Source organism: Spermophilus citellus, assembly GCF_964194105.1.
Source record: "Spermophilus citellus genome assembly, chromosome: 9".
Classification (NCBI taxonomy): Eukaryota; Metazoa; Chordata; class Mammalia; order Rodentia; family Sciuridae; genus Spermophilus; species Spermophilus citellus.
Window position 1 is genome coordinate 118,748,818 of NC_138191.1, and position 129,421 is coordinate 118,878,238.

General features: G+C 40.9%; 2 protein-coding genes across 4 annotated transcripts; both read right to left on the bottom strand.

Annotated features, from left to right (window-relative positions):
- Positions 1-27,450: 27,450 nt before the first annotated feature.
- Positions 27,451-65,179, bottom strand: YTHDF2 (YTH N6-methyladenosine RNA binding protein F2). Its single transcript, XM_081308418.1, has 5 exons — positions 64,800-65,179; positions 64,279-64,303; positions 63,626-63,705; positions 58,125-59,708; positions 27,451-29,211 (listed from the first exon to the last, which is right to left on the bottom strand). The coding sequence occupies exons 1-5, from the start codon at positions 64,824-64,826 to the stop codon at positions 29,188-29,190; spliced, it is 1,740 nt and encodes a 579-aa protein (XP_081164544.1). The 5' UTR covers positions 64,827-65,179; the 3' UTR covers positions 27,451-29,187.
- A 10,861-nt stretch (positions 65,180-76,040) lies between these two features.
- Positions 76,041-121,377, bottom strand: GMEB1 (glucocorticoid modulatory element binding protein 1). 3 transcript variants are annotated; one of them, XM_081308420.1, is made up of 10 exons: positions 121,243-121,377; positions 109,771-109,928; positions 102,068-102,180; positions 100,368-100,492; positions 98,944-99,047; positions 92,370-92,527; positions 88,783-88,914; positions 86,718-86,855; positions 83,143-83,265; positions 76,041-78,121 (listed from the first exon to the last, which is right to left on the bottom strand). In XM_081308420.1, exons 2-10 carry the CDS (start codon positions 109,896-109,898, stop codon positions 77,421-77,423), a joined length of 1,722 nt encoding a protein of 573 aa, XP_081164546.1. In that variant the 5' UTR covers positions 109,899-109,928; positions 121,243-121,377; the 3' UTR covers positions 76,041-77,420. The 3 variants fall into 3 exon arrangements, with proteins under 3 accessions (XP_081164546.1, XP_081164547.1, XP_081164545.1); XM_081308421.1 differs by lacking the exon at positions 121,243-121,377 and adding an exon at positions 120,654-120,758 and having other exon boundaries at positions 102,068-102,150; XM_081308419.1 differs by lacking the exon at positions 121,243-121,377 and adding an exon at positions 120,654-120,758.
- Positions 121,378-129,421: the final 8,044 nt, after the last annotated feature.

Consider the following 129,421-nt stretch of genomic DNA (forward strand, 5'->3'; position numbering starts at 1 on the left):
AAAAAAAAAAAAGAAATGACTTTGATGGATCAACTGCCAAAGGTCTTTGTCCCAGTTTACAGGATCATGTAAACCTCAAATGAGCAGAAGGACTGGACCACACCCTTCACCCTACTCCCACACGGCTGAGGCCTGAGGCTGGATTTTCCCACAACTCTGATGGATGGGGCAGAGGCAGAGTTCATTTGATTTAATTTGGTTTTCGTCTGAGTGTCACGGAGTAAACACATATATACCTATTAGAGAAACTACCATGAGGTCTAGAATAGGTATCAACAAAAGACAGGTAAGATCAGCCTTCTCAGAAGCATGCTAGCTTAGAGGAATTGAAACTGCAAAATCTCCTTTTACCTCCTTGTGCCTGGGACTGTGAGCAGTCTTAGCTGACTGCTCAATAGTAGTGCCCCCCATATATTTATCCATTTTGAATTACTACAACAAAATACCCAAGGCAGGCTTACTGGCAAAAATGCATCTACTTGGAGACTGAGAGGTAGAATTCTGTGATTAAGAGCATAGACTTGTTCCAATGCTAGGTTAGCTGCATTCAAGTTATGTGACCCTGGATAAGCATCTGAACTTTTCCAAGCCTCAGTTTCCTCATCTGTTAAGAGGCAATGATGACCTCAGCACCACATAAAAATAAAGACATTGTGTTGTATCCATCTACACCTAAAAAAATAAATATATATAAAAAAGACAAAAAAAGAGAGGCAATGATGACAATACTATTTTTTTGGAGGGGGGGTACTGGGGATTAAGCCCAGAGGCACTCTACCACTGAGCTATATCCCTAGGCCTTTTTATTTTATTTTTTATTTCATTTTATTTATTTATTTTTTTGGTACCAGGGATTGAACTCAGGGACGCTCAGCCACTGAGCCACGTCCCCAGCCCTATTTTGTATTTATTAGAGACAGGGTCTCACTGAGTTGCTCCGTGCCTCACTTTTGCTGAGGCTGGCTTTGAAATCATGATCCTCCTGCCTCAGTCTGTCAAGCCACTGGGATTACAGGTGTGTGCCACCACGCCCGGCTTTATTTTTTTATTTTTAAGACAGCATCTCTCTGAGTTGCCCAGGTTGGCCTTGAACTTGTGATCCTCCTGCCTCAGTCACCTGAGAAACTGTGATTACAGGAATGAGACACCATACCTGGTTACAATACTTACTTAATAGAATTATGAAGGAGATAAACGAGGCAGTGCAAATACAGAGCTTGTTCCAGAGCCTGAAACAAACATTTTGCAGCATTCTCTGTTACTACCATTATTATCAATAATCACATCTAATATTAATAATAATAATAACCAGGGCTGGGTTGGGGCTCAGTGGTAGAGCACTTGCCTAGCACGTGTGAGGCCCTGGGTTCAAACCTAAGCACCACATAAAATAAATGAATAAAATAAAGCTATTAAAATAATAACAATAATAACCATGCTTATTATCCTTCCTTTCTTCATCTTGTGGGTCCAGGCAAACCCAGTTTTAGATCAGCCTGTCCCTGGGATTTAGCCAGGGTTGGGTACAGGTTCTGCATGGTAGTCTGAGTACTGCCTGAATTAATTCTCACACATCAAATTATAGGATTTGTTTACTCCTTTGAAGTGGAGGGTGATGAGGGGGGATCAGAAGGAACTTGGAGGATGAGGGAGCAGCAGCAGGGAAGGGACAGAGACTGGGAGACCACCTCAGAGTTCCCTAGTGGAGAACCAACCGGAGCTCCATGAACCCAGGCCGAAGTATTACCAGCAGAAAGTGAGGGAACCCTGTGACATGGGCCCAGCTGCCCAGGCCATCAGGTGTGGCCCAGTAGGGAGCAGGGCCTTCTCCAGACTTCTTCTCTGGGAACAGTGCACAATGTTCCCCTGCCAGCTTCCTGGGGCAGTGAGCGAACAGCCTGATGGTGGAAGTGGACATGCTTTGATAGCCTCCACCTGGCTCCACATTTCTCTTTCAAGCTGTCATTTCCTTAGGCAAAAACTGGTCCTTTTCTCTTTCTCTGCTTATTCTACTCTGCTAATCCCTTCAGCCTCCTGCCCCACAACAAGCCCTTCTCCCAGCCCCTCCACTGGCATAATCACATCCAACATTAATAATAATAATAACCTAATAACCCACTCCCCCCGTCCTCCCTCATCTTTAGCAATGACTGTCCACAGCATCAAATTTGCCCATCCCATGTACCCACACTGACGCTAAGGGCATCAAAAATTGCTTAAGTTGACCCTGTCTAATCTAATGGGTCCTCCCAATGACAAGTCTGAGTCTCTTCCCAAGTTGTCTTTTGTCCCCTTTCTTCTCTCTCTCTTCCCCACAGAGCATGGGCAGGGCCCTGTGCCAGAGGTAGGCTCCCAGGAGCCAGACTGGGTGCTGACACCCAGCCACAGGGGGAGTCCCTGTGTTCAGAGGCATCTCTCCCTCTCCCTGCAAAGGGGCCCTCAGCCTCAGGGTGCTGACCTCCTGGTTGGACCCCAGGGCCAGTCTGGTAGGATCAGCATCCTGTCCCAAGAAGCACAGAATTGTAGAATTGCAAAGATTGCTTCAGCAGCCTCCTTCAGTTTACTGAAAAAGATGCTGAAGACCAGAGTGGGGAAGGGATGATTCACACAGCAAGTTAGTAGCAGAGTCAAGACCAGAACATACATTCCCCGAGTCCCATAACACTTTTGCCCACGCTGGGCAGGGTGACCTCAGACATGGGCATCTCCTCACATGCCAGACACTTTGTGAAGTGCTGGGTGTATAGGTATTTCCTTTAATCCTTCAGAGGACTCTTTCAGGGAAGGGAGTTATGATCCTCATTTACAGTGAGGAATCCTGGGTTCAGGGCACATCTCAAGTCACTCAATACCTGCAGGGGCTGGATTGGAACCAAGGTCTCTCTGGTTCCAGACACCCTCCTATTCAAGGTACAAAACCTCTTTGGGAAACACTAAGCATTCTGGACCTCAATTTCCTCACTTGTGAAGGGAAGGCATTGATTTCCATGGCCCTGAGACCCACCCACAAGGCAGTGGAGGAAATTTCAAGGAGAGGCTGGCTGTTTGCTAGTTGCCCACATTAGTAGAAAAATTTTTCTGTTTTCCCCATTTGCTTCAAAACAGCTCGCCCCCAGGTTTACACTAGAGGAGCCCAGGAAGGTACCATGGCAACCGCAGCAGCTCCAGGGAGCCGAATTCTCCCAACTTGGCCAGACCGGCAAACCCAGTGACCAGAGGCCTGTCCTCTTTAAGAGGGTGAGGACAGACCCAGGGCTGGCCCAGAAGACACCAATCAGACCACAGGAGACCTGGGAGAGGGGCTGAGCAACCAAAACTCTGCCCCACAATTCTGAAGGGGCCAAGAGAACATTGGTTTGCAGCTTGAACATGAGGCTCTATGGTCAGTTCCATGACATGTAAAAATTTGGGGCAAATCACTTTCTCTGAGCCACAGGGTTTCCTCTCCTCACCTAGCACATAAAATGGGCACCGAATAAAGAGCTGTTAGTGTGATTACTTTTTCTTTTAAAGTTGTTGATAGACCTTTATTTTATTTATTAGTTTGTAGTGTGGAGAATCCAACCCAGTGCCTCATGCATGCCAGGCAAGCGCGCTACCACTGAGCCACAACCCCAACCCCTGTTAGTGTGATTACTAATATTCAAATTCTGAAGAGTTGGAGGCCCATCTATCAGGCATTATGTACTACAAGTACTTTTATTTATATTGATTGATTTTGCAGCACTAGAGACGGAATCCAGACACCCTCCTATCCAAGGTACAAAACCTCTTTGCCTCACACATATTAGGCAAAATCTCTATCACCAAGCTTCATCCGCAGTCCTCTTTATTTTGAGACGAAGTATTGCTAAATTGCCCAGGCTGGCCTTAAACTTGGAACCCTCCTGCCTCAGTTTCCTGAGTAGCTGAGACTATAGGCCTATACTCTGTGTCTGATTCTTTTGCATGGCTTGGGATTTTTATTTTTTATTTTTTGGGGGTACTGAGGCTTGAACCCGAGGCCTCTTCCATGCTAGGCAGGTATTTTACCACTGGGCTACATCCCAGCCTTGCCTGTGAAAGATTCTTTTTACTTGATAAGAATATTCACTCCTCTCAGATGTGTAGAGCTCCTTATGTACATGTAATAATTGGCCTGAGCACTTTCTATAAAAAGAATATGCTAGACACTATGAACAGTGAATCATACATGAACCTGTACAATCTGCAAGATGTCTAAGACATAAAGGAGGTGGCGGTGTCATGAGAGACGTCATTAAAGCTGTTGAGAGTTTGAGAGACAGAAACCATCAATTGAGTCAAATGGATGGGGAAGATTTTCCTGGGGAGGTAGCCAGATAGGCGGGGCCCTTCCACATTGTACCACAGCTGTACCCCAGACTGCAGACCCCTCTGGGAAGACACATACTCCCTTGGTTCCGGTTATTATCTGAGTATTATCTCTGTCAATTAGGACTCTGGTTGCAAGTAATGGAAACCCCTGCTGTAGGAAGGCTCTGGGACCAAGAATAGCATCCGGGGGCCTTGCTCTCTGCCTCTCCTCTCCCTCCATTCTGCTCTGTCCCTGAGCAGCCTTCTCTGCTGCTGCAGCCACTGTGATGGCTCTGATCCCCATGGGCCCTGCCTTCTCACATTCACACAGGAGACAGGATGACCAATAATCTTGGTTTGCCTGGGACCCTCCTGGTTTTGACATGGAAACCTCTCAGACCTTGGAAATCTGGAACACTTGGCCACCCAACAGAAGGTGCTCGAGATGTGTTGATTGAATAAGTAAATACTTCAGTGCCAGCCACAAGCCAGGGTAGTGTTTGAGCCCCCACTCAGCGGCCCTGAGCTCTCATCTAAATTACATTCCGCCCCCAGCCTATGTTATCTTTCTCATCAACCTGCTTGTAACCTGTCATTACCTTTTCCCAGCGCTTGTTACCACCTGAAATTATCTTGTTCAATTACTGGCTTGAGTTCTGTCTGTTTACCCAATACCAGAATGTGAGCTCCAGGGGACAGGGACCTCGTCTCTCTTGTTCATCATTGTGTCCCCAATGCAAAGAGAACACTTGCCCTCTTACAGGTACCTAAGAAATATTTGTAGGACCGGAGATGTAGCTCAGTAGTAGAGTGCATGTCTGGCACCCATGAGGCCCTGAGTTCCACTCCAAGCACTGGGGGGGGGGGGGATCATTGAGTGAAGAATAAACAAATGAAATGTAGAAGAGGGATAGGTGCATTCCAAGAACAAGGTGAAATGCAGAGGAGGAAATTCCCTGCGGGATCTGTACTGGGAGGAAGTAGCATGGTGTGGCTGGAGGGTAGAAAGCACAAAGAAGTGGGCATTGAGCTGGGTGTGGTGGTGCACACCTGTAATCCCAGCTGTTCGGGAGGCTGAGGCAGGAAGATGGCAAGTTTGAGGCTGGTCTCAATCACTTAATGAGGTTCTAAGCAATTTAGTGAGACCCTGTCTCAGAATAAAAAAATAAAAAGGGCTGTGGATGTGGCTCAGTGGTAGAGTGCCCCGGTACAAAGAAAAAAATAAAGTGGGTAATGATTTGAGGAGGGGCTTAGTTAGGCATCAGAAAGCCCTAGCAGAGTCCAAGCCTTGCTCTCAGCTTCTTTGAACCTACAGGAGAAGGTTTTAGATGTGGCTGTCTTTTTTTTTTTTTTTTTTAAGAGAGAGTGAGGGAGAGAGAGAATTTTATAATATTTATTTTTTTAGTTTTTTTTTTTTTTTTTTCGGAGGATACAATATCCTTGTCTGTATGTGGTGCTGAGGATCGAACCCAGGCCGCACGCATGCCAGGCGAGCGTGACACCGCTTGAGCCACATCCCCAGCCCCCATAGATGTTGCTGTCCTTAAGAGAATAAATTCTCAGTTGCTTCAGATCACACTGGTAATAAGTGTTTCTATCAAAAGAGCTACTTTGTAACAATGCCAGACATGAGCATTCTGTAATGATGCCAGATGTGAGTGTAGGTAAAATGTAGAGTACTTGTAGGAGAATGTCTTCCCTGCTCTGCCAACAGCCCCAGGCTGGCTCTGGTCACCTCTCTGAAAAGCCTTATAGTGGCTGAAAGCCTGTTTTTTTTGTGTGTGTGTTTTTTTTTCATTTTTTTTTTTTTTTTTTTTTTTTTTTTTTGTGGTGCTAAAGATCCAACTCAGGGCCTCGTGCATGCTAGGCAAGTGCTCTACCACTGAGCCACATCCCAACTGGGGTTTCTTTGCCAAATGCAGGATCCAGGTGCAGGATTCCCTTTCTGAAGTCCATTCATTCATCTACTTAGCCCACAAAAATTATCATGTTGCTACATTAGCTGATTTTATGTATCAACTTGCCTGGGCCACAATACCCAGATATCTGGTCAGGCTTTATTCTGGGTGTTTCTGTGAGTGTGTTTTTGAATGAGATTAGCATTGGAATCAGTGGACTGTGGATAAAGCAGATGGCCCTCAACAATGTTGGAGGACCTTGTCCAATCAATGAAGGCCTGACTAGAGCAAAAGCCTGTCTTTCCCTGAGCAGTGAATTATGTAGCCAACAGCCTTTGGACTTGAGCTGCCACATCAGCTCTTCCCAGGTCTCCAGCTCTACCCTAGAGATTTTGGACTTGCCAATCTCCATAATCACATGATCCAATTCCTTAAAATGAATGTCTCTATACAAACACACCATTGGTTTGGTTTTTCTTTCTTTCTTTCTTTCTTTTAAATATTTATTTTTAGTTGGAGTTGGACACAATACCTTTATTTTATTTATTTATTTTTATGGGGTGCTGAGGATCGGACCCAGGGCCTTGAACGTTCTAGGTGAGTGCTCTACCACTGAGCCACAAGCCCAGCCCTGGTTTGGTTTTTCTGCCTGGTAGAACCTACTATGCATTTAAGACTGAAGACAGAGCAATGAGCACAGCAGACACGGTCTGTGGCCTCCCTGAGTTCATGCTCTAGTCAGGGGAAGAAACAGGTAATAGAAATACCGCATTAAACTCATTAGTTAGATATGTTCATGAGTATGTGAAAGGGCATTGCTCCAACTGATAGGAAGGCCTGACCACAAATAGCTGGGCAGAGCAGCTTTTAGGCATAGGCCAAGACTTTCGTTTTAGTTTCTTCTTTCCTAAAATGGAGAAGAAAGTATCATTGCCGTTGTCACAGAGAATGTATTGACTGAGCCCATTTTTGCTTTTTTTTGAAAAAATGGATGTGTCTAGCAGGAAGAAAGGACTGTAATCTTAACAGATGGCAGCAGACTCTTCAGGGAGGAACGTGTGAACCCAAGGGCATCAGCTCTCAGACAGCAAGCCAAGGAGATGGCGATGGCAATGACATGAATGTGTTGGGGGCCACCAGAAAGCAAGGAAAGGAGGAGGGCGATGGAGCACCCACCTGAACAGGGACCCGAGAACCTTCCCCCTCGGCAAGGATCAATTTCAAATCGTTAGTATTCCTGAAATATAACCTCACCCTTCAACCCTCCATGTGTGTTTATAATACACACACGCTTTCTCCTGCAGGTAGACTTTTCTGAAAATGTAGGAAAGTAACGAAATCCCAGGTCTCAGTTAACCCCAGGCTGTGTGGCCCAAGGGTTACACACCAGAACTATAGAATAAAGACTCTGGTAGGAGCCAGAGGCAACTGGGCCCACTTGAGCCCCCTGGAAACATATGTAAGTTCTAAAGAGGGAATTTTCATTAGGCACAGAATGAAGGATTCAAGCTCTTCTTGTCACAATCTTGAAACTCCAGCTGACTCTGGGTGCCTGGATATGAATGCAGAAGAAACCAAGGTGTAGAAAACTTGACACCAAACTGCTAGCAGGGGCTATTTCTGGATAATGGAATTATGTGATTTTATTTCATATCTTCATACAAAAGAAACATATATATATAGCTTTTTGCAAATCTCTAAATATTTTACAGTAAGCAGGAAACAAATCCAACAAAGCTATTTTCATTTTTAAAATAAATAAACAGAGCCCGGCAAGGTGGTGCAAGCCTATAATCCCACTGACATGGGAGGCTGAGACAGGAGGATCCTAAGTTCAAGGCTAGCCTCAGCACTTAGTGAGGCCCTTAGTAACTTAGCAAGAACCTGTCTCAAAATAGAATAATAAGGGCTGGGGATGTGGCTCAAGCGGTAATGTGCTTGCCTGGCGTGCTCAACACCACATAAAAATAAAGATGTTGTGTCCACCGAAAACTGAAAAATAAATATTAAAAAATTCTCTCTCTCTCTCTCTCTCTCTCTCTCTCTCTCTCTCTCTCTCTCTCCCCCCCTCTTTAAAAAAAATAAATAAATAAAATAAAATAAAAGAAGGAATAGGGATGTGGCTCAGTAGTTAAGCATCCCTAGGTTCAATCCACAGTACCAAAAAATAAAGTAAAATAAAAATTAATAAATAAATCTCCATCTGCCATTAATCCTACAGAAGGGGCCAGCATGGCAGGTCCCCCTCCTCACTAGGAAAGGATGGGAAAGAGGGGTTGAGGAGAGAGGCTGGGCCTCCTTCATTGCATGTGGAAATGTGATTTGTTTTGTTCTTAAAGCTTCTACCAAAATGAAAAGAAAGCTCCTGAGGAGACTTGCACATGGCCCACGTCTCCCTTCTCTTTCCACAGCAAGTGTGAGAAGCCGGAATCGCCCTGCCTTTCCCTCAGGAGAGCTTAGTCCTGGCTACTTGCCTGCCAGAGCCAGGGCTGCCTTCCCCTTACCCTCAGGGGCAAGCAAGTTAACAAGGCAGGGTCCATTTCCATGTCTTTCCCTCCTAGTTGTGTCCCAGGCCTGGGTTCTAGAGAAGGCCTCCTCTCTCTGCAGCCTCCAGCGCCCTCCTGAAGTCCCCCAGCCTTTGCCACCTGTGGGTCTGGAGGTCAGAGAGGACTGGAGGGCTCAGGAGAAAGCTGGGCCTCCCTCTGGCACACCAGTCTGCCTTGCCCAGCTTCCTCCCAAAGCCCAGGTTTCCTGAGGCCTCTCTCCTAGGTAAAATCTGGTTACGAAGGGCATTTCATGAGGGTTGGGTCACAAGGGAAATGAAGGTAACAAAAACCGGAAGAGTTAAATGAAGGTCTACATCCCAAGTGAGAGAAATGATTATCAATAGGATAACAATTGATGATAACAACATATCTCCTGCTGTCTACTCTTTGGCTTCCTCTTCCCTTTCAAAGAGTTCAATTTCCCATCATGGGAGTGAACTGAATTCTATGTGACAGACACTATATATCAATACATTTATAGTATCTCATTTAACACTCGTGGAAGCTTTAGGAGATAGAGATCTTTTAGGCTCATTTAATAGTGAAATTGGCTCCAAGAGGTCAATTAACTTGCCAAAGATTACACAGCTTATAAGGTAGACCTAGGGATCAAAACAAAACTGTCTGAGACATGCGTGGTGGCACACACTAATGATCCTGGTGACTTGGGAAGCTGAGGCAGAGGAGGGCCACAAGTTCAAAGTCAGCCTCAGCAACTTAGCGAGGCCTAAAGACTTAGACCCTATCTCAAAATAAAACATAAAAATGGGGGAGGGGGTGTCTAGGAATGTGGCTCAGTGGTTAAGCACCCCTGGGTTTAATCCCTGGTACCAAAACCAAAAAACTATCTGATTCCAAAACTCACACGTTGAGACTTGGTGGCGGGGTGAGGGGTGGGGGGCTCAGTGGTAGAGCACTTGCCCAGCATGTGCAAGGCCCTGGATTCGATCCCCAGCACCAACAGAGAAAAGAAAGAAGAAAACCTCACAGCTTAACCAATAAGATAGCCGAGCATCCAGTCTCCGTGAGCTGAACAGCTGCTCTGCTTTCTCCCCTGTCATCCCAGCTTTCAGGCACCACGAGGTTCCAAATCACCTTTGCTCAGACACAATCCCTCTGTTCTTTCACTCCTCAGTCAGCACTAACCACAGGCTAATTCCAGGTCTGCCCACTAACCAGCCTTGCTCACAACTTGGGTAAGTCACAGGGACATTGCAGCCCAGGCAAGAAAAACTCCAATGCGAGGCCCTACAGGAAAACTTAAATGTGGACGTGCAGGGGGCCTCCCCTCCAGGGCTGCTCAGACTGCCTCTCCTGTGCCAGCCCATCTTTCCTGTGAACAAACTGACCCACACCCATTTCCTGGACCTTCCAGAGAAAGAAAACAAGAACAACGTCTACAACCGAAAGCCAACAAAAGCCATTAACCTCACAGCTTCTCTCCCCAGAAAATTAGTCTTTGACTCCCTGTCACCCACCATATTCGCTCTGGGCTTGCTTTGCAAAAGCAGAAGGTCACACAGTAAATTTGCTTAACATACAAGTTACCATTTCAGGAGGGACTTTTGTTGTTGTTGTTTGGGTTTTTTTTTTTTTTTTTTTCAGTACTGGGGATTGAACCCAGGGGCACTTAACCACTGAGCCACATCCCCAACCCTTTTTTATATTTTATTTTGAGGCAGGGTCTCACTAAGTTGCTGAGGTTGGCCACAAACTTGTGATCCTCCTTCCTGAGCCTCCTGAGGAACTGAGATTAAAGGCATAGGATTTATAAGCATAGAGGGCTTGCCTAGCATGTGGACGGAGCCCTAGGTTTAATCCTCAGCACTGCAAAAAATTGAACAAATAAGTAGAACCAGCCAGTGAATTCGTAATGCAACCGAGTATGCACACAATACAAGGTTGTGAAATGATCCCATGAAGGGGCTCAGTCAGGGCCAGTTTTTCAGGAGAGATCTGTCTACCCCAGGAAGAGCCCTGGATAAGACAGAGGAGATGAGGCTTTGAGACCAGCACTGTCTCCTCCTGGCTGTGTGACTTTGGCAAGTCCCTTCCCTGCACCAAGCCTCTGCTTTCACATCTAAGGTCTCTCCAGTTAAGATTCTTTGTCAGGCTATAGGACAGGCTGGAGGAGAGGGTTCCAGAAGGAAAACTCAGCTGTGAGGAGGGGGCTGTGACTAGGGCTGGGAAGCCCAGAAGGAGCTGAGGGCAGTACAAGCAGGAACAGGTGGCAGAGAGCTGGCTCTTGTCGCCCTCGTCTCATCTGCCTGGAGCTCCACCCTCGTTGCCCACTCAGTCCCTAGCACTTCGCAAACTAGCCTCAGCCCCAGAGCACCCCAAAACTGCTCCCTCTCTGGCCTCCAATGACTCAGGCACTAAAGCCCCACCTAGGTCCTCCTCTCCCTCAGTCTGTCTTTCAGGAGCAGCTGACACTGCTGCTCATGTTGTCAGCTGGCCCAGGTCCAAATTCTTGTTGCATCACACAACGTCTCATGGGTACCAGATTATTTGTCTAAAAGTGCAAATAGAAACCCTCATTCCCTGGTAGAAGCCTCCGCGGGTCCTTGCTGCCTCCGGGTTTGAGGGCAAATAAATAATTTTTTTTTTTTTAGAGAGAGAATTTTTTAATATTTATTTTTTAGTTTTCGGCAGACACAACATCTTTGTTTGTATGTGGTGTATGTGGCCGCATGAATGCCAGGCAAGCCACATCCCCAGCCCTAAAAAAATAAATATTAAAAAAATCTCGGGGCTGGGGATGTGGCTCAAGCGGTAGCGCGCCCTCCTGGAATGCGTGCGGCCCGGGTTCGATCCTCCAGCACCACATACAAACAAAGATGTTGTGTCCGCCAATAACTAATAAATAAATAAATATTTTTAAAAAATCTCTCTCTCTCTCATAAAATAAAGGTATTGTGTCCATCTACAACTATGGATATATAGAGAGAGAGGAGGCTGGAGATGTAGCTCAGTGATTCATCGCCCCTGGGTTCAATACCTGGTACCAAAACCAAAAAGCAAACAACAAACAAATAGGTCTTGGTCATTCCCAAGCTGTAAAATAGTTATGCTCCAGAAACAAAGACCCAGCCAGGCGCAGTGATGCACACCTGTAATCCCAGCAGCAAGGGAAGCTGAGGCAGGAGGATCCTGAGTTCAAAGCCAGCCTCAGCAAAAGCACACTTAGCAACTCAGTGAGACCCTGTCTCAAAATATAAAAAGGTCTGGGGATGTGGCTCAGTGGCTTAGCACTCCTGGGTTCAATCCCTGATATGAAAAAAAAAAAAAAAAAAAAGAAAGAAAGAAAAGAAAAGAAACACAGACCCTACAATATAGGGCTTTATATAAGTCTTCCTTGATTCCTGCCCTGTTTCCTGCCCTAGGTCTCCAGTTTTCCTTCTGAATCTGTGAGCTATCTGACAACCTCCTGGCATATTCCTTCTCTTTTTAAGTTACCCAGAATCAGTTTCTGTTGCTTGCAATCAGCACCGTGCCTAATACCCCTGCCTCCCTCCTGGGGGTGCACAAGTGTCTTATGAACAGGAAAGACCAGCAGAAATGTGATTTATCATTCCCCACTGCATCCCCCTCACCCATCGCCTCCCATCCAGCCGCCTCCAACAGAAGACAGCTAGCAAAACAACTCCCAATCACATTAGCCAAAGAGAATGAAGGGCCAGAAGAGCTAGCAATAAGGCCCAAAATAGAACACTCATGTTACGCTTGATAATTACCTCCCTGACCATGACTTTTGCAATTATATAATCCCAAACATTTTTTTTCTTTTTTCTTTTTTTTCTGTTTTGCATTATAAACAGCAAATAATCTCCAAAACCACTTACTAATGATTCCTGACTCCATTAAGGGAACTTTAAATGCTTTGTTTAGATCCTCTGTCACTGAGCCACCAAGTGAGAGCCCATTTCCCCCCTGCAGTTCCTTCTCCCACCACGAGGCCTGCTCAGTTCTCTGAAGAGGAGGCCTGCTCAGTTCTCTGAAGGGAAAAACTGCTCCCTTCTGGAAACTCCTCTGGCGTTTGTTTTATCCTAACACAATTTACATAAGGTACAAAAAGTTTAAGTATACTATTAGATGAATATTGGGGGGGGGGGTCCTGGGGATTGAACCCAAGGGTGCTGAGCTACGTCCCCACCCTTTTTATTTTTTTTAATTTTTTATTTTGAAACAAGATCTCATTAAGTTGCTTAGCGCCTTAATAAATTGCTGAGGCTGGTCTCAAACTTGTGATCCTCCAGCCTCAGCCTCCCCAATTGCTGGGATTACACGCAGGCACCACTGTGCAGCACCATGCCCAGTGTGTTGGATGAATTTTTGAAATATTTTGCATATACCCAGGTGTCCACTATCAGATTAAGGCAGAGAAGGTTTCCAACAAACCCAGCAGGAATCATTCTTGTTTTGCCAGTTCTAGAATTCGATAAAAGGCATCATGCAGTGGTTACTCTTTTTTGCTTTGGGCTTCTTTAATTCAACAAGGTTTTGAGTCCTTTGGCTTTTTTTTTTTTTTTTTTTTTTTTTGGCGGGGGCAGTGGGGGCGCGGAAGGTATCAGGAATTGAACTCAGGGGCACTCGACCCACATCCCCAAACCTATTTTGTATTTTATTTAGAGACAGGGTCTCACTGAGTTGCTTAACACCTCAGTTTTTGCTGAGGCTGGCTTTGAACCCGAGATCTTCCTGTCTCAGCCTCCGGAGGCACTGGGATTACAGACCTGCACCGCTGCATCCTGTGCTTTTTTTTTTTTTTTTTTTTTTTTAATGAAAGTTTTCTTAAGCCCTTTATCACTTTGCATGTGAAATCTTCCTTACTTGTGTATAAGTCTTCTCTACTGGACTTGGCAACCTGGTTCACGTTGGACCCTTCATAAATTAGAAGCTCAATAAATAGTTCCATAAAAATGAATGCACCTTGGGGCTGGGGATGTGGCTCAAGCGGTAGCGCGCTCGCCTGGCATGCGCACGGCGCTGGGTTCCATCCTCAGCACCACATACCAACAAAGATGTTGCGTCCGCTGAAAACTATAAAATAGATATTTCAAAAAAATTATCTCTCTCTCTCTCTCTCTCTTTCTCTTAAAAAAAAATGAATTCTTCTTGGGGCTAGAGATATAGCTCAGTTGGTAGAGTGCTTGCCTCGAATGTACAAGGAAGGCCCTGGGTTCAATCCCCACCACCACCAAAAAAAAAAAAGAATTACCAATGAGGGTTTAAACTGCTGATTGAACTTCTCTCTCTATCCCCCTCATCATCCTTGTCACATGCTGAACACACCTATTGAGCACTTATTAAAGTACCAGGCGCTCAGGGATGAGCTTTTTCTTTCTTTTTTTAAAAAAACATTTATTCTTAAGTTTTAGGTGGACACAATATCTTTATTTTACATTTATGTGGTGCTGAGGATCGAACCCAGTGCCTCATGCATGCTAGAGGAGCACTCTACCACTGAGCCACAATCCCAGCCCGAGCTTTTTTTTTTTATACACATAAATTCCACATACTGCTTACAACAGTTCCATGATGCACATATGGTTCTGTCCTTATTCTCTCTCTCTCTTCCTCCCCACTCTCCCTCCCTCCCTCCCTCCCCTCCTCTGTTTTCTTTTTGTAGTACTGGGAATCAAACCCAAGCCTCATGCATGCTAAGCAAGCATTCTACCACTTGAACTACATACCCAGCCCTTTTAAAAATATTTTTAACTTTTTGAGACAGCATCTTGCTAAGTTGCTGAGGCTGTCCTCAAACTTGAGATTCTCCTGCCTCAGGCTCTCATGTTGCTGGGACTATAAGCAAGCACCACATGAACCCAGTTTTGTCCTGTTTTCTACCTGAAGAATCAGAGACTGAGAGATATTATTCCCCCAGTCAGTTTACTAAGAAGTGACAGAATCAGACCATGGTCTTTCTCTCAGAACCCAAACTCCTAACCACTGGCCCATACTGCCTTGCAGTTAGAAAAGAAACTAATACGAATGGCCCAAGGGTTCTTTGTAACAGAGACAGCTTACGAACTCCTCAGTGGCCCAGCAATGCATGTATTATCATGCCTGACTTCACAGGTAGAAAGGGTGAGGGTCAGAAACATTGAATGACCTGGGCCCACAACTAGGAAGTAGAAGACTGGAAACAAGACTCTCTTTCAGCTTCAAGCCCATAGTCTTAGAGTGACACACTTGGGCTTCCTTTCTGTAGGAAGAGCAGAGTTCTGAAAGGGCTTTATCAGCAGATCTTCATGCAGGCTGTCAGGAAGATGTCCTGGGTCATCGGTCTCCTTTAAAGCATGGCAGTAGATTGTGCAAGATTTTGACTAGGGTGGCTATATGTGTGCTAGCATTTAAGATGTCATCCCCAGAGGGGTGCAGTGGTACACACCTGTAATCTCAGTGACTGGGGAGGTTAAGGCAGGAGGTTTACAAGTTTGAGGCCAATCTCAGCAACTCAGCAAGGCCATAAGCAACTTACCAAGACTCTGTCTCAAAATAAAATATAAAAAGGGTCGGGGGTGTGGTTCAGTGGTTAAGCACTCCTGGGCTCAATCCCCAGTACCAAGAAGAAGAAGAAGGAGAAGGAAAAAAAATTATATATATATATATATGAAATCTTCAAATGTTCTAGAAAAGCAGATCCAAGTGAAAAGGTACATGCTTTCATTCCTCATTCCACAGTATGTATTAAGTTCACGATATGAGCTGAGCAATGTTCCAGGCACCAATGACCAGAGTAGACCTGGTTTTTGGTCTTATGGAAAACTCTGGTTCAGAAAGGGATTTAGACCTGATTCATGAAGGGAGGTTGAGGAGCATGGGAATTCATGACAGAACATCCTAACTGAGCTTGAGAGGTCTGGGGAACATTTCAGAGACATTCAATTTTGACTTGCATGAGGAGCAGGAGGAGTTAGTAGATGAGGGGCATAGAGTGTGTGTGTTAGAGAAGGGAGTTCAGGCAGAGGGAGCAGCAAGAAGACCCTGAGCCAGGAAGAGAGACCACTGGGGGATCCTGGAGGACAGAGACATTCGCTTTATTCACACCCTAGCACCTCTTACCGCACCTGGCTCATGTGAGGCACTCCTAAATACCTTGATGCCTGCATGAGCGAATGAATGAGTCAATGAATGCTTTAATAAACTTCAAGTTGGCTGAAGCAGAGGGGGAATAAAAGAGCTTGAGATGGAACTTTAAGAGGTGGGCATCACCTAGATCATGCAGTATTGAAGGTCATGGCTAACAGCATGGGTTTTACATAAGTGCAATGAGAGGGTATTGAAACATTACATGTTCCTATTTGCATTTTAAAAAGTCACTTTGGCTACTGAGGAGAGAATGGCCTGCAGAGGAAGTAGCTAGAGATCACAGAAGTGGAGATGGGAGCAGTACAGGTTCAGGATAATTTGAGGGGGTGGGCTGATCAGGACTTGAATCAAGAATGACTCACACAGGCTTCTGGCTTAAGCAACCAACTGGATGATGCTGCCATTCTCCATAATTGGAACCCTGGGGGTGAACAGGTTCTATAGGGAATATGAAGAGTATTTGCATGTATTGAAATTAAGATGCCTTGAAAAACATCCAAATGAAAAAGTCTGGTAGGCTGTTGGGTATGTATGTGGGTTGGAGCTCAGAAAGAGGGTTATGGGGAGAGCTCTGAACTCCAAGGACTGTTGACATCCAAACAGTAACTGAAACCATGGGGCAGAATGAGATGACCCAGAGACAAGGAAAAGAGTGAGCAGTCGCCAGAAGCTAACAAAGGAAAACAAGAAAAGAAGAGATGTGGGGCAGATTGGAGAATACAAGGTCACATACGGAGAAAGGGGAATATTTCAGGACAGAAGCAGCCCTCTAAATTAAGTAAGAATGAGAATGTCAAAGTTTACAGTGAATTTGTCAACATAGAAATGATGAGTGACATCAGTTCTTATAAAAATACAAGTGGAGACTGGGGTTGTGACTCCATAGCAAAGAGCTTGCCTAGCATGCATGAAGCACTGGGTTCAATCCTCAGCAAAATAAAATAAATATATAAATAAAAATATATATGACACACACATATATATGACACTGGATGTGGTGGCACATGACCAGTGACTCAGGACACTGAAGCAGGAGGATCATAAATTCAAGATCAGCCTCAGAAATTTAGCAAGGCCCTAATCAACTTGGCAAAAAAAAAAAAAAAAATCTAGGAACATTAGCTCATTGGTAAAATACCCCTGGGTTCCATCTCTGCTTAAAAAATTAAATTAAAAACAACAAATATACACATATATGTATATACATACATATGGTTTATGTGTATATATATATATGGATACACATGTATATATGATTACTATTGTCTCAGCAGCCTTGAGGTAGGAGACTATGTTCTAGCAACAGGACTTGTGTAATAAGGCTCTGGATGCCAGGGACCTTACAAGTCATTGCAATTCTTTTCCCTTTGGGATCAAGATTTCTCAACTTTTGTAAAAAGAAATGTTATCTGAAAAAGGTCTCACATAGGGGTAAGAATCCTGGAAAACAAACTCTTAAAACATCAGCCAGGGCCAGGATATAGGATTTAGCAAATAAACTATCCAGTTTCATGATTCATTCATTCAACAAATTTATTCGCCTCTACTGTCTGCCTGACACATACATCTCAATCCACTGACTATTTCTTGGGTCCCTTCTGTATGCACTGCATTAATTGAACCATAAGATTTTTATTATTTTATCAAAAACGTAAATTCTCAGACTGAGACTGTAGCTCAGTGGAAGAATATTTGTCTGGTGTGTTCCAGGCTCTGAATTAAATCCTTAACACAGCAAAAAAAAAAAAAAAAAGTAACTCTCAGAGTGGGAGTGTATCTCAGTGATACAGCACATGCTTGGCATGCATGAGGCCCTGACTTCAATTTCCCAACACCTTAAAAAAGAAAAAAAAAAAGAAAGAAAGAAAGTGAACTCTCAGGGAGCAGAACTTTTTCTCTACCCTTGTATCTCCCATTAATCCCAGGATAATCCAGCCATCCTTGGAAATTTATTATATTCCTCGAGTCCGTTCTCTCTACATTAAACCACATAAATGCTCCTCATTTTTAGGCTCAATTCGAATGTCATCTCTTCTGTGAATTTTCCCTAAATGCCTCAAACTTAGTCCTCCGTTCCCAGAGTTCCTAAGGGAACAATAGCACTTGTCTACCTCCATAGCTTTTAATTCTGTGTGGGGCTGTAGCCTTCCTGGCCCAGCTGTGTCTCTTCTGAAAATTCCTTAATATATTTGTTAAAAATCACTCCAACTCCACCCTGTCTGTTGCCTGGTCAAGATAAGGTTCTGCACCTCAGACTCAAAGGCTTGGGCTGAAATACTGTATCAGAAATGCTCTAGTGTCACCTCCTGGCCATATGGAGTATGACATCTCTTGGTTCTACAGTTTCTCTGTTCTGAAGTCCTCTCAACTCCTGTGTTTGTTCATTCCTTCACCCATCCATGTCCCCATCCATTCTTTTGTTCATTCCATGCCAAGCTCTGAGTATACTAGTTCCTATACACAAACCCTGTTCCTGACCTCAGGGAGTTTAGAATCTGGCGCAGTCTTGAAATCACACTGTTATAATCCTGAAAGTCTTGAAGCCACAGGGAAGAGAGCTTCTTTGCCTACTTCTGAACTATCTTACCCCAAAGCCCTAAAACGTGTGGTTTAAATGACTATTGTCCTCTTTTGGCTACATATGCTCTCACTTGGGGTAGGATACATGTTCTAGCAACAGGATATCTGTGATCAGGCCTGTCCTCTACATCTACCCATCAGAATCTCACTATGTTACCCAGGCTGGCCTTGAACTCCTGGGCTCAAATGATACTCTTTCCTCAGCCTCCCAAACAGGTTGGATTAGACATGTGCCACTATACCTGGCTTTCTTTCTTCCTTTCTTTTTTCTTTTTCTTTTTCACACTGGGGATTGAACCCAGGGATGCTTTACAACTGAGCTACATTCCCAGTCCTTTGTTTTTTAGTTGTACATTGACACAATACCTTTATTTTATTTATTTTATGTGGTGTTGAGGATCAAACCCAGTGCCTCACACATGCCAGGCGAGTGCTCTACCACTGAGCCACAACCCCAGCCTCCTTTTTATTTTTTGAGACAGGGTCTCAGTAAACTGCTGAAGCTGGCTTCAAATTTGCAATCCCTCTGTCTTGCCTCCCAAGTCCTTGGGATTACAGGCATGCTCCACTGTGCCCAGCTCTTTATTTCTTATATTCTCAAAGCCCTACAATTGGAACCACAATGTTAGAGCTGGAAGAGATCTTCATTCATTCTTTAAGTACTTATTGAGCACTAGTTAGGTGCCAGATATTGTGTTAAATGCTAAGGAATAATAGTGAACAAGAAAGGACATGGTGTATGCTCTTATGAACTTAAACATTGTCTTTAAGGAAATAGGAAACAAAGCAAGTATGCAACTTTTAAATATTTATTTTTAATAGGTGATACATTATGATTCAAAACGCAAAAGGATGTACAGTGAAAAGCTCCCCATTCCTTCTCCTAGCCACCTAGTCCCCCCTATAGAGGCAAACAATGTTACCAGTTTTCTCTGCACCCATCCAGAGATAACATTCATATACAAGCAAATATACCCCCCATTATTCAAATGGTGGTATTCTATACACTCTGTATTGTACCTTGGGTTTATTTCACAACATATTGTAGAAATTGTTCTATATCAGTACATAGATTCCTATCTTTTACAGATATAGAGTATTCCATTACATGAGTATTGCACAGTATAAAATAATGTTACATTGCTGGGCAAGGTGGTGCATGCCTATAATCCTAGCAACTCAGGAGGACAAAGCAAGAGAATCTCAAATTTGAGGCCAGCCTTAGCAATTTAGTGAGAACCTATCTCAAATTAAAGATTTTTTTTAAAGGACTGGGAATGTAGGTCAGTGGTAGAGTACTCCTGGGTTCAATCCTCAGTAACCAACCCCCTCCCAAAAATACATTGTGATGAATGTTATGATGCAAACAGAAAATAAGAAGCTGATTTTTACTTCTAAAAATGTATTATTAATTTTGTGGTTAGGATCAAACCCAGGGCCTCACACATACTAGGCAAGTGCTCTACAAATGAGTCACATTCCCAGCCAGGGAGCTGAATTTTAAAATAACAAGTGGAGGGCTGGGGATGTGGCTCAAGCGGTAGCACGCTCATCTGGCATGCGTGTGGCCCGGGTTCGATCCTCAGCACCACATACAAATAATGTTGTTGTGTCCGCCGATAATTAAAAAATAAATATTAAAAAAATTCTCTCTCTCAAAAAAAAAAAATAACAAGTGGACAACTTTTTTTTTTTTTTTAAAGATTCGATTTTAGGTAAGGTGGTCAGGAAAAGAAGGTCAATTAAGAAATGGGCTGAAGTTGAGTCCTAAAAGGAAACAGTGGATGGCCAATGCAAGAATGAGTGTCCTGGAAGGGCTGAGAGCCCCTCACTTCCCAAGCAGACCAAACTCAAACCCAGGTGGCAAGGGGTGCCCTAGATCAGGCTAAGGAACACAGGGGGTATTCTAAATAAAACAGGAAGCCCCTGGAGGGTTCAAGAGGGAAAGGGATAGGTGCCGATTTATATTGTAAAAAATAAATAAATAAAATTTCAGGCAGTTATGTGGAAGGCAAATGAAAGGAGAAAGATCAATAAGGAAGATGATGCAGTCCCCCAGGCAGGAGATGACAACAACATGGGAAGGGTGGTTGGTGGTAGCAGGGATGGAGAAACATTGACAGTGTTGGGATTTATCCTGGAAGTGGAGCTGACAGGACATGCTGATGGACTGGAGGTAGGTTCACCTGAATGATTATTTTGTCCAGGCTCCTCACTTACCAAGCAGACCAAATTCAATGACTTGTTTGTCACAGGTTACAGAGCTCCACAGTGGTAGATCCAAGCCTAGTTCCTGATTCCCATGTCAGGGTTCTTTCACCCTAGTAAAGTAGGAGGAGCTGAAATTTGAGAATAGAAACTATTTTTGAAATTCTGTGAACTAGTAATTACTGATATATACATTTTTTTTTAAATGACAGCTTTTTGTTGGCTTTCTTGACACCAGATCTCTGAGTAAAAGAAACAGACTTGGCTAGAGTGAACAGAATTAGGTCCATCACTACCTATTGTCAGTCTGCAGCAAGGAGGACAGGCAGTGTGGGAGATAGGGGTGGAGAATATAGACACGGAAGACCTCCCTGACAAGGTTGACAATCTCTGCTGAAAAACCTAAAGGAGGCTAAGGAATGAGTGGGCACTGCAGATCTATAAGAGCATTCCAGGGAGAAGATGCAGCTGTAAGACAGATCCTCCAGGTGATCTGGTGTATCTGAAGAGTAATAGGGAGAACATGATGAGCAGAGAAGGGAACAGTGAAAGTGTGACAAGAGCAGGAATGGGGTCAGATGGTTTAAGGTCTGTAGATCATTAAAGGCTTTGGCCTCTTCTGAGTGAGATATGAGCCAGGAGGTGTGAACTGAGAAATGCTTGATCTGATGTACATCTGCACAGGTTCACTCTGTTGCAGTGTGGAGGGAAGAGACTCCAGGAGGCATATATGGAAGTAGAGACCAGCCAAGGGGCTACTGCAATCATCTAGGTGAGTGTGTGACTTGGCCAGGGTGACACATGGCCAACAATAAGATGATCTGAAAAAATGGCTGAGTTTATTACTGATGAGAGCACACATGGAAGGGTTTTGAGTTTGGAAGCGCTGGATTGGAGGTGAGACATCCAGTGTAGAGGCTTACAGTTGAATACATAAGTTCAGGAGCTCTGATCTGCCTACATGTGAGCTGTTGGTACGAAGATGCTGTTTGTAAAGTCCCAGAACTAGATGAAATCTATGCCACCAATAGGGCAAAGAGCAGAACTGCCAATCAAGGAGACTTGAGTAGGAACAATCAGTGAAATAGGAAAATCAAGAGGAATGCTGTGCTAGAATCCAAGTAAAGGACAGAAGCATAAACATCATATGCTGCTTATAGGTCAAACAAGATGAGGACAGAGAATTGGCAATGTGGAGTAACTAGTGACCTTGAAAAAAGTGATCCCACTGAAAGGAGATGAAAACCTGATAGGAGTGGGTCCAAAAGAATGGGAAGGAGAGAAATGGCATCAATGAATAATAGCTTCTATTTGGGATTTTGTTGCAAAGAGGAATAGGGAAGTAAGCTGGGTGTGTGGGAAGTCATCAACTGAATGCAGGGGTGGGAGAAGAGGTATTGAAAACTTAAGGAAAGGGAAAGGGTATGAAATGCTTTTCTTGACATTAGGATTCAGTTAACAGGAGAAATGACTTTCTTCCTGAGGTTGATGATTATCAGTTAACAATGAGACACTGGAAGCTAGGAGTGTAGCTCTGAGTGCTAAGCATGCTCAAGGCCCTGGGTTCAATCCCTAGTGCCACCCAAAAATAATTAGACACTGGTTAAATTATTTTCTTCAGCCACTTTGAACTGCATATGTGTAGGTGGGTGGAGAATGAAATGTAATTAGGATTATGGCTCAGTAGCAGGGTGCTTGCCTAGCATGTGCAAGGTCCTGGGTTCAATCCTCAGCACTAAGAGGAGGGGAGATAAAATGGTCAAGGAAGGCTGGGGTTGTAGCTCAGTGATTGAGCACTTGCTTTGCATGAGTGAGGCACTGGATTCAATGCTCAGCATATTAAAAATAAATAAATAAATATAGGAAAATTTAAAAAGGGTCGAGGAGTTGAGGGTAAAGTGGAATTATGATGGAACATGAAACTTCAGCTAGGTAAGGATATAGATACCAGTGAGGGAAAATGAAATATGCTTTTTCCAAAAATGGGTGCTTTCTTCAAGACCTTACCCAACTTGTCTTCACCTCTCTGGGCTTCTGGTAACATGGCTTTCCCTTCCTCATACTTTGTTACTTTTCAATATAGTATTCGTTCTCATGATAAATATTTTATCTGTTCACCAGAATTGAAGTCCCATTGAAGGCAAGTCCCATTGCCATAGTCTATGCATAGAACTGTGCCTGGCATGGACTAGCCCCCAACCCTATCCAATCCTGGTCGGCTTACTCCTCGACCACACACCCCCTGACATGTCCCATACTTCTGCATCAAAATGTCTCAAATCTCAAATAACATTCCTCTAATACCTAAGTGCCTAACTCTTTAGACTGAGCGGCTTCAGGGAAGCAAAAATCCTGAAAAGTTTGGATTCTAATGCTCCAGAGCAAGGTTGGAAGCAAGATTTAAAAGGATATGCATCTGCCAAATTGCTTTTGATGACTGAGGGAGCCCCAGGCCCTAAGGGCTCCATTTACCCCAGGATCCCAAAAGGCTATCTATATTACATTGTCAGGAAAGCTCTAGGTCCTTCAATGGTGGGCCAGAACAGAAAACTAATGGAATCATTAACTAAAAAATGTTGCAGGGGATGAGGGTTGTCCTGCATATAGCTTGGCGTTATTCCATTTTTGTAAAATAAAATTGTATGTATAAATTAAAAACACATACACATGCTGTGCACACTGATCTTATGTGTAATAAAGCAAAAGGTTTTTAACGTTTAAAAGGATAATGAAACTTAAACCAAAGTATGTGCTTTTTAAAAAACCTGAACTTCTATTTAAAAAGCATTGCTAGTTAATTTAAACCCCTGTAAAAAACACAAGTGGCTTAAGAAGTCATTTCCTTTTTCCAATGAAGACATATATGCATAGATTTGCACAGCACCGTACACAGTTCCTTAAGGATGAAACAGTGCCTGTGAGTGGAAACTGAAGCTGTGAAGGAGGGTAGGGGTGGGGAGGAGCCATGAAGAAAAAGCCAATTAAAAAAAAGGATAGTCTGGGTGGATGCCCCTCTTGGTCTTACAGTACTACGCATAACTCCCACAACTTCAAACTGTGTGTTCAAACTGGACTCTACAATCTTTTTCTTTCTTTCCCCCAGTGGCCATCATTAGCACAGGAGCTTAGAAAATTCAGACTGAATGGCCAAAGAGATGGAAAAATAGAAATGTTAAACTGGACAGTGCAATAAAATAGCTTCCTCAGGATGCTGCCCCTTAAAGTGGAACTCAATTTTTTCCTTGTGCTGGACATAAACAGCCTCTATGGCCAGCAGGTGGTGCTAACAGCTTTCCAATCTTTAGCCAAGTCTCATATGCGAGCATTATTGAAAGGGCTGAAGAAAGCAATGAACCAGAGTAACCTGCTGGCAGAGTGGTGCAAAATCCCAACAGCCAGTTTTTTGCGCAACCCCCAGCTCACCTGAGGAGGTGAGAGGTGAGGGGGCGGGGAGGAGGCTTTTGCGCAGGCGCAAAAGCAATGGCAAAAGAGCCAGAGAGAATGCAGCGACAGCAGGGGAATATGGACCTAACCAGGAGAAAGCAGGGAGAGGTTTGTCCTCTTCTAACAGCGGTGCACGCCATCCAGTTGCCAAGCAAGGCCTCAGGCGGAGCTCCAGAGAGGATCCCGGACACCAGGACCCACTGGCCTCAAGAGCGTGGGACCTTCTCCAATTCACTTTGCCTCGCTGAGGGTGCTTAATTCTGAAGCCACAGGCTTCCCACTTGCAAACCCAGCAGTTTAGTAATGCAGATTACATTTCCAAATAAAGGGGTAAGTTTTACTAGCTGCTCAGAAACCACTAGTGACAAGCAATAGTGGCATTGCTTCCCAATGCAGAAAGACTGCTTTCTGACAGTTTTAAGCCCTGCACCTCTAATGAGAGGACTTCCAACGTTTGGGACCTCAGGATAAAGGTGGAAGTCAGAGCAGGATGCAAATGAACCCATGTGCACTGAGCCCCGTTGTAGGTTAAATATTAGGCCAAGTAAAAGACTTAACTCCAGATATTTTCATATATAGTGCTATTTAAGGGATAAAATGAAGTGATTAAGTATTTTTATTAAGCCAATCCTCCATTTACACACTTTAAAAACTTACAGGTCACAGTGGCACAAGCCTATAATTCTAGTAATCCCAGCTACTGGGGAAAATGAGGCAAAAGGATCATAAAATTTTAAGGCATTCTGGGGTACTTGGTGAGACCCTGTCTCAAAAGAAATCAGGGCAGGGGATGATGACATCCGGTGGAAGAGTACTTGCTTAACATGCACGGGGCCCTGGGTTCAGCTCCCAGCACTGCAAACCACCACCCAAAACCCCACCTTAACAAGACACTGCAATTTGAAGATTAAAAAAAAAAAAAAAAAAAAGCAATGGATGGATTTTAAATATTCTCCAATAAAAGGAACCAGAGTTGCTTGGGAAAATGGGGTTAGGCAGGGGAAATGCAAAACTAGCCTGAAACATCCTATAGTACTACAAAGAAAGAGTTCCAAAAAATGTAATGCCCAAAGCCCTGCGTTTGGATCCCTAGCAAGGAAGAAAAGAAGCCATGGGTCAACTTGAAAATGCTCTCATGGTTAAAGCTGGGATAATCTGAGCAACAAATGATAGCACTGACATAAATCCATAGTGATATCACTGAAAAAAATTGATGAGTGACATCCTCCTTACAGAATTCTAATTAATAAATGCAAAAGGAATAGAACTATTGAATTAGGCAAACACTACAGTAATATTTGTTGCAGGCAGTAGCAATTCATAGATGCCAGAATTAGTTGGTCAAAGAATTGAGTTTCAAAGTATATCCCAAGTTACTTATTAATTACAAAGGGAAAATTAATAACTACAGCAGAGAAATCTGGCAGACATCACTTTAATGAAGTGATTGCAGTTATCAGTAATAGTTCATATCAACATGTAATCTGATATAATTCACTGAAAAGGGCACAGTACTTTTGTAAAATAACCACCTCAATCTAATAACAAGAAATCATAAGGTAAATATAGTTTGGAGGGCATTTTATAAGATAACTGGCTAGTATTCTCCAAGTATGAAGACTAAAGAATTGTCATGGGCTATAGGAGACTAAAGACAACTAAATGCAATGTGGAATCCTAGATTGGACTGGATGCAGAACCAGGAAAGGGGGGTGGAGGTTAGTGTGACAACTGGCACAATTCAAGTAAGATCTGTAGATCATTTAGTAGTACTGGTTTTGATGATTTTACTATGGTTATAAGGATGTTGACACTTGGGAAGCTTAGTGAAGAACTTCCCATATTATTTTTCCCATGAGAACTTCCCATGTTTCCCCCCAAATATCTAATTATTTCAAAGTAAGTTTTTTTTTCTTAAATGGAACATATTGGGAGAAGACAGAGCCAATCAAATATAGTTAAAATAAAACTGAGTACATATAAAATTTATGTATTTTGTTCATATTAGAAGTCTTAAAAATCTTTGAATTTTTGACACTGATGGTATAAGATTCAATTTCCCCTCATCTTTAACAGCTATCTTCAACGTTACAAAATTCAAACAGCAGCAAATTCTGAACAAAGCCTTGAGAATAGTCAAAAGTTAAAAATTCCCAGTGGTTGGGGCTGGGGATGTGGCTCAAGCAGTAGCGCGCTCGCCTGGCATGCGTGCGACCCGGGTTCGATCCTCAGCACCACATACCAACAAAGATGTTGTGTCCGCCGAAAACTAAAAAAAATAAATAAATATTAAAAATTCTCTCTCCCCTCTCACTCTCTTAAAAAAAAAAAAAAATTCCCAGTGGCAAGTCTTCAGTAAACAACCAGTTCAACTGCATTTCGGAGCCTTCACTAAACCAACTTTGGAATCAACCTCCCAAGAGTCAACAGTCTAATTTTCTTACACTACAAAAATAGAAAAGGAAAAGCCAATGTGGCTTTTGGGTTCTGTTCAATACAGAAATACACAATCCTGAACCCCTCACACTCAGGAGGGTGAAATGAGTGATTGTTAGGAGGTATAGTTCCTTTTCGTCTATTCCCAAAGCCATGAGTATTTTCTATATGTACTATGAAAACAAAGACTGGGAAGCAACTACTGAACTTTTTAACATATCAAATTACAAAAAGAAAAAGAAAAAAGTCTTGAATATATATATCCAACTTGAATTCAACATAGGAAAATCTAAGTAAAATTGCTTTTAAATTTGCTTTTCTCTGGATTATTTTCCTGCTTGAAAGCAAAATACAAAACAAGCCCAAGGGAACCCTGTAGAAGTTCCACAAGTTAAGGCTAAAAGTGGAAATAGTGAGTGTTCCTCTCCCCTCTGCCGCCCCATTCTGAGGATTCAACACACCCAGGGACTTGGTCAGGGGCTTACCACTAAGCTATACCCTCAGCCCTTTATTTCAAGATAGTGCCTTGCTGAGTTGCTGACACTGATATCAAATCCCCCTGCCTCAGCCTCCTCCCCAGTCACTGGGATTATAAGCATGCAGCACACATCCAGCCCATTTCTTACTGGGAAATCTGGCAAATTCAAACTAATGAAAAACCACAAGGATTTCCGTAATTTTGGGGCGGGGAGAAATGTTACTTCAAAAAGCTTGACAGGAATATCCAGAATATTATACTGTGTCCCTGATATAAAAAGTTGTTGCCTGCTAAGTGTTAACTACAATGTTAATTAAAAATCAGCATTGACTTACTTCATTTGCACCCTTGACTTAGCAGCCTGGGCTATGCAGAAGAGGATAAGTGAGTCACTTAAGGGCAAAAGTGTCGACAAGTATTAAGACCCATTTTCAGAGTTCTCTTAGTACAGATGTTTTTAAACAAACTACCTCTCCAACTTTTTTTTTTTTTTTTTTTTTTTTTGGTGTTGGGGATCAAACCCAGGGTTCAGATATGCCAGCAAGTACTCTCCTCTTCAGCCACATTCCCAACCCCTGAATTGGGACATATTAAGAGCTAAAAAATCTTTAAGGCACAGAAGCCCTTCAAATCTAGGTGGAAAAACAAGAATGAATTAAGTGTTGTATGGTTATAAGTCACTCCAAAGACTTGGGTTCACTGGAATTTCATTTTTTTAGGACACGAATCCATGTGGAATACTGTCTAAATAAAACATACTTTGGTTTTCTTTTGCCCCCAGAGATGCTCTACCACTGAGTTATATCCCCAGTCCTATTTATTCATTCATTTATTTAAGTACTGGGGATTGAACTCAGGGGCACTTTACCACTCAGCTACAGCCCTAGCACTTTCAAGAAATGTCTCCATAAGTCACTAAGACTGACTTGAACTTGTGACCCTCCTCCTCAGAATCCCAAGTTACTGCAATTACAGGCATGCACCACCAAGCAATAACCCATATTTTAGATTAAACACTTATATCCTTGGATACTGGGTGCTACCACCTCCCCTACTATCACTGGCCAGAGTTTTGTGGAGTTAGTAGTGCCTGGCACCTAATAAACACAGGTATCTGTTGAATGAATGATTTACCAGTGGCTCTATCTTCTCTGGAAAGTATCCAGAAATAAAGCATTATGAATATTGACCCACCTTGCTTTGCAGGGGTCATGGTTATATAGCCCTAGGTACAAAGCAAACCTGAACTATTTCCTCTCAACACAAATTTTCTAAATTAGTTGCTATCTTGCCTCTTAGAACTCCTTATACTCTAAATCTTTCACAACATATAGCAGATTCAAATAATACTAAATGGTACTAAAAGTGATGCTCAACAGGATCTCACGTTTATTGAGAAGTGATTAATGGTAAAAAGAAAGGCAATGCCCTTTCCTCATTGGCTGAACAAGAAACTGAAGAAACATTCACTACACGTTTTACAATATTTTTCTCTTCCAAAATGCATTTCTGAAAACGAGTTTTTACCACTGTTCTTAGCTTTGAAATCAAATTAATCCTGACTTAATCAGTATAATGTACAAGAACAGAACATTTCTTAGGACTCCTAGTACTTTACTTTGAGTAACAAAGGGTCAGAGAAAATGAACCACCCTTAAAGACACAACCTTGGGTAACACTGTTAAATTTCTCCTAGACAAAAATTCTTCATAAAAAATGTTCTTCCAGTTCGGAAGGGAAAAATCAAATTCCCACTTTCTGGGGTGGACACCCAACCTTTGCAACTCAAGTGTTCTCCAAGTGCAAATGTCAAAATGGGAGGAGGAAAGGGTTTAAAAATTAGAGAAAACTGTATGCACTTACGGACTTAAAAATCCGAAAAACATAGTAAAAGACAAAAAAACCAAAGCATTATGCTCTGAAATCACAACCGAAGCCAAAATAAAAGGGACATTTTTCACCTAAACTACCTAGAGGAATTTTTTGTTTACTTTTTTTCTTTTTTTTCTTTTTTTTTTCATTTTCCAGTTAAGTCCTATGTCTTTTGTGAAATTCCAATACTTAAACTGCAAGTCTGCAATGTCTCTGAAGTCAATGAAATTAAGAAAAAAGTCCTAATTCTCTTGAAGGTCAATTTTCCTCTTAGGATATGCAGATGCAACCGTTGCTGCAGTCTGTTCAGAACTGCTTTCTATTTTCCACGACCTTGACGTTCCTATGAAGATAAGAAAAGAATGAAATGATTAGTTAAAACTTACCTGAACATACGTTAAAGTTTAAGTTATGCTAAATAGAATATTTCCACAAATAAACTGGCTTTTATTTCTTTTCTGTACAAAGAATTGAACCCAGGGCACTTAAACCACTGAGCCACATCCCCAACCCTTTTTGAGACAGGGTCTCCCTAAGTTGCCTAGGCTGTCCTTGAATTTGTGATCCTCCTGCCTCAGCCTCCAGAGATGCTTGGATTACAGGCATGTGTTACCACATTCAGCAAACTGACTTATATTTCTTCGATTTTAAACAGATAGCAACACCCAAGCATCCCAATTAATAAAAATTACTTTTCTTTGACTTTAAAGTCAATTTTTTAAAAATTCTTTTGTTGTTGTTGGACACAATACCTTTATTTTACTTATTTATTTTTATGTGGTGCTGAGGATTGAACCCAGGGCCTGGCACGCGCTAGGCGAGCGCTCTCTACCACTGAGCCAAAACCCCAGCCCGTTAAAGTCCTATTTTATGACTAAACAGATTCACTTTATTATTATACTTATTTTAGGCTAATTATTATCCTAACTTCATTCTAATGTAACTTCATCCTAATGGAAGTAACTTCAAACATACATCAGTGGTCTGAAAAGGGAAGCACCATACATAGGACACACAAAATTCTATGCGTACTAGAGTCAGATCAACCTACATGGAAATCCTACACTAATCCCAGGGACCTGAACATATTCATGAACTACAAATTTCTTTTCTATAATGTAAAGATAAATACCTCACAGGGTTGTGAAACACTGATGAACAGACTATAGGAAGATCTAACTCCATGGTAGGACAAGAAAACCACCCTCATTCCCCCAGGGAGAGCTTAAATAAATTCACTTAGGGATGGGTTTTTAAAAAACTATTATATTTGCATTTTCCTTGGGAAAAAAAAAACCCTAAAGGCTTATTTTATTACTCGGTCCTTCATAAATTTCATCTAAAAGCATCTATTGTACACATTACATCACAATACACTTTTTAAAAAATGAATGGGGCTGGGATTGTAGTTCAGTGGTAGAGCACTTGCCTAGCATGTGTGAGGCACTGGGTTAAAAATAAAGGAATTATGTCCATCTACAACAACAACAATAGCAACAACAAAAATGAATTGGCAAAAAAAGTCCACAAGCGGAAAATAGGAGTTCACAGACCTTAATTTATACATTTGCTCCCATTTACCCACAGGTAACTATGATTTGACTGTCAGTTGCTATTCTTTTTTGGTAAAAATCATACTATCACTTAAGTTTCCAAGATCTAGGCACTGTACATATATATTACAGCAATCTTCATAATTACCCTACTTGGACTGTTATTTTTCCTGTTTATTTTTAGCGTGTACGGGAGCAATGCTAGGGAATAAACCCAGGAGTACCTTACCGCTGAGCTATATCCCCAGTCCTTTCCTTTTTTTGTTGTTTTGGTACTAGGAATTTAACCCAGGGGTATTCAACCACTAAACCACAACGCCAGCTGTTTTTTATGTTTTATTTTGAGGCAGGATCTCACTAAATTGCTTAGGGCCTTGCTAAGTCATTAAGGCTGGCCTTGAATTTGCAATCCTCCATCCTTAGTCTCCTGAGTTGCCGGGTGGTGTGTAGGCCAACAAACCTAACACTTTTACCTTTTTTTTTGTGGGAGGAGAGGGCACGGTTGTAGATGGACGCAATACCTTTAGTGGTGCTGAGGATCAAACCCAGTGCTTCACATATGCTAGGCAAGCGCTCTACCACTGAGCCACAACTGCAGCCCACTTTTCATTTTTTGAGAGAGGAAGGGTCTTGCTAAAATTGACGGGGCTGATCTCAATCTTGTAATCTTCCTGCCTCACTCTTCCAAACCCTTGGGATTACAGGCCTGGGCCACCACACCCTGCTTATTTTTTATTTCAGAGACAAGAAAATCTAAAACTCAAAGAAATTACTTGCCCAAGGACAAAAAGGAACCAAAATCCATAACCAGGACAACAAGGCTACCAAATCCATGATCTTTCTACATCATTATTACAAATATTTACACAAAAATTAACAAAGAATGAGTCTGTAATGAACTGACTACTACTCTATGAATGTTAAAAGGGAGGAAAAAGCAAATTGCTTATTCAGAAAAATAAGTTATGTTTTTGTGATGTCCCACACTTCACATATCCAGATTTCAGAGAAACCAAGATCCGGGATATTATTTTTAAAAGAAATTGCTTTGAAAATATTAATAATTCACTCATATTCTCCAGTCTGTGGGAATCAATTATCATTCAAATAAGAAAATTAATTCAGTCCCACCTAAGAGAATTGAAAAGTTTTGATGTTCCTGGGCAGGAGTATTCATTTTTTCCCCTTTCCTTCCCATATATTCCCCCCAAGTTTCAATAAAGGATATATTATTTATAATAGGAAAATCAAACAATCTTTGGAGTTGGTCAAACTTTCAACAGCACTTTACTTCAAACAAATTCATCTACCTAGTTTTATCTTTCATAAACTACAAAGACGTACCACTTACCTAGCCTCTTCTATTACTGCCAACATCTATACACCTTAGGCTTCAAGTATGTTTCTTCATTAAGTCACATCATTATATTTTATTTTGGGGGACTAGGAATTGAACCCCGGGTACTCTTAACCACTGAGCCACATCCCCAGCCCTTTTTATTTTTTGAGACAGGGTCTCACTAAGCTTAGCTTAGGGCCTTACTAAATTGCTGAGGCTGGCTCTGAACTTGCAATCCTCCTGGGTTTACTGGCATGTGCCATCACATCCAGCTCATTCCTATTGCTTTTTAAAAATGTGGTGATAATGGCCATAATGGTTATGGCTCAGCGGTAGAGCACTCACCTAGCATGTGCAACATCCTGGGTTCAATCCTCAGAACCACAAAAAATAAAAATAAAGCTATTGTGTCCAACTACAACTAAAAAATAAATTTTTAAAAAATGTGGTGGGGCTGGGGATGTGGCTCAAGCGGTAGCGCGCTCGCCTGGCATGCGTGCGGCCCGGGTTCGATCCTCAGCACCAATACCAACAAAGATGTTGTGTCCACCGAGAACTAAAAAATAAATATTAAAAAAAAAAAGAAAGAAAAAAATGTGGTGATACTGCAGATTGACCCCAAAGCCTTGAACATGATAGGAAAGTGTCCTAGCCTTGAATCTGTGATTCTCCTGCCTCAGCTTCCAGAGTAGCTGAGATTGCAGGCATGGAACACCTGACAATTCCTCAATTCTTACTGCTTTTATTTTCTTTAAGCAAAGACTGTCTTGCTTCTCTCCTTATGTTCTTCAAGGTAAAGTTTCAATCTCTCTTTTCCCTTCTTTTGAGACTTCTTTAAACACTGCAGCTTTCAACATCCTCCTAAATCTGCACCCCCAACTGAAACTGAAATTGCACTGCCATGTTTCATGGGAGGTAGCCACAACTACATCAAAAGCTCCCAGGAAGGGGTTAAGAGTTTAGTTCAGTGGTACCACTTGCCTACCATGTATAAAGTCATAAATTCAATCCTTGGCACCACAAAAAAGCCTCCTAGAAAGCAAAAACCTGGTCTACAAGAAAACCTCACTAACTACTTTTAAGTTTAGCAGAAGATTTGTTAAATAAAATTGTGCCTTGTGCTGGGGGTGTGGCTCAGTGGTAAAACATTTGCCTGGCATGCATGAGGCCCTGGGTTTGATTCCCAGAATAATGAAAAACAAAATTCAGAGCAGTAACTCAGTGGCAGAGCACTTACCTATAGCATGTAAGGCCGAGTTCAATTCTCAGCACTGCCCCCCCCCACACACACACACCTTGAAATTGTGCCTTTTTATTATTTTTTATTGGGTCTTTCTTCTTCATTCTTTTTGGTACCTATATATATATTTTTTAATGTGGTGCTGAGGTTTGAACTCAGTGCCTCACACATGCAAGGCAAGCACTCTACCACTGAGCCACAACCCCAGTCCCGAAATTGTGCCTTCTTAATTCAATCTCAAAAATACAGATTAAATTTGCCACAAATTTTAATGCTAAATTAGAAAACCTAAAACTTTATTATACTGTCTTACCAAGTCCTAAGAAATACATTAAGTTCACCAGTATGCTTTTAATAACAGCATTTAAAATACTTAGTCTCAAGGGGCTGGGGATGTGGCTCAAGCGGTGGCGCGCTCGCCTGGCATGCGTGCGGCCCGGGTTCGATCCTCAGCACCACATACAAATAAAGGATGTTGTGTCCGCCGATGATTAAAAAATAAATATTAAAATTCTCTCTCTCCCCCCCTCTCTCACTCTCTCTTTAAAAAAAAAAAAACTATGTGACAACACCCTCTTTCTCCTTCTCCTTCTTTAAAAAAAATAAAAAATAAAATACTTTTAGTCTCAAGACAGACTTATGGCACATGTCTATAATCCCAAGCTACTCTGGAGGCTGAAGAAAGAGGATCACAAATTTGAGATCACTCTAGGCAACTTAGAAAGACCATCTCAAAATAAAAAATAAAAGGGGCTGGGAATATAGCTCAGTGATAGTCCCCTAGGTTCAATCCCCAGTACTGCAAAAATATAAAAAGCAAAGTAATTAACATTCATCTCCTTGAAGAATGTAAGGATAGTTAAGCATTCACATCAAATCATCTTGAAAAGTAAATGAATTTAGAATCGTAAAATAACTGTAAACTTTTCACAATATATTAAGAATGAAATAAGATTTTTTAATTTTTTTTTAATATTTATTTTTTAGTTTTCGGCGGACATAACATCTTTGTTTGTATGTGGTGCTGAGGATCGAACCCAGGCCGCACGCATGCCAGGCGAGCGTGCTACCGCTTGAGCCACATCCCCAGCCAAGATTTTTTTAAATATTGTTTTTATTTTTAAGAAAAGCAGATTGAGGGGCTGGGGTTGTAACTCAGCTGTACAATACTTGACTAGCATGTGCAAGACACCACATAAAAATAAATAAAGACATTGTGTTCATCTACAACTAAAAAAAATATTAAAAAAAGCAAACTGAAAAGAACAAGAATCAATAGGATCCTATTCGAGGGGCCTTCCACTGGCTAAATCTATAATGTAAGTAAACACTTATCACAGTATTACCTGAATCAGTCAAGAATTATCAATAAATGCTAAAAGAAAAGGGTGAAACTTTAAGGAGATACAAGTATTTATACAGTCTCAAAATATTTTCCCATCTATTAAAGGAAAAAATAGTAAAAACTACAGTGGAGAGTTCTATGGATGATACACAAGTGATCAAAGTTAACATTAACAATGACATAAACAGACATTTTGCACTTCTTTACTGATCTAAGGACAATGTCTCTTGAAGTCACTGAAGATTAAAAGACTGAAGAGATTGGGCTGGGGATGTGGCTCAAGTGGTAGCGTGCTCGCCTGACAGGCGTGCGGCCTGGGTTCGATCCTCAGCACCACATACCAACAAAGATGTTGTGTCCGCAGAAAACTAAAAATAAATAAATATTAAACTGTTTTTTTTTTTAATATTTATTTTTTAGTTTTCGGCGGACACAACATCTTTGTTGGTATGTGGTGCTGAGGATCGAACCCAGGCCGCACGCCTGTCAGGCGAGCACGCTACCGCTTGAGCCACATCCCCAGCCCCCCAAAATAAATAAATATTAAAAAAAAAAGACTGAAGAGACATGAAATAAAATGATTCTAAACTAAAATGTATATTACAAAAAAAAAAAAAAAAAAAAAAAAAACAAAAAAAACAGGCTGAGATTGTGGCTCAGAGGTAGAGACCTTGCCCAACACACATGAGGCACTGGGCTCAATCCTCAGCACCACATAAAAATAAAGTTATTATGTCCACCTATTCCTAAAACTGTTATTTTAAAAAAAAGCTGGGAGTGGTGGCGCACGTCTGTGATCCCAGTGGCTCAGTAGGCCGAGACAGGAAGATTCAAGGCCAGGTTCAGCAACACTGAGGCACTAAGCAACTCAGTGAGACCCTGTCTCTAAATAAAAATAGAAAATAGGGCTGGGGATGTGACTCAGTGGTTGAGTACTCCCAAGTTCAATTTCTGGTACAAAAAAAACCCCCTCAATAAAACTGGAAGCCATATGCCATAGTGAATGCTAGTAGTTCCAGCTACTCAGGAAGCAGAGGCAGAAGGGTTGCTTGAGACCATGAGCTCCAAGCAAGACCAGCTCAAAAGAACAAAACATGTACAAACACAACACCACAACTGGAAAAAGTGCTAAGAAGCCAGTCATGAGTGTGCATGCCTGCAATCCCAGCAATTTAGGAGGCTGAGACAGGAGGATCACCAGTTCAAAGCCAGCCCCTGCAACTTAGGGAGGCCCTAAGCAACCTCATATGGTTGTCCATTTTTTTTCCCCTAATTTTTTCTAGTTGTAGATGAGCACAATACCTTTATTTTGTTTGCTTATTTTTATATGGTGTCAGGGATGGAATCCAGTGCCTCACTCATGCTAGGCAAGGGGCCTAGTTGTCCTTTTCATGGAGAGAACATATCATACACAAAATAAAAAATATCATACAATGTATCATCATCATAGTCACTATGCAGAAGAGCTGTTAAACTTATTCCTCCAGTCTATCTGTAATTATGTATCCTTTGATCAATTTCTCTACCCAATTTTTTGGGGGGATTACTGGAGACTGAATCTAGGGGTGCTTTACCACTGAACTATATCCCCAGCCAGTTTTATGTTTTTTGTTTTTTTTTTTTGAGATAGAGTCTCTCCAACTCTCCTAAGCCTCAAACTTTAAATTCTCCTGCCTCAGCTTCCTGTATTGCTGGGATTACAGGCATATGCCACCATGCCCGCCCCAATCTTTAAATAAAGATAAATTTAAAGACATTGTAGAGCGCTTGCCTAGCTTAATGTGTGGCCCTAGGTTCAATCCCCAGTATCCCTAAGAGGGAGGGGCATTTAAACAAGGAAAATACATTTTTAACTCTCAACCTCTGTGCCTATGGCTTAAATAACAAGTAATGCCTACTCCTCAAACTACTCACTCCACCTCAGCCCCTTCTTATTTTAAGCCTGATCATAGGGCTGGGGATACGGTTCAATGGTAGAGTGCTTGCTTAGCATGTACAAGGCCTTAGGTTCAATCTTCAGCATTCCCCTGCCTTCCTACCCCAAGAAAAACAAACTTGGTCTCTAGAGAAAATACCATAAAAACCACAATGTGGTAATGTTACTTCAAATTTATACATATAAAAAGCTGATGCCCTTCATTCTAAGTGCATACCTTCCAAGCCCTTCAGTGGATCCCTGAAATGATAGTACTGAGCCCTGTATAATGTATTTTTCCCTACACATACAAACCTATGAGAAAGTTTAATTTCTAAATTAGGCACAGTAATAGGCATGAAAATAACTAAAAATAATCATAATAATTCAATATAACAGAAGCTATGTGAATGTGTTCTCTCTAGAATTTTCCTTTTAATGCTTTAAGAACACAGTTGATACCTAATTAGACAAATTAAAAAATAAAGCAAAAAAAAAAAAAAAAAAAAAAAAAAAAGAGCACAGGTAAATGAAACTGCAGAAAGCAAAGTCACAGATAAGGGAGGAACACAAGAACCTCTTAGAAATCTGAAAGCTGCCCCCCCCACCACCAAAGTACTAGGGACTGAACCCAGGGGGTACTCTATCATTGAGTTCCATCACAAGCTCTTTTTTCGGAGAGACAGGGTCTTGCTAAGTTGCTCAGGGTGGCCTCAAATTTACAATCCTCCTGCAGTCTCCAGAATAGCTAGAATTACAGGAATTCACCAGTGCCTGACTGAAACTTGAAAGGTTTTAATGTCAATGTATTAAGTTTATACATTTGGTTTTCCTCTATTTAGTCTAATATCCTTTCTTATTTCTCCTACAATCCCTCTTCCTCCACTTTTTTCCTTTGCAGTGCTGGAACCCAGGGCATTGAGCATGCTAGGCAAGCACTCTACCAGTAAATTATACCCCCACTCTTCCTTCTACTTTTAAATGGACCGTAAAACTGAAGCATATTAATTTATTTTCTTTTGGGGAGTACTGGGGATTGAACCCAGGATTTCCCACATGTGAGGTAGTGGGAAAAGTGCTCTACCAACGAATTATAGCTCTAGTCCTATTTACCTGCCTATCTATTTATCTATTGGTACTAGGAATTGAACCCAGGGACGCTTAGCCACTGAGGCACATCCCCAGTCCTTTTTATTTTATGGCTGGGTCTAAGTTCCTTAGGGTCTCACTACATTGTTGAGGCTGGCCTTGAAATTGCAACCCTCCTGCCTCAGCCTCCCAAATCACTGGGATTACAAGCACATGTCACTGCACCCAGCTCCCTATTCCTTTTTAAAAATACTTTTGGTTACAAAGTCTATTCTTTCATCCCCTCCTCAGTTTTTCTAGGTGCAGACCAGACCGTTCAGTTGGACTTAAGTTCTTGAAACTGAAGCAGAAGCAACAGGATGATGTATACACATTAATTAATTACGTTCCCTACCATCTAATTCTTTTCCAAGATTGTTCATTCGTAGCTCAAATCCAATATACATTTCACTGAAAGGGAAATAAAGGCTAAAAATATTCAGTACCTGAATAAAACTGGCAAGTAATTTCTAAAATGAGAATAAAGGACAAGTTAGGATTTTGTTTTGTTTTCTTTTAGTATAACTAAAAACTAAGTTTTGAAAACACTTATTTCCAAACCAAATGAAATTGCTTGCTAGGCTCTCCACTAAGAGCTGCATTTGAACTGAAACTAATTTCACAACAAAATAATTTCTCAAAACAGTTGGGATATACTGACTTTGACTTGTACTATGACTGTATTAGACAATTGTTTTTAATAGTATGTCAAACCCCAACCCACCCCCAGCCCAAGGATACTCTGTAGTTGATAGGTAAATTTATAAGAATGAAGCAATCATTAGAATATACTTTCCATATACGTGAAAATGTTTTTCACTTCAACTCCACTTCTGAATTTTTTCAATCTCACCATCCACAATAATTTCATTAATTACTTCTCAGCTGAACATCGTGAACTCTGCCACATACTTTCTCTGTGCACTCTCCAGTCCTAATATTCCCAGTAGCACTATTAATATCATGTAAGTTATTAAAGAAACTGATGACTGGGCTGGGGTTGTGGCTCAGAGGTAGAGTGCTCGCCTACCATGTGTGAAGCACTGAGTTCGATCCTCAGCACCACATCAAAATAAAGATATTGCATCTACCTATAACTTAAAAAAAAAAAGAAACTGATGATTAATCCAATCAAACATGTAGAGGGGCAAATCCTTCATAAATACATCTACATTTAACCCTCCTAACAATCCAATTCTACCACTCCACTTTTTTTTTTGGCAGGGGATGGTACTGAGGATTGAACCCAGGGGCACTTAATCACTGAGATACATCCCTAATACCCCTCCCCCCCTTTTGGAGATAACGTCTAAATTGCCAAGGCTGGTCTCCTCCTATTTCATTGTCCAAATCACTGGTATTACATGTGTACCACAATGCCCAGGCTATAATCTTTTTTAAAAGGACCCATCATACATAATATACTTAAAGGGTCCTCTCCCCACATTCCAAAATTGACCACCTTCTTAAAGCCCCCCAACCTTTTTTTTTTTTTTCTTTTTTTTTTTTTAGTACGGGAGATTGAACTCAGGGGCACTCAACCACTGAGCCATACACATTCCCAGTCCTATTTTATATTTTACTTAGAGAGAGGGTCTCACTGAATTGTATTTTACTTAGAGAGAGGGTCTCACTGAGTACCTCGATTTCGCTGATGCTGGCTTTGAACTCACAATCCTCTTGCCTTAGCCTCTCAAACCACTGGGATTATAGGCATGCGTCACAAGGCCCACCAGGCCCAGCTAAAAGCCTTTTTCCCCCCCTTTTTTCTTTTTAAAAGTACTGGGAATTGAACCCAGGGGGGCTAAGTTGCTTTAGGCCTAACTAAATGGCTGAAGCTTGCCTTAAATTTAAGATTCTTCTTGCCTCAGCCTCCAAAATTCTTGGGATTACAGGTGTGAACCACCATGCCCAACTTAAAAATCAGCTGTTAACAGTTTGAGCAATTTCAGAATGGCTAGTGACTGTTAAATCTTCTAGTTTAAAATCATCTGACAACTCTAAAAATAGTTAACATGTTTAGCTGAATATTCTAGCACATACCTGTAATCCCAGCTACTCAGGAAGTTAGGGCAGGAAGTCTGAAAGTTCTAGACCAGCCTGAACAACTTAGTGAGACACTGCTTCAAAATAATAAATAAAAAGGGTCAAGGATATAGCTCTGTGGTAGAGAACCTAACGAGTTCAATCCCCAATACTGCAGGAAAAAAAAAAAGATCCTCCTGCCTCAGCCTTCTGAGGAGCAAGGACTGTAGGTGACCAGCTTTAATAATAATTGCTAATCCTATAAGAAATATGTAGGATGCTTACTAGGTAAAATGTAAAATAGTAATTTATTAACTCTTTTTTTTTTTTTTAGAGAGTGAGTGAGAGAGGAGAGAGAGTGAGAGAAGAGAGAGAGAGAGAGAATTTTTAATATTTATTTTTTAGTTCTCAGCGGACACAACATCTTTGTTGGTATGGGGTGCTGAGGATTGAACCTGGGCCGCACGCAGGCCAGGCGAGCGCGCTACCGCTTGAGCCACATCCCCAGCCCCAATTTATTAACTCTTAATGTAAGGCCTGTTTTGTTTTCTTTCCATGTCAGGAATGGAATGAAGACCTCAGACACACCAGGGAAGTGCTCTACTAGTGAGTTATCCCTCCAGCCTGGTATCAATATATATATTTTTAAATATTTATTTTTTAGTTTTAGGTGGACAGTATCTTTTTTTTTTTTTTTAGAGAGAGAGAGAGAATTTTTCTTCATATTTTTTTTTTTAGTTTTCGGCAGACACAACATCTTTGTTTGTATGTGGTGCTGAGGATCGAACCCAGGCCGCACGCATGTCAGGCGAGCGCGCTACCGCTTGAGCCACATCCCCAGCCCCAATATATTTTTTTCAAACTTTACATATAGCTCAAAAGTTATCTTAAATCTCTAATATTTTTTGAAATTAGTACTCCAAAGCTCTCCTCCAGGTCCATCCTGCTCCCTTCCTCACCCTTCTGAGGTCCACTGACCCCAAACAAACTAACTTTTGCCATATATCACTTAGAATTACCCAAGAACTTGTCTGGACGTCAATGCTAGCTATGCCATTAAAGGGAAGTAACCTTGCAGCTTGTGTACAAAATTGAATAAACTTTCCAATTCGATTTTATAGCCTCTCAATGTACATTATCCAGACCATTTGAACTCTTGACGCCTGTAATTAACCACAACCCTTACAACTTTCAGCAAATGGTCATGGAAGTTATAAACAGTAGATCCAATTTGCTCCATTTGGATCTTGTGATGGGAGATTAAAGTGCTTCACTAAAGGTTCAAGTTTCAATTAATTATGTTCTCATATGACCACAAAGATCAGACTGGCTTCAGGTACAGAAGATAAGAACCACTGTTTTGTTTGTTTTCTTTTTTTAACCCTATCCTTTGTGATACTAGGGACTGAACCCAAGAGACACTACCACCAGGCTATATCACCAGTCCTTTATTATTTATTTAGAAATAGGGTCTCACTAAATTGCTCAGATTGGCATCAAACTCGCCATCCTCCAGCTTTAGCCTCCCAAGTAGCTGGGATTACAGGCAAATACGGCCACCATGCCTGGGTCCATTAGCTATTTTAAGTGGTAAATGTAAAGGAGCATGACAAAAGAGCAAACATCTTTGGAGCAAAAAATTTCAATCCTACTTGCTAGGAAAGAATCATGAGAAAGTTATTCATTTTTTAATCTCAGTTTCCTAATTAGACAAAACAATTTTTTTTCTTTTTTTTCTTTTTTTTTTTTACTCTTTTTTTTTTATTGTTGGTTGTTCAAAACATTACATAGTTCTTAATATACCATATTTCACAGATTGATTCGAGTGTGTTATGATCTTTTTTTTTTGATGATATCGCAATTGAACACATACTCCAGAGCATGCTGGGCAAACATTCTACCACTGAACTATAATTTGACCTGTTTTACAGGATAATTACAAGAAAATGAAGATATATGAAAAGGGCCTTTATACTGATACCCAACAAATATCTAAATAAGGGTAAATACTTCAAGTGTAAAGAGGGAAAAGGCAAGGTAAATACTATATAAAGTATTATATATTAAAAAGACTATATCATAATCAACTGTTTAGGTAAAGATGAGATTTAAAAAAATACCAAAACAATGAGTGGTTTATCAGAAGTGTTGTGCCCTTTAATTTTTTACTTTTTATAATTTGCAATATTTTATAATGACAAATAAAATTTACAATTAATATAACCTTTATATAATAAAAGTTCTAAGGGGCCAAGTGCAGTGGTGCACATCCAAAATCTCAGCTACTCTGGAGGCTGACAGGATTACAAGTTATTGAAGATCTGCCTCAATAATAGTGAAAACCTGTCTCAAACTTAAGAATTAAAAGGGCTCTGGATGTAGCTCACTGATATAACTTTTGTTTTGGAGTGCTGGGGATGCCCTATGTGCTATCCATACCTTACCAAAAAAATTCACATAGGGTCAAAATGTTGTATTAGCATATTTTTCCTGAATAACAGGGCTAAAATCTGCATTTGCAGATGGCCCACTACTATCTCTTCAAGAAGCACCAATAATTATCTTAAATACAGCTGGCACCAGTATCAATGGAGGATTGGTTGCAGAACTCTCCACATGTAACAAAATCCAAGGATGCTCAAGTCCTTTATAGAAAATGGTGCAGTATTTGTAAACAACCTATGCAATCCTCTCATATGGTCAAGTATTACCTAGTAATCCCAGCGACTAGGAAGGCTGAGGCATGAGGAGTTCAAGTTCAAGGAAAACCTTAGCAAATTAGCAAGTTCCTATCTCAAAATTAAAAATAAAAATGGGGCTAGTTCAAAGCCAGCCTTGGCAATTTAATAAAGCCCTAAGCAATTTAGGGAGACCCTGTCTCAAGTTAAAAATAAAAAGGGCTAGGGCTGGGGATGTGGCTCAAGCGGTAGCACGCTCGCCTGGCATGCGTGCGACCCGGGTTCGATCCTCAGCACCACATACAAAGATGTTGTGTCCGACGAGAACTAAAATATTTTTTTAAATAAAATAAATAATAAAATAAAATAAAATAAAAAGGGCTAGAGATAAGGTTCAGGGGATCGAGTTCCCCCACGTTCAACCCCTGGTACCAAAAAATAAAATAAAATGGTGCTGGGGATGTGGCTCAGTAGTTAAGCACCTCTGGGTTAAATTCCCTCCAACAACAACAAAAAAACTCACATATGGTGCCCCTGACCACAAGGCCTGGCACATGCTAGGCAAGCACTACCATTACCCAAGCCCCCCTCCGTAATACTTTATTATCTCTAGATTGCTTATGTTACTCAACAGAATGCAAATTCTGTATAAATGGTTGTTACATATACTATAATGTTTAAGAAAATGACAAAAAAAATCTAGTACATATTCAGTACAGAAGATTTCCTTCACCCCATCTCCATTACTGGGGACTGAAACAAAGGTGAACTCACTCCATCCCTAGGGTGTTTTGTTTTTGGTTTTTTTGTGGGTTTTTTTTTTTTGTTGTTGTTGTTTGTTTTTTTTGTTTTGAGATAGGGTCTTGCTAAATTGCCAAAGCTAGCCTTGAACTTGTAATCCTCCGGCTTCAGCCTCCCAAGTAACCAGAATTGCAGGTGTGTGCTGGTGGGCCCAGCTCCCATATATCTCTGATCCAGAGTTGGTTAAAATTACTGAAGCAGAATCCTTGGATACAGCAAGCCTGTAAGTGTAAGTGCAAATGAGTTGGAAAGATGCGCAACTGCCTGTATTTTCCTTCGTCTTTCCACTCTTTCCACACCCATTCTTCTTCCAGACCCAATTACAATTAAGTCTTCCATAAAAAATTCCTAATGATTGTAGCCCTAACTGGCCTTGCTATTCTCTTCTGTTCTCAGTGTCATATTATAAATTAGCACTCTAATATACATGGTTTCATTTGATATGTCATGATTCCTTGCTATCTTCTATAACTACTCTACTTGAATCAGTTCAACTAGCAACTATTTATTTAACAAGAATGAAAAACATTAGAGTGCTATTTGAACTAGTTTTGCTTGCACTGGAATTGTGTCCAGTAGGTGGTGGCGGTATACCAATTTAAACCGCTACCTACTTCAAAGGAGAAAGCCAGAAAGGATTATCTGAGCTGCCACACTCAACCTTTCTCCTTGCTCATTTACAAACTTACAGAATTCAATAGTGAATTTACAAAAGCAGAAAAGAGATCACCTTTGTTTGCCCTAATTCAGGAACAGAACTTTTTCTTCTGTACGTGAAATTTTTCAAGATACAAGAAAGTAAATTTATCTCACTGTCCCTTACACTACAGCATTCAAACTGAAGCCTTTCTCTTCTTCTCTTCTAGCAGTAAATCTTCACCCCTAACACATCCTTGCCCCAACTAAACATCACAACATAACTTGAAGAAATGCTGAACTTGCAGAATCCTCACTTGATTTCAAAACAAACTCCCCACCTCTCAGATCAACTTCCAGGCACCATTCCTCCCACCCCAAACTTCATGTCATCTAGTGTTTTTTAAACTATGCTTCATGGAAGAGATGATTCAAGAATCAAGCTGTGCATGTAAAATTCGTCCTTGTAAGTATTGTTGGGGTGGGAGAAATCCATTACTAATCCAAGACTAGAAAGTTTTAAAACTGATATGAAAATAGGCCAGGCATGGTGAACAACACTTATAATCTCAATGGGGAGGCTGAAGCAAAAGGACCTCAAGTTCAAGCAACTTAATGAGACCCTGTCTCAAAATTTTAAAAAGGGCTAGGATATATATAGCTCAGTGAGTTCAAAACCCAGTACAACAAAAACAACGCAGTACAAAAAAAAAAAAAAAAAAAGCAAAACAAAAACTGCTAACGGGAATAAAGTTACTTTTGACAAAAGTAGAATGTCTCATATCTAAGTGGTTCTTAGTTCAATGTATTCCGAGTACAGGTTAAATTATTCTAGCATTGCCAATTAGCTCTTGCCCTACAAATGTTAAGTTTAGAAAAATAGCAGTTCTTTCTGGATCAATCTTTAGCCTTTTCAAGCTTATAATTCAGTGGTAGAACACTTGCCTAGCATTCTAAAGGTCCTGGGTTTGATCCCCAGCATTGGAAAACAAAGCAAAGGAATATATATCAGTTGTACCTGAAACATTGTTACATAGACTAAATTATGCAAATTGTCCATACTAGTGAAACAAAAAGTAGTCTTACTTCTCTCATTAAGGCTTCAAACAGATAGGTGGAAAGATCCAGCACATAGGGAAGAGCTGGAAGGATACACAAACAACAAATGCTACTGAATGAAGTGTAGAGATCAAACCTTCACATCCCTAACAGCAAAACAATCTTACTTTGGCATCTGTAACCTCTGTGCAGTCTTCTGAATACGATGAGTATACCTCCATGTTCTTTCTTAAGTTCAGACTACTCCCTCTCATTTCTTTCATTTGTTTCCTCTTTATCCTTTGAATTTTATTTCTGGGGATTCTCTCTATCGCCTCATGGTGACTCTGGAACCATTCTATATATTCAAAACACCAGCTCTGCTTTTCTTTTTTTTTTTTTCTTTTCCTTCTAGTGCTGAAGTTCAAACCTAGATCCTCCAAAATGCCAGGCAAGCATTCTACCACTGAGCCACATCCCAGCCCTAACAGCTCTGCTTTCTGAATTTGTGCGACTTTATAAAAAATTATTCACTCTTTTCCATGCTTTAGTGTTAATCTATAAAATTGAGAAAGTTGTACCTATTTCACAAGAACACAAGGATGAAAACTTACATAAAATGCATAGTATTCCAGCTAGTATTCTACATTAACTATTCAGTATTGTTACTCATCATTTTCATTATCAACATTCTTTTTTTTTTTTGAGAGAGAGAATATTTATTTTTTAGTTTTTCGGCAGACACAAGATCTTTGTTTGTATGTGGTGCTGAGGATTGAACCCGAGCTGCACACATGCCAGGCAAGCGCGCTACCGCTTGAGCCACATCCCCAGCCCCCATTATCAATATTCTTGAATCATCATGGAATAAATGTTCTATGCCTTTTCCTACACAGCCAAAAACTTCCAAATTCCCATCAGCAGCTCCAGATCCCCATCCTTAACATATATATCGTTACTGTTCCTGTCCCACAGGCAACCAATACTTCTTTCAAGAAGCCAATACAAAGGCTGGGAATGGTGGCACAGCCAATAATCCCAGCAACAGGTAGCTAAGAAAAGAATTCCCAAGTTCGAGGCCAGCCTCAGCAACTTAGTAAGACCCTGTCCAAAAATAAAAAATGCAATGGTTCGGGGCTGGGGATGTGGCTCAAATGGTAGCATGCTCGCCTGGCATGCGTGCGGCCCGGGTTCGATCCTCAGCACCACATACAAACAAAGATGTTGTGTCTGCCGAAAACTAAAAAAATAAATAAATAAATATTTTTTTTTTAAATGCAATGATTCAATCCCAGGTACCAGTAATAAAAATAAGTAAACAAACAAGGCTGGAATGCAGGTCAGTAATAAAGCATTTGTCTAGCATATGCAAGGCCCTGGGTTCAATCCCTACTGGGGGTGGGGGTGGGGGTGTGCCACATTTCCAAATCCTAACCCTAAACTGCTGCTTCTCCCATATTCTCTTGGAAAAAAAAAAAAAAAAAAACTAGTTAGATTTGAAGAATGTGATTAGACATATTTCCTAACTTCTCATTCCCATTATCTTGCTTCAGGTTTTTGCCTTTTTTCCTCCCAGAACATTATTAATGTGTCTTAGTTACTCTGAACCACCTATTTACCTCTCTTCATTTTATGTATTTAAGTTTCAACAAGCTGCTAACTTGAATTTCAACTTCCTTATCTATAAGTAAGTGATACTGCCTCCAAGGGGTGGAGGATTAAACAAAAACAATGAAAATGCCTAGCAGGATGCCAAAGTCAATGTACAAAGTATTTCAATCTTCCCAGCTTCCAAACTGTCACTCCCTAATTAACTACCTCCTTTACAATCCAATTAAAACAAAAGCATATGAAAAAAATCCAAACCTTTCATATACTGGGCCTAAGCAACCTCTCCTATTTTAAATTTTAACACTTATCATTCTACATCATATTAAACTTATCATTCCAAACATGTCACAAGTATTTATAAGACTATCTATAAGCTATTTATAAGACTATTTTTTTTTCTTTTTTGGGTACTGATGGAACCCAGAGGTACTCTACCACTGAGCAACATTCCAAGCCACCACCCCCCTTTTCTTTTGGTTCCAGAGATTGAACTCAGAAGCACTGAACCACTGAACTACACATATCCCCAGCCCTATTTTGTATTTTATTTAGAGACAGGGTCTCACCGAGTTGCTTAGTACCTTGCTTTTGCTGAGGCTGGCTTTGAACTCACAATCCTCCTGCTTCAGCCTCCCCAGCTGCTGGGATTACACCGTATGTGCCACCACACTCTTAATTCAATCTTTTGAGTACCTTCTATTAAAGTGGAAAATGATTTCCCAAACGCTGTAAGAGTAGTTCCTCAAATTACTATTATCATATATATATTTTTAGTACCAGGGATTAAATCTGGGACGTTTAACCACAGAGCCACATCCCCAACCATTTCTTTGAAATATATTTTTCTTAGTTATAGTTTGACAAAATACCTTTTTATTTTATTTACTATTATGTGGTGCTGAGGATCAAACCTGGCACCTCACATGGGCTAGGCTGAGGATCAAACCTGGCACCTACATGGGCTAGGCGAGGTTTCTACCACTGAGCCACAACCCCAGCCACCACCCCCCCCCGCTTTTTTTAACACTTTAGAGACAGGGTCTAAATTGCTTAGGGCCTCGCTAATCTGCTGCTGTGTCTGACTTTAAACTCTCAATCCTCCTGTCTCAGCCTCCAAAGCCATTGTGATTACAGATACACTTACACCTGACCATTACTGGGTTTTTTTTGGTTTTTGTTTTAAAGAAGACAGGCCTTCTCAGGTATTGTGGTACACACACCCCTATAATCCCAGAAGACTGAGGTAGGAAGATCACAAATTCAAAGCCAGCCTCAGCAATTTAGCAAGACCCTATCTCAAAATTGAGGGGGAACAAGAAGACCATGGATATAACTCTAGCTCAGTAGTAAAGCACTTGCCTAGCAAATTTTTGTTCAGAAAAAATGTAATAATTACAGACTTAAATATTGTCTGCATTAATATTTTCTCCATCCTGCACTCCACCTTTTTTTTTTGGGGGGGGGTGCAGTTCTGGGGATTGAACTCAAGGCTTTATAGGTAAGCACTTTACAACTGAGTTACATCCTGATATTCCCAGTCCTTTTCATTTTATTTGAGACAGGGTCTTGCAAAGCTACCCAAACTGGTCTCCAACTTGCCCTTCTCCTGCCTAAGCCTGCCTTTACTAGGATCACCCCCCACCTTGGTGAATATTTTTTCCTAATGCAATGATACTTAATTTTATGTAATTTAACTATAAACTGAATATTACAAACTTATAATGTAATTTAACATAATGTATTTAAACTCCTTTCAATACAATGTACTTAATTATAACTTATTTACTTATGACTATACTTTGAACCAGCTCCTAAGTTTTTTTAGTTTTCAGCGGACACAACATCTTTGTATGTGGTGCTGAGGATCGAACCCGGGCCGCACGCATGCCAGGCGAGAGCGCTACCGCTTGAGCCACATCCCCAGCCCTCCTAAGATTCTTGAAAAAGCTAAACAGCTAGCTTGCAACCATCCAATTCTAAAACATCACTGAAAACTTACGTCTAGCTAGCTGTGAGATATTAAATAAATAACTTCTTCTGATTCTCCTTCATCAGAAATCAGAGAATGATAGTATTAGATAAAAAAAAAACCTAAATTTCTGGTTCCGGTTTACCTAGTGGCAGGGATTAAATCAAGTGCCTTGTGTCATGTACTCTACCAGAACTACACCCCTAGTCCCAAAATAACTTTTGTGTGCACAATGTGCCCAGCACTGTGCTACTACCTGAGTGCTTTTTACTCTTATTATTACTTATTCTGCATGACCTCCTCTGTAAATCTTAACTTCCCCTCAAATTTATCACTCTCCTCCACAAATTCAAAAATCTCTTCTTTCTCCTATTACAGCTCTTATGTCATATTTTATCCATTTCATTGGTCTTAATATTTGCCTGCTCCTAAGGCAAAGAGGATGCCTTGTTTATCTCTTCTATCCTAGCAATTAATACAAACACTTGTGGAAAGATGGATACAAATTCAAAGATGGATTCAAATTCAACATCATCTATTGTCTTGTAGTCTTCATTTAAGGAGGCTGCAGAAGACCATTTTATCCACCAAAAAAGAAAGATGATGAGGAAATCAAAGAATTTCCTCAACCCTTTTATCAGGGAGACAAGTTTATCTACAAAAGAGCAGCAGAGAGCCTCAGAATTTTACAAAAAATGCTCAGTTTACCATTGTAATTAAAACAGAAGCCCCCCTAAGTATGTATAATTGCTACATATCATTTAAAAACAAAAATACAGAGCTGGGGTATGGTTCAGTGGTAGGACTCATGCTCATGTTTGATCCCTAACAGTGTAAAAAACAAAAACACCAAATGAACAAACTATAAACACATGAAAAGAACAGGATGCCTACTCCAGTCCTCAAGAGGCAATTTAAAACAGTGCTGGGATGTAGTTCAGTGGTAAAGCATTCCTGGGTTAAATCCCCCCGCACATGAATGAATGAATGAATGAATGAATGAATAAGACAGTGGCGGGGCTAGGAGTGGTGGCACACACCTGCAATCCTAGAATAGTTGGGAGGCTGAGGCAGAAGGATTGCAAGCTTGAGGTCAGCCTAAGCACTTAGTGAGGCCCTGTTTCAATAAATAAATAAAGGCTAAGGCTGTAGCTTAGTGGAAGAATGCCACTGGGTTCATTCCCCAGTGTTTGCAGAGAAAAAGTTTCTAGTAGAGACTAAAAAAGTTTCAATAGTTATGCTACAGAGGGGATTCATACATGAGGCAGTCCAGATCAGAAACCAAGAATGAACAAGGCTTAGATGACTCAAGATGACAGGAAATTCATGAAGAGGAATGGACAGTATTAAAAAGGTCTTTTTAATCTTTTTAATTTTTTTTATACCAGAGCCTAAAAACCCTGGAGCACTTAACCACTGAGCTGTGTCCCCAGGCTTTTTTTTTTTTTTTGGTATCAGAGATTAAACTCAGGGGGCACTCGACCAGTAAGCCACATCCCCAGCCCCTTTTAATATTTTATTAGAGAGAGTCTCACTGAGTTGCTTATTGCCTCACCATTGCTGAGGCTGGCTTTGAACTCGCAATCCTCCTGTCACAGCTTCCTGAGCCACTGGGATTACAGTTATGCGCCAATAGCACCCCACTGTCCCCAGGCCTTTTTGAGACAGTGTCTGAGTCCCTAAGGACCTTGCTAAATTGCTGAGGGTGGCTTCAAACTTGTTATCTTCCTGCCTCAGATTGAGGCCTCTGGGATTACAGGCATGCGCCACCACACCAAGTTAAACAGGTCTTTTAAGAAGTTATCATTTCCACTGGGTGCAATGGCACATGCCTGTAATCCCAGTGGTTGGGAGGCTGAGGCAGGACGATCGCTTTCAAAATCAGCCTTATCAAAAGTGAGGTGCTAAGCAACTCAGTGAAATCCTGTCTCTAAATAAAATACAAAATAGGGCTGGGGATATAGCTCAGTAGCCAAGTACCCACACCACCACCACCCCGAAAAAGTTATTGGTTCCTTTCTATAATTTCTGACCGAAGTAGATATATTAAATATAGTAAAGAAATAAGGGCCTGAGGGTTTAGTTCAAAGTTAGAGTGCTTGCCTACCATGTGTGAGGGCCCAAGGTTCAATCCCCAGCAGAACATGATGAAAGAAAAGATCAGTTGATCCCCAGTGAATTCAACAACAGATTTGGCATGTGGATAATTTTTTAAGGCGTTCACTATACAATTATTAATGAAAAAATGGTCATCTAAATTGTACTAAAGGGGCTGGGGATGTGGCTCAAGCGGTAGCGCGCTCGCCTGGCATGCGTGCGGCCCGGGTTCGATCCTCAGCACCACATACCAACAAAGATGTTGTGTCCGCCGAGAACTAAAAAAAAATATTAAAAATTCTCTCTCTCTCCTCTCTCTCTCTTTAAAATTAAAAAAAATAAATAAATAAATAAATAAATAAATAAATATTAAAAAAAAAAAAAACACCAGTTAAATTGCACTGAAGACTTGCTTATTAGAAAAATTTAAAGAGTAGGGTGTGGTGATCCACATACCTTAGGAGTTTGAGCTCAGTCTCCAGTGCTAGGGTATAGCTCAGTGGTAAGAGTACGTGCCTAGTAAGCAGGGGGCCCTGGGTTCAATCCCCAATATTGCAAAAACAAATACCTATTCCCATCCTATCTTTTTTTAACCAAAAACCTTGCCCTTCATAAGACATTATTATGAGAAACAGACATTTATAAAACAATGTGGTAAGAAGTGTGCTGTGGGGCTGGGGATGTGGCTCAAGCGGTAGCGTGCTCACATGGCATGCGTGCAGCCCAGGTTCGATCCTCAGCACCACATACAAAGATGTTGTGTCCGCCGAAAACTAAAAAATAAATATTAAAATTCTCTCTCAAAAAAAAATTTACAAAAAAAAAAGAAGTGTGCTGTGTATTCACTGAAGTTATTATTATATATTTATATATTCATGTTGGTTCACCTCTACTTCTACAAGCTTTCCTTGCCTTCCTGTAAAGGTTACATCTAGAAATTCCTCCACCCTGACTCAAATTATCTTTACTCCTGTCCTTTCACCCTCTAGTTTTTTCATTAATTTTTTTTTAAAATATTGTTTTAGTTGGTAGTTGGACCCAATATCTTTATTTTATTTTTATGTGGTGCTGAGGATCGAACCCAGCACCCCATACATGCTAGGTGAGCGCTCTACTGCTGAGCCACAACCCCAGCCCCATAGTTTTTTAAAAACCAACTTTGTACCTATTGACAGATTTCTGTATCAAACTAGCTGCATGAATATTTCATTTACCATCTTTTTTTCCTAATCTGACCTCCAAACTTTCCTTTGGTATACCCATTCCACAATGCCACAATTAAACTTGTTCTTAAACTAGTATAAACTATTTTCTGTTCCAAGTATCATCTATACACTTTAACAGATTTGGGTTGTTCTGCACCCATATTCACTCTTTACAAAACACCTGTAGCTATCAATAGTTGACATATTCTGAGGCCACTTCTAAGATTGTTCTATGACTAATTTACCTATACCCCATTCTGGGTTAGGCAACCAACCTCCTTTTCAAGCTTCCATACTGGCACTTCAGGTAAAATCTTAAAAAAATAACTTTATATTTTGTACTATTATCCACCACTAATAACATAAGGTTCCCTGACAATACATTCTTCATTTTCTCTGCAGTGTCTAGGTCCCAGCAAAGATGTTCAAAGAAAAGTTAAATAGCTCCATCTTGCATTTTATTAGGCTATTTAAGAATTAAATATATTTAAAAGCACTTCCAAATCACCATTTTTAGGTCGTGAAAATAGGAATAATTCTGGGTCTTAAGGAAATTCTTCCATTTCCACTTAATAAAACATGACATTTTAAATACTATAAACTTCAAGCTGTTGCTGTCATAACCAAATTACTTTTTCAGTCATTCAGAAAATAACTTACCTATATACCTAAGGCTTTAACATAACAGAAGTACACTCCCTACTACCTCCTCCCTCTACTAGAGTACTTCCCTTATTCTTAACCTGTAGAAGGCTAGAAATACAAAACATAAATTAAATCAACTTCTGATGTTTCTAAAAAGCCATCATTAATGGACAGAATAAGATTCTCTTGCTGGCAGACTATCCCAAAGTTAGTCAAAAGAGTGGGATGTAGTGGCCCACACCTATAATCCCAGTGGCTTGGGAGACTAAGGCAGGAGGATTGCAAGTTCAAAGCCAGCCTCAGCAACTTAGCGAGACCCTGTCTCTAATAAAATATTTTTTAAAAAGGTCCAGGGATATGGCTCAGTAGTTAAGCACCTCTGGGTTCAATCTCCAGTACCCAAAAAAAAAAAAAAAAAAAAAAAAAGAATAGTCAAAAGAGAAGGTTTTGTAACAGGGATTTAAGCCAGGGGTGCTTAATCACTGAGTGACATAACCAGCCCTTTTTATTTTAAGACAGGGTCTTAACTTAGAGGTCTGCTAAATTGCTGATTGGTCTCCAAATTGCAATCCTCCTCTCTTAGCCTCCCAAATCACTGGATGACACGCAAAATATTCTTACTATTGTCTTCTGGATAATAGCTGGATATTAATTTGTTATTAATCTTCTGGATAATAATTTGTCCTCAACAACAACAAAAAATGTGGTAAGAACAAAAAGACCCATATATCAATATATGACAGCCAAGACCTCCAAAAAGCATATACCCTTGGACCTAGCCTAAAAAAAAATTAATATTAACACAGAAAGATACTCACTGTATTATTTTATCTGGAAAAGGTTATAAAGAAAAGCCCTGCACAGTGTATACCTGCAACTCGGGAAGCTGAGACAGGAGGATCAGGAGTTGAAAGCCAGCCTCAGCAATTTAGCAAGGCTCTGAACAACTTAGTGATACAACTTAGTATCAAAATAAAAAGAGCTGGTGATGTGGCTAAGGGGTTAAGTGCACCAAGGTTCAACCCCTCGTACCAAAAAAAAAGTTGTAAAAATTACAAAATATGAATTACTGGCATTCAACTATAGGGACCGGTAAATTATAGCAAATCTATGACAGAACACTATGAGGTCATCAAAAGTGATGTCACAAAATCATATTTAACAATTAAGAGAGGCTAGCGTTGCTTAAAGGATGAGGCACTGGGTTTATTCTCAGCACAGCATATAAATAAGAGAACAAAGGTCCATCAATAACGTAAGAAAAAAAATTAGGAAAATGTTCTTTAAAAATACAGAAAGCAGGTTACAAAACAGTTTCTGTGGTATACAATACCAAATAAATAACTATCAAAAATGTCACTGAAATTCACTGGAAATATCAAGCCAGAGAGATCCACTGAATTAGAATATATGACAAAATAAGTCAGTAATAATAGATTAAAATGGCTGTGGTTCTGACTGCTTCAGTTTGTTTTGGCAAAACACCAGTCCAATCATAGAATTAGTCCAGCCTAAGCAACTCAATCACAGAATTTTAGACAACTGTGACATCATCATCAGGATCAAGTTTAATTTCTTCCCTACTTATTGTTGAGCTACTGTTCCTATTTGTCATGAATACCTTTTTTGCGCACTTGTAAATAATACAAAGGTGTACATACAAACACCCTATCTGTGAGTTTAATGCCTCATTAAGCTAAGTTCCATTCTTATGAAATTTGTTCTTAGAAGCCTAATTAAAGAATCTAAGAACAGTTATTGTAAGAATGTTAAGTATACTAGTAACCAATAAGAAAAGTAAGGCAATACTGAATGAAATGGTAACTGGGCTTAGAAGTAATCTTAAGCACCTTCCTGAAACCCCAGCAGCTCTTCTTACAGAAAGTAAACTAAAATATAATCTGACATGAGTATAAAAAATTTAATTTTTTGTTTGGTGATTTATTTACCAGCCCAAGAGAAATTGAGATATTCACTGATCAACAGTCTTTATTAAATGTTTTTGAAGAACTATTAATAACAGACCCATAAAAAAACACCCCCAACACACCCCAAAAGTTCTTTTTTCCCCCTTGAACCCAAGCAGGGCACATGCTAAGGCAAACACTACCCCTGAACTACATCCCCAGGTCTAAGAATTAGTTATCTTTTAATAAAGACCTTAAGGGGCTGGGGTTGTGGCTCAGAGGTAGAGCGCTCGCCTACCATGCATGAGGCACTGGGTTCGATCCTCAGCACCACATAAAAATAAAATAAAGATATTGTGTCCGCCTATAACTAAAAAATAAATATTTAAAAAAAAATAAAATAAAAAAAAATAAAGACCTTAAACTTTCATTATTACAACTCTTCCAGGAAAACATAAAAAAGCTGGTCAATTCTAACATATGTCTACTTTTGGTGGGGGGAGTAGGAGGTAAATGAAGATTGGATCCAAGGGTACTCTACTACTGAGCTTCGTTCCTACCACTTATTTTTTGAGTCAGGGTCTCACCAAGTTGCCCAGGCTAGCTTTGAACTTAAGATCCTCCTGCTTCAGCCTCCCAAACAGATGGGAACACAGGCATGTAACACTGAACTTGGTTGGCCCCATGCCTGTTTACAAAGTTCAATTATCATTCACTGAATCACTCGAGAATTTAATCCAAACACATCCTTATATCAACTAAGTAGACCTGACATATAGTTGATGTTTTACACCAAGAAACTGGAAATAATCTAATTTCAAGTTGAAAACAGAACTGAAATGCCTAAATACCATGATAGAATCCTATAAAAAGTTATAGCTTCAGAAGAAAAACCTGAAAGGCCTTTTTAAATATGACACCATTTATTGAATCAGGTTCCAACTTTGTTTGCAGCTCTGAAAATGACAGTTAAATAAAGTAAAATGATATTAAAAAAAAAATATATCAACTAAGTAGCAAGGTCCAGCTACTCAGAAAGCTGAGGCAACCACAAGTTTGAGGCCAGCCTGGGCAACTTAGCTGGACCATTTCAAATAAAAAAAGGGCTGGGGATGCATCTCAGTGTAGGGCCCCCCCCCCAAGTTCAATCTCCAGTACCACAAAGTTAAAAAATATATATATATGGATTGGGGTTGCAGTTCAGTGGTAGAGTACTTGTGGTCCCTAAATCCAATTCCTAGTGCTGCAAAATTTTTAAATAAGAGTCAACATTAATTAACAGTACCCAAGTTTGTTTTTGGTGCCCCCCAAACTTCATTTTGAAACCCAGGTTTCCCCTTTGGGTCATAACACACAGAACTTACCTTTAACATCTATACTATGCATTCCTTTAAAAACAAATAAATAACACTTTCCTCTTTGCCTTCCTGCTTTTAATAAGAGGTAGGACAAACCAAGCACAGTGGCACACTCCTGCATCCAGCGACTTGGGAGGCTGAGGCAGGAGTAATAAAGTTTGAGGCCAGCCTAAGCAACTCAAGGAGACCCTGTCTCAAAATAGAAAATAAAGAGAGCTAGGGATGTAACTCAGTGTAAAGCACCCCTGGGTTTAATCCACAGAAGAAGAAGAAAAAAAAAAAAAAAAAAAGAACTCTGCCAACAAGTAAAGATTCTTAATATGAAATGGTATAATTTTCTTTTTTTAATTTAATTATTGTTTTTTTTTTTTTAAGTTTTAAGTGGATACAATCTATTTTTTTTAATATGGTGCTGAGGATCAAACCCAGTGCCTCATGCATACTAGGTGTGCACTCTACCATTGAGCCACATCCCCAGCCCCTGAAATGGTATAATTTTCTTTTTTTTTTTTTTTTTAAGAGAGAGAGAATTTTAAATATTTATTTTTTAGTTCTCGGCGGACACAACATCTTTGTTGGTATGTGGTGCTGAGGATCGAACCCGGGCCGCACGCACGCCAGGCAAGCGCGCTACCGCTTGAGCCACATCCCCAGCCCTGAAATGGTAAAATTTTCAAGTGGTTAAACCAAGCATCTAAAAGGCCCTCATAGATGTTCATAATAATCTGCTATGCCACTACATGATACCTATGAAAATCATGACCTTCTATCTTCTTATCCTTTAGAAACAGGAGCCTGAGAAGATATCTTTAAAATCCTTCAGAATCAGTAAACTATCATTTTCTACAAGATTATATTTTTTTATGAGCTTTATAGTTATACATAGCAGATATATCCTAACAAACCCATACTCGCATGGAATTCAATTTCAGTTCATGATTCCCACCTTACATTAACTTCTAAACTATTAAAACTTTGGGGTAAGAGCCAGGCACAGTGGTGCACACCTATAATCCCAACAATTCAGGAGGCTAAAGCAGAATCTCCAAGTTCAAGGGCAGCCTCAGCAACTCAACAAGACACTTTTTAATACTTATAGTGAGACCCTATCTCAAAATTAAAAACCACTTTGGGGTAAGAGAGGACTTCAAAGGACTATCAGACAATGTTTTTGCTATCAACTTTTCAATAACCTGGCACTCCACTACCAATGCTTTTAGTGTCATGACAAGTGTTATCTCCATTTCTTATTCATCTGTTTATACTAGAAAGCAAGATGGCAACTATCCTTACTTTAGTTGAAAATTATGCACCTCCAAATAATATCTACCAAAGAGCCCTTCACCCATTGCTCAAGGGAATTATTAATAATCTTGAGGCATGAGGCCTCAGATCCTATACCTTATACAAGATCCGTATGAATTCATACAAATTTAAGGAAAATACTTTTACATGAGCTTAGTAATTTTTTTTTTAATATCTAAAGTTAACCAACCCAGGACTCTCAGAAAAATGTTCTCTTTTGTCCATAATCTTTTCATCTATTTTCTTCCATTTAAGAGTATCTATGTGGGAGCTGGGATTGTGGCTCAGTGGTAGAGCACTGAGCCTAGCATGTGCAAGGCCCTGGGTTCGATCCTCAGCACCACATAAAAATAAATAAATAAAGATATTATTTCCAACTACAACTAAAAAATAAATATTTTTTTTTAAAAAAGAGTAATCTATGTCGGTCATGGTGGTTCACAACTGTAATCCTAGGGACTAGTGAATCTGAGGCAGGAGGATCACAAATTCAAGGACAGCCTCAGCAATTTAGTGAGATACTGTCTCAAAAATAAATGAGAAATGGCTAGGGATATGGCTCAGTGGTTAAGTGCCCCTGGGTTCAATCCCTGATTACCACCTCCTCCCCATGCAAAAAGGCTAAGTACTAGATAATATCCAATCTGCCCAACCAGTATTTTTTTGTTTAATCATGGTCTCAAAAGTTTACATTTACTCAGTAATATCCATAAAACAAGCATTACCAACTCTCTCAAATAAACACTTCAGTTTGGATTCATTCTCTATTCTGCCCAAGATTCCCATGTTACAGAGGAATCAGTAAAAAGTGATTCTTGGAATACAAAAAAAAAATGTCAGAAACAGGAGATGAGATTTTTCTGAATATCTATTTACCAAGTTTTATATACAAAAAGTAGTTTCTATGGCTGCAGATGTGGCTCAGTGGTGAGTACTTGCCTAGCTGGGTTTGATCCCCAGCACTCTGGAGAGCAGAGAAGATCTGAAGATCACAAAGAACAGAACAAGAAAGTTCTGAAAAACACTGCCAACTGTCACAGGAAAGCCAGAAGATTTCAGGGGTTGGTAACACACCAATTCTTAAAAATAACCACAAAACCCCACCAAGCCAATAATTAATTCCAATGGAGAACTTCCATATTTTTCTCTCCCATATTACAACCTTAATGTCTTTCTACTTTAATCATTCTATCACTTCAATTATTCCCTTTGCATTTCACCTTTCTGCATCAAACAAGTACAATTTCTTGGCAGTTTAAGTCCATATTTGTCTCCCATGAATGTTCTCACCTTCCTTCACACTAGGATTCAAATATTAAGACCAATTATACTTCCATAAATCCTTGAACTGTTAAGTGATGTTATTTACAGAGCTTTTATTAGCATTCACTATAATACCTCTCCTGTTCTCTCTAGTCCCTCCTCCTTCCTTAAAAATCTTAAGAATGGTAAGCTGGTTACCTTTTTAACACTTTCTTCTTCCTCTTGGCGTTTCTCATAGTGTGAGAAGTCATCGAAAATGGAAGTGGTGTGCTTGTAGCTGGCTATGATTTTCAACACCTGCTTTGCCTTTTCCAGAGGCACTTCCTGAGTGTCTCTAGAGTTGGTCACTGGTTTATTCTCGTTGTTCTCTAGACGAATGTGTCGCAGTTGACTATTGGGAACGTCCTTCACAAAAATCCATCTGACATCAAAACGACCCTTCCATTTGTCCTGGGACCACACGCCTGCACATGTGTTGTAGTCCACAGCAGATTTCATTTCTGCAACGCCACAGAAGTGTCCACTGCCGTTGACACTGAAAAGTAAGTAAACGGGGCCTTTCCCGTTCATGGAACGATAAGCAGCATCCAGTCTCTTGTTACCATGCTCTGTGCTGCACCAGATATTATACTTAATGGAACGGTGGATATCGTCCTCAGAGTAGCTTTTAATGATGAAAACCCGGCCATGTTTCAGATTCCAGTCAAAATCCTTGGGGTTATAATTATTAATGGACCGCAGCTTCTCCAACACTGGGTGAGGTTCGGAAGGAGTAGATCCAGAGCCAGTCTGAGACTGTCCTACTCCATTACCATCCACCCCATTATGACCAAACCCTGTGCCACGGTTCCGAGGTGCTACCCAGCGGGTTGGCTGAGCTGCCTGTTGCTGGACTGAGATTTGGGCAGGCTGTGGTGGAGGTGGAGGCAATGGCTGTGTCTGTTGCCCTACTGATGCCTGAGCCACTGGTGGGCTATTGTTAGCCTGCTGACCTACAGGCTGGGGAGACCCCTGGGTTGGCTGACCTATATTCTGAACCAAAGCCTGTGAGGGGGCTTTTGCCACAGGACCCTTGTTATCCCAAGTTCCAATATCCATGTTATGCTTTATTGGGGGCGGTGGAAGACTTGACCCTGCAATACCATTCTTGGTCTTCAGCTTGGGTTGTTGTTTTGCAGGCTTGCTAGCAATATCAGCCCAAGATGCTGGTTTTGGAGGAGCAATGGTAGCCGGAGGCAAACTATTGGAAGCCACGATGTTACTAGTAATTGACCCACTACCAACAGCAGAACCTACAACTTTTGGAACACTGCTTGCAACTTCTGTGCTACCCAGCTTCAGAGCTGCCATCCCTTGGTCTATAGTATTCATGCCAGGAGCCTTATTGAGGGTCTCATTGGCAAAAGCTGACTGTCCATCAATCATGGCTCCACCTAAGGAGCTAGGTGCATAAGCATAATTGCTACTATATCCAGAGCTCTGAGTAGACTGTCCCTGAGAACTGTTATTTCCCCATGCTGAGAAGTCGATCCCACTAGGAAAAAAATTAAAACCATGCTGACCAAGAAATGGAGTGCTACCTAGGGCTCCTGGCTGCCCAAACATTGCATCTGGTAGGAAGTGGGGCTCTCCGTTGCTCAGCTGTCCATAAGAAGTTAGATAGGGCATGGCTGTGTCACCCCCCGTAGACCAAGCAGCTTCACCCAAAGAATAGGAGAAGCCAATGGAGGGGCTGTAGTAACTGGGTAAGTAGGAGTCTGACATAGCAGTATATGCATTATTCTGTGGAAGAAAGAAAGAGGCAAATCAATCAAAAAAATAACAGGACATTTTCTCCCCCATTAATCAAGTATTTCAGCCAAATCTACCATAAAAAAACAGGAGAACAGCACATTCAATAATCTTTCTGTAAACTCACTGGTGTCCTTGTATACTAAGGAATTTTGGTACGTTAAGTGAAATGTTTAAGCATTATAATTAAGCTGATACATAAAATAAATATGAACCTTAACTTTACTACATTCAGAAAAAAAACACCCATTTCATCAAAAGTTATGTCTTGCTCTATGTTAAGTGTTGGACTGAGACTTTTATTAAAATCAATTATCAATTTAGAAAGAGAAAAAAAAAACTATCAGAGGGAGGGAGGAGAGGAACCACTGAGGAATAAAATAAAACAAATTATATTCCATGCATATATGATTATGTCAAAACAAACTCCTTTATTCTCTATAATGCATTAACAAGACATTTAAAAAATAATAATTATCTTTGGATTTAAGGAGTGGGACTTTTGGAAGAGCAGGAGTATTTATGTTTCCTACCAAAACCAGATTAATAGGTCCATGGGGGTGGGGGGAGACTGGGAATTTTAAGATCTAACACAAGCATCAGTCATAAAATTTTGTGCTATCCTCTTGGAAAACCATCTAGGAATGTCAAAAAATGCCACTATAATTATAACCTGGAAAGAAAATGTTCAGTGGCTTCCAAAGGACTTAAAATGAGAAAACTTTTATTTCACCTATAAAATCAAAGATCTGTAACTTGAGATGCACAATTTTCTATCAGAAATAGGAAAAGTATAATTAAAGACAACATATCCACACTCCTTTAAAAAAAACAAGTAGTCAAAATATGATTTCATGTACAATTAATCTTCATATTAGGTTATAGATTTTATTACAAAAACCTCAATCACTAGATCTTTAGTTTGTGCCTAACAGAATTTTTAAATAAATCTTAAGAGCTTACAGGACACCCCTTAAGTGAAAAGCCAGAAGTATGTATACCTTGACATAGATAATAAATCCTTAAGTTAGGTGATTTTTAACTAGTCAATTGAATCTTAAATAAGAGTCTAAGATAAACGTATCTACCTAAGCTTGTATTACCAAGGTCAATAATACTCTTTAGCCATAAAAAACACATCTCTTCAATATTAAAAATTTCCAAGGCTAGGGTTGTGGCTCAGTGGCAGAGCACTTGCATCGCACATGAGACACTGGGTTTGATCCTCAGCACCACATACAAATAAACAAAATAGGAGCTGGGGATGTGGCTCAAGTAGTAGCCATTCGCCTAGCATGCGTGAGACCCTGGGTTCGATTCTCAGCACCACATAAAAATATTGTGTCCAGGGGCTGGGGATGTGGCTCAAGCGGTAGCGCGCTCGCCTGGCATGCGTGCGGCCCGGGTTCGATCCTCAGCACCACATACCAACAAAGATGTTGTGTCCGCCGAGAACTAAAAAATAAATATTAAAAATTCTCTCTCTCACTCTCTCTCCTCTCTCACTAAAAAAAAGAAAAGAAAAAAGAAAAATATTGTGTCCACCTAAAACTAAAAAATAAATATTTAAATAAATAAATAAGCAAAATAAAGATACTGTGTCCATGTATAACTAATGTTTTTTTAAAAATTCAACTAATGGGATATGATAAAATGGCTGCGTTTTCCTTGGCCAATTAAATTTGTCATTAAAGACAAAGTTAAAACTTTCCACACATTTCCTCTCAAATTTAAAAATTCTCCAAGACAGTGTTAAAATTTTAACACAGACCCAAATCCATTAAGTATAAGAAACTCAGTACTCAGGAGGCTGAGACAAGAGAATTCCAAGTTCAAGGCCCACCTAGGCAATTTAGCAAGACTGTCTCAAAATAAAAAATAAAAGGGGCGGGACATAAAAAATAAAGTTGTAAATGAAGTAACATGTGTGAAGCCCTGCGTTTCAGCCCCATGCCAAAAGAAGTACACAAAACTATTCTTGATAAACTACAAAAAAAAATCTTCATCTACTCATTCAACATTTCTATTTCTCCCCCGTTTTTTAAAAAACAGGCATTTAAGCTTTTAAAGAAAACTTAAATGCACTTAATATCAGATTATGCCAAACTATAGCTGAATGCCTACACCTGAACTGGCAGGTTCCTATGTACCCTCAAAAAATCTGAATTATGCAATGTTTTACAAGAATTACCTCAAATTATGTTTCTAAATGTTCCCACTCTCCCTGTTATAATGATTATATAAGTAAACTACTTTAATATCAGGAATCTATTAGTAGTTCATTCCTCTACTTCCTTCCCTATTTTTCTTGATTAACTGGATGCCTTTTCTGAAATTTTTTCCAATCACTTAGGAGGTTTTATTTTGTTGCAACACTAGGGATCAAACCCAAGGTCTCATGTATGCCAGCCACTGAACCAGATTCCTAGCCCTACTTAGGTGACTTCTATACTTCCAATGCAAAAAATCTTAGAGGAAATCTAAAAGCTTTATGTAAGTAAGTATCAGGTCCAAATATGGCTCCGCACTAACATGTCAATTATTGAACACTACCAACTGCATTTCATACAGCATATGTTCAGAATTTATACAAATGTTCCATGAACTTCTTGATCTTTTACAATCTTAGAAGAGATCTTGACTTTTCTCCTTTTGATCTATTAATCTGAAGTTATATTAGCTAAAATTTTCTGAGTCCCTCTGGGACCTGAAATAGTAATACAAAAGAACTATTGAATCAAACAAGTTTCTACATGCACAGGTCATATTAACAGTATGTGAACAGACATGCAACTAATCTTCCCATTACAAGGCTTTACACTGCAAAAACTTGAATCATTTTTGGGGAATGGGGTTGTGGTGGTACAGAGGATAATACAGGCATAACTCTATTATTTTTTTCGTAGTAGTAGATGGACAGCATGCTTTTATTTTACTTGTTTATTATGTGGTGTTAAGGATCGAACTTGAGCCTCACACATGCTAAACAAGTGCTCTGCCACTGAGCTACAGCCCCAGCCCCAGGCACAACTCTTGCACAAGCCCTCTACAACTGAGCTTGGTCTTTACTCAATCATTCTTAGTCTGACTTTAGTTTATGCTAAGCAGCACTTTATTTCATAAATCCTACAGCTCCTTTCAGTGAGAAATGAAAGGTATACAAAGTCTGTCTCTGTAGATGTTAAGTATATCTCAAAATACCAAGTATCTGCAAATGCAACTCAGTGGTAGAGCACTCGCCTGAGCATATACAAGGCCCTAAGTTCCTCAGTACCCCATGCCCACCCCAAAAAAATAAGTATTAAAATCCAAAATAGTTCTGATAAACTAAGAGCCCATTAACTAGAACTACAGAGAAAGAAAGAAGCCAGCTCTAAATGAAGTTGAGGTGATTTTGTTAGAATTATTCCCATGGGTAGAGGCAGTAGGTACCCAAGTTCAAGGCCAGCCTCAGAAACTTGGGAGACCCTGTCTCAAAATAAAAAGGCCAGAGAATGTACCTCAGTAGGAAAGGGCCCCTGGGTTCAATTCCTAGTACAAAAAATAATAATAATAATAATTCTAACACCATTATTAACCCAATTTTCCTAAAACAGTTTTCTGGAATTTTTCCAGAAAATTTAGCACTGACAAGTAGTCTCATGCTTTGCACTGGAAGACCAATTACTCTAACAGGTATTGCAGTTAGTATACAGTAAAATGTTACCAAAGTAGTACAGTCTCAGTACATTGTTTGCTGATAATACAGAGCTAGGAAACTTACAGACTATAACATTTGTAACAACTGTTTTAATAACACTAATAAGTATTAAGAAAGTGACTCTCCCCTCAAAATGATTGACAGGACAGAGAAAGACCAACATTATGCTACACCCTTTGATCAAATATGTAAATGGTCAATTACTCACGGGCCTTGCCTGTGGACTCAAGTAAGGTTCAAAATCATCATCATTTAATCCATCCTTTTGATGTACAGATCCATTTTGTACTAAAGAAAAAAACTGCAAATTAACAAGTGTAGCAATTCTACAATCTCCCTCCCAAGTCAGTCAAATATATCCTAGCCAGAGAAAAACATAACTAGTTCAGACAGCAAATAAGTTTGAACTTCAAAAGGATAAAGATGAGAGGGCCGAGGCAAGATTCCTGAGTGAAAACGCCTCCCTCCACCCAGCACAAGTTGATCTAAAAAAGGTCATTTTATTGGCTCTTCTAGATTACAATTCCTTCCCGCTTCCCCTCCCCCATCACGTGTGAGTTACTTCCAGAAAGTGATCCACGAGGATGAAAAACAAAGGCCTTGTAAGACCTACAGGAAACTAAGGACCTGGGGCATTTCAAAACCAAATCCACCCCCACCCTGAATGAATTACTCCTTGTTAGCGAAAAAGCTGTTCGCCAGCTGCAAGAACCCTCGGAAAGGGTCAAAACACTTAAGCGGGAGGCACCTGTGAACTAAGCGGCTTCCGAGAGGTCCCCTCCCCGGGGCGCTGTCCCGAGACCCCGCCCCCACCGCGGGGTCCCCCTCCCAGCCCGGGGCCACCGGCGGAGCGGGGCTTACCTTTGTTTCCTTGACCTTTGGGTCTCTGCGGACGAAGGGAACGTCGCGGAGCAGCAAGTTGTCCGGGAAAAAAAAGGGAAAGACAAATGAAAGCAGGGCCCGAGAAGGGAATAAAGAAGCAGGCCTGAGGGGAGGCGTCAGGAATGGTGGTGAGGGGGAGGCTGAAAGCGGGAGGCGGGGAAAAGCGCTAGGCCGGCGCGGCCGCGGGAGAAAAAGCGGGGGACGCGCCAGCTGCGACGCGAGGGAGCCAGGGCTTCAAGGAAGGGGAAGGAAACGAGGAAGGAAAACCAGGCCCGCTGAGGGGAGGGAGCGCGGCGCGGCCGGTGGGTTCCGAGGCCCGGGGAGAAGCGGGAAGAGCGGGCCAGGCGCGAGACGCTGGGCGCGGCCGGCCCGAGAGGCCCGAAACCCAGTCCGCGAGAAGCGCCGGAGCGGCTGGGCCAGACCGGGGGCGGCGGGCCCGGGCCTAGTCGGGCTCCGTCTCGCCTCACACAATGGCCGAGGCATGCGGGCTGGGCCTGTACCTGCTCCAAGAGGCTGCTGGCCGACATGGCTCTCGGATCCTCACGGGTGGCGACGGCAGTGGACTCTCCTCAGGGCGGCAGCGGCGGCGAATGAGCCCCGGCGGCGGGAGCAGGCGGCGCGGCGGCGGCTTTTGTCCCTGACACTCGGGAGCCTCGGCGGACGCAGCGGAGACACAGCGCGCGGCTCGGGCTCCGGCTCCGACTCGGCGACGCTCTAGCCTGAGAACTCAACGCCCGTCTCTATGCTTTTAAGCGCGCGCCCGCCCCTCACAGCCGGAATAAGGGCGCCGAGCGGCGGAGGCGGGCGGCGCGCGCGGCGCGAGCGCTGACTCTCACATTCACTCACCCACGCGGAAGGGCCCGGCGCGAAGCACCCCGGGAAGGAAGAGGCTGGGCCGCAGCGCCCTCTGGTGGACTGGAGGAGCGGAAGCGGCCTCCCCACCCCCACCACCTCGGGACTGGGCCTAGGAGGATGCGGGCAACCCGGGTAGCGCCACGAGGTTTTGACTAACACCTGAAGAGAGGATCTTTAGCTTGAGGAAACCCACAATGGCCGGTTTCTCAATAAAAGAGCGGCAGTTGAAGCCCTCGAGACCTTAAATGAACCCGCTTCCCAACTACAAATGAAACCCCACCCCCATTTTGGAGGGAACCTGAGAGCCCTCCTCACTGAACGCGCGCGTCCCCCACCGCCGCCGCCCCAGGGAAACTTAATGGAACCTGGCTTGGAGGGACATCAAGTACCCATCTCTCTCAGGAATATGTCATCCCCTGTTAGACTGCAAAAAAAGTACCCAAGAGAGCGATGCAGCCCCCCCCCACACACACACACACACAAAAACCCTGCTCCCTCACCCCCCCACAAAATAGAGTAGTCACACCTTGGCATTAGGGGATTCCTTTTCAGAGAAATCGCTGACCCCAAAATGTGTTAAGTTTATTTCCAGGAAAAAATACACCTCACACATCACATTTTATAAGTACTTCTAATAAGTCCAGAGAACCTATAAATCCATGGACCTTGAGAAGGAACTCAAAGCCAGGCGAGGTGGTGCACGCCTGTAATCCCAACAGACTCAGCGGCTCCGGAGGTGGAGGCAGGAGGATCGCGAGTTCAAAGCCAACCTCAGCAATTTAGCGAGGCCCTAAGCAACTCGGAAAGACCTTGTCTCTAGATGAAATATTTAAAAGGGCTGGGAATGTGGCTCAGTGGTTAAGCACCCCTGAGTTTAATTCCCAGTTCCCCAGTACCAAAAAAAAAAAAAAGAACATTCCCCCGGGTGGGGTGGGGCACCGCCTGTGAATCCCAGCAACTCAATTGGCTAAGGCAGGAGGGTCCCAAGTTGGAGGCCAGCTTCAACACTTCAAGCCCAAGAAAATTTATTGAAGGGTTGGAGCGCCCGGGTGCACACCTCTCCCGCCCCGCCCGCCCCCCCCCTCAAAGCAAAGAATGCCTTTGACCTGGGGCAGGAAGAAAATTAACACCATGCGAACCCTGCTATGGACCACACTTTGTCAGTAAAGGCTCTCAGAAACACATTAAAGCCTTTCAACAACAAAATAGCTATCAGTCTCTCCATTTTACAACTGGGAAAACAGATTAATCTGCCCAAGGTTACAAAGCTATTTAATAGACAGTGCATTTGATAAAGAAATCGTGTATTCAGGACCCAGAATCCAGAGGAGATTCGAAGAATCAAGAAGAATCGGCAGGAGGCTGGGGATGTGGCTCAAGCGGTAGCGCGCTCGCCTGGCATGCGTGCGGCCCGGGTTTGATCCTCAGCACCACATACCAACAAAGATGTTGTGTCCGCCGAGAACTAAAAAATAAATATTAAAAAATTCTCTCTCTCACTCTCTCTTTAAAAAAAAAAAAAAAAGAATTGGCAGAAGCATTTTTAGTCAGGGGAAACCCCACCTCATGCAGGGATAGTTGATACTAGGAAGACTCAATACCTGCTTTTGTTACTGCAAATAGTAGTAAACATATAAGTAATGCACTATTAGTTGTCAACCTAACATAATCCTCTCGCTCAATACGGAAGACTGGTGGACTAAGGAATAAAATAAATGGCATCTTGGATTTTACATTATTATTTTGCTCGAAGTGCTCAATGCATTTTCCTTCCTACAATCACACTTATGGTTGGAATGATGAGGTCAAGCACTAAAGGAGAAAGACTTTTAGTGGAGATGGTAAAATGTCAAGTCTCCAAGGTTAGATCCCACCAATGGAATAAAATGAACCTACTAAGACTTTTTATTAAAGATAATTTGCCAGTTAACCCCATGGCCCAGATTTATATATGAACTGTGTAAGCTGTTGCCTACATTTACCCTTGGAAGCAGCATGGGGTTGTAAAAAGAGGATTAGACTGGGAGTCATATACTACATAGGAAGAGTCTAAACACTGGTTTCCCCACCAGATGTTCAACATTAGGAAAATTACTAAACCCTTCTCAGACTCTCACAATTAAAAAAAAAAAAAAGAGTTAATAATACCTACCTAACAGGTTTGTTGCAAAGATAAATTTTTTTAAAAAGGCAACTGTTCATATTTTTCCTATGATCTCATTAAGAGAGAGAAGTAAAAACTCCTTATTTCCAATAACATCTTCATGATACAAGAAATTTTGATTAGTTCCTTAGGGATTGCCTTTTCTCCAGTAGTCCCCAGTTAAAATGCAAATATCCTTGGGGAAAGGGCAATCTCTAAACCTGAATTAGTGTACCACATTGGCTTTAACAGGCTCCTGTAGAAACAGAATACACAAGACTGATACATTTAATGATTAGGAAGAAGGAAGGGAAATATGGAATGTGTGATATCATGTTATGGCTAGGAAAATATAATACTGTACTGGGAATTGGTTTATTTTCTAGTTTTGGCTCTGCCACTGGGTGGATGAAGCATTCCATATCTTTTATCCCCCCCGTGGATCTAGGGATTGAATCAGTGTGCAAACACTAAGCATACTGCAAATGTTGCTATGGAAACACTGAGCCCCAGCAACTCTGGAGGCTGAGGCAGGAGGATCACAGATTCAAAGCCAGCCTCAGCAATTTAGCTAGGCCCTAAACAATTTAGCAAGACCCTGTCTCAAAATAAAAAATAAAAAGGGCTGGGGTATAGCCCAGAGGTTAAGCACCCTTGGTGTAACAGGGGTTCACTTGATGCTTTGATTAGATCCCTTGTGACTATGCAACTTACATTTTTTTTTCTTTTTCCCCAATTTTCTTTTCTCTAGCCTTCTCCTTCCTGATCTCCTCCCTGATCTTCTCTCATATTCTTTTCCCTAAATTTCTCCTCCTTGATCTTCTCCTTCCTGATCTCTCCCCAATCTCATTTTCTCTGAATCACCTCTATAAAATCCCCCTGTTCCTGCTGAGGAGCAGAATCACAGCCTTTGGGACAGGAATCTCTTGTGTACCTCCTTTGCTAGCAAAGCAATAAACCTTCCTTTTCCTTTTTCTCAAAACTGTGTCCTTGTTATTGCATTGGCATCAGGGATAAGGACCAAGCCTTCAGCAACACTGGGTTTAATATTAGTACCAAATATATATATAAATTTAAAAAAATAAGAATTTCTGTTGGTTCTCTGTACTCCACACCATGTACAAACCAAGCCACCCTTGTATATTTCTCAAGTTCAACTGCCACATCTCCCCCATTCTATGTCCCACTGAACTTGTTGCCAAATATGCATTTTTTTCTAGAGCCTATGAGTTTGTACATGCAGTTCTTTTATTTATTTATGCATTGACTTACCCATTTTGGTGCTAGAGATGGAACCCAGGGTCCCAAGTACGATAGGCAGGGCTCTACCATTAAGATATACCCCCAGACACCCCCAGCCTCTTCATACCACACGCTGTTCTTTCTGCCTGGAGTGACCTTGTCATCTTCCCTACCCATCTGCTACCGGTCCTTCAATATCATGATGGACGAAGCCCATTTCTTCCTCCAAGCAAAAAGAAGATGCTCTGTTCTGTGTGTGTGGTACTAGGGATTGAACCCACAAGTACTCTACCACTGAGCTACATGGAGCTTGAGGTGTAGATTGTCATATGTGAGGAGGCTCTGGGTTCCATCTTCTGCACCATCAAAAAGTGAAAACAAAGCATCTACTGTTCAGAATGAATATGTTAGTTTCTTCATTGTAAAATGGAGTCAATAATACCATCTATCACATAGGATAGCTGTGAGGATCAAACATATGTTGAGATAAAAAAAAAATTTTAAAACAACAACAAACACATTGGGCCTGGAAGAATAGACCAGTGGCAGAATACTTGGCTAGCATGTGTGAAGTTCTGAGTTCCAACCGTGGCACAGCACAAAAAAAAAAAAAAAGAAAAAGAAAGAAAGAAAGAAAGGTGTTACAGTTTAAATATGAGGTGTCTCCCAAGAGCTCATGTGTGAGGCAATGCAAAAAAAGTTTAGAGGTGAAATGATTGGGTTTTGAGAGCCTTAATCTAATCAATGCATTAATCCACTTGAATGAATTAACTGATGGTGACTGTAGGCAGGTAGGACATGCCTTTAGGATTTATATTTTGTCCCTGGTAATCGAGAGCTCTCTCTCTGCTTCCTGATTGACATGTTCTGAGCTGCTTTCCACCATAATGTTCTGCCTCGCCTCAGGTCCAGGGCAAGGGAGTTGGCAATGGAGTTGGGACCTCTGAAACTATGAGCCCCAAATAAACTTTTCCTTCTCTACATTGTTCTTATCAGGTCTTTTGGTCACAGCAGAGAAAAAGCTCACTAAGAAAAAGCATGTGTAAAGTGCTTAGAACAGGGGCTGGGGATGTGGCTCAAGTGGTAGCGCGCTCACCTGGCATGCGTGCGGCCCGGGTTCGATCCTCAGCACCACATACAAACAAATATGTTGTGTCCGCCGAAAAACTAAAAAATAAGTATTAAAGTTCTCTCTGTCTCTCAAAAAAAAAAAAAGTTTTTAGAACAATTCGTGGTACATAATCCCCTTCAATGAACACTGTCTATAATTATTATTATTTGTTTACTTTTTGCAGTGCTGGGGATCGGAATCAGGGGCTCATGTATCCCAGGTAAGTACTCTATCATTGAACCCCATCTCTAGCCCTTAATATAATTATTCATGCATCAGATATTTATCAGGCTTCCACTACATGTCTGGCACTGTTTCAGTTGTGGAAACTACATATTTAGACAAGAAAGTTTCTTGCTCAAGGAGCTTCTATTCTAGAGGGGAGAAAATAAATGTGTCAGGTAAGTAAAACAAAGAAAAAGAAAGGAGAGTAGAATATAGGAAGCATAGCACAGGGGGAAATTGCCATTTTTTTATAGGGTGTGTAGTTAGGAAAGTCCTCCCTGATAAGGTGGCATGTGAACAGAGGCTAGAAGGAAGTGAGGAAATAAGTTTTGTAGTTATCTGGGGGAAGGATATCCTAAGCAGCTGGGTGGGGTGTGGTGGTGCATGCCAGTAATCTCAGCACCTTGGGAGGCTGAGGCAGGAGGCTTGTAAATTCAGAGCTGGCCTCAGCATCTTAGTGGTGAGGCTGTCTCAAAACTAAAAAACACAAAAGGGGCTGGGGATGTTGCTCAGTGGTTAAGCCCACCCAAGGGATTTAAATCTCTGGTACCAAAAAAAAAAAAAAAAAAAAAAAAAAGACAACAACAAACACCACTACTTAAGTCAGTCAGTCAATCTGGGATTGTCATAGGGAGTTTGTGGGGTTGATGAAGAAGCCATACTGAAGATATGCCTCAGTTCCAGTCAAGAGTTATTATAAGGAAATGTGAATCAACTTTTGTAAGAAAACTACTGATGTTGTTGGGTTTGTTTTGATTTAACAAAAACTGTATTTTGGGGCTGGGGTTGTGGCTCAATGTTAGAGCACCTAGCATGTGTAAGGCACTGGGTTCTATTCTCAGCACTGCATATAAATAAGTAAAATAAAGGCCCATTAATGACTAAAAAATATTTTAAAAGAAAAACTATCTTTTTTAAATATTTTTTTAGTTGTAGATGGACACAATACCTTTATTTATTTATTTTTATGTGGTGCTGAGGATCGAACCCAGTGCCTCATATATGCAAGGCAAACGCTCTGCCGATGAGCCACAATCCCAGCCCGAAAAACTGTATCTTGACTTTTTTTTATATGAACCATCCTAATGTTTGAAACTCGACATATATATATATATCTGATGTACTAGGGATTTGAACCCAGGGATGTTCTGCCACCACTGAGCTATATCTCCAACCCTTTTTAGTTTCATTAAGATACACTCTCCCTAAATTGCCCAGGATGGGCTTGAACTTGCAATTCTCCTGCCTCAGCCTGTAACAGGGGTTCACTTGATGCTTTGACTATATCCCTGTGGCTTTGTTCTTTTTCGCAATCTTTTCTCCCTAAATCTTCTCCTCTCTGATTTTCTTTTGCCTAAACTTCTTCCTGATCTCTCCTCTCTAATTTCATTTTCTTTGAATCACCTCTATAAAAGCCCCCTGTTCCTGCTGATGAGCAGAATCATACAGCCTTTGGGACAGGAATCCCCTGCATTTCTCCTTTGCTAGCAAAGCAATAAACCTTCTTTTTCCTTTTTCTCAAAACAGTTTCCTGATTATTGGATTGACATCCAGACAAGGACTGAGCTTTTGGCAGCAAGCCTGCTGAGTTGCTGGGATTATAGGTATATGCCTCCATGACCGACTGCATATTTATATTTCTCAAAAGACATGTATAAAAAGGTTGGGGCTGGGGATATAGTCAGTGACAGAACATTTTCCCAGCATACGTAAGGCCTGGGTTCCATTCCCAGCACTGAGGGGGGAAAAAAAAAGTTCACAGAGGAATGATTAATAATCATTCCAAGATGGAAGTTACCCAAGTGCTCATTATTGGTCAAATGCTTCAGTTCCAACATAGCTAGTTTCTATAGAGCAATGAGAAAAAACTAACAACTTCATATATTATGGATGAGTGGCATAAACACAATGTTGAGTGAAAAATCCACTCACAAAAAAGTTCAAAAAGAAGCAAAAATAAACTGTGTTAGAGAACTGAAGAGTAGTTACCCTTGCAGGGTGAGGTATTGGTAATGTTTGCTTTCCTCGATCTGCATGCTGGTTTCATGGGTGTGTTCAGCTTGTCAAATTTATCAAGTTATACATCTATGATTTCCCATATGCAAATTCAATAAAACAGAAATGTGAATTGAAATAAATTTGCAGGCTGAAACATTGCTGTGAGTCTCCGGTTTGCTCTATAGTTTACAGACTTTGTTAGAGAAAACAAGTTAGAGAGAGGAAAAAAAAAAAGCAAATAAATATATCTACATTTTGAAATGCAATTAAAGCCTTCTAGAGAAGCCCATGGGGAACCTGTGTTTGTGAGTCCTCACCAAGCCTCACATTTTCTCTTCTTTCTTTTTTCCCGTGGTGCTGGGGATGGAACCGAGGGCTTACCATATACTAGGCAAACATCTCTATCACGGGGTAATATCCTCACTCACCATCCTTTTTTTTTTTTTTTTTTTTTTTTGAGGTACTGAGGATTTAAGCCAGGGGCACTTTACCACTGAGCTACATCTCCAGCCCTTTTTATTTTGAGACAGAGTCTCACTAAATTGCTCAGGCTGCCCTTGAACTTGCAACCTTCTTGCCTCATCCTCTGGAGTGGCTGGGATTACAGACATGTGCCAACATGCCCAATCCCACATTTACTCTATTGTAATCCAAACCCACTATTTATTCATGTTCTCAAACTACAAAGATAGATCCATATATACCATATTCCAAGACATGACTACCAGTAGTGGTACAGAATTGGAAACCAGAGATAACATGAGGAAAGCCCAGAGCAATTTCACAATGCAGAATGCAGGGTGTGGGTTCTGTTATGTTGAAAGGCTCAGAAGACATAATACAAACTTCAGGTACTACCTAGGCAAGGTGATAGAGGTCTGTAGTCTTACTGCCTAGGAAGCATGATGCAGGAGGATCACAAGTTGGAGGGTAGCCTCAGCAACTTAATGAAACCCTGTCTCAAAATTATAATTAAAAAAAAAAAAAGACCAGTAATTTGGCTCAGTGATAGAATGCCCCTGAATTCAATCCCTACTCCCGAAACCCTCCAGAAAAAAGTAGGAAATTGCAGGGTAAATTGGTGCACACCTGTAATCTAAGCAACACTCAGGAGGCTGAGGCAGGAGGATTGCAAGTTCAAGCAACTTAGAGCCTGTCAAAAATAAGAATGGCTGAGAATGTAGCTCAATGGTAAAGCATCTGGTTTAACTCCAGTATTGGGGAAAAAAAAGAGTTGAAAGTTACTGCACTGACCTGGCAGAAAGGCAGAATTAATGAAGCAGAAAAAGACAAGGATGAAGGAGTGTATACAGAGGGGATTAAAAATAGAGTAAGTCCAAGCGGTAGCGCGCTCGCCTGGCATGCGTGCGGCCCGGGTTCGATCCTCAGCACCACATACCAACAAAGATGTTGTGTCCGCCGAGAACTAAAAAAAATAAATATTAAAAATTCTCTCTCTCTCTCTCTCTCTCCTCTCTCACTCTCTCTTAAAAAAAAAATAGAGTAAGTCAAATTGCATAACTAAGGGCAAAGGTGTTCCAGTCTTGGGAAGGAAACCTGGAAAGAACTCAAATGGTACTAAAACAGAAATTCAAGGGACAGAGTCTAAATCTGGCAGAACCAATTCCTTGGGGTCCCTGACCACCATGGATCTTATGAAAGTACATTATAGACTACCCAATAATTTCTCAGGGAGAGACTGGGGATATAGCTCAATTGTTGGAGCACTTGGTTAGCCTGTGCAAAAAAAAAAAAAAAAAAAAAAAAAAATTCCAGGGAGGGATCATCCTAAGTGAAAGGGATCTGTCCTACCTCCAGGGAAGTGATCAGTTGTATTAGGAAAGTTGTCTGAAATGCAGGAGCTAGGCTGGTGTCCCTTTTTTGACTGAGAGAACTATTTCCTCAGTAGTATTGTCCAAGGTGAATTATAACCTTATGTCTATTTTCAGGATTCAACCTTTTTTTTTTCCTTTCTAACTCTGGAGAGTTTTAAAACCTGGGTCAGTTATAACTCAGTCAACTAGTAATTCCATATTTCATGCTTTAATCTTGCTATGGTTATAACTCTGTACTCACCACCATATACTCACCTGTACTGCCTTTTGACACAGGGTAAATGGCCACCATTAAAAAATATCAAAGCCACCTTAACTGTTAATTTCTAACACAGCTGAATTTACACTGACCCTCCTTTCCTAATGTGAACATAGGTGTGTAAAAAATGCACTCTGAAGTGACTTTGAATCTTCAATATTCATGTCTATGGTCCATTTTTACTTCAGAATCACTACTTTGGGAGGGCAGGTTAGATATGGAAATTAAGAAGGATATGGGAATAAGGCACGGACCAAACAGGGACACCAAGACAAGACAGTTGTACAGTTGACTCAGGCCTTTGGAGAAACCACACGGCAGAGTCTGGAGCATTTCCCCTTTACCAGCTAGACTCCAGTCCTACACCAGACTCAGCCCTGGTTTCATTTGATGGAAACCTGGAGAAGCCCAGGTACACTCATTTTTCTCCAGTGAGGCACTCTCAGGAGATTGCCCATCCACTGCCTCTGCCTGCCTCTGCAGGCAGAAGCAGCAAGAGATTAAAGATTTTTTTCTCTTTTATGAACCCCGCCCTGAGTTAGGAGCTTGACCCTTTGGTTTCTTATCTCCAGGCCAACAACCCTGTAGCTGCACTCACCTCCATGTTTCAGTATCTCATTGGAGGTGGCTTCTCACCTTTTTGTTTCTTTGGCACAATCCTGAAATCTATGGACCAATTCTCAGAATGTTTTTCAATGCATAAAATAAGATACATAGGATTACAAAAGAAACCAAATATATTGGAAGATTGTCCGCAACTCCAGAGGTTTGGAGAAGTAACTCTTTGAATGTACGCACTGTCTTCATCTCTGCACTTCTGGTGCCTAGCACAAAGCCTGGCACATAAGTGGTATTCATAAATGTTTATTTAATGAATGAATAGAAAGATAGATGGCTCCTGTCAAATCAGCCTGAGGAGATTCATTGCAGCTGCTTATGCACGTATTAGGGGCTTGCTGATGTCTCACCCCAGTTAAAATCACCTAGACCAGGGAGTCAGGGAACTCACACAGAGCAATGGCTACCACAGCAGCTAATAATGACAGGTCATTGGAAGACCAGCAAAACAGTAAAGCTCATGTATTTCACCAGCTGGAATATTCAGAAAGTCAACAGGTTGTGTCTTCAGGAGATCTCTTGACATTGGAAGCATGATGTTCATGCTACCTTATACACTACCAACAGCTCTGATGGGGAAAAGAAAGGAACCTGAGCTAGCTCACCAGAATCTTTAGGGTTCCTCTGCTATTCTGAATTGGTCCTCTCATTTCTGGGAAAGAGAAAAGTATCCCTAAAGATCACAATAGGGATGAGACGTGCCTTTCTAGATTCAAGTACTAGCTTCAGTCTTTAGACAGAGATTTTGTTTTTGTTTATGTACCAGGAGAAAAACTAAAGAAGCAGATAACAGAAGCCACTTCCCTCACTAAAGATATGTAAAAGGCCAAAGATTTTTTTCTAAACTGAAATGCTAAGTCTATTAAATATTTTGAAAAGAAAAATAAAACCCTAATTTTAAAGCTGAAACCACTACTTGTACAGAGTTCAGAAGTCTCACTCTTACAACTTTTAAGATTGACCCTCCCCAGTTAGAGGGCTTCTCTGGCTATATGCAGCCATCTGAGGGATGGCAGAACACAATTTTCACTGGCTTTGATACAGTTTCCAACATCTGTTGGGAAAAAACACACCTTCAGAGAAAAGCCTTCTTTAAAAAAAAAAAAGAAGAAAGAAAAAAAGAAAGAAACTACAGGTCAAAGATTTGCTTTTAATTAAAAAAAAAAAAAATCCTCCCATTCCTAAAGTGTGTGCTTTTTTTTTTTTTTTTTGACCTATTTTTTCATTAAAGTTGCCTGTAGTTTCCCTATGTTATCCTGGTGCAGTAAACAATGCAGTCAAAGAAATTAAAAAAAAAAAAAAAAAAACAGGGTCTACTCTTATCCCAAACACTGAAGAGGACCGGTCAAAGAGAAGGAATCATAGCACAAAAAAAAAAAAAAAAAAAAAAAAAAAAAAAAAAAAATTGCCAGCTCTAAATATACAAACAACATTTAGGAAAACAAAACAAAACAAAACAAAAAAAAAAAAACTAAGACATTACTATTGACATTCCTGGTACATTTCCTATAATATAATGTCACAGATAATGTTTCTTTCCCAGGGAGTCCAGCTCACTCAAGAGGAGACATTTAGTTGGTGTCTCAGGAAAGACTGGGGGTGTTACCAGTTTTCCCTGCCAAGCCTAAGGCTTTTTTATGAGCTCTGTATCTTACAGAAACATCTGTGGTATAAATGAATCTAAAAGGAGATGAAGGCAGGCAGGCACCTGTCACTGATCTCCAAATCAGCCAAAAAGCTGAAGAGCGTGGGATCCAGAAGACAGATGTCATTAAGAATTGAGGGTAGAGGGGAGAACAAGAGGAAGCACCAAATGAGTGACTGCTTTTGGTTCCAAAGCCAAGGAGGAAGAGGGGGAAAGGCCCCATCAAAGATGGAAGCTGGTCTGAATGAGGAACTCCCCCTGTTCCTGGAGTCATGCAATAAAAATGATGGCCTTGGAGTCCCACCCACAGGCAGCCACACTCTAAGGACCAGAGCAATTTACACATCACACAGTTTGCAAATGAAAGAACTGATCCTAGGTTAGGAGGGTAAGTGCTTCTACAAAGTGGGGGGCAAGGAAGCTATCACCTTGAACTTTAAAGCACAGCTGTAGTGTCCCTTGATTTCTATTTCAGCAAAGCCACAGGCCACTGTTATCACTTACTCTGTGAAAATGTACACTTCCACTTATTACTGGCCTCTTTTCAAATGGTACCCCTAGTAACAACCCTCAGAGATCTTAAGTGATATCAGTTGCACCTTTGTAGGTAAGATAATTCCCTTGCCCTATCCTTGTGAAAGCATTTCCCTTTTTAAGCTGCAGCTAGCATGCTACCTTCCCCTCCAAGCAGAGTTCAACTTCTTTTTGTTTCAGAGTTTTGCACTGCCCTCTGAGAATCCTTTCCAAGATACAAAAAAACAAACAAACAAACAAAAAAACATACTTCTGCATCCACATGTGAATGGGTTGCCTTCCAGTGTCAGATCTGTGTTCCAGAGTTTGGTCAATCATCTTTACAAGAATAAAACCACATGCGTACACAGATAGACTAGTCTGGAAAGGGTTTCTGGTTATTTTGATGCCTCCCCTAAAAAAATAACTTTCATGGAGTAAGATGATTAAGACATTGAACGACCTACTCTCTCTCAACTGTGGAAGGGCAGTTTGTTTTGTCCATTTTTCAATGAGAAAGTGGGAGGAATCAACATTTTCAGTTATAACAATGAAATTTTGTTCTTAAAAAAAAAAAAAGGAAGGATCCTATGTGGAAATGAGTGGGACAATGATAAAAATAAACAAATAATTAAAATTCCAAACCAAAACATATCTCCTGGCCCCGAGATCCCCAGTCAATCCTCTAAGACCACAATCTCCACATTGTGGACTTGGTGCTGGTGTTCTTCCATCTCAGCCACTACTTTCTCCTCAGTCCTCAACTCTGTCTCCAAGATGACTGCTTTGCCCTCAGTGTCTTCAGCTTCAGGGTCTGGGGCTGGGTCAATTTCAATGATGGTCTGCCCATCCTCTGCGGTGCTTTCAACTGCCTGGAGTGCTGAGGTCAGGCCAGACTCCATGGCTACCAGCTCCACAGGGCTCACCATGGTGGTCATGTTGCCTAGGGTGCTTCCATCCTGCATGGTAGTAGAGCTTAGTAGTGCCAAGCTAGATGAAGGGTGGATGGTCACTGTTTCTGGTGAGCTGCTCTTGGCAGAGGAGACCACTGTGGCGTATCGGAAGAGCTGAGGGCCAGAAGGCAGTGTGTGGACAGTCACAGGACTGGAGCCCTGGCTGAGGGTGGCCACTGGAATATTGCCCATGGAAAATGACTGACCCACTGGGGTGATGGTGATGGGTGAGATGACTGTGAATTGAGGTTGCTGCACAGGAGGAGAAGGGCTCAGGACGGTGGTGGAGGCTGGCCGCTGGAGCCGAGGCCTTTTTGGAGGCTTAGGAGTGCTCACAGGCATCAGTACCACATTTTGAACTGTCTGGGATTTCAGCCTATGATCCTGGGCTTGCTTCTTTTGCTCTTCCAACTGGCGTTCCAAGTCTATGGGGTTAAAAAACAAAAACAAAAACTGTGTGGTGGGAAGTATAATCTTCGGAACATTAAACTGGGAATAAAGAGACATGGAATCCTGCCCTGGTTTATTCACTATGTAGCCTCAGAGAAGAGACTCCACTGTTTTCAAAATGACTAGACTGGATGATTTTAAAACCCCTCCAGCAATTACATTTCTTTGTGTAATTATAGGAAGGGTAACAGTTCAGAATCTTTTCAAGCTGTGATCCTACTTTCAATTCTAAAAGCTCCTCCAGCATTTTGTCAGCTATCACCAAAATGCAAACCAAAGAAGACTCCAGCTGGTCTTTTTTTTTTTTTTTCTCTTTTCCTTTTCACAAGTACAAGTTTTAAATCCAAGGCTTTAGCTGGGCATAGTGATGTATACCTGCGATCTCAACAATTTGGAAGGCTAAGACAGGAAGAGTGCCAAATTTGAGGCCAGCCTGGGTAATTTAGTAAGACCATATCTCAAAATTTAAAAACAAAAATGACGGGTGTAGCTCAAGCTTAAAGCAGCCCTGGGTTCAATGCCGAGTGCCAATAAGATAAACCCAAGGCCTCAAGCATGCTAAGCACATGCTCTAAAACTGACCTATTTCTCCAGTCTCTTTTATTGATATGTACTAATTGTACATATTTATGGGGTCCTGGTGGTATTTCAGTACATGTATACAATATGCAATGATCAGATTAAATAATTGGCATATCTATCACCTCAGAGAGATATCATTTCTTTGTGTTAGAAATATTCAGAATCGGGGCTGGGGATGTGGCTCAAGCGGTAGCGCGCTCGCCTGGCATGCGTGAGGCCCGGGTTCGATCCTCAGCACCACATACCAACAAAGATGTTGTGTCCGCCGAGAACTAAAAAATAAATGTTAAAAATTCTCTCTCTCTCTCTCTCTCTCTCTCTCTCTCTCTCTCTCTCTCTCTCCTCTCTCACTCTCTCTTTAAAAAAAAAAAGAAATATTCAAAATCTTCTCTTCAGTTGGGCATGGTGGGTCATGCCTGTAATCCCAGCTGCTCAGGAGGCTGAGGCAGGAGGATTGCAAGTTTAAAGCCAACCTCAGCAACTTAGTAAAGCGCTAAGCAACTTAGTGAGACCCTGTCTCTAAATAAAAATAAAGGGTTGGGGATATAGCTCAGTGGTTAAGTGCCCCCATATTCAATCCTTGGTACCTCCCGCCCCCCAGAAAATTCCTCTCTTCACTATTTTGAAATTTCAATTAATGGATTTCAACCATAATGATCCTACTGTGCCACAGAACATTAGAAGTTATTTTCCTATCCAAGTGCACCCCTACACCCATTAACCATGTTTTCTCCAACCCTCCTTCCCTCACACCCTTCCCAGACTCTGGCAACCACTATTCTAGTCTCTACTTCTCTAAGATCATCCAATTGGTGTTCTGGCTTAAATATTTCTGCCTAGGTCTATAGATGAAATAAGAAGTATCTGCAAAATACATTTGGAATCATTCTAAAAACATAATGGCTCTCAAACTGTCCTTCAAATCAAGATTACCTTGATGGAAAACTACTTTGACTGGAAAACTCCTTTGCTGGTGACCCAAATTGCCAGTCTACCATGAACCCAGAGATGTCTAAAGTGAGTTACAGAATAACTCTCTAAGAATTACAGAATTGAAAGAAGTCTTATGGTGCTGGGGATTGAACCCAGGGCCTTGTGCAAGCACTCTACCAACTGAGCTATATCCCCAGTCTGAAAGAAGTCTTAACAGTTCTATCCTCCTGCCTCAGCCTCCCAAATTGCTGGGATTACAGGTGTGCACTACCATGCCCAACAAAAGCCCACATTTCTAACAAAAACCATTCCACTGCTGGGCACAGTGGCACACCCCTGTAAACATGGCAGCTTGGCAGGCTAAGGCAGGAGGATTGTGAGTTTAAAGCCAGCCTAAGCAACAGTGAGGTGCTAAGCAACTCAGTGAGATCCTGTCTCTAAATAAAAAAATACAAAAAAAAAAAAGGGCTGGGATGTGGCTCAGTGATTGAGTGCCCCTGAGTTCAATTCCTGGTACCCAAAAAAATAAAAACCCATTCTGCTGATAGATTAAAGTTTCAAGGTAAAAGAAAGTGCCAGGCTAGTAGTAAAATGACAAGAGATCTACTCTAGGCTTTTCTGTCAGATCATTTATCCTCTCAATTATCTATACAGAGTCAAGAGGGAGAATGATCATCCTAGCATTCTCAGGGGGAACAAAACTCAGTGAACTGAAGTTAAAATACAAACTAGATCTGGGTGTGGCAGCACACACTTGTAATCCCAGTAATTTTGGAGATGGAGGCAGGAGAACTGCAAGTTTGAGAACAGCCTGGGCAACTTAGTGAAAAAGGACTAGGAATGTGACTCAGTGCTAAAGGGCCTCTGAGTTCTATCCCCAGTACCAAATAACAACAACAATGACAAATATATAAACTAGATGTAAAAAAATAAACTTGAAACAATATTTTGGTTTTTTAAATTTTTTTTTTGTAGTTGTAGAGACAGAATGCCTTTATTTTATTTGTTTATTTTCATGTGGTGCTGAGGATTGAACCCAGTGCCTCACGCATACTAGGCAAGTGCTCTGCCACTGAGCTATAGCCCCAGCTCCATTAAAAAATGTTTTTAAAACAATGGTATTTTAACATGTCAATGTTAAAATATTTTAAGCCCCAGTACCATAAAAGAAAAACAAGATCTAATTTGAAGATGATCACAAAATCTTGATTGTAAAAAGAGTTAAATTACCTAGGTGCTTGTAATTTCTGACTACCATAAATAATGGTGAAGGTGCAAAATTTATATCTACCAAAAGAAGCAGTATCAATAATGTAAAAATGAGCTTGCTTCAATAGCATATATACTAAAATTGGAATGATATAGAGATTAGTGATTAGCATGGCCCCTGCATAAGGACTGTAAAGCATTCCATATTTTTATGAAGTTTTATTTTTATGAATGCAGTTTATTCTAAAAAAATAATAATGTAAAATGACGAAGATTTGGGCTGGGCTGAGGCTCAGTGGTTGAACTCTTGCCTCACCTGCATGAGGCACTGTATTCACTTCTCAGTACCCCATAAAAATATAAATTAATACTTTTGTGGTAGTTCAGCAGTGGTCTTATTTCTGGGAAAGCTTACAAACCATTCAAAGTTGGAAGCATAACTTAAATGGTGGTAAGACTCAAATGAGAAAAAGTAAAGAAAAAAAGAGAGGGGGGAAAAAAGAGAGAAAAAGACAAAACAAAAAACAAACCTGTGGGAACAGCCATGAGAGTGTAGAGGAACCATGAGAATGCCAACAATACTTAAACTCCCTTTTTTTAAAAAGGGATTTTTTTTTGGCTTAAAATATTTCACTCTAAATGAATTTATGTCAGCGGTCAATAAAAGAATGTCACTAATACACTGTGGACACCTTTTGCAATGTAAATTCATGCCCCCTCTTTTTTTTTACATGGTAAACTTCAACCTAGCAATTATTAAACTGAGGAAGGATCCTTCAGTTAACCTAAAATTTTGTTTTATAAAATGTCACAGATCCATTCATATTTTTGTCTTGTTCTTCCAATTGCTATATACAACTTTCAGAGCTCTTGTATTTGGAAGGCTAAAAGAGCCCAGACTTTGAAAATAGTGTCTTGGTTTCACTATTTTTGTTTCCTCTCTCTCTCTCTCTCTTTTTTTTTTTTTTTATTTTTTTTAAGAGAGAGAGAGAGAGAGAGAGAGAGAGAGAGAGAATTTTATTTATTTTTTAGTTTTTCGGCGGACACAACATCTTTGTTAGTATGTGGTGCTGAGGATTGAACCTGGGCCGCATGCATGCCAGGGGAGCGCGCTACCACTTAAGCCACATCCCCAACCCTCTCTTTTTTTTTTTTTTTTAAACTAAAGCTATATAAAGCTCATGGATTAAGCAGAATAAGTTTCTAAATTTATAAATAAATAAATAAATAGGGTTGTGGTTCAGCAGTGGAGTGCTCGCCTAGAACGTTCAAGGCCCTGGATTTGATCCTTATACCACATAAAAATAAATTTTTTTTTTTAATATTTTTTTAAGAGAGAGTGAGAGAGGAGAGAGAGTGAGAGAGGAGAGAGAGAGAGAATTTTTAATATTTATTTTTTAGTTCTCGGCGGACACAACATCTTTGTTGGTATGTGGTGCTGAGGATCGAACCCGGGCCGCACGCATGCGAGGCGAGCGCGCTACCGCCTGAGCCACATCCCCAGCCCAAAAATAAATTTAAAAAAATAAAAATATGTGTCCAACTACAATTAAAAAATAAATATTTAAAAAAACCCAAGGGGGGCTGGGGATGTGGCTCAAGCGGTAGCGCGCTCGCCTGGCATGCGTTAGGCCCGGGTTCGATCCTCAGCACCACATACCAACAAAGATGTTGTGTCCGCCGAGAACTAAAAAATAAATATTAAAATTCCCCCCCCCCTCCTCTCTCACTCTCTCTTTTAAAAAAATAAATAAATAAATAAATAATGAAAAAACCCAAGGGCTGGGATGGTGGCTCAGCGGTAGAGTGCTCGCCTAGCATGGGCAGGACCCGGGTTCCATCCTCAGCACCACATAAAAAAATAAAGGCATTGTGTTGTGTCCAGCTACACCTAAAAATAAATATTAAAAAAATAAATAAATAAAATAAATAAAAAAATCCAAAGATATTGTGTCCATCTACAACTAGAAAAATGTTTCAAAAAATGACAAAGATTAATTTGTGTCTTCTGTCACCAACATTATTTAATGAAGCAATCTAGCAGACATCTTACTCCTCTCCAAAAGATACAGAAGGATCATGATGTTGGCTTCCCTCTTTTTTCCTTTGTTTTAATCCACCTTCCCTCAGGTGGATTGTTTGTTTTTCAAAAAGCAAAAAGCAAAATGTGATATATAAAATTTAAAAAAAAAAGTCAGTCTCAACAAACATTAACAAGGAAATGGCAAGATTCAAGGACATTAGTATATGTACTAAGGAGAGAAATACACACCTGTCAGAGTATAGAGAAATTGCTCTTCCCCTTGCTCTACTTGGTTCCTTCTGTTGTCCAAAACCTTCTTAACTGTGTCCATTAGGCCAAAGGTATGTGCCACATTGTTGAGAACAGCAGCATCTATTTAAAACAAAATACATGCCTGTAGAGTAAAAAACAAATGTTCTACCAGCTTCCTGTTGTGCTATTGATAAATATGAAACAATCCAGACATTATGAAATTTTCCTCATTGCATTTTAATAATTTCTATACAAAGATTTATCACATATATAAATGCTTTTTTATTTAATTGTTATACCTATGTCTTTCCATGTAAAGAAAGAAAGAAATCAGAAAAATGTATCCTTTGTCTGGTTATAAGTTTTTACTTTCAGTATAGAAAACACAGTGGCTTGCCAGACATGGTGGCACATGCCTGTAATCCCAGCAGCTTGGGAAGCCGAGGCAGGAGGATTGCAAATTCAAACCCAGCCTTAGCAACTTAGACCCTATCTCAAAATAAAATACAAAAAAAGGTCTGGAGATAGGGCTCAGTGGTTAAGTGCCCTGGGGTTCAATCCGAAGAAAGAAAAGAGAAGAGAAGAGAAGAGAAGAGAAGAGAAAAGAAAAAAAGAAAGAAAGAAAGAAAATGTTGTGGCTAGACTAGATAAGACCTAAATTTGTTTTGTTTTTTTGGTTCTGGGGATAGAACCCAGGGCCTTGTACATGCAAGGCAAGCGTTCTACCATCTGAACTATATCCCCAGCCCCCAAGACCTAAGTTTGAAAACTAGTTTTGCTAGTTTTATGGTTGTTCTTTTGGTACTGGGAATTGAACCTAGGGCCTCACCCCTGCTAAGCACTGACTCTAGTTTTGCTACTATCTGTGTGACCTACGGTAGGTCATTTCACTCCCTCAGTTTTCCCATCTGAAACAAATAGAACTGATAATACTTACTCTGTAAATACTTACTCTGTAAAATAGATATGAGGATTAGAAATATATTTTAAGTGTCACATGTGAGGACTGGTATGCAATATTATTATTATTATTATTATTATTATTATTATTATTATTATTATTGATACTAGGGATTGAACCCAGGGGCACTCAACCACTGAGTCACATTTCCAGCATTTTTGTTGTTGTTGTTGTTTGTGTGTGATGCAGGGGTGCTGGGGATCAAACCCAGGGCCTTGTGTCTGCAAGGCAAGCACTCTACCAATTGAGCTATATCCTCAGCTCCCCAGCTGCTTTTTTAATATTTTATTTTGAACAGGTCTCGCTAAGTTGCTGAGGCTGGCCTTGAACCTGTGATCCTCCTGCTTCAGCTCCCCAAGCCACCGGGATTACAGGCATGCATCACTAACTCTAGCAGATATGCAATATTATTTTTTAAATATTTATTTATTTTTAGTTGTAGTTAGACACAATACCTTTATTTTATTTATTTATTTTTATGCCGTGCTAAGGATCAAACCCAGGGCCTCGCATGTGTTAGGTGAGCACTCTACCGCTGAGCCACAACCTGAGCCCCCAATATTATTATTAATAGTATTACTTCTGGGGCTGGGGATATAGTTCTGTGGTAGAGTGCTTGCCTGGCATGCTTGAGGCCCTGGGTTCATTCCCCAATACCCCCCCCCCCCACATACACACACACACACACACAAAGTATTATCTCTATTCCCTTTTAGAAAACTTTTCTTTTCTTTGAAACGGGAAATTGAACCCATGGGTGTTTTACCACTGAGATACATCACCAGTCCTTTTTGAGACAAAAAAGGACTGAGGCTAGCATCAAACTTGCAATCCCCCTGTCTTAGCCTTCCGAGTCACTGTGCCTACATGGTCTATAAAAGTTCTTGAAAATTTTGTCTGTAGCTGGGTGTGGCACATGCTTGCAATCCTAGCTACTTGGGAGGTTGGGGAAGGAGGACTATAAGTCCAAGGCCAGTCCAGGCAACTTATCGAGACTCTCTCAAAACAAAAAAAGTAAAATGGGCTGGAAACATAGCTTATACATGTGGTCCTGGGTTCAATCCCTAGTATTGCAGGGAGTAAAAAGAGTTGTTAGGCTGGGTGTGATTATACACCTATAATCCCAGTGGCTCAGGAGGCTGAGGCAGGAAGACCACAAGTTCAAACCGGCCTCAGCAATTTAGTCAGGTCCCAAAGCAACTCGCAAGACCCTGTGTCTGAATAAAATATTAAAAAAAAAAAAATGGCTGGGGAAGTGGCTCAGTGATTAAGCAGCACTGGGGTACCAAAATTTTATAAATAAATAAATAAATATAAATTTAAAAATAGATCAAAATAAATACATAAATATTTGATTTTTTTTTTCAGTGCTGGGGATGAACTCTGGGCCTTGCACATGCTAGGCTAGTTCTCTACCACTGAGCCACATCCCCAGCCCCCAAAATTTTAAAATTTTGACAGTGTCTCCCCTAAGTTGCCAAGGTTGGCCTGGAACTTGTGATCCTCTTGCTTCAGTTTCCTGAGTTGCTAGGATTACAGTTGTGTACCACCATGCCTGGCTTCATTTATTTTTTTAAATCCCACTGGAATTTTATTGAGATTGCACTGAATCCATAGAATTCCTCTATTCTTTTTTCTCCTCTTTTTATTTTCTGGTGCTGGGGATTGGATCCAGGACCTTGTGCATGCTAGGCAAATACTCCACCACTGAGATATAGCCCCAGTCCTCAGCTTCATTTTTTTTTAATATTTATTTTTTAGTTGTAGTTGGACACAATGGCTTTATTTTATTTATTTATATGTGGTGCCAGAGATCGAACCCAGGACCTTGCACATGCTAGGCGAGTGCTCTATTGCTGAGCCACAACCCCAGCCCCTCAGCTTCATTTTTTGCTTGGACTAATCCTTTAAACTCTCCCAGTTCATCTTCTTATTTCCACTTATGACCCATAAACTCTCCAGAGAGCAACCAGAGTGATCTTTTAAAAATATAAATCCTACTACTCATACTCTGACTACTTCTATTGAAGCTAAAGGATCACAAGTTGGAACTTAGTGAAACCTAGTTTAAAAAGGATTGGGGATGTAGCTCAGTGGTAAAGTACCTTTTGTTCAATACCCAGTACCAAAACTAATCATCATCATCATCATCATCTAAAACCAGATGGATTTTTCTAATTTTCAGACTTACACACACACACACACACACACACACACACACACACACACACACATATACACACATTGCTTCTCAGCCTTTTGGCTAAGATCAAGCATACACACACACACACACATTCATATATATATACAATAGAGAGAGAGCTCGTGAGTTAGAGAATGAACATGGGGCAGGGGTATGGAGAAAGTGCTTCTTTCTGGCACTATTTATAAAGGAAAAACTACATGTAGAAAAAACATAGCCAGACCTGAGTTTAAAACCCAGTTATGAACTTTAAACAAGTGATTTAATTTTTATGAGCCTTATTTTCCTTATCTGTAAAATGGAGATAATGATATTTGTACTTCAGAGTTGCTGTGAGACTAAAAGGACCTGCCCACAGTTGTTGAGTATTTGATAAATGACCACTGTTGTTAGGATCAGTGCACTCACCTGTGACCTGGAAGGGAGTCTGGATGAGCCGCTGCTGAACTCCCCTTAGGAGCTCCTCTATTTCCTTCTGTATGTTGCAGACAACCTCTTCCATCAGGCCTACATCAGCTATTCCTTTCCAAAACATCAACGTGTCCTCTGGCACAAGAGGATAAGATAGAGGGTAAACACAGAAAGCTACCTAGGCACATCTCTACAATGTTTAATTCAAAATTATTTCAATTCAAAAGGATTTCTTGTTGGGTTGTTACTGGAAAAAGGGAAAGAACTTTGGGACACCAGCTGCTTTCCTGAGTTGTTACTTAATTATTTGGCCCCTTCAGTCACTTAGGAGCTTGCCTCAATTTGTCATACCCTTATTTTGTTATGGCTCTGTCTATAAAAACAGATAATTAAATAAATTAAAAAATTAAAAAACAAAAAAGAAAAAGATATTTTCTTCTAATAAAGAGAGTAAGCGAAATACTAAACATTAAATATTTATTATTAAGTATTGATTACATTCAAATTTAATTTTAAGTTGGATAATATTTAATATTATTAAGTTAAAATAATAAAGATATTAAACTAAATATTAATTAAAAGATATACTCTCCCTTATTGGATAGATAGCACTATAAGCTCCCCGAGGGGGCCTGGGGTTGTGGGTTCAGTGGTAGAGCGCTTGCCTAGCACATGTGAGGCACTGGGTTTGATTCTCAGCACCACATAAAATAAAGGTATTGAGTTCATCTACAGCTAAAAAAATATTAAAAAAAAAAAGTTCCCTGAGGGAGGTTGCCATGTCTTTTCATTTATGCACCTAGAATCTTGCAACATAATTACCAATTAAATATTTATTAGATGAATTAATAAATGAAGAACGATATTAAGCCTCTCTGATCCCCTCTAAGTAAATCATTAATCCCCATCCTCTGCACCACCCGCTATCTAATTTTGCCTTCAGAGATCCTTTATTTTTTTTGTATCGGGGATTGAACCAGGGGCACTTAACCATTGAGCAATATCCCCAGCCCCACCCCACCCCATTTTTAAATTTTATTTTATTTGGAGAAAGGGTCTCACTGAGTTCCTTAGGGCCTCGATAAATTGCTGAGGCTGGCTTTGAACTTGCAAACTGCTCAGTCTCCCAAACTGCTGGGATTACAGGCATGTGCCACTGATTCCTCTGGACATCCTTAAGTTTGAAGAAATGTGCCAAAGTTGGGGGCAATTTGATAGGAGGGAAAATATAGAACACAGAGTCAAACAGCTGATTTCAGCTCTGACACCTATTGGTTGTGTGGCTCATCTTAGGCAAGCTGCTGAATCTTTCCAAATCTTCATGTATAAAATGTGACTCTGAAGGGCAACTTCATGGATTAAAATAAGATGTTTAACTATGGTTAGTATTATTCATATTAAAAAGCCTTCTTTGGGGGGCTGGGGATGTGGCTCAAGCGGTAGCGCGCTCGCCTGGCATGCGTGCGGCCCAGGTTCGATCCTCAGCACCACATACCAACGAAGATGTTGTGTCTGCCAAGAACTAAAAAAAAATAAATATTAAAAAATTCTCTGGGCTGGGGATGTGGCTCAACTGGTAGTGCGCTCGCCTGGGAGTGCGTGCAGCCCCGGTTCGATCCTCAGCACCACATACCAACAAAGATGTTGTGTCCGCCGAGAACTAAAAAATAAATATTAAAAATAAAATTCTCTTCTCTCTCTCTCTCTCTCTCTCCTCTCTCACTCTCTATTAAAAAAAAAAAAAAAAAAAAAGCCTTCTTTGTCCATAATCATAGTGATGGTAAGGGTCATAAAAACCTACAGGATACTAGCATGGTGGTGCATGCCTATAATCCTAACAACTTGGGAGGCTGAGGCAGGATGATCACAAGTTCAAGACCAGCCTCAGTAATTTAGCAAGGCCCTAAGCAACTGAGTGAGATCCAGTCTCAAAATAAAAAATAAAAGGTGCTGGAGTGTAGCTCAGTGATTAAGCTCCCTTGGGTTTAATTCCCAGTAGCAAAAAATAAAATAAAATAAAAACCAAACAAACAAAAACCCCATACAAGATATGGAAAAGTACCTGAAATTTCCTCAGAGTCTTTTTTCACACCCTCCTCTGTGGCCATGGTGACAGCAGCGGTGAGAGCTGAGTTCCATTCCAGTCCTGCCTCTTCCATGCTCTCTTCTGAGATGGCAATCTGTGTGATGCTACCTAAAAGAAGTCCGTTACATGTGAGGCCAGTGAATTTTATGCAAAAGCTATAGCTACCTTCTATCTTATATAGACACACAGCCCATGTTATTTTAACATGCTCGCCTTGTCAGGTGCAGTGGTATATGCCTGAATCAGGAGCCTGAGGCAGGGGGATAACAGGTTCAAAGCCAGTCTCAGCAACTTAGCAAGAACCTAAGCAACTGAGCGAGGCCCTGTCTCAAAATAAAACATAAGGCCAGGCGCAGTGGCACACACCTATAAACCCAGTGGTTTGGAAGGCTGAGGCAAGAGGATTACAAGTTCCTCAACACAATTGCCTCAGCATCACAATTGCCTCAACAATTTAGCAAGGCGCTAAGCAACTCAGTGAGATCCTGTCTCTAAATAAAATACACAATTAGGGCTGGGGATGTGGCTCAGTGGTCGAGTGCCCCCGAGTTCAATCACCAGTACAAAAAAAAAAAGGGGCTGGGGATGTGGCTTATTGGTTAAACACCCAAGGGTTCACCGTGGTATTAAATAAATAAATAAACAAACAAACAAACAAACAAACATGCTCACTTCTTGCCTGCAGGTCCATGCTTTAAGAACTAGACTCCTAGCTGAGCATGGTGGTGTACGCCTGTAATCCCAGCAGCTGGGGAGGCTGAGGCAGCCTCAGCAAAAAAGTGGGGCACTGGGCTTGGGTTGTGGCTCAGAGGTAGAGCATTCGCCTAGCATGAGTGAGGCACTGGGTTCGATCCTCAGCATCACATAAAAATAAAATGAAGATATTGTGTCTACCTAAAACTAAAGTAAATAAATAAATATTTTTTAAAAAATGAGGCACTAAGCAATCCAGTGAGACCCTGTTTCTACATAAAATAACAAAATTTGGCTAGAGATGTGGTTCAGTAGCCAAATGCCCCCAAATTCAACTCCCAGTACTAAAAAAAAAAAAGAACTAGACTCTTAAGCAAGCTAGGATGATTATTGGATTTTCTAAAGAAAACCTGCCTTGCAAAAGAAAGGCATTTTTACTCTGAATACAAAGGGAAAGATTGCTAGGAATGTAGCTCAATTGCAGAGCACTTGCCTAGCACTAGCAGGTGTGAAGCCCTAGGTTCATTCCCCAGCACAGAAAAAAAAAAAAAAAAAAGAAAGAAAGAAAAGAAAAAAGAATGGGGTAGGAGGGAAAGATAGGCAGATAACTTACAAAATCATGAAAGGAAGCTGGGAACAGTGGTACACACCTGTAATCACAGTGGCTCAGGAGAATTATAAATTCAAATCCAGCCTCAGCAACTTAGTGAGGCCCTAAGTAACTTAGCAAGACCCTATCTCTAAACAAAATATAAAAAAGGGCTGGGGATGTGGTTTAGTGGTTAAGTGCCCCTGGGTTCAATCCCCGGTATCAAAATAATAATAATAATAGTAATAAAATGAAAAAATAAAATCACAAAAGGGCAATCTGCTTTTGAAAGAGACTGAATATAAGCATGATCACCAGGCTACCCACTTAATTGGATGAGGAGAACCTTAAATTATGTAAAAGTAGGAAGCTTTGCCTACAAACACATTTGATACTAAGCATTTAGAATATCTAAGTTTATTACTGCTTACCTATATCAGCCTGTGAAAAAGAGGCAAGAGAAATGGAGACTCAAGAAATCAGGTAAGAGATCCACTGGGTGCAGTGGTACATGCCTATAATTCTAGTGACTTGGGAAGTTAAAGCAAGATTGCCAAATTTGAGGCCATCCTCAGCAATTAAGTGAGGCCCTAAGAACTTAAGAGAGATTCTGTCTCAAAAAATAAAAAGGGCTAAGGATCTAACTCAGTGGTAAAATATCCCTGGGTTCAACTTCCAGTACCAATAAAAAGAGAGAGAGAGAGAGAGAGAGAGAGAGAGAGAGAGAGATCCATGAACAACAGATTGATAGAGAAGAACAAAATCCCCGCTATAAATTGCTTTAAAACAAAGAGAATGGAGAAAAATCAAATTAATCTAGCAAGCAATATAGACAAGTGTGGACTATACACACAGGAGGATATCAATAATCAAACAAAAGAATAATGTTAATATGGATAAATAAGTAAAGGAGTTTGGGCCAAATAAAACGAAAACATTTCAAAGCATTTTTTGCTTTTCAAGTGAGTCATGTGTGCAAAAATACAAACTGCTAGATATTTTATATTTTTTGAAGGGAATTTAGGTTCCAAGAGATTTGTCTTCTACTTTCCCAGTGTTTACTCATACAATATTAGGGCTGGCCAAAATTAAAAGTAAAGAGATCATTTTTCTTTCTTTCTTTTTTTTTTTTTTTATACATGAAAGGAATGGTAAATGTGAACCAATCCAAATATTTTTTAAGAGAGAGAAGGACAGAGAGAGAGAGAGAGAGAGAATTTTAATATTTATTTTTTTAGTTTTCGGCAAACACAACATCTTTGTTGGTATGTGGTACTGAGGATCGAACCCTGGCCGCACGCATGCCAGGCGAGCACGCTACCACTTGAGCCACATTCCCAGCCCAAGAGATCATTTTTCAAAAACAGTACTTCCCTAACCTTTTAGATCCTTGAGCATTCTTGTGATTATTATCAGGCATATCTATAAGTTTATGATAGTAGTTGAGACAGATTTTATTCAACTATATGGCTAAGTCTCCAGTTGGGCTGATTAAATCCTTTTGAATAATCTTTCCCATAAAGTTATATCTTTGCTGGATGGCTAGGAGCCTTAGGTCCAAATTCGAAAAGACTGAAGTGTGTGCCCATCCCATTCATCTGTGAGGAAGCCTCATGTTGGTAATCTGGAGCCCACCCAGGCAGAGCTCTCTGAGACTTGTGGCAGGCTCTTCAATAGTCCAGCCCAGTCAATGACACACTGATAAATCTCAGTTCAACAGTTGAAAACTTTTCATCATTCTAATCTACCCTGCTGTCTTCACCTCTAATAGTGCAAAGGGGGCTGGGGATGTGGCTCAAGCAGTAGCGCGCTCGCCTGGCATGCGTGCAGCCCGGGTTTGATCCTCAGCACCACATACAAAGATGTTGTGTCCGCCGAAAACTAAAAAATAAATATTAAAATTCTCTCTCTCTCTCTCTCTTAAAAAAGAAAAAAAATAATAGTGCAAAGGATTTTCAGAACAGTCTAATTTCAACCTTGATATGCCCAGAGGCACCAAAGTGAAACCACTGGATAAGTGTTAACTATTGAACCATCTTTCTAATGCTTACTATGCATTCTAAGAAGAAACAAGGAAGAAGATCTGACCAATAAGAATTATTTAGAGGAAAAAAAAAGAGATCTGTTTCCAAGACATAGAATCCCATCCAAGATTACCATACCTTAGCACAAAGCATATCAATGCTCACAAGAATTGAAATTAAGAAACACAAAGGAGAAAAGAGAGGGAAAGTACTACTGAAAAACACAGCGGGTTTTCAGGTGGTTTCCTACCCCCTACCATCGGCCGAAGTGGGTGTCTGCACCACACTTGTCTGCTGTCCTGGCACTGGAGCTCTTGCACTGCTAATCAGAAGATCAAATTTGGTGCTTCTGCAGGTATTGGAGCAAACTTTATCATGTTGGTAAAAATCAATCTGTCCAGAGTCCATCATTTTCCTGTGGAAAGAGAAATAAGTACCAGTTTAGCCTGCACTTCATTTAAAAGAGAAAAACTGGCCAGGTATGGTGGCGCATGCCTTTAATCCCAGCAGCTCAGAGGGATAAGGCAGGAGGATCACGAGTTCAAAGCCAGCCTCAGCAATGGCGAGGCACTAAGCAACTCAGGAAGACCCTGTCTGTGGCTCTGCAGCTCTGTGGCTGTGGGGCTCAGTGGCTCTGGGGCTCAGTGGTCAAGGGCCCCATGTGCCCCTGAGTTTAATCCCCAGTATCAAAAAACAAAAACAAAAACCTGGGCCTTAGGGACAAATAGAGACAACACTGCTTAGCCCACTAAGTAAATTAATAAAACCTAACAGTATTAGAAATCATTAGGTTGCAAAAATTCTAATTGGGACTACAAATTTTTCATTGAGCCTGCCCATATTTATCAGCACCTTTCTTCTGAGTTTACTAATTTTGAATACTCTCTTTTACTTGCTATAATCACTAAGCTCAGGTATATACTAAGAATGTCACTGAAACCAAATCTGAAAAGGGAAAATACTAGTTCAAATCTCAGCACAACTGAGAAATGCCTCAGGGATATCTGAATTTTTGGATGAGATTCTGACATGTTAGTAATACTAGACTAGAAAAATTTGTTACTACTTTTAGAGACATAAAGTTTCGGTACACTTCTTTCATTAAAAAAAAGGAAAAAGAGCTGGGGGAGTGGCACACTCCTGTAATCCAAGTGGCTTGGGAGGCTGAGACAGGAGGATGGGGAGTTCAAAGCCAGTCTTAGCAATGGTGAGGTGCTAAGTGACTCAATGAGACTCTGTCTCTAAATAAAACACAAAATAGGGCTGGGGATGTGGCTCAGTGGTCAAGTGCCCTGGAGTTTAATACCCAGTACCAAAAAGAAAAAGAAAAAATAGGGGCTGGAGATGTAGCTCAGTGGTAGAATGCTTGCCTACTTCGTGTGAAGCCCTGGGTTTGGTCCTCAGCACAGTGAAAAGAGAAATAAATCAAATTAAAAAAAAATTGACAACAACTCTCCTAGAAATAAAGAGTAAAGTTGATTATGCTAAACACTCTCTGGAAAATGTCCTTATAACTGTATCCACAGACATTGTTATTATAGGCCATGAGCAAAAACCATAGGGTATTTTAATTATAGTAAACTCTATGGCAGAATGTCACTTGGCTTTCTCTTTTTCTTCTTCTTTTATTTTATTTTTTGTGTGTGTGGGGTGGGGGTTACTCTGGATTAAACCCAGGGGGGATTTGCCACTGAGCTATATCCCCAGACCTTTTTCTTATTGGGTACCAGGGATTGAACTCAGGGGCACTCAGCCACTGAGCCACATCCCCAGCCCTATTTTGTATTTAGAAACAGGGTCTCACTGAGTTGCACAGCGCCTCGCTTTTTGGCTGAGGCTAGCTTTGAACTTGCGATCAAAGTTGGCCTCCTGAACCGCTGGAATTACAGGCTCTTTCAACATTTTTTATTGGTATATTATAGTTTTACATAAAGGCAGGATTTATTGTTACATATTCATACATGCACACAATATAAAAATATAATTTGGCCAGTATCACTTCCTGGTACTTCATCCCTTCCTCCCCTTCTTTCATCCTCTGAATCCTTTCCTTACTGATCTCTTTGATTTTTTTTTAATATTTTTATTTTTTAGTTGTAGTTGGACATAATACCTTTATTTTCTTTTTTATTTTTATGTGGTGCTGAAGACTGAACCCAGGGCCACACCATGTGCTAGGCACACGCTTTACTGCTGAGCCACAACCCCAGCCCTCTTTGATTTTTTTTTTTTTTTTTTAGTTGTAGATGGACACAATATCTTTATTTATTTATTTTTATGTGGTGCCAAGGATCAAATCCAGTGCCTCACATGTGCTAGGCAAGCGCTCTGCCACTGAGCTACAGCCCCAGCCCTCTCTTTGATTTCTTAATATTTATTTTTTTAGTTTTCGGCAGACACAACATCTTTCTTGTATGTGGTGCTGAGGATTGAACCCGGAACGCACGCATGCCAGGCAAGCGCGCTACCGCTTGAGCCACATCCCCAGCCCTTTCTTTGATTTCTTGAGAACCCTGCCTTCCACCTTTCTTTTCCTTTTTCCTCTTTAGCCTCCACAGGAGAGAAAACATATGACCCTTGACCTTCTGAGTTTGGCTTATTCCTGGAATTAACTTTTTTTTTTTAATATTTATATTTTAGTTGTAGTTGGACACAATAGCTTTATTTATTTATTTTTATGTGGTGCTAAGGATTGAACCCATGGCCTCAGACATGCTAGGTGAGTGCTCTACTGCTGAGCCACAACTCCAGCTCCTTGGAATTAATTTTTTAAAAATGATTATGTATTTCTGAATATAAAAATAATATATGAAGAAAATATATGAGCTGGGAGTGTAGCTCTGAAATAGAGCAGTTGCCTAGCATGCACATAGCCCTGGGTTTAATCCCCAGCAACACAAAGGAAAAAAATTAATATTTTCCATGGAAAATATAGAAAACTATAAAGAAAATGACTTGCCTTTTTAAAAAAAAAACGCTACACAGGAAGACTACAAGTTCGAAGCCAGCTTCAGTAACTTAGTAAGGCCCCAATTAACTTAGTAAGATCATGTCTCAAAAATAATAAGTAGGGGCTGGAGATGTGGCTCAAGTGGTAGCACGCTGGCCTGGCATGCGTGCGGCCCGGGTTCGATCCTCAGTACCACATACCAACAAAGATGTTGTGTCCACCGAAAAAACTAATAAATAAATAAAATTCTCTCTCTCTCTCTCTCTCTCTTAAAAAAAAAAAAATTAAAAAAAAAATAATAAGTAATCCAAGGGGATCAGGAGTCTGAGGCAGGAGGATCATGAGTTCAAAGCCAGACTCAGCAAAAGCGAGGCACTAAGCAACTCAGTGAGACTCTAAATAAAATACAAAGTAGGGCTGGGGATATGGCTCAGTGGCTGAGTGCCCCTGAGATCAATCCCCAGTACCAAAAAATAAATAAATAAATAAATAAAATTAAATAAAAGGGGGAGGGATGTGGCTCAGTGATAATGTACCCCTGGGTTAAATTCATAAACAGACAATGTCAACATTTTTAGCATATTTTCTTCTTTTCTTTTAGTTGGTCCTGGGAATTGAACCCAGGGATACTTTATGACTGAGCAACATCATAGGTCCTTTTTATTTATTTGGAGATAGGGATTTGCTAACTTGCTGAGGCTGGCCTTGAGCTGGCAATTCTCCTGCCTCAGGCTCCTGAGTTGATGAGATAACAGGCATATGCCACAGTACCTGGCCAATATCACTCCCCAGTATTTCCACATAATTTCTGCCACTAAGTTTTACTTATGTGTATGTAAATATGTGGGGTTTTTATTATTATTATTATTTGCTTTTGTTGTTTGCAGTGCTGGGGATTGAATCCAAGCCCTTGTGCATGCCAGGCAAGCACTCTACCACTTAACTCCACAGCTCAGTGTATGTTTTTTTTTTTTTTTTAAATAATACCTTTATTTATTTATTTATTTATTTATTTTTAATGTGGTGCTGGATATTGAACCCAGTGCCTCATACATGCTAGGCAAGCGCTCTACCACTGAGCCACAACCTCAGCCCCTGTGTATGTGTTTTAACATTGATAAGTCACATATTTAATCTTTTCTCTTTTTTTGGGGGGGTGGGGAGAGGGTACTGGAGATTTAACTCAGGGGTACTTGACCACTGAGCCACATCCCCAGCCCTATTTTTTTTTTAATATTTATTTTTTAGTTGTATTTGGACACAATACCTTTATTCTATTTATTTTTATGTGATATTGAGGATAGAACTCAGGGCTTTGCACATGCGAGGTGAGTGCTCTAGTGCTGAGCCACAACTCCAGCAGCACCCAGCCCTATTTTTGTATTTTATTTAGAGACAGGGTCTCACTGAGTTGCTTAGCAATTCACTTTTGCTGAGGCTGACTTTGAACTCACAATCCACCTGTCTCAGCCTCCTGAGCTACTGGGATTAGAGGTGTACACCACCGTGCCTGGCAATTTTCCTTATCCTTATTTTAAAAAAAAGTATTTGCAATGCTGGGTATAGAACCCAGGACCTCATGTATGCTAGGCAAGTGCTCTACTACTGGGCTACACCCCATATCCCATTTAGTCAGTTTTATATTTGTCTTTTTCACATTACTTCATAAGCATTTTTCCATGTGAAACTCTTCAAATATATTTTAATGACTGAAAAACAATCCATAATATACACTCATACAGATTTTTGACAAGTCATAATTTACTTTAGAAGTCCCTTGACTATATATTAAAGCAGACTATAATTTTTTTTTCTTAAAGAGAGAGTGAGAGAGGAGAGAGAGAGAGAGAATTTTTAATATTTATTTTTTAGTTCTCGGCGGACACAACATCTTTGTTGGTATGTGGTGCTGAGGATCAAACCCGGGCCGCACGCATGCCAGGCGAGCGCGCTACCACTTGAGCCACATCCCCAGCCCCGACTATAATTTTTACCATAAAAAATGTTACAATAAAAACATTTATGCTTAAATCTTTACAAAGATTATAGATTTTCCTTAGGATAGATTTCTTTAAAAATAATTAAAAAGACAAAGGATAAGATATTTTCAAGGCTCTTGATACATGTTCTATAGACAACTTGTAATTCTTGACATTTAAAATTTTTCTGGGCTGGGGATATGGCTCAAGCGGTAGCGCGCTCGCCTGGCAGGCGTGCGGCCCGGGTTCGATCCTCAGCACCACATACCAACAAAGATGTTGTGTCCACCGAGAACTAAAATAAATAAATAAATTTTCTCTTTCTCTCTCTCTCTCCCTCCCCCTCTCCTCTCTCTTAAAAAAAAAAAAAAAAAAATTTCTATCAGCAGATTAATGTTCCAGGAATACCAACTAATGCTAATATTCAAGAGGGAAAAACTACAATGGTAAACTTTTTACAAAAAAAGGGGTGAGAGTGCAGAATATTACACATTCTGATGTTTATTTCTAGGGTACATCGATGGTGAGGATTGCATTTGTTGTGTGTAACTGTTAATGCTCAAGCACCCTTCTACTTCACCAGATTATCCTAGGATTTGTCGAACAGCCTACACTGCTGCATGGTTGTTTCACTTGCTCTTTGACTTCTCTGTTTGGTGGATTCAAACAGGACTGTCATCTACTCAGAGCTTCTCTGCCAAGAGAGTATCTGATCTATCCAACTTTTTTTTCTTTTTTTGGTAACACTGGGGATTGAACTCAGGGACTCTCTACCACTGAAATACATTCCCACCCCTTTTTATTTTATTTTGAGATAGGGTCTCACTAAGTTGCCCAGGCTGGCCTCAAACTTGTGATCCTTCTGCCTCAGCCTCCTAATATTCTAGGATTACAGGTGTATGCCACTATGCCTGACTCTCTCAGAGATTTAAGAACAAGTTGGGGGCTGAGAAGAAGTAGGTCAGTGATAGAGGGCTTGCCTGGCAAGCATGAGGATCTGGTTTGAGCCCCAGCACTTCAAAAAAAAAAAAAAAAGAAGAAGAAAAAAAAAAAAAGAAAGAAAAAGGATTAAGAACAACTTGATAGCTAGGCACAGTGTTGCACGCCTATAATCCCAACAGTCTGGGAGGCTGATATAGGAGGATTGATAATTAAAAGCTTGTCTCAGTAACTTGGTGAGGCTTTAAGCAACTCAGCAAGACCCTGTCTCTAAATAAAATAAAAAAAAGGGCTGGAGATGTGACTCAGTGGTTAAGTGCCCCTGGGTTCAACAGCAAAAAAAAAAAAAAAGAACAACTCGATGAGCTGGACATGGTATCCAATGCCTGTAATCCCAGAGACTCAGGAGGCTGAGGCAGAAGTATCACAAGTTCAAGGCCAGTGTTATCAATTTAGTGAGCCCCTAAGCAACTTAGCAAGACCCTGTCTCAAGGACTGGGGATGTGGCTCAAGCGGTAACGCACTTGCCTGGCATGCGTGGGGCGCTGGGTTCGATCCTTAGCACCACATAAAAATAAAATAAAATTTAAAAAAAAAAAAAAGACCCTGTCTCAAAATAAAAAATAAGAAGGTGTTGGGAGCAAGTTGTAGCTCAGTGGTAGAACCCTTGCCTAACACACGTGGTTCTATTCTCAGCACTGCATATAAATAAATAAAATAAAAGTCCACCAACAACTAAAAAAATATTAAAAAGAAGGTCTGAAAATGTAGTTCAGTAGTACAGTGCCCCTGAGTTCAATCCTCAGCACCCCCAAAAAACACAACAAATTGACAAAGAACAAATAATGCATGGAATGTTCAAGCCAATCCTTCAGACAGAATACAAACCTCAAAGTAAAGAGGAAAAGACCTACCACAATTAAGTGCCCCAAAGTTTGTTGAAAGGTGTGTGCTAGATCTTACCTAAGCATGATTCCACCCAGACGAATGGCTCTCTTCCAGTCCTTCAGAGTGGACTTGCCAGCCAGATGAACAAAATGCTTGGGGCTGATCAACTGATCATTGAACTAAAGTTTAAAAAAAAAAAAAGTCCAAAGCAGTTCAATGTCAATTTAGGCAAGTCAAGAGGGAAAAGAATGAAATGATAACTCTATTTGTTACGTACAAAACAATGCCCAGATAGAAAATGAATTGATTAGTATCTACTATTGACTTAAACTTTGAATCCAGAAGTTTGTTCTAGTGTTGGAAAGGCTGAGGATATTAACTGAAATAATCTATCTAGCCTAAAGGTCAAGATTCAGGATGGTGGAAAGAACAAGTGTGGTAGAAAACAACAGCACTGCAGAGCCTTGAAATTCTGTAATCCTAATTAATCTAGGATGATGCCATTGTAATAACTAGTATCTATGGATACTGATATAGCCACCAATCAAGAGCATAATGTGAACAGAATTGTTCATTCTGTCTTTATTGGTGACAGACAGAATGAACAATTCTGTTCACATTATGCTCTTGTAAAGATTATTTTTATAAATAATAATTTTGAATAAACTCTTCCATAATACATACTAGTATAAGGTGTTTACATATATTATCTGATTTAAACTAGCAGTTTTACATTATAGATATTGATATGTGTAAAAATACATATGTACGTGTATATATACATACATACACACACACACACACACATGATTATTTCGATTTTAGGATGAGGCTCTGAAATATTAAAAAACTTGGTCAACGGCTGGGGTTGTGGCTCAGAGGTAGAGCACTTGCCTATTATGTGTGAGGTACTGGGTTCGATTCTCAGCACTACATACAAATAAATGAATAAAATAAAGGTCAATCAATAATTAAAAAAAAAAAAACTTGGTCAAGGTCATCCAGTTAGTCATTCACTGAACAAATATTTATTGATTATCTATTATACATCATGGACCATTCAAGCTAGGTATATAGCTTAGTGGTAGTTGTATGCTTATCGATGTATAAGGCCCTAGGTTTGATCCCCAGATCCAAAAAGGAAGGAAAAAAAAAAAAAGGAACATTTTTAAAGGTTGGATTTATAGTAGTGAACAAAACAGGTAAGTCTTCTACTCTCATAGGACTTATATTCCAATAGGACTTAAATACAGGTCAACCCTTATTTTTTCTACTGTGAAATGATAGAACAACAGCTATAAAATCAAAAACACTGATTAGGAGCTGGGAGTGTAACTCAGTGGTAGAGCTTGCCTAGCATGTTCAAGGCCATGGGTTGCATCCCCAAAACTGCAGAAAAAGGAAAAAAAAAAGATTTGGTGGAAGAGAGAGAGGAGGCACTGAAACAACACCCTTTGAAAAGGAAAAGTCCTGAAACATCTCAGCAAGAAGACAATTACCTTAACACACTTCACATTTATTCCTGGACATACAAACTTCTTCCAGAGGAGAATGGCTTTGCTCTCTCCACAAGTTATGGGGTAAGCAATTTCCATATCCTCATTTGCTTCTATAGTGCTTGCATCTGAAAATGGAAAAAAAAAGTCAGTTATTTAATAAACAAGTCTTCACCAAATTTTATTTTATTTTATTTTATTGTGGTGCTGGGGATTGAACCCAGGGCCTTGTACATGCAAGGCAAGCACTCTACTAACTGAGCTGTATCTCCAGTCCTTCACCAAATTTTAAATTCCAAATTACTAGTTTCCTACTCTCCCTAAGGATCTAATAGTTCATTCTTGCTAGTATTGTTTAGGAATCCTCCAGAAGTTTGGCATAACAGCTATCTTCTACTATGTGCTAGACACTCTAACATATATGTGTATTGTTTGTTGGTTGGTTTGTTTTGTTTTGCAGTACTAGGGATTAAATACAGGGATAATCTATCACTGAGCTATATCCTCTTGCCTCAGCCTCCCAAACTGCTGGGACTATAGGCATGTGCCACAACACCCTGTATTTGCTTTACATGCTTAGTATTATTTAGCTCTTATAAAATCATGTGAAGCAGTAATTGTTTGCTATGTTTTTCATATAAGTTTATGGGCCTCAGAAAAATCAGTGACTTTCCAAGGACACACAGCTAAAAAGTGACAAAGTAGTACTAGACAGTGGCTCCCTGTAATCCTAGTTACTCAGGAGACTGAGACAGGAGAATCACAAATTCAAGGCCAGCCTGGCCAACTTAGTGAGACCCTGCCTCAAAATAAAATAAGAAAGGCTGCTGGAGCCAGGTATGGTGGCTCAAGCCTGTAATCCCAGCACCTCGGGAGGCTGAGGCAGGAAGATCATAAGTTGAAAGCCAGCCTTAGCAAATGCAAGGCACTAAGCAACTCAGTGAGACCCTGTTTCTAAATAAAATACAAAATAAGGCTGGGACATATGGATCAGTGGTCAAGTACCCCTGAGTTCAATCCCGAATACAAAAAAAAAAAAAAAAAAAAGGCTTGCGGCATAGATGAGTAGTAGAGGTAGAACACTTGTCTAACATGTGCAAGGCCCTGGGTTTAATCCCTGATACCACCAAAAAAAAAAGTGAGAAAATAGGATTCAAACTTAAGTTTGCTTGATTTCAAAATTTCTTTCCAGTTTCTTTCTCCTGACAGCCTTTGTGTCAACACCTCATCAATCCTTATCGGCAATTTCTCTAATGACAGGTATCAACTTAAGACTCTGTTCTTTGTGGGAATTTTTTTTTTTTTTTTGGATGGTAGCAGGAATTGAACCAGGGCCTGGGGTTTGCTAGACAAGCTTCTATCTTTGTGGGATTTTTATAGATGAATAATCTTTCATTTACCCTATCATACTGATATTAAATAATCATCTGCCAGCCCTGACATCTTAGTCAGTAGGTCTTAGTCTCTAATTATGCTTCCATCAAATTGATGGCTGCAGTATTGGTAGGCACACTAGGTGTAAGGAAAACATAAGGCATGGTAGGCAAGGTATCTCAGGCTGGCAATGTAGCTTAATGAGTATCTGCCTAGCACAGGTGAAGCTATCTCTGTGTTTGACCCCCAACACACACACACACACACAAAGGCAAAACAGCTCAACCAAGGAAGCAAAGGTCAAAAGTACTAGAAAAACAAAGACTTACCAATTCCTTCTTCAATTTTGTGTATTGTGTGAGTTTCTACTGCTACAACTGCTGTGTTGTTCTCCGACCCAGCTTCATAAATCCTGTTGTAAAAGTGTCCATCGATAAACAAACTACATAAATCATGAAAAAATTAATATTCACAGCATGGGGTTAAGAAATTTGTTTTTACTCTATCTCAAAAGGAATAAAATAAATATACTTAACAATTCTATGTTAGTACTTTGACTAGTTTCCCATTGTACTTAAACTTCAAGCTTCGAAGGACTGCTTAGCTACTACCATGGAAATAAGTCAGCAACAACTTTCCTCACTTCAAAGGAAAGTAATTCTTGCTAGTATACTCCACTTGCTATTTTATTTCACCAGCCTTTTCCCTGTATCACATCACTGAAAATGTTCATGACATAGTTTTTTTTTTTAATCTTTTTTTTTAATATTTATTTTTTTTAGTTGCGGACACAACATCTTTGTTGGTATGAGGATCGAACCCGGGCCGCACGCATGACAGGCGAGTGCGCTACTGCTTGAGCCACATCCCCAGCCCCACATAGTTTTTTTTTTAATTAAAAAAATTTTGTTTTTAAGTTTTGCTTCAAATACAAGACGAAATCATAGAATTCACCTGAGAAGAATATAAATAATTCAAGACAGGAAGAACCATGTTGACCACAGAAATTGATGTATTTTGTTGAAATCTAGATATTTTAGCTTTTTTTTTTTTTTTTTTTTTTTTTTTAGTACTTTAGCATTGTGTGTATTAGGGCTGCTGGGATTGAACCCAGGACTTCACATATTAGGCAAGTGCTCTACCACTGAGCTACATTCCCATTCCTGCACTTTAGCATCTTTTAAAGCATCATTACCAAATTATTAACATGAACAAAAAAATGAAAAAAAAGTAAGATTAAAAAAAAAAAAAAACTATGCCCAGGCTGGGATTGTGGCTCAGCAATAGAGCATTCACCTAGCACGTGTGAGGCCTTAGGTTTGATTCTCAGCACCACATAAAAATAAAATAAAGATACTGTGTTCAACTATAACAACAACAACAACAAAATAAATATTAAAAAAAAAAAAAAAACTATGCACAAATTAACTACTAGTAACTAGAGGCACCACTTAATGGACGGTTATGTAATACAGACCAACCTAAAATGTCTCCACATTCATGTGCTCAGATAATCTAACATAATTTACTGTCATGTGTTTGCTTAATTTCTATAATAAACCTGATGCATTAATTCTTACACTTTGTTATTTGAAAGCACTGCCTGAGTAATCTTTATTTATTTATTTATTTTTAAAATATTTATTTAGTTGTAGATAGACATAATATCTCTATTTTATTTATTTATTTTTATGTGGTGCTAAGGATCGAACCTAGTGCCTCATGCATAAGCCAAGCGCTTTACTACTGAGCTACAACCCCAGCCCTGCCTGAGTAATCTTTACACAGATGACTATCCAACTCCATGGTGACACCTATAGTACAGACTTCCCTTTTGAATTTCAAACCAGGAAACAGATAACTGCTAAGTAAATACATACATTTGGATCTCCCACAGGATTTTGTTGAATTTATTATGTCTAAAATAACTTCCAAGCTGGGCATGGTGGCACCTGCCTATAATCCCAGAAATTCGGGAGGTTGAGGCAGGAGGATCTAAAGTTTGAGGCCAGCCTCAGCAACTTAATGAGGCCACAAGCAACTTAGGGAAACCTAAAACGAAAAATAAAAAAGGCTAGGGATGTAGTTCAATGGTAGAATATCCCTGAGTTAAATCCCCAGTATCAAAAAAGAAAACAAACAAAAACAACTCTCTGCACTATTAAAACAAAGCCTCAGCCAGGTGCAATGGCGCATGACTATAATCCCAGTGGCTTGGGAGGCTGAGACAGGAGAATTGGGAGTTCAAGCCAGCCTCAGCAAGGGCAAGGCACAAAGCAACTCAGTGAGACCCTGCTTCTAAATAAAAAATACAAAATAGGGCTGGGGATGTGGCTCAGTGGTCGAGTGCCCCTGAGTTCAATCGCCAGCGCCAAAAATAAATAAATAAATAAATAAATAAAAATAAAGCCTCAAATCCTTGGTATAAGGAAGAAAAGAAAACAAAGAGAAAAAGAAAAAGAACTTTACTTTTTTAAGTTAGAAAACTCTTAAACACCCATCTCAATATGGGATGGGTATGCAGATCAGACATAGACCATTTGCCTAGCATGTTTGAGGCCCTAGTCTTGATCCCCAACACTGAAAAAATAAATAAAAACAAACAAATAAATAGGCCAGATGCAGTGGCCCACGCCTATAATCTCAGCAATTTGGAAGGCTGAGGCAGGAGGAACACAAGTTGAAGGCCAGCCTCAGCAATTTATGAGACCCTCAACAACTTAGTGAGGTCCTATCTCAAAAACTAAGGGGTACCCTATTGTTCTGATAGAATTAATACATCTTCTTTGACTTTAAACTTTCAAAAATATTTATTTATTTGCTTTTATTTATTTGCTTGTTTGTTTATTGTGCTAGGGATTACACCCAGGGTCCTGTACATGCTAGGCAAATGCTCTTCCACTGAGCTACCCACTCAGTCTGTGACCCTAAACTTCCTACTAGAAAGAGATACAGCATGAAAGGAAAAACAGGGCTGCTCCTCCTCAAATTGAACTATCCTATCACATTTGGACTAAATTTCTTCTACAGAAAAAATTAAAGTGACTCAGTACATTGAATAAATTTATGGAATATTAAAACTCTGATTACCTGGGGCATGGTAGCTCATGCCTTTAATCCCAGGGACTCAGGAGATGGAGGCAGGAAGATCAAAAGTTCAAGGTCAGCCTGGGGAACTTAGTGAAACCCTCAGCAATTTAGTGAGATCCAGTCTCAAAATAAAAAGGACTGGGAATGTAGTTTAGTGGTAAAGCACTTCTAGATTTAATCCCTAGTTCCACAAAAAAAAAAAAAAAAAAAAAACTCTAATCACATAATGTTTAAAAGTCGATAATTAATCCAAAGTGAACTGGAAATTCAAAAATGGTGATAAAATCCTGGTACCTTAACTTCCCCTGGAAACTTTTTGAGTATGTTATAAAAGAGATTTTAGTTGAAAAAGTTAACTACCACTAGGTGGTGGTGCCCACTTGTGATCCCAGCAGCTAGGGAGGCTTAGGCAGGAGGAAGGAGAGTTCAAAGCCAGCCTGGAAATTTAGGGAGGCGCTAAGCAACTCAGTGAGACCCTGTCTCTAAATAAAACATAAAATAGGGCTGGGGATGTGGCCCAGTGGTAAAGTTCCCCTGTCTTCAATCTCCAGTACCAAAAAAATTAAATTAAATTAAATTTAAAAAGTGTATATACTTTAAAGCCAACCTACTGTTAATATGAAAGTATCATCTTATACAATGTGTCAGGTTCTATGCTTATATGGAGACTGCTACGAAATAGTCTACTTTTGCTAATTAATGCATTCCTGCAAATATGTATACAATGAATACCTGAAAAAGTTTAAAATGTCATATATTTAAAAGCTAAATAGAGGGCTGGGGCTGTAGCTCAGTGGAGGAGCACTTGCCTAGCATGTATGAGGCACTGGGTTCGATCCTCAGCACCATATAAAAATAAATAAAGTAAATGTACTGTGTCCATCTACAACTAATATATATACATATATGTACATAAATATATGTGTATACATATATACATATTTTTTAAAAAGCTAAATTAACATAAGGGGAGTTCTATATATTGAAATCTAAAAATATTTATATAAAATCTGTTATTATTTTGTCTTTACACAGAATCTTCACCAATATATTCCCAGAGTCTTATACACATTCTTTTTTTTTTTTTTTAAAGAGAGAGAGAGTGGGGAGAGAGAGAGAGAGAGAGAGAGAGAGAATTTTTAATATTTATTTTTTAGTTCTTGGCGGACACAACATCTTTGTTGGTATGTGGTGCTGAGGATCGAACCCGGGTCGCACGCATGCGAGGCGAGCGCGCTACTGCTTGAGCCACATCCCCAGCCCTTATACACATTCTTGAGTATTTCTTTCCTTCCTACATAAACCCATGGCCAATCAGGTTAAGTGTGATTGTGGCTTAACACTGGCTCCTGATGCTATCCATCTTTATCTCATGTCATATGAGTTCTTTACATCTCACTACTGGTATCAATATTTTTAAACCCCCTCCCCCTTTTTTTTTTTTTTTTTGCCGTACTGGGGATTAAACTCCATGGGTGCTCTACAACTGAACTATACCCTAGTCCTTTTTGGGGAGGGATTACTGGGGATTGAACTGAGGGGTATTTGACCACTGAGTCACATCTCCAGTCCTATTTTGTATTTTATTTAGAGACAGGGTCTCAGTGAGTTGCTTAGCGCCTCACTTTTGCTGGGGCTGGCTTTGAAATCTCGATCCTCCTGCCTCAGCCTCCCGAGCCACTGGGATTACAGGTATGTAGCATGGCACCCAGCCCTTAGTCCTTTTTATTTTTTATTTTGAGACAGGTCTCACTAAGTTGCTGAGATCAGTCTTGGACGTACAATCCTCCTGTCTCAGACGTACAATCCTCCTGTCTCAGACTCCCGAGTTGCTAGGATTAGAGGCATGCACTACTGCCCAGCTCCCCTTTCATTTCTTAAAAATAAGATTAAAATGCAATAAAATATTCAAATAAGGGGCTGGGGATGAGGCTCAAGCAGTAGCGCCCTCGCCTGGCATGCGTGCTGCCCAGGTTCGATCCTCAGCACCACATACAAACAAAGATGTTGTGTCCGCCGAAAACTAAAAAATAAATATTCTCTCTCTCTCTCAAAAAAAAAAAAAAAAAAAAAATTCAAATAATTAGAAAATACAAGTAGAAAAATCAACTGAATATCATCAGTTATAGGCATGTCAAAATGTAGTATCTCAAAATGTTTACTCGCTAGCCCATATACTAAGCTCAATGTAAACAGTGGCTTAAGGAGTAAATATATGTTGTACAAAGATGACTATATCTAAAATCAATAAGGTGAAAAAATAAATAAAACAAAATAATGAAAAAAAGAAACAACAAAAAATGCCAAGAAAAAAGATACCCAGGGGCTGGGGATATAGCTCAGTTGGTAGAGTACTTGTCTTGCATGCACAAGGTCCTAGGTTCAATTCCCTGCACCAGTACAAAAAAAAAAAAAAAGCCCATATCTAGAAACACGGAATTTCCAGAAAAGGCAATATCATTAGGAAAATAAAAAATAGAATTCAACTAAATTAAAAAAAAAACAAATGAGCCAGGCACCATGGTGCATTGCCTATAATCCCCGCAATTTAGGAGGCACTAAGGCAGGAGGATCACAAGTTCCAAGCCAGCCTGGGCAATTTAGCAAAAGCCTCTCGAAATAAAAACAGGAAAATGGTAGGGGATGCAGTTCAATGGTATAGTGCTTGCCTATCATAAGCAAGGCCCTATGTTTAATTCCCAGTACCACAAAAAAAGAAGAAAAAGGAAAAACTAAGACTAATAGCATAGATTTTTTTTTTCTCTAATAAGGATAGGACAAGTGACTACTGGAACACTTTCTAAGAAAGATAGAAGAAATAAGGACTGCATGAGACAATAAAGCTGCCAAGAAGTGGGTACGGTGGTGCAAGTCTGTAATTGAGGCAGGAGAATCACAAATTAAAGGCCGGCCTAGGTAACTCAGCAAGACCCTCTGACAAAATTAAAAATAGAAAGGACTGGGGGTGTAGCTTATGGGTAAAGCACCCCTGGATTCAATACCCAGTATTGCCAAAGTAAAAAAAAAAAAAAAAATCCTTATTTTTTTAAGATACATTCAAATATCTAGATTTACTTAAAAAAATAAATAAATAAAGAGCAGGACACAGTGGCACACGCCTATAATCCCAGCTCAGGAAGCTGAGGCAGGAGGATCATGAGTTCAAAGCCACCCCCAGCAACTTAGAAAGACCCTGTCTCTAAATAAAATATAAAAAAAGGGATAGGAATGTAGCTCACTGGGTACAGTCCCTTGTACTAAAAAAAAAAAAAAAAAAGTGGGATGATAAAGACATGAAATAGGGGCTGGGGATGTGGCTTAAGGGGTAGCGCGCTCGCCTGGCATGCGTGCAGCCCGGGTTCGATCCTCAGCACCACATACCAACAAAGATGTTGTGTCCGCCGAGAACTGAAAAGTAAATATTGGAAATTCTCTTTCTCTCTCTCTCTCTCTCTCTCTCTCTCTCTCTCTCCTCTCTCACTCTCTCTTTTTAAAAAAATTTTTTTTTTAAATTAAAAAAAATAAAATAAAATAAAGACATGAAATAGTCAACCATGTATTGATGAAGCTGGGGGGTTCGTTATAATGTTTTCTTTATTGGTGTATATATTTGAACTTTTTTTTTCTTTTTTTGTTTTGCAGTACCAGGGATTAAACCCAAGAACACTCTACCACTGAGCTATAACCCTACCCCTTTTTATCTGTTTTATTTTGGGATAGTCATGCTAAATTGCCCAGGCTGGCCTTGAACTTGACCACCTCCTACCTCAGCCTCCTTCATCATTGGGATTACAAAGGTATACCAATGAACCTTTACATTTGAAATTTGAAATATTTAAGACAAGGTACATTACTTAGATTAGAACAGGATTGGCAGAAACCTGTATGATGCAGGAGGGGCAATTAAAAAAAAAAAAAAAAAGATTAGGACTGTATTATTTGCCCAGGAACACTGCTAATCCCATGAAGGATCTTCTATACATTCTCCAAGACAGAAGAATTACCCCTCCTTCTCTGTGCAGATCTAATTCTTATTTTCCTTTAAGACCTCTCTTTTGAGGTGGGCACAATGGCACACCCCTATAATCCCACCAGGTTGGGAGGCTGAGACAGGAGGATCACAAATTCAAAGCCAACCTCAGCAACAGCAAGGTGCTAAGCAACTCAGTGAGACCCTGTCTCTAAATAACATACACAATAGGGCTGGGGATGTGGCTCAGTCATCGAGTGCCCTTGAGTTCAATCCCCAGTACCAAAAAGAAAAAAAAAAGTTGTGTAGACATAGTGCAAAGCGCAGTGGCACATGCCTGTAATCCAGTGACTCCGAAGGCTGAGGCAGGAGGATCTCAAATTCAAGGCATCCTAGTAAGACCCTGTCTGGGGGCAGGGTGGGAGTGCTTGGAATAAATATAGCTCAGTGATAGAGCACTTGCCTAGTATGCATGAGGCCCTAGGTTCAATCTCTAGTACAAAAAAAAAAAGCAAAAAAATAAAAAAAACTATTACTATATAAGATGAGGAATCCCTATAACTTATCCTAATAAATCTCTCAGCAGAGAGGAAAGAAGGATACAAGGAAATAGATAACTGTTATAATAATATTAAAATGACAAATACAGGGACTAGGGAAATAGCTCAGTCAAATGCAAGGTACTAGGTTCAATATCCAGCAGCAACAACAAAAGACAAATATAGGGCCTGGGAATATAGATCAGCGGGTAGAGTGCTTGCCTTGTATGTAGGAGGCCCTAGGTTCAATCCCTAGCACAAAAAAAAAAAAAAAAAAAAAAAAAAAAAAAAACCACAATACATATCACTATGAAAACTCAGCCAGCTGATTGATGTTGAATGTTCCATTGGGCTAAACAACTATAAAGTTACAATTTTCCCACCCTTTAAACCTCCCCAAAATTTTCAGAATACCAAATTTCTAGCCACTTACCCTTGTTGCACAGGTTGTAACTGCAAGATCACTTGGGTCTTAGTGTCTTCAGGGTTCTCCCCTTCATTTCCTTCAGTGGGTACCACAACCACATCTCCCACTGGGACACTCACTTCTGCATTAGCCATCTTTCACATGAAGTCTGATAGCTGGGGCTTCTATTAGGAAACAAGAAGCACAAATTACTTCATCTGGTTTGAAAGATGGCAACCATAGGAGAGAAATGCCAAAATAATGACTACCAATTCCAAGAGCACCCTGGAGATCATTGTCCTCTGAAAAGGATGGGAATTATAGGAGGGAGCTGACAGGACTTTGATCTTTCCAGAAATGCCTCAGCACTAGCTAGTGTAGATTTCCTTCCTTCCTTCCTTCCTCACACCCTTTTTTCTTCCTTCCTTTCCCTTTTTTCCTTCCCTCCCATCCTTCCATCCTTCCATCCTTTTGGTGCCGAGGACCAAATCCAGGACCTCATGAATGATAGGCCAAGTTCTCTACCACTGAGTTATATTCCCAGCCCTGTAGGGTTTTTTTCCTTTTCTTTATATTTTTTAGTTGTAGGTAGACACAATACCTTTATTTTTTTAACATATTTTTTAGTTGTAGGTGACACAATTCCTTTATTTTACTTTTATGTGGTGCTGAGGATTGAACCCAGTGCCTCACGTGTGCTAGGCAAGTGCTCTACCACTTAGCCACAACCCCAGCCCCCTTTATTTTTATGTGGTGCTGAGGATCGAACCCAGTGCCTCTCACATGCTAGGCAAGCACTCTGCCTCTGAGCCACAACCCCAGCCCTTCTTTCTTTCTTTCATACTGGTGATTGAATCCAAAGGGCACTGAGCTACATTCCCAGTCCTTTTTTGCTTTTACTTTTTATTTTGAGACAAGGTCTTGCTAAGTTGCTGAGATTCTCACTAAGTTGTTAAACTTTTATTCTCCTGCCTCAAGTCTACCAAATCAATGAATGGAATTATAGATGTGTTCCACCATACTCCACTTGCAGGTTTTCTTAATATGTGTTATTTACTGATTGATGTGCTACAACCAGCTCTACCAGCTCCTGAGAACCAACTATGTGTTTCTCAACTCAACTCTTGAGTAGTGACATCTCAAGTTGGTAGTAGTTTGAGATCAGCAATGTTGGGAATACAAATACCACAGAAGCTCACGAGCACTACAATTCAAGGTTTTTGGGTTTTATTCTGAAGAGCTGGTTTATTGCATACTAGTCCATCTTAAACAGTAAGCTCCTGGAAAGTAGGTGTCCTATCTATTTTCTGTGCGACTAGCCATTACACCTCATCAAGTTCTCCATCTTTTGTAAATACTTTGTACCTGCTGACTGACTGAACTGAGTTGTATGGGAAGGGGAAGATGACTTGCACTGAGTACTTGTTTAATAAATGTTGAATTTCAATATATAATCTCTATAAACCTAAAAAAAAAGTTAACTTCTCTAGGAACTTCTGGTTTTTTTTTTTGTTGTTGTTGTTGTTTTAATTTCTTTAATGTTTTTTTTAAACTTGTTTATAGACATTTATTTATTTGTTTATTTATATGTGGTGCTGAGAATCAAACCCGGTGCCTCACACATGCCAGGCAAGTGTGCTACCGCTGAGCCCCAACCCTTGTTTTGTTTTGAGCGGGGGCAGGTAACCAGGGATTGAACTCAAGGGCACTCAACTACTGAACCACATTCCCAGTTCTATTTTGTATTTTATTTAGAGACAGGATCTGAGTTGCTTAGTGCCTTGTTTTTGCTGCGGATGGCTTTGAACTTGCGATACTCCTGCCTCAGCCTCGCTAGTCACTGGGATTACAGGCATACACCAACACACCCACCTTCTAGGAACTTCTAGAGAATCTATCTATCTATCCATCTAACCATCTATCTGTCTATCTACTTACCTATCTATCTATTGTGGTGCTGGGGTTTGAACCCAGGTCCTTGTGCATGGAAGGCAAGCACTCTACCAACTGATCTATATCCCCAGCCCCTAGGAACTTTTTAATACCTCTTTGCCTCAAAAAGAATGAAGCTGATCTCAGCTGATATCACCCTTACAGAGCTACTGAAGAAACCCAACATGCAGCATCATGTGCTCTTTAATTCTAAAATAACTCAAAGTACTGTTCCATTCTTAACAAAAACACAGACACCTGGACATTCTGCAGTTGTTAGTCTTCACAGTTGAAAAGAGAGATTCACTTACAAGAACACAGGTAAGAGCTGTGTATTTACTTAAACATATGGCTATGTGAAAATGACCAGGACAGCCAGGCACAGGGGCTCATTCCTAGAATCTCAGAGGCTCAGGAGGCTGAGGTAGGAGGACTGCAAGTTCAAACCTAGCCTCAGCAGTTTAGCAAGGCGCTAAGCAACTCAGTGAGATCTGTCTCTAATAAAATACAAAATAGGGCTAGGGATGTGGCTCAGTGGTCGAGTGCCTAGTACCTCATCCCCCACCAAAAAAAGTTTACTTCATTGATCTCAAAATACTTTTCCAGTTTTATTTGTGTCTATCACACCCCTAGAACTTCAGCTTCACACATACCAACCACTTTCAATACTCTGAACATATTAATGCATTTTCACATTTCTATGCCCTTGTTATGCTTTAAGCCCTTTGTCCCTCATTTCCTTTTCTATTCAAGGCCCAAATCAAAGCCTATCCTCCATGAAGTTAATTGTCAAACCATTTTTCTTTTCTGTATTCCCCTACCATCTGGTTTGTACACACTGTACCACTCACTGTTTTATCACCCCCACCTTTATTTATTTATTTGTTTGTTTGTTTGTTTGTTTTGCAGTACTGGAGATTGAACCCCGGAGCTCATGCATGCTAGCTAGGCAAATGTTTTACCACTGAAGTATGTGCCCAGCCCTTTCTTCTTAATTTTGAGAGTCTTGCTAAATTGCCCTGCTCATCTTAGGCAATGATAAATGATGGGTCAATCAACCTCACTTGTATATGACCTAGTTAAAATTCCTCATATTTTTTTTCATGAATTCTATATTCCTGTATTCAACAGCCTCTACAATATTTTATAGGCACATTAAACTGAACTGATACTCTTTCTCAAACCTGCTTTTGTATTTTCTGCCTCGGTATGTGGTGCTTCCCTTCACCCATTTTCACAAGCCAGAAAACAAGAAGTTATTTTTGACTCCTCTCTTTCTTCTTTAAATCCAATCAACCACCAAATCCTATCCACTCTACCTCCCTCTTTTAATCATCCTCCCATTCTCCATCTGTGCTGCCACTACCATATCTGGGGCACCACACTCTTGTTACCTGGGTTTTTCCAGCTGCTTCTTCTCTCTATCCTAATTTCTATCTTGGTCTCCTCCAATTCATTCTCCACATAGCAGTCAAAGTAATCCTACTAAAGGCCAGAGGCCACTTTCCCACTTAAAAATCCTTCAGTGTATTCCTGTTGCTGTTAGAATAAAGCACAACACCTTAATTTGGCTTACAAAATTCTCTAAATTTGTCCTCTGCCCACCTTGCTAACATTTCTCATAGTTCTCAGAGTAGGCTCCTAAGATCAAATTTTTCCACTTTGTCAGATATGCCTTTTTCTTTTTCTTCATCTGAAGCTTCCCACTTATTTCCTCTACCTAGAATTCCCTTTTCTTTCCTTTTGGCTAGTCCCTGCTAGCATTTTTGTGACTTATTTAAAATACCACTTCCTTGGGGAGGTCTTCTGTGACCTCCTTGTCTAGGTTTAAACTTGTGTTCCTGCCAGGCATGGTGACACAAACCTGTAATCTTCGTGGCCTGGGAGGCTGAGACAAGAGGATCACAGGTTCAAAGCCAGCCTCAGCAACTTAGTGAGGTTGTAAGCAAACTAGTGAGACCCTGTTTCAAAATAAAAAATAAAAAGGCTGGGATGTGGCTCAGTGGTTAAGTGCTCTAGGGTTCAATCCCTGGTACAAAAAAAAAAAAAAAAAAAAAAAAAAAACCCACACAAAAAAACAAAAAAACAAAAAAACGGGCTGGGGATATATCTCAGTTGGTAGAGTGCTTGCCTTATATGAACAAGGCCCCTGGGTTCAATCCCCAACACCATAAAAAAAAAAAAAAGCAAAAAACCTTGTTCTTGCTCCCTCATCACCTCACTTTGTCAGCTTCTCCCCATCAAATTGTACCTCATGGGAAAGGACTGCTTTTCTTTGCTTCTCTTTTATTCTCTTTCTTTTCCTTTTCTTTTTTGGGGGCTGGGGGTGTAGCTTAGTGCTAGAGCACTTGTCTAGCATGTACAAAGCCCTGTGTCAAATCCTCAGTCACACACACACACACACACACACACAGTCTCTGTTTCCCCCAGCTCTGTATTTTTATTTTGAGACAGGGTATAGCTAAGTTGCTGAGGCTGGCTCGACCTTGCAATTCTCCTGTTTCAGACTCTCAAATCACTAGGATTGCAGGCACGCGCCACCTCACCAAATGTTTTGTTTGTTCCTTCCTTTTTCTTTTCTTGAGATGGGGCCTCATGTTCTATGTTGCTCAGGCTGGTCTCAAATTCCTCCTGAGTAGCTGGGACTACAGGTGTACACTGCTGTACCCAGCTAAATATTCCTTTTACTTATTCAGTGGCTCCCCTGCGCCCATCACGATACCCAAGACACAGAAGAGTAATAAATGGTTTCCAAATGTTAAACCTACAGAAGTGCAAACCTAAGCCTTTCTAAAGAAACCCAGCACATAGCAAGTATACATTTTTTGTTCAATGAATGACATCTTACCCTAAAAGACTTCTAGAATTTTCTAGAAGTCTTAAGGGGATAGAAATTTGCTTAGGCAGCTAGGCTAAGTTGAATAGCTTATGGCCCATCATTATGACCAGTTCAACAAATATTTACTGAGTCTATTCCATATCATGCACAGATTTTAGCTCCTTGATATAAAAGGAGCAATACTTGCTCTTCAGGGACAAGAAAAGGAAAAGAGGTGTATGACACTGTTATATCTTAGAGGAAGAAAGGAATTTATGAGATATTATAGCACACAATCTGAACTTCTGAAAACTTACAATTCAAAACTAGAAGAAGGGGGGCTGGGGATGTGGCTCAAGTGGTAGCGAGCTCGCCTGGCATGCATGCGGCCCAGGTTCGATCCTCAGCACCACATACAAACAAAAGATGTTGTGTCCGCCGAGAACTAATAAAAAAAAATTAAAAAAAAAACTAGAAGAAGGGGCTGGGGTTGTGGCTCAGTAGTAGAGCGCTTGCCTAGCATGGTGAGGCACTAGGTTCCATCCCCAGCATCACATTAAAAATAAACAAAAACCAACCAAAAACAAACAAACAAAACAAAAAACTAGGAAGATAAAAGCAAGAATCAAAAACTTGTTTAGCTGGATGTCTGCAACAGAACTAAACCAATTAATTCTTAAGTCTAGAAAAGGTAGATATTTTCAAAACTTGAGTCACAAAAATGTAGAACAAGTTAAAAAAACAGCAGGTAACATTTATAGGCCATTCATTAACTGTCAAACACTGTCATGTTATTATTATATATTTAATTTAAATTATCTTCTCTGATAAAATCTTAGGTTAAAGAAGCAGCCAGAATATTCTTTTTGCATTATAAGGTGTAAAAGGGCTCAGGAGTAAAATATGAGTTCTTAATTGAGGAAACTTTATTAGATCAAGACCTTAAGCTGGACCCAGTGGCTGAGAAGAGGATCACGAGTTTGAGGCCAGACTTGGTAATTTAGCAAGACTCTGCTTCAACAAAAAGAGAATTTTGTAGAAGGGACTCAATCTTAGGGTAAAAGGTTGAAATTAGAAGCATCAATTTACCTAAGCTATTATTTAAATGTAAGTGTATTTTTAAAGAAATAATTCCCATAAGCTTGCTACATGCTAAATACTAGTGGATTTTTAAAAATTAAGTGGTAGATGGATACAAGACCTTTATTTTATTTATTTTTATGTGGTGCTTAGGATCAAACCCAGTGCCTCACACATGATAGGCAAGTGCTCTACCACTGAGCCACAACCCCAGCTCAATACTAGTGTTTTTAAAAATTAAAATATATATGAAATTTAAATCCTGGAGATGGTCTTATAACTCAGTGGTTCAGTGCTTGCCTAATCTGTGCCAGGTCTTGAGTTTGATACCCAACACCACACACACAAAAATAAATAAAAAATAAATTCCAGGGCCAGGGATATAGCTCAGTTGATAGAGTGTTTGTGTTGTTATGACCAAAATCCTGGGTTCAATCCCCAACACCACAAAATAAATAAACATAATAAACATAAAAATAAAAATAAATTCCAGGTGAAATTTATCACTAGAAAAAGGTGTTTAAAACTTTAAAAAATATGGGGCTGGGGATGTGGCTCAAGCAGTAGCGCACTCGCCTGGCATGCACGGGCACTGGGTTCGATCCTCAGCACCACATAAAAATGAAATAAAAATATTGTGTCTGGGGCTGGGGATGTGGCTCAAGCGGTAGCGCGCTTGCCTGGCATGCATGCGGCCCGGGTTCGATCCTCAGCACCACATACAAAACAAAGATGTTGTGTCTGCTGAAAACTAAAAAAAAATAAATATTAAAATTCTCTCTCTCTCTCTCATTAAAAAAAAAAAAATATTGTGTCCACTGAAAACTAAAATATTAAAAAAAAAAAAAAAACTTTAGGGGTGGGGATGTGGCTCAAGCAGTAGCGTGCTCACCTGGCATGCATGCGGCCAGGGATCGATCCTCAGCACCACATACAAACAAAGATGTTGTGTCCGCCGAAAACTAAAAAATAAATATTAAAATTCTCTCTCTTAAAAAAAAAAAAACTTTAAAAAAATAAATAAAATTAATACTTTAGGTAAATTGATGGGTTACAGAAGCAGAACTAGAAGGAATCTTCTAATTTCAACCTTCTACCTGAAGGTTGAGTCCCCTCACAACATTCTGAATAAGTAGTTAACTAAGTTCTTGATTAATACCTTCCTCAACAGAACTCACATTTTACTCTACTTTTGACCCCTCCACATCCTGGAACCCAAAAGGAATGTTCTGATTCCTTCTCTAAACTTTCTGAGACTTTATCAGAGAAGATAATTATAGTCATCTACATGTTTTCAGTGTCAGTCAGACTTGGGTCTGATTCAACATACAATTCATACAGACCCGTTTTTTCTTTCTTTCTTTTTTTTTTTTTTGCAATATGCAGTACTAGGGATTGGACCCAAGGGCACCACCAAGATACAATCTCAGCCCTTTTTTTGAGACAGTCTCACTAAATTGCAGAGGCTGTCCTTGAACTTGCATGAACTACCATGCCAGGTCATACATTCTTTTTTTTTTAATTTTTTTTTTTAGTTGCAAATGGACACAATACCTTTACTTTTATTTATTTGTATGTGATGCTGAGAATCGAACCCAGTGCCTCACATGGGCTAGGCGAGCCCTCTACAGCTAAGCCACAACCCCAGCTCCAGTTACACATTCTTTTTTTTTTTTTTTTAAAGAGAGAGTGAGAGAGGAGAGAGTGAGAGAGAGAGAGAGAGAGAGAGAGAGAGAGAGAGAGAGAATTTTTAATATTTATTTTTTAGTTCTCGGCGGACACAACATCTTTGTTAGTATGTGGTGCTGAGGATCGAACCCGGGCCGCACGCATGCCAGGCGAGCGCGCCACCGCTTGAGCCACATCCCCAGCCCAAGTTACACATTCTTTAGAGAAGCAAGTTTGGGATGAATATCTCTCATTACCCTAAATACCATATTTCTAGTGAGTAAACTGAAACCAGCCTACAGACTATACAGATTAAATGCAAAGTCTTCTCTTTGAGGTAAAGGTAAAAGAAAAGTATCTCTTGTTTACAGCAACAAAAACTTACAGCAAGATGAGTTGATCCTTTGTGTATTTCATGGAAAGGGCCTTAGAGTATTCCTTGTGAAAATATACACTTTCATTCTAGGGACGTGTATAGAAAATAAACATGAAATTTCCAGATTTCAGGGGTTGGGGGTGTAATTCAGGGGTAGAGTGCAGGCCTAGCATATGTGAGGCCTTGGGTTTCATTTCCAGTACCAAAAAAAAAAAAAAAAAGTATATTTCTTGGCAAGGATGGAGAAAAGGTAGTTATTTTCAAAGACAAAAAAGACACTTTGTAAGTAAGCACATGACTGAATATACTGTCACAAAATTTACTCTGGATTAAATTTATTTTAAATTAAATTTATTTTGTTATTGGGGATTGAACCCAGGGGTATGCTACCACTGAGCAATACCCCCAGTAGTTCTTACTTTTTCATACAGGGTCTTGCTAAGTTGCTGAGAGGCCTCAAACTTACAGTCCTCCTGCCTCAGCCTCCTGAGTAGCTAGGATTGTAGGCAGGTGCCACCACAACTGGCTACTGAATTAAATTCATTTTTGTGTGTCCTGAAAACCAATGTCTAAAATATGGCATGATGTGATGGTTAAAATAAGCACAAGTGTTGTTGCATCACTGTAGAAAGATTGGAATTGGTGGTTGAAAAAAATAATAATAAATACTCTGAAATTTTCTAACCCCAGAATATAATTTATTTCACACTTTATTGCAACTTTTAGACCATACAGTGTACTCTAAAGAAATGTCCAAGTTGAGCCAGGCTCAGTGGCATACATCTGTACCCACTGACTCAGGAGGCTGAGGCAGGAGACACAAATTTAAGGCTAGCCAGGATAATTTAGGAGACCTTGTCTCAAAAAATAAAAGGGCTGGGGCATACTCAGGGATAGAACACCCCTGGGTTCAGTCCGCAGTACCACACACCAAAAATAAATAAATAAGAAGAAAAATTTAAAAGAGATTTCTAAATTGAAACTTTATTATTATTTAAGGAGGAAATCCTTTAATCCCCACCCCCCTTCATTCTTTATTCCTTTTCCAGCCTATAATAGATGATTTAGAGTGCAGAGTGCTACCAGATATAATGAAGCCAACAGGCATATCACACAGAACTGCTATGAGGGAATTATCCAAAGTAAATTAAGTTCTGGATATGTCAGATTGGAGACCATAGGTATTTAGGGAAGCAATGGAGTAAGAGTTCTTTGGCAAGTCATTCCACTAGAGTCCAGGGGTTAGGGCTCAAACTAAACCAATGAAGTTGAGAAGTTAGCCATTCAATGCATTTGCTGAGGTAAAATATAAGTCATCATTTAAACCAGTAAACAGTAAATATACATAACTGGGATAAGGCTAACAGACTAATAAATATAGTCTAACCACTTAATTAAAAAGTCCCATAGGCTGGCACAGGAGCACATGCTTGTAATCACAGCAACTCAGGAAGTTGAGGCAGAAGGATCCCAAGTTCGAGGGCAGCCTCAGCAATTTAGCAAGACCCTGTGTAAAAATAAAATTTAAAAGGGGGGGCGGGTAGGGCCTGGTGGAGCACGCCTGTAATCCCAGCAGCTCCAGAGGCTGAGACAGGAGAATCTTGAGTTCCAAGCCAGCCTCAGGAACAGCGAGGCGCTAAGCAACTCAGTAAGACCCTGTTTTTAAATAAAATAAAAAAAAAGGACTGGGAATGTGGCTCAGCAGTTGAGTACCCCTGAGCTCAATCCCTGGTACCCCACAAAAAAATTAAAAAATAAAATAATAAAGGGCTGGGGAAGTGTCCCTGGTTTCAACCAGTACATAAAGAAAGAATTCCACAAATGCACTTTGGTAATTACTAGCAGAGGCGAGGAGAGGAGAACAGGAAGAAAACTCAATTTCTTGGTTCTCCTAAAGACACCATTGGAAGCCTGCTCTGTGTTTGCTATTTCTCTTATTTTGAGATAATTCGGGGCTTCTCCTGCTTCTTGGACTACCAAGCCTTCTTCAGATCCCTAGGTCAAGTCTGGTGGATCCCTCTCCCAAGTCCTTCACATAACCTCCTCTGCCCTCATCTATCTGGCACCTCAAGTAGATGACACTTGGTCAATTCCCAGGTCATTTCAGAAAGCAGGGGTACCCTCATTTTTTCCTCAATTATCTTCTCCCCAACCCTCAAACCATACGTTTCCCTCTTTCCTGACAGAAGACAACCCTATTCTCTGCCCGTGCATGCGGAGACACTCCATTCCGACCCTCAGAGATGGACCCCCCTCGTTCCTACTTCAGCAGGTTTCAGGTGTCTTCCCACCGACTCTATCTGTGGGCCTGCTCTCTCCCTTGTCCCTTGCCCTTGGAAAAGGACCTGCCTCCTGTCCCTTCGGCTGCATAGCCGAGGCCTCAAACGCGCCCCTCGGATGAAATTTGGACCCTCCTTTCCTCAGCAGGACCCCTTCTCGGCTCTCGCTGCCACCGACGCTCCGAGGGTCTCCCGCGAGCAGCATCGGGGCTTCCCTCCCCTCTGCCTCCTCCCGGGCGGGCGCCAGGCCCCTCCCAGCTACTCATCGAAGGGCCGGAGCTCACGGACCCCGCCCGTGGGGGTACCCCGGGCACCCCCGACCCCTCGCCCGGGTCCCGGGCGCCCGGACGTCTCGGTCTGGAGTAGCTCTGGCCCTCCAGGCCCCTCGGCCGAGGACTTCCGGGCCCCTCGGTCCGGGGGCGCGGGACCCCCCACCCCGTGCCGGGCTCGCCGGCCCCGTCGGCCTGGTCCCCGGGACCCGAGCACACGCGGCGCGGCCGGCCGCGCTGGGGGCGGCCCGGCTGCTCGGGCGGACCCAACGGCAGCGTCCCCCCACCCCCCCGCGGCGCCGCGACGTCCGCTCGCTCCCCGGCGGCGGCGGCGGCACGCACAGGGCGTGGGGAGGCGCCCGCGGAGGCAGCAGCCCCCCGCCCCCTGCGCGCCCGCCCGCCCTCGCCGGCCGCCGCGCGGCCCCCGCGCCCGCCCCCCCGCCCCCACCCCACCCCGCGCCCGCGCGCCCACCCCTCCCCCTCCTCACCGTCTCCGTCGGGCGGGCGGGCGGCGAGCGGCCAGGGCGGGCGGGCGACGGAGCATGCGCAGAGGCCGCCACGGCTGCTACCGCCACCGCCGCCGCCAGGCCGGGCTTCAACACTTCCGGCCGCCGCCGCCGGCGAGCTGGCGCCTTAAAGGGGACGCGTCCCTATTTGCCAGCCCCCGCCGAGGATAAACCTCAGCCGAAGGATATGGGCTTTTCGTGAGCAGGGGGTCTTCAGCCCTTGAAAGGCAGTATTGGAAAGGTCGCTAGTGACCCCAGGAACTCTTCTCCCCACACACACTTTTTAAGGCCTAAATTAAAGAATAACCTCATCCACAATCAGGGACAAGCCAGGTTTCTCTACTCCTCTGGAGGACTCTATCCCGTTTACCTACCCAAATCCTATTTGATGCAGTTTATAGCTTATCAGATCTTCAAGTTATCATCCAATTATCAATTTGAATCAAAAGATCCGGTGGAGGAGGGGAGAAGCATGCCTGTAATCCCCGTGACTCGAGGCTGAGACAGGAAAAGTGCAAGTTCCAGGCCATCCTGGGCAGTTTAAGACAAAATGAAAAGGGCTGGGATGTACCTCAGTGGCAGGGCACTTGCTCAGTGTGCGCGAGGTCTTGGGTTCAATCCCCAGCAGGGCGCGGGACGGGAATCTGGCTGAGCAAGCCCCTTAGGTGTGACTCAGGCTTGTGTTCTAGGGCTTTCCTACTTGTGAGGTTCTGGTTTCAACTCCTGACTTATCTGTTGGAACTTTAACGACTCCGGAGGAGTGACTTGGCAGCTCTAAACCTGTTTTCCAAAAGACATAATGTGTATGTAACAAATAGATGATACATCAGAAGTGCTTAGGAAAGTTTCTGATCAGTAATAATAACTAACAAGTATTAAACCCCATGACCAGGCTTTGGGGGAGATGCCTTTGTTTAGTATAAGCCTCACAAAACCTGTGTTAAATAGATGAAGTTCTTTTCACTACCATTTAACAGATTAAAACGAAAGAAAACATGAGAAGCTAAATGGGATAGCCAGGATGTAAACTCAAGAACTTCTTTCATCAGAGTACAGGGTTATAACTGCGAAGGTGGTTGCTATTGTTATTAAGAGTAATGAGTGGGAAATCTTCGTGATGCTCTCTTGTAATCCCAGCAATTTGGGAGGTTGATGCAAGATGATCACAAATTCAAGGCCAGCCTCAGCAACTAAGCAAAACCTTGTCTCAAAACAAAAATAGAGGGCTGGGGATGTGGCTCAAGCGGTAGCGCGCTCGCCTGGCATGCCGCTCGCCTGGCATGCGTGCGGCCCGGGTTCGATCCTCAGCACCACATACCAACAAAGATGTTGTGTCCACCGAGAACTAAAAAATAAATATTAAAAATTCTCTCTCTTTCTCTCTCTCTCTCTCCTCTCTCACTCTCTCTTAAAAAAGGTTTAAAAAAATAGAGGAGGTGGCTCAGTGGTAAAGTGCCCCTGGGTTCAATTAATTAAAATTAATTAATTAATAATATATGCAAAGACAAAGAAATGGGAAATGAAGCTGAAGAGGGAAGCGATAGGGATTGAACCTAGAGTTTCCAACATAGTAAGCACACACACTGCCACAGAGCTACATCTCCAGCCCCTTGGTTATTTATTTTTATTGTTGAGAGGGTATTTCATTGTGTTGCCTATGCTGTCCAGGCTGGCCTCAAACTTGCCAACCTCCTGCCTCAGCCTCCCAAGTAACGGGAATTACAGGCATCTGCCACCATGCCTGGCTCATGGAATTTTGAAATCCTTTCCACCTGCACAGCCAACACCCAGCTCCAGCCCACAGAACTTCAGAAATTTCCTAGTGGTTAGCACCCCACCCATCCCATCCCCAAATGTTATTGTCCTAGGGCAAGTAATCTGTGAAGGAGATAAAAAGTCAAATTATGTTTCCTCCCAGTTAAAAACCCCTCAGGGCCTTATCACTTGCTGTTCCCTCTTCAAGGCAGCTCCTCCCTCAGGTCTTCAGAGCTGGTACTCATCTTTCATTCCTCTCATGCCTTCCCTGGTTCCCAGCACAGGTCAGGTCCCACCCAAATGGTTCTCTATTATTGCCATCTCTGGTTCCATCAGGACCTACTATTTCAGGGCAAAGACAGCATCTGAGAGAATTCCTTCCCCAGGTCCTAGTTATTTTCTCTCACATTTCCCTGCTTACCTATATAACAACCTTCACAATTTCTTCCCTTTGTTTTTTTGTTTGTGGTGTTGAGGATTGAACCCAGGACTTTGAACATGCTAGGCAAGGGCTCTACCATTGAACCACATCCCCAGATCTCCCAGGTTTTATTTTGTTTGTTTGTTTCAAATGGGGTCTTGCTATATTATCCAGGGTAGTTTCCAGCTCCTGGCCTCAAGCTATCTTCCCACCTGAGCCTCCTGAATAGCTGGAATTACAGGCCTGTGACATGGCACCTGGCTAATCCTTACAATTTCAAATCTCCTAGATTATATATTTATCTATTGTACATCAATCTCTATCACCTATCCACCCAATATTTGAAACAGAGCTCATTGCATGCAGAAAAATTAAGAAAGAAAATATGAGACCTCAGGTGTGGTGGTACATGCCCAATTCCAGCTACATGGGAAACTGTGGCAGGAAGATCACAAGTTCTAGGCCAGCCTAGGCAACTTAGTAAGTCCCTGTCTCAAAATTAAATATACACTGGGCACAGTGGCACACGCCTGTAATCCCAAAGTCTCAGGAGGCTGAGGCAGGAGAATCTCAAGTTCAAAGCCAGCCTCAGCAATTTAGCAAGGCCCTAAGCAACTCAGTAAGATCCTGTCTCTAAATAAAATTTAACAAGGGCTGGGGAGGTGACTTAGTGATTAAGTGCCCCTGGGTTCAATCCCTAGTACCAAAAACGTAAGTAAATAAATATTAAAAGGAGTGGGGATGTAACTCGGTGACATGATGTCCCTGGTTCAATCCCCAGTACTGAAAAAAGAAAAAGGGAGAAAATTATATTGTCTGGATGCGGTGCTGGAGGTGTAGAGTTCATGCTTAGCATGCATGGATTAAGTTCAATCCCCAGCAACAAAACAAACAAACTGCAAAGAGGAAAGACCAGGAAAAGGAATCTGTAGGAAGACTGCTATGATCATCCAGGCAAGAAAGAACAAGGGCCTTATGCAACACAAGGTGAGAAAGCACATCAGCAATAAAATATCTTAAGCTAGAGTGGCAATGACAGAGGGTCCTTCATATTTGGTGCAGACATGGTTCCAGAGTTCTCCACAAGCATGATTTGGAGCTTATTACAAATCCAAACGTGGCAGTGTCAAAATGACACTGATGATTTTGCCTGCTTTGCAATAATACTCCTTGGAGATGTTACTGTCTCATGGTATTCAGCTTCCTTTTCTCTGCAGGCTTTAAAACCTGAGAAGAGCCTATTGTGGAGGTGTACACCTACAATCCTTCCAACTCAGGAGGCTGAGGCAGGAGGTTCTCAAATTCAAAGATAACCTCAGCAACTTAGCAGGGCCCTAAGAAACTTAGCAAGACCCTGTCTTAAAAGAAAAAATAAATAAATAAACAAAACATGGGTGGCTGGGCATGTGGCTCAGTGTTTAAGCACCCTTGGGTTCAATCCCTGGGGAAGGAAGGAAGGGAGGAAGGGAAGGAAGGGAGAGTAGGAAGGGAAGGGAGGGAAGGGAGAGAGGAAGGGAGAAAGAAAAGGAAAGAGGGATGGAGGGGGGAGGGAGGAAAGAAAGCCTAAGAAGGGGCTAGGGATGTGGCTCAAGTGGTAACACGCTCACCTGGCATGCATGGGGCGCTGGGTTCGATCCTCAGCACCACATAAAAATAAAATAAAGATGTTGTATCCACCGAAAACTGAAAAATAAATATTAGAAAAAAAAAGAAAGCCTAAGAAGAATATATCAGCAATGAGCCCATGTGCTTCAGACTTTGTTCAAAATTAGAACCATAGGCATTAGTAACAGACAAGATTTGAGGGGCAGAGGTGAGAAAGGGTCAAGAAAGACCCTAAATGAAGGAACAAAGCACAAAGAGTTGGTTTGGCAAGATGGGGATTGAGGAAAGGTAGAAATGACTCATCATTTCAGACTGTGGAGCCTGGGGTGCTATTGAGACATCCAGATGAAGGTGTCCAGAGGAATTGGATTGACTGGTCTCAGGCAAGAGGCCAAGGCTGGAATTTGGGACCTGTTGTGTAGATGGGACAACCAATCCCAAGAGTGGATGGGGTCACTGAGGAGGGTGTGCAGAGAGGGTGAGGACCAGAGGCTCAAACCTAGGCAGCACCAAGACTTAGGGAACCTGCAGGACAAACCCAAAAGTTGTATCCCTAGACAGAGAGGAGACAGGAAGCCCACTGGGCAGCCAGGGAGTTTCCAGAAGGAGGGGATGACACCAATATTAGAAACTGCAGAGTGCCCTGGCAAGGAAAAGGAGTAGCCATTGGATTTGACAAATGAGAGGTCATTGCTGATCCTTCAGAGGCAGGGTCCCCTGGGGCTGGGGATATAGTTCAGTTGGTAGAGTGTTTGCCTTGCATGCACTAAGGCCCTGGGTTCAATCCCCAGCACCAAAAAAACAAACCAAACAAACAGAGGTGGGGTCCCCTCTGAGGTTGGAGAGGATGCCAGAGTATAAAGGATCAGGTAGGAAATAGAAAAAGTGCAGAGAGAGTGAGTGGATATAACTCTTTAATTTTTTTCTTTCTTTCTTTTTTTTTTTTTTTTTTTTTTACTATAGTTGGGATGGTAGTGCAAGTGCAAGACTATAATCCCAGTGACACAGGAGGGTGAGGCGGGAGGATCACAAGTTCTGGGCCAGCCTTAGCAACTTAGTGAGACCCTGCATCAAAATAAAAAAAGGCTGGGGATGTGGCTCAGTAGTAAATTGCCCCTAAGTTAAATCCCCAGCACCAAGAAAATTGCAAAATATATAAGGATGCTATTTCCTTTTAATCTTTTTTCCATGCAATTTTTTTTTTTTTTTTTTTTTTTTTTGGTACCGGGGATTGGACTCAGGGGCGTTCAACCACTAACCCACTTTTGGTTTGTTTTTTGGTGCTGGGGATTGAACCCAGGGCCTCGTGCATGCAAGGCAAGTACTCTACCAACTGAGCTGTATCCCCAGCCCTTTTTTTGTGTGTATTTATTATTTAGAGACAGGGTCTCACTGAGTTGCTTAGTGCCTACCTATTGCTGAGGCTGGCTTTGAACTTGTGATCCTTCTGCCTCAGCCTCCTGAGTCACTGGGATCAGAGACTGTGCCACCAGGGCTGGCCCCATTTTCCATGCAATTATTTCTTTTACCTTGATGAATTATCATAAATACACAATTTCACATTATACTTTTTTTCCCCTCACTAAATGCTGTTCTCTAAACATTGAACTTTCTTCTCCTTCTCTTTTTTGTTTCTTCCTTTTTCTTTTCTTTTTTTCCCCTAGTGCTGGGGATAAAATCCAGAAGCTCAAAACTCAGGGCTTCAAGCATGCTGGGCAAGTGCCATACCACTGAGATACTCCCAGCCCTCTTCTTTTTCAATATGAAAGATGCTTGGATACTTGGGCCACCAGTCTGCTTCCTGTCCTTCAACATTCTAGGGATAGGTCTGATTAAAGACTAATTTTGTTAAGGAGATGATTCTGTTCATTTGGGTGAATGTAAAAGCCAAACAGTGAAATACCTGTGAGGGAAGTCATCAGTGTTAGAAGAGCTCTGTGTGGGATGTTGAAGACACCCAGTTTCCCTTAGAGAGCCTGTGGGTGTAAGCTGGACATGGTCCCCCAGTGGCTGCAAGCCAGTGTGTCAACAGCAAAGAGACTGAGGGGGGTGATGCCCAGGCTTGCTGAGAGCTTGCTAGCCTCCATATACTGCCCTAAATGCTTAGATGTCCAACCTCACAGGTCCTGTTATTAATCTGTCTTGGAGAAGTTAAGCTACATTCCCATGTTTGCACATCTAGGTAGTGGCTAGATGGGAGCTGAGCATGCCCTTCAGAGCCCATGCTCCTAATTACTCCTCAACTGGAAGTGCCTGTCCCTAGCTGTACAAAGAATCGTTTGGGAATATTGTAAAAAATACTCATATCAGGGCTGGGAATGTGGCTCAAGCGGTAGCGCGCTCGCCTGGCATGCATGCGGCCCGGGTTCGATCCTCAGCACCACATACAAACAAAGATGTTGTGTCCGCCGAGAACTAAAAAATAAATATTAAAAATTCTCTCTCTCTCTCTCTCTCTCTCTCTCTCCTCTCTCTCTCTCTTTAAAAAAAAATACTCATATCAGGGCCCACCCTAGATGAACTCAGGCAAGATTTCTGTGGATGGGGCACAGTCATGAAGCAAGTTATTTATTTATTTATTTATTTATTTTTGAGACAGGTCTCTGTTGGGAAAACATAACGGTGGCAGCACCCCAGAAAAAAAAAACAACAACATGGCGTCTAAAGACCCTCTTTCACCTCTTTGTTTCTTTCACTGGCGCGAAACGTTCCCGCCTGCGCCAATGTTCAAACCTTGCTGGTGGGAAGCCTTAGCCCCAATTAGAATTAACTTCTTGGGCTCCGGAACTGACATAAGGAAGAGCTTGCCAATAAACGGGCGACCTGTTATCTACCTCAGCCCTGCGACCTCTCCTGAGACCTATATAAACACACAGCCTTTTGTAATAAAGTGGAAACCTCTTTGGTGATCTGTGTCTTGTGGTGTGGCGTCTTCCAGTCTTCCAGTCTCACTGTTGTCTTGTAAGGGTCCGGGCGAATGTCGGAGGAAGAGACCACCAAGAGACTGGCTCATGCAATCAGCAAAAGGGGATTTATTGAGAATCCAGCATGCTGGGGCTCCGTGCTCACTCAAGAAGGGAGAGCAGCCCAGAGCCCAGAGCTCAGGTTAAGCAGTGCTTAAGTACACTTTTTGGGGAGGGCAGGGACTTTGCATACATCAGAACAAATCATCATGAGGCATGGGAAAATTGAACAACAACTGTCATACATGATTAGCACATTCACTGGCAGGAACAGGTCGGGCGGGGGTGATTGGTCACTCCTAAAGAGGGGATACATTCAAACTGATTGTTTTGGGCCCTGAATGCCTATGTGCCAAACTGCACAGGGTCCTAGGTTATTAAACAACTAAGTGGTCAGTACCGGGCATTGTCTTAACTTCCTCAGGAATTTCAGGTTCTGTGTGCAGTTCAGAAACTTTACAATACCTAGTCCTTTACATTTTAACTCAGGCTTTACAGCTTAGAAACTTTACCCTTTCAGTCTAGGCTGGCCTTGAACACTTGGATTCAAACAATCTTCCTGCCTCAGCCTCCCAGACAGCTGGGTCTACAGGTATGGACTACCATGCCTAGCTTATGATTTTTTTTTTTCAGTACCAGGGATGGAACCCAGGAGCACTACGACTAAGTTGTTGAGGGTGGCCACAAATTTGTGATGCTCCTGCCTCAGCCTCCCAAGTCACTGAGGTTACAGGCAAGAGCCACCACTTGTTTTTTTTTTTTTTTTTTTTGGTGGTGGTACTGGTGTAGGAACACAGGTCCTTGCATAAATTAGGTAAGTACTCTACCACTGAGCTACATTCCTATTCCCCTTCTGAGACAGGGTCTTGCTAAGTTGCCCAAGCTGGCCTTATACTTGTGATCCTCCTGCCTCAGCTTCCTGAGTAGCTGGGAGTATAGGTTTGTGCTACCACACCTGGTACAGCTTATGAATATTTTTAAAATGCCCTAAGATGACTGCCATGGCCAACTAAGTTGAGAACCACAGCTCTTAAGTACGTTAATTACATGCCAAGTAATAATGAGAGCAGCAGCAATAATAATAATAGCCAATCCTGAGCACCAGGCCCTATTTTTAATATATATATATAAAATTATCTCCAGAAAGTAGGTTCTAGTAGTGTCTCCACTTCACAGACAGAAAAACTGAGTTTGCACAGTTGCTAAGTAGTGGTTAAGCCAAAATCTGGGCTCCTTGCTGTAGTTCATGCTATGGCCTGACCATTCAATTTCCTGAGATCAGCTGCTCAGAGAGTTAGGAGTAAAATTAGCCAGCATCACTTGAATCATTTCTCTATGCTGGTACAATGTTAGGAAATTTCCCAGAGGTGGAATTCCAAACAGGGAATTTCCCTTCTAGGTGATTTCGAGATTGGAAAACAGCAGAGCTGCCATTTTTGCTGAGTCTATCTGGTATCCAACTTTGGTTCTAGGTCAGCTTTTCCTCTTCTGTGGTGTTAACTCCTTCTTGCCCAGGCCAGAGGTTAAAACTCCAGCGTGTCCAGGTTGGGGCCTGTGGGAGACCAACCTTGCACGTGACTGGGTCACACTCTCTGGCTGGGTGCTGAGGCACTCAGTCGCAGAAATGTGGCAGAGCTTTCCCCACCCTTCTTGGGTTCGAGGGTTGGTGTCTCATCCATGGGTGTGTCTTGCTACAGCCCCATGGGTGGAGCTATGCTCACCTGTTCCTTTGTAATATAACCCCTTGTCCTGTTTAGGATAGACTCTTCCATGGAAGTGCCTTGTGTGTGTTCCCTTCTCTTACTGTGCCCTTGGGTGTGGCCTACCCAGGTGTCAGTCAATCTGCTGATAGTGGACATCATGAAGATAGACTCAGCCCCCTGAAACCTGACTCCTTGCCTCATTTGAATAGCTTCTCCTCAATAAAAGGGGTCAGTGTCTGCTCTCACTCTCTCTTCCATGTCGACCCTTAAGGTCAGAGGAGCCATCTCAGTGACCCCAAAGAA

Excerpts from the sequence above, each read along its gene's own strand:
- GMEB1 (XM_081308420.1), bottom strand. The coding sequence starts at position 109,898 with ATGGCTAATGCAGAAGTGAGTGTCCCAGTGGGAGATGTGGTTGTGGTA. Across the intron at positions 100,493-102,067 it reads CAAAATTGAAGAAGGAATTG|ATGCAAGCACTATAGAAGCA; the intron begins GTAAGTCTTTGT and ends TTCCATTTTCAG. Across the intron at positions 78,122-83,142 it reads ATTTCTCTATACTCTGACAG|ACTTGGAACGCCAGTTGGAA; the intron begins GTGTGTATTTCT and ends TTAACCCCATAG.
- YTHDF2 (XM_081308418.1), bottom strand. The coding sequence starts at position 64,826 with ATGTCGGCCAGCAGCCTCTTGGAGCAG. Across the intron at positions 64,304-64,799 it reads CCAGCAGCCTCTTGGAGCAG|AGACCCAAAGGTCAAGGAAA; the intron begins GTACAGGCCCAG and ends CTTCGTCCGCAG. Across the intron at positions 29,212-58,124 it reads AAGAAGAAAGTGTTAAAAAG|GAACGTCAAGGTCGTGGAAA; the intron begins GTAACCAGCTTA and ends TTATCTTCATAG.